The 144,179-nt window shown below is 39.8% G+C and overlaps 7 protein-coding genes across 12 annotated transcripts; 4 read left to right on the top strand and 3 right to left on the bottom strand.

Moving 5' to 3' along the window:
• Positions 1-1,767: 1,767 nt before the first annotated feature.
• On the bottom strand, positions 1,768-7,121 carry LOC148423864 (frizzled-7-A-like). Its single transcript, XM_088414328.1, has one exon. The coding sequence runs from the start codon at positions 6,627-6,629 to the stop codon at positions 4,929-4,931; it is 1,701 nt and encodes a 566-aa protein (XP_088270454.1). The 5' UTR covers positions 6,630-7,121; the 3' UTR covers positions 1,768-4,928.
• Positions 7,122-8,838: 1,717 nt separating this feature from the next.
• Positions 8,839-10,147, bottom strand: LOC148423863 (frizzled-7-like). The gene has a single exon (XM_088414330.1). The coding sequence runs from the start codon at positions 9,844-9,846 to the stop codon at positions 9,403-9,405; it is 444 nt and encodes a 147-aa protein (XP_088270456.1). The 5' UTR covers positions 9,847-10,147; the 3' UTR covers positions 8,839-9,402.
• A 16,300-nt stretch (positions 10,148-26,447) lies between these two features.
• On the top strand, positions 26,448-46,676 carry LOC148423862 (alsin-like). Of its 5 annotated transcripts, none has more exons than XM_088414241.1 (41): positions 26,448-26,486; positions 27,216-27,363; positions 28,314-28,474; positions 29,497-29,721; positions 29,839-30,029; positions 30,997-31,029; positions 31,116-31,289; positions 31,364-31,470; positions 31,549-31,772; positions 31,896-31,965; positions 32,387-32,547; positions 33,388-33,526; positions 33,652-33,748; positions 33,907-33,984; positions 34,113-34,340; positions 34,673-34,844; positions 35,159-35,354; positions 35,432-35,497; positions 35,863-36,022; positions 36,128-36,259; positions 37,148-37,276; positions 37,691-37,714; positions 38,403-38,473; positions 38,635-38,701; positions 39,081-39,259; positions 39,426-39,491; positions 39,560-39,658; positions 39,856-40,020; positions 40,526-40,637; positions 40,712-40,789; positions 40,903-41,039; positions 41,631-41,786; positions 41,889-42,003; positions 42,078-42,235; positions 42,843-42,941; positions 43,157-43,339; positions 43,483-43,528; positions 43,839-43,900; positions 43,984-44,133; positions 44,249-44,345; positions 44,928-46,676. In XM_088414241.1, the coding sequence occupies exons 2-41, from the start codon at positions 27,344-27,346 to the stop codon at positions 44,964-44,966; spliced, it is 4,866 nt and encodes a 1,621-aa protein (XP_088270367.1). In that variant the 5' UTR covers positions 26,448-26,486; positions 27,216-27,343; the 3' UTR covers positions 44,967-46,676. The 5 variants fall into 5 exon arrangements, with proteins under 5 accessions (XP_088270367.1, XP_088270368.1, XP_088270369.1 ...); XM_088414242.1 differs by lacking the exon at positions 26,448-26,486 and adding an exon at positions 26,670-26,831 and having other exon boundaries at positions 32,390-32,547; XM_088414243.1 differs by lacking the exon at positions 26,448-26,486 and adding an exon at positions 26,670-26,831 and having other exon boundaries at positions 41,634-41,786.
• Positions 46,677-50,638: 3,962 nt separating this feature from the next.
• Positions 50,639-58,382, bottom strand: mrasa (muscle RAS oncogene homolog a). The gene is made up of 6 exons (XM_088414245.1): positions 58,245-58,382; positions 53,026-53,276; positions 52,786-52,939; positions 52,319-52,418; positions 52,171-52,250; positions 50,639-50,842 (listed from the first exon to the last, which is right to left on the bottom strand). Exons 2-6 carry the CDS (start codon positions 53,216-53,218, stop codon positions 50,743-50,745), a joined length of 627 nt encoding a protein of 208 aa, XP_088270371.1. The 5' UTR covers positions 53,219-53,276; positions 58,245-58,382; the 3' UTR covers positions 50,639-50,742.
• Positions 58,383-60,496: 2,114 nt separating this feature from the next.
• tmem177 (transmembrane protein 177) lies at positions 60,497-67,498 on the top strand. The gene is made up of 3 exons (XM_088416107.1): positions 60,497-60,661; positions 61,305-61,543; positions 64,396-67,498. Exons 2-3 carry the CDS (start codon positions 61,343-61,345, stop codon positions 65,125-65,127), a joined length of 933 nt encoding a protein of 310 aa, XP_088272233.1. The 5' UTR covers positions 60,497-60,661; positions 61,305-61,342; the 3' UTR covers positions 65,128-67,498.
• Positions 67,499-68,026: 528 nt separating this feature from the next.
• Positions 68,027-114,632, top strand: ptpn4a (protein tyrosine phosphatase non-receptor type 4a). Its single transcript, XM_088415297.1, has 27 exons — positions 68,027-68,517; positions 84,765-84,919; positions 91,120-91,227; positions 91,892-91,934; positions 92,916-92,994; positions 93,263-93,307; positions 93,537-93,589; positions 95,749-95,869; positions 96,300-96,387; positions 97,180-97,268; positions 100,313-100,376; positions 100,695-100,867; positions 101,084-101,152; positions 101,261-101,395; positions 101,877-102,038; positions 103,729-103,888; positions 104,311-104,394; positions 104,556-104,612; positions 104,729-104,885; positions 106,720-106,886; positions 106,987-107,077; positions 107,205-107,266; positions 107,432-107,578; positions 107,757-107,885; positions 109,870-110,018; positions 110,188-110,323; positions 110,391-114,632. Exons 2-27 carry the CDS (start codon positions 84,782-84,784, stop codon positions 110,724-110,726), a joined length of 3,042 nt encoding a protein of 1,013 aa, XP_088271423.1. The 5' UTR covers positions 68,027-68,517; positions 84,765-84,781; the 3' UTR covers positions 110,727-114,632.
• A 626-nt stretch (positions 114,633-115,258) lies between these two features.
• Positions 115,259-143,871, top strand: epb41l5 (erythrocyte membrane protein band 4.1 like 5). 2 transcript variants are annotated; one of them, XM_088415777.1, is made up of 26 exons: positions 115,259-115,716; positions 117,140-117,351; positions 121,719-121,823; positions 124,032-124,074; positions 124,310-124,388; positions 124,960-125,004; positions 125,101-125,153; positions 127,503-127,623; positions 127,777-127,864; positions 128,147-128,235; positions 128,386-128,455; positions 130,419-130,588; positions 130,996-131,102; positions 131,969-131,987; positions 132,479-132,530; positions 132,637-132,755; positions 137,440-137,600; positions 138,258-138,349; positions 138,470-138,604; positions 138,797-138,861; positions 139,083-139,202; positions 140,095-140,164; positions 140,258-140,341; positions 142,148-142,210; positions 142,366-142,505; positions 143,599-143,871. In XM_088415777.1, the coding sequence occupies exons 2-26, from the start codon at positions 117,172-117,174 to the stop codon at positions 143,669-143,671; spliced, it is 2,343 nt and encodes a 780-aa protein (XP_088271903.1). In that variant the 5' UTR covers positions 115,259-115,716; positions 117,140-117,171; the 3' UTR covers positions 143,672-143,871. The 2 variants fall into 2 exon arrangements, with proteins under 2 accessions (XP_088271903.1, XP_088271904.1); XM_088415778.1 differs by lacking the exon at positions 142,366-142,505.
• Positions 143,872-144,179: the final 308 nt, after the last annotated feature.

The following is a 144,179-nucleotide window of genomic DNA, read 5'->3' as shown; positions in this document are numbered from 1 at the left end:
TGCCATTAGTGGCGTCAAAAAATTAGAGATTGTAAACCAAGGACCCCCTGTAGCATGCTGATCAAATCCCGGTAATAGGAGAGTCTTTTTTTTTTTTTTTTTTTGAGATCATGCAAAGCATTTTTACAGGCTATGACAACAAATTGTTAACTCCTGTCTCATGTAATGTAAGCTTGTGAAAAAAAACGGCAATTTATAATTTTACTACTTAACAATGTTTATCGTCACCCCCGAGGGCTAGTTTCTAGTAAGACTTGTTTCACAACTGCACTTTTGCTTACATGATCATAATTACACACCGTACTTTGAAAACTCTTGAGTAGGAACAGCTGTTCGATTTTTCTTTTCGTGTAAATGCGATGTTGCCTGTTCTTGTATGTTTGAGTTGTAGTTCGCCTTATTAGACATTCAAAGAATAATTTTGAGGGTAATAATAATGAGGGTATTTCAAACGCATTCACGTGACCTGTGACTTGCACTATTGAGTTATTGTTTTAAACAATTGAACAAGTAAAACAATTTAAATAACAAAGCAGCATAGTGTATTAATTAAGTAACCAACACTCACATGAGGCCCATCCCGTTCATTTGTTTCCACTTTTGTGTCCATTTTGTCTCGCCAAGACAGCAAAGTTGATTTCATGTCACCCAAATACATGAGTTGTCATTAGAAAGGCCTGCGTGTCCTCGACTGAGCACATTAGGACGCAGTTGAGCTAGAATGAGTTGAAAGATGTACACAAAAAACAAATGTCCGCTGCTGTAGACACAAATGAATTAGCAGGACGTTGGGATGATATATTGTAAGAAGAAACCTAAATGTTTTGGGCTAACACTTACCTTGACACCCCACAACTGAAAAAAAAAATGCCCCAAAGCGTTATGTTCCACTATACTTCACTCACAGGTGCAAGATGAGTTGAATGAATAATTAACAGTTCAAAATGGCACAGTACTTGCCGAAAATATTAAGGCTTATGCAAAAGAGTAAAATAAATCAGGAAAAGCCACAAGAACAGATTATCTTGATTCGGTTTTAACGAGGAAGTCGAAATGATGACGTGTGTGCTGACTCCCCTTTCTCATGTTTTACAATATTAGCTTTGAACTCAGGTATAAAAGGATGTGCACACTTGTGCAACTGCATAATTTCACGTTATTTCTCAAAGGCTTATAAAAAAAATATGCAATTTAGGACCGTTATACACCGTAACGGTCTAAAACTATTTGAAACAGTTTAACCCGATGACATTTTATAACACAATCCTGCCATTTTGCAAGGGGTGTGTCCACTTACTATATCCACTTTATATTTGAAATTAGGAAGTTCTTAGAGATAAGCCAATATGCCGGTGTGAAAGCTTAAAATGACTTCTCGCTTGCATTAGTTCATATGAAATTAACATGTCGTGTGTCAGAAAGTTTTGAGTTTACAAAGCAGACAAAATGGTGGAACATGTCATCAGTTTATAAATTAAAAGAGAATCAGCAACATGAAGCATTAAAGATAAGCATTGTTCACAGTCGAGCGACTTTTTCGCTTAAGCTGCTTCACAATGTAGCCTCTGTGTCTCAGCTGATATCGAATAATGCGTCATGTGTCTCAGCCAGGACTGTTATGCCCGAGATGCCAGGAGAGTCCAAAATGTCTGCCGTGAAAAAATGCACCGCCTGTTGACAAAACAAGGTGAGCGCAAGCCGATATGGAGCGAGTCAAGTGTGAGCAATGCATGAAATTTCCGTACAAATCCACAAAAGGCCACGCGACACGTTACAAACCTTATCACTTTTATTCGGACTGTACATATACAACAGAATTTAAAAACAAGTTCCAAAAAATAGAGACGGATGAGCATCCGCTTAAATACAATAGGAAGTTGGGCGTGTTAAATGGATCCTTTGCATACTGTTCCAATGCACGCACGCACACTGGGTTGTCTTTATCATAATGGGGACGTCCCATTGACGCAATGCATTTTTCCTTGCTCTTAACCATCGCAACAGATTGCGTAACCCTAACCTCAACCAAAATCCAATCCAGTCTCTAAGACAGGGGTGTCAAACTCATTTTTATCATTTGCCACATTGTAGTTAGTTTCTATAGGAGGGCCGTTACGACTGTCAAAGAAATGTTTAAGTACAGTATAGTATAATCTTTGAACATTTACCTAGACTGAAATCCGCCAGTACAACAAAATAAAAACTATTCAGAGGGGTCAGTAACAATAAATTCTTATTTCCAAATTGCTTTCATTAACATTTCACCGACCACATAAAATGCTGTGGTGGACCAGATCTGGCCCCCGAGCCTTGAGTTTGACACCCATGCTCCGAAAGCAAGTCTTGACCCTCAAACAGAGGTCTGAACCTGTGGGGTCCATTAAAATGGCCCCGAGTGCAAGAGGTTACCGCAAAAATAGTAAAACCCGGGATTTGGTCCTCACTATGCAGCAAATCCCAATGGCACACACACACACACTTCCATGCATGAGTCTGAAACGATATAAAAACAAAAGGGGCGAATTTTGCATCACTCACGCTGCCACCTTACACATTTGTAAGGGGATTTCTTGAACATGAACCGCTAAGATGCCACTAAAAAAAAAAAAGAATGTACAGTTTAGTGTGTTGAGAATAGTTTGTGCGATGGTAAGGAAAAAAAAAAAATCATTTTCCTTTCATCTTAAACTCTATCATTGTATTATTTACAGGTAGAAAAATGTGCAATGTGACCCAAAAAAAAAAAAAATGCAATGACAGCATTGTTGTTCCTCCATATGCCTGTTGTTTTACATTGTGGTCCAAAAAAGGGCTTCCATCAAGTGGATTGAATCATTTCAATGGCTAACTCAAGGCTTTCGTGTCTCCAATATAATATAATTATTAAAACAAAACAAAAAAAAAAAAACAGACTACATGTTTGAGCATTACTTGCATGTAAAACACATTTAGGTGGCTCTAGTTCAGGGGTGTCAAAACTGCAGTCCCCGGGCCGGTTCTGGCCCGCAAACGGGATTAATCTGGCCCGTGAGATAATTTTGTAACGTGTAAGAATGAGCTGAATTTTTTTTCAATATATGAAAAACTTAAAATGTATTAATAGTGATGGTAATGTTTTATGATTGATAGTGAGGTTGTGCTTGTACTATTTGACAGTATTAAAAAAGAATACATTTGAAATTTTTGTGTTAAAAGTAAAATATATATCTATATACCGTGAATTTTTTTTTTTTTTTGGTCTAGCTCACTTGGGGATAGATTTTCCTCCATGTGGCTCGCAAGGTAAAACGGGTTCGACACCCCTGATTCTAGTTATTTTATAAGACACTTGGTTCATGTCCATTAGTACAACATTATGAACCGGTAAACATTTCGAGGTCATGCAAATAGAAACACACGCACGCTAGTGACAACTGCCTGGCTGCTAAACTCAGCCAGGTATGTGTCAGCGCTCGAACCCGACTGACCTTTTTTTTTTTCTTTTCCATTTCGGATCAGGCACGCAAAGAACAGAAACATGGCTTCTGTATGGCACACACTAGCATGCACCCTTTGTTCTGTGCGGACGAAGGTTCAGTCTGGGTGTGGGACAACTTCAAAGAAGAAAATAAAAATACACCCCCTCCCCAACACGCATTTAAACACATCTAAATGTTACAAAAATAAAGAATGACAGGCTTAAAGTGTGAACAATCGTCTTTATCTAAGCAAGAATAAACATTCAAAGATTCTCAAGCACCATTTCCTCCACTCCCACAGAAGAAACCTATTACAGTCTTTCTGATCGGGGGTCCAACAATGTAAGGACCACACACAGGCCCGTGTGTGTGTGTGTGTGTGTGTGTGTGTGTGTGTGTGTGTGTGTGTGTGTGTGTGTGTGTGTGTGTGTGGTCAAAAAAGTCTTAAAAAGGAAATCCGCCCATTTCATGGTACCGATGAGTTCATAATGAAACGGGACGCGCAAACATCACAACTGGTTCAGAGGTTTTCTAATGTAGATGGCAGTAACAGACCAACGTGGCTCTTAGGTCAAAAGAAATCGGGAATTTCGTCGGGGCGATAACGTCGAAGCCGAACAAGACTTTCGTAGTGTAACAGTCACTTGTTTTAACACTTAAACAAAAAAAAAAGCTTGTGCAAACCAACACAAACGATGAAAGCCCATTCCCGGCAGGAATAAAAAAAAATGTCAGAAGAGCAGATTTGTGGGCGTCAACAATTAACAGGAATGTAAAAGTTGACTTTATGAAGGTATTGTATCCTCATGTTTGACTACATGTCGAATTTTTTTTGGCACATCGCGTACCCCCCCCCCCCTTTCAAAAAAAGAAGAAAAAAAAAACTCCATGGGAATGGGCTTCAACACACAAACAGTAACTTCATTCACCTTCGGAGCGAACATTCAATGCGGAAGAAAGATTTGAAAGAAAATTTTAGAGGAAAACTTTTCACTGAGAACTGTGCGTTCATTTTTCTGTTTTTAAACCGACACACAACTTAAAGCATTTCAGTCTACAGGCAGAGTAACTTTAAATGATGAATCCAGGTAAGCCTACGAGAACGCATTCACAGTCTTCGGACCTTTCGGCTGCACTCGGCGCTCGGTTTGGGCCAGTTAAGTCTTTTTCCATCACGTTGGGCCACCGAGAGGGCGGACACATGACATACATTCAACGCGGAAGCAAAAACAATAAGGATGTAGTGAGCGAGTAAATAGGGAGAACTTCAAGTCCGGCGTTAACGACAGCGAGCGTGTGCGCGTAAGATCCGAAAGTACAAAAAAAAAAAAAAAAAGAATTCTTCCATTCAGTATCGAATATAGAGAACGTTCTGTTTGCGTGACTTGTCACCAATAGAAAAATATGTCCAAAAATGGTATAAAATTGAAAGCTATCTGACCTCATTCCTCTCATTTTGTACCCGCGCTTTCACACCGTGGTCTCTCCGTGGTTACCGTTGCTAAGGCGCTTGTAGAACCTCCTCCACGACTGCAAGGTCTTGCCGGACCAGACCCAGAAGCCCGAGGTGATCCCCACGATCATGGTCATCAGGTACTTGATCATGAAGACGGTGAAGTCGGGCGTCATGGGGGCAAAGTTGTGCGGCGGGCAGGGCACGGCGAAGCGCTTGCACGTCTGCATGTGCCAGGTGCGCTCCCAGTGCTCGCGGAAGGCCTGCTCGTAGAAGTAGCAGGCGATGACGATGGTGGCCGGCACCGTGTACAGCACGCTGAACACGCCGATGCGCACCATCAGCTTCTCCAGCTTCTCCGTCTTGGTCCCGTCGTGCTTCATGATGGTGCGGATCCGGAAGAGCGAGACGAAGCCGGCCAGCAGGAAGGAGGTGCCGATGAACAGGTAGACGAAGAGCGGCGCCAGGACGAAGCCGCGCAGGGCGTCCACGTTGAAGATGCCCACGAAGCACACGCCCGTCAGAACGTCGCCGTCCACCTGGCCCATGGCCAGGATGGTTATGGTCTTGATGGCCGGCACGGCCCACGCAGCCAGGTGGAAGTACTGCGAGTTGGCCTCGATGGCCTCGTGGCCCCACTTCATGCCGGCCGACAGGAACCACGTGAGGGACAGGATGACCCACCAGATGGAGCTGGCCATCCCGAAAAAGTACAGGACCATGAAGAGGATGGTGCAGCCCTCCTTCTTGGTCCCCTGGGCCACCGTCCTGTAGCCGTCCTCCTTGAATTTGTCCACGCACACCACCTTGTCCTCCAGGAAAAAGCCGGCGGCGTAGGCCACGGCCACCATGAAGTAGCAGCCCGACAGGAAGATGATGGGCCGCTCGGGGTAGCGGAAGCGCCTCATGTCCACCAGGTAGGTGAGCACCGTGAACAGGGTGCTCACGCAGCACAGGATGGACCAGATGCCCACCCACAGCCGGCCGAACTTCACCTCGTCCTCCCGGAAGTACATGATCCCGGTGGGCTTGGTGGGCTCGCATGGCGCCCCGCAGTCTTTCACCCCCATGAATTTGTAGCCCAGGTAGGACGGGACGTCCAGCTGCAGCGGGCAGGAGAATTCCGGGTACTGGTTGTGCGGCGGGGGCTTGGGTCGGCCCAAGCTCGGGGGGAGGGTCACCAGCTCAGGCGCGTACGGAGAAGACGAGGATCCCGGGCTGCTGGGCTCCGACGTGTTCTGACCCACGCAGATCTCGCCGGCCCCGTGGACCGGGAACGCCTCGCAGCGAAGTCTCTCGGGCCACTGGAACCCGAATTTGTTCATGAGGGCTTCGCAGCCTTGACGTGCGCGCTCGCACAGGGACCGGCAAGGGGGGATGGCTTGCTCCAGGACCGTGCACACCGGAGCGTACATGGAGCACAGGAAGAATTTCAAATCGGCCGAGCACTGGACCTTCACCAGCGGGTAGAACTGGTGCACCTCCAGCCCCGCGTCTTCTTGATTGGTGTGGCCCAGGAGGTTCGGCATGATGGTCTGGTTGTAGGCGATGTCGGTGCACAGCGGGATGGAAATGGGCTGGCAAAATCCATGCTCCGGGATGGATATTCCGCTTTCGCTGTTGTAGTGTTGAGCAGAGGCCGGTGAGAAGAACAAGCCGCACATAAGCCACATGATCCGCACAAGCGCGGAGCCAGTGGTGGACCTGGCCGCCGCCATAGTTGACGAGAAGGAGGGGGGGAGGGAAGCGAGGGGAAAACTTTGATCCAAGTAGGGCGACTCGAAAAGGGTCCAAAAAAAGCGGCGCAAATCTACATTGAAAGTCCCCGCGCGTCGCTGCTTGTTCGCGCAATGGCCACTCTCGAATTTAGGCTTATTTCAAACAGCTTCGTCCGAAGAAATCCTCGGTCGTGTCATGACTTCTTGATGGTCTTTGTAAGTGACTCCAAGCAGCCCACTCTCACTTCTCCGCTTGAGAGGGGGAGCAAACGCGTCCAGCGCCTGTCGAAAAACCAACACGACGGGAATCCAAGCTCGCCAGGTGTGCTTAAGGCTTGGTCGTTGCTTCGGTGGAAGGGGAAAAAAAAACAACGCAACGGGAAAACGTCCTAAATTGACATCTTTTGTCGCTCGACTGGTCCGAGTGTCGGCTTCTCCAGGCGGTTGGAAGTCCGCAAGCTCGCTCGTTCTCGTCACCGCGGTCGGTTTCAAGGCACTCCTTCATTCACAAGACCCCCCCCTCCCCCTTCTCGGCCGACCGCGGGGCGCCTGGAAACCGACCGCGGCGTCTCAGCCAATCGCGCCACTTGTTTTCCTACAGGACTCGTCGCTGATTGGCCGTTTACTCCCAGTCGGAGGAAAATATGCTACAGTAATTAAATTACACCAGAGATTTTACTGAAATAATCACAATTGCGACTCCTGCCAATTTCTCAACAAAGTGACAAACATTAGAAGGAAAAAAAAACTTTTAAACTCAAACCAACTAAGACATTAGAGAGAAATGTTTTAGAAGATTGGTTTTAGTCTATCTATCTATCTATCTATCTATCTATCTATCTATCTATCTATCTATCTATCTATCTATCTATCTATCTATCTATCTATCTATCTATCTATCTATCTATCTATCTATCTATCTATCTATCTATCTATCAATCATCCACTCATCTCTCCCGTTAGCTAGCAATATATCTTACTCTCTTTCCATCCAGCTAGCTTTATGAAGTTTTCAAGCCCCAGGGAACCGTGCTAAAGTGTTTCAAACGTTTAAAGTTCCAAGCAAGCCATTATCCCCACACCTCCAGCAACAACCAATGTGGGAACAAACACTAACACTGGGTCGAATTTACAACACAATCGATTCACACACACACAGGCCACAAAGTGAGGGTGGTGGTGTAGGCGGTTCTTGTTGGCCTCGCTGCATTTGGTTTCTTGCCCTGAGTGGGATGAAAGGATGTGGGGGTAGGTCGGCGTAGGGGGGAGGGGACAGGAAAGGAAGAAGAAGGAAGGTTGGGGAGGCAGGGGGAGAAAAGAGTGGGAGATCTAGTTGGGGTGACGCTGAACCCAAAAAAAAGAAAAGTCACTGGAGTTTCCCCACTGTCAGCGCGCCTCCAAACAACGAGTCAGCTTATATAGAAAAGGGCCAAAAGGTCAATTTGGACTGGGGACGCGCATAAGCAAGTTCGTCAAATCGTCATGGGAGATTGAGAAACTGAAGATGTGCTTTTCCTTTTCACACGGAAATTGTCGTCAACCTTCATGAATCCTTCAGGCAACTGACCAAGATCACCACCAACAGAAACATTTTGAGAATCGTGGATGAAAATAATAGTAAAAAAAATGCTTATGTTAAAAATGTATAGGCCATGAATACCTTATTGATCATTTTCCAAGGAGCCCCCACAAACACAAAATGACATAATGCAACATAAAATATACCTGCATGCCTACAATTATATGTAATAGGTTTTATAAAGTACAAAATGAAAAAAAAAATCATAATGTTGGAAAAGAATTTTGGAAAATCCAACTATATTGTCATATGATTACAAAGTACGACCAAAGATACAGATCCGGGATCTCATTGGTCTAAACTATATGTGTCAAACAGTTATCACAAAATGATACTATTCAAATATGTGCAATTACATCATCGGTTGGATCCCAACATTTTGCAAAAAAAAAAAAAAAAGTCTAAAAAGTCTAAAGGTCTATTTTTAAAATAAATGAAAATATGGTCACCAGGACAGCTAGAATTGCTGTGGCATAAATAGAAGAAGAGATCACATATCAAAGTCATCATTCTAACTCTTGTATAATAAGATAAAATGCAGTAAAAATAGTATTTCCAAAAATATAAGTGTCAAATAACCAAAAGCTGATGTCTCCCAAAAAAAGATACACAAAGCAAATCAAGAGGCTATTCAAGGCAACAGATCAATACATTTTTTTCGACTATTCGTGTACATGAAGGCAATATTTGATCATAAAAAGCCAACAAAAAAAAGCAATGATATTCAAAACAAAAAAGTTCTTCGGATTATGTTCATGTTCACACACACCAAGTTGAAACTGTCTTACTTGAAAATAATGTCAAATAGGTCAAGAATTATGAATGACAACTTTGACGACCTCAGTGTTGATGATATTTTGTTGAAAATCTCACTTTATTCTTGTGAAATTACGACGTTAGATACTGTGATTTTTTTTCTTCATGCAAAGTATGCCACTATTCTCATAAGATTATGATTTCACTCTTATCATGCATTTCTTCCATAAAGTGTGGTGCGTAGACCACTAGAGGTAAATGAGCTCTCTCTGGTGGTACATGAAAGAATCCTTGCCTCACTACAGTTCAGTTGTATTTAACTTTTTAATGTTTTGTACACTTGCATTTCATCGCTAGGCTATGTTTGAACATAAAGATGAAGATGACGATGATTAGAAGGGGCTGAAGCGGAAAAACGCTGGAGCTGTCTTGCATATTCTAGACCGCGCCCGCGGGTCGTACGCACAATCCGCTCGCCGGAAACGTCTCGCAGCGAATCCTCTCGGGCCACTCCAAGCCAATGGCAGTTATATTGGCTTCACACCCTCGGTGTACCAGCTCGCACAGGGGCCGGCATGGGGGGATGGCTTCCTCCAAAACGGTGCACACGGGAATGTACACGCTGCAGAGGAAAAACTTGAGCTCCGCCGAGCATCCGGCCTGCAACAGGGGCTCGAAACGCCGCATGTCCGCAGCCGCGTCCTCTTGACTGCTGTGGCCCAGGAGGTTTGGCATGACGGTCAAGTTGTAGATGAGGTCGGCGCACAGTGGGACGGAGATGGGCTGGCAGATTTCCAGCTTGAGCTCAGCCTGTGAGAGAGACAGGCCGCACAACAACAACAACACAAGCGTGCAGTCTGCGGTCAGCCACGATGACCCCATAGTTGTCGATGAGGAGGAGGAAAAGAAAAAAATCCTCAAAAACAGACAAAAGTCCAGCCGTTTGAATTATGTACAGCAAAAAGTCGAAGCAGATCTTTCTACAAAAGTGTCCTCATTCCTCAAGCATCCCACGCATTTCTTCTTGAGAGGGTGGGGATAAAAACACCCACTCTTTCACAACAACAACAATTTAGCCAAACTTTTACTAGCCTTGGGTCGTCAAAGTACTCCCACTCTGAGCTTAAAGGGGCAATCTTTGCAAAAAAAAAAAAAAATAAAAAAAATCTTCAGTAATATGCTCAATGTGGTCCCATTACGTTAAATATTATCCTTAAATGATGGGAATGTTAAATGCTCGCATTGTACAGGACATGATATGTTTTCGGTTGATGAGATGGCCACGTGTCAAGCATTTATTTTTCATTTTTTTCCTGAAGCACGTCAGGAATGCTTTTACAGCCATGTTAACCTGTTTTGAACGTGCAGGTGCTTAAGTTTTATGTTACGCTATGACTAAGAGCTAAACAATAGAATACCTTTCCGCTATGCACGTACGTTGAACCTCCAAATCTGATGGGACTGACTCCAAAATTTAAAATGAATAGCCTGCATTGTATTAGTCAAAGACTATGACCCAAATTCACAGGCGGACGTTTCTCCGAAAAGGGTGATAGCAAAAGATTATGTTTAAGATCATATGTATGGGTTATTTGCTTGTAGAAGTGTGATATCTACCAAGTCTATTCATGTGTGTCCACTCTCGTGGACACTTGTTTCTGGTTTATATCATTTGACTCATTCAAGAAACCCTACTAAGGCTTAGTGTCCTTAGTCAAGGATGTCCTGGCAATTCCAATGATGTCTCGTGTGTTTGGGGCGCATGCAATTACCGTATTTTCCGCTCTATAAGGCACACCGGCTTATAAGGCGCACCCTCAATTAATGATATATTTTAAAACTTTTTCAATCACAATATAGTAATACTCAAAGTAATAACAATGATAACTCAAATCATAACTCAAACTCTCAATAGCATAATAACTCAATGTCAATATGACCAATCTTGTCCAACTGTAAACAGGTAAAGCTTACTTTATCACTTCATTCCATATCTACCAATCCCAATCTCAATATTGATCCATATATAAGGCGCACCTAATTATAAGGCGCACCATCAGCTTTTTAAAAAAAATTAAGGCTTTTAGGTGTGCCTTATAGTACGGAAAACATGGTAACTTTGCTGTCGTTGAGACACAATGGACACAGGAGTGGACACAAATGAATGGGCTGGGTCTCAGGAGGAGATTAATTTGCACTCCGGAAGTTCTGGGTTTGAATTTTCTGGATACAATACAAGACAAACCAACCGCTGCAGCATTCACACAGTACTGTAAAGTATATGCTGGATCCATGGACGGACAGGTGGCTTATTTGGGTAAAATGAAAACTAGTCCCCCATCCATACGTGCATTTCATTTGCTGGTTTATTGAGCTAAGAAAGACCCTCAAGGGAAATTATAGTGTGCTAACATTCCTAATCAATAGCTGAAGTAGCCCGTGTCTTTAATTATTACACAGCTCTGTTTACAGACATTTGACCTGAGTAATGACAACAAGTGGTCTGCATGCGGAATTCATCTCTCAAACGCCTCATTGTAGTTTATTAGCAAGGGAGACAGATGGCGGAAGCATTGAGTCTGCTAACCATAAGACAATTTCATTGTTTCACACAGACGAGCTTCCTCTTGTCATCAATACAATCTGGTTTCCTTTTAATGCCATGAAACTGGGTCATTATGCATTGGAGGAATCAAAAACACACAATTACAAGAGGTACTGTACAGTCAAAATATGTTCAGGGTATTATATTCAAGTTCAAGTACGGCCTTGAAATGTTTTCGGAATACAAATTAGGGCCGCATGTATTTATGAATCCCTAAATTATACAGATAATATGTTTTTTTTCCTAGATTTTAATTTATTTAGATAAAGCAAAAAAACACCTTATGATTATAACTATATGATTATTCTTATTTTAATGTTAAAAAGATTAACGTTTCAGGTATATTCATGAAGTATTTATAGATTTCTTTTTTTTTTGGTCTTTTTTTTCCTATAGAGAGATTTGTAAAATATACTGTATTTTCCGCACTATAAGGTACATCTAAAAGCGTTAATTTTTTTAAAAAGCTGATGGTGCCCCTTATAATCAGGTGCGCTTTATATATGGGTCAATATGGAGATTGGGATTGGTAGATGGGGAATGAACTGATAAGTAAGCTTTCCCTGTTCCTTTTTTTGTGTTTACAGTTGAACAAGGTTTGGTCATATTGACATTGAGTTCTTATGTTATTGAGAGTTTAGAGTTATTATTTGAGTTATTATTGTTATTACTTTTAGTATTACTATATTGTGATTGAAAAAGTTTTAAATATGTCATTAATTGAGGGTGCGCCTTATATATGGAAAAAGTTTTTAGATTACACCATTAATTGAGTGTGCACCTTATAATCCGGTGTGCCTTATAGTGCGGAAAGTACGCTAATTGAGAAGCACTGAATTTAACCAAGGTCTGGCATGCTCATGATAGTGTGATAACTAAGTGGTCATACCACCAAGTTTGACATGTGGACACCATCTGGTTGAAATTTCAGCTCCCCAGTGTCTTCTTTCATTGCTTTTTTTTTGAAGTAAAATGCCTTTGATGTAAAGATCAAAGAATTGCACAAAATACTGCACAAGGTTGAACTCTTTTGTCTTTTTTTTCCAGTATTTGTCCAAACAGTTGTGATCGAAATATTACACTTTACACAACATAAAACTCTGAATCCAACCCTTAAAACAAAACTCATCCAAAGTCACGTGACAGAATGATTTCAACAAAGCGTTACCACACACGAGACAAATTGCCATAAAGGGCAAGTAAAAAGTATCTCCCTGCCCCAGTGAATTTCGTGGCACGTAGTAGTCATGCCAGGTCAACTGGATCCACTCCGAGTTGTGTTTGCTTGCGTTTGTCTGTGGCTCCTGGGCGGTATGCGCAGTGGTCGGGCAGATGGAGGTAGTCCAACAGGTTTCCAGACAGCTTGTCGGTGTTTGGATTGCTGCCTGTTCCAGCTGGAGATTTACTGGAGACCAATGTGAAATAAACAAAAGAAGAAGAGTCCGGTTCAGCTTGTGGTGGCACGCTTTAATAATAGTCAGACACATGTAAAGTGTCTGAACGTTCACGTGAGCAGCAGATACAGTATCTTTCTGTACAAAATCATTTGTGGCCTTGGGGTGGAAAAACACAAGGTTTCTACTTTGACTAAAGAGGTAATTCAATTTGCGGGCAGCATGCGGGTCGGACACATTTCTATGACCAACATGCTTGAGAGGATTTACCTTGATGGTCTAATCTGTCGCTTTCACACATGTCTGTGTGTGTCATGTGATTAGAGGTCAAATAACTCCTGAGTACAGGCTATAGTGGGGTTTAGAGTAATTTGCACTTTATTTGCACAACGACAGGGCAGCACAGTGAACTACGTGCACTGCAGTATTTTGACCATTTTTAGCTCATTTTCTTCCACATCATTCTTGCAAGATTTTTGATGGCACGCTCCTGGTAGTGTGATAAAAGTGGTAAATCCCCAAATATAGAAAAACACCGGTGTATAGGACGCACCCATAATTTTAGGTTCATATTGTGGTATTTTTTGTTTTACCGTGTATATGATGCACCAACAGTTTGGCGACAATGTTAACACCATAGCAAAACAGAATAAATCTCATCTTTGAAATTCTTCATATTTTCTTGTGTTCATATCTGTAAGTTATATATTTGTTGCGGTTAAGTGTGTTTCAGATTTCTCACTTTGTGAGCAGTCGGTGAACGCCTCGCTAGTGTAACATTGAATCGAAGCAGTTGTTTTTCCTTTTGCTCGTGACGCAACTCGACTTCTTTTTGCTAAAAATTTCCAAAGTTGCACACCATCCGTGTTCCACCAAATTTATGATTGTGGGTGTATATGTCAAAAGACCACAATTAATAAACGAGTCAAATAGTATACATTTCTAACCGGTGCACTCTTGATTGAATCACATGGAGACATCATAACCTTTATATGATCCTCTCGGTTTTAGTAATATTTCTGTGTTTGAACAAGGATGGACTCGGACGTTGGTTTAGTCTGCTCTCTTCTTTTACTGAAAATTATGCCGTAATCATCTTAGCTAACATGAGCTAATTAGCACTGGCTGCTAACAGCCAACTGACATCCGCCCTCTTGATCATCTCGTTACGGTAATTATTGTAAGTAAGGTTACGGGCAATATTAAAATGCACATATGTACTTCAAGACTCTGTGGCTTACGGATCAATCTTCCTCGTATGCAGTAGAAAAAAAATCACATTTTCAAGTTACTGTGTGAAGGACACAACTATACTTTTGGCCCTCAACAAGTGTGTCTTATATTTGGGGAATTACGGTAAGTGACATGCCATGGATGAACTTTGACATGGTGTCATCATCTGGGAGAAATTTCAGCTCCCTAGTGTCTTTGAATGCTTTCTATTTTATGAGAAATGCCTTTCATGTGAATATCAATGGATTGGACAAAATAGCGCACAAAGGTTACTACAAATGGACAACAAAAGCTTGGAGGAAGTCAAACGTACATGATGGATGACCTGTGCTTGTTTATCTACTTACATTTTATCATGAGAGAACAATGAAGTTATCTTATCAGAAGCAGCAGTTGGTAGTTATGTCGCATGTTTTTAGGAGACGCTATAGATTGGGGGCGGGGCTAAGCTTTTGAGGTCAAGGGCCACTTTTGATTTTTAAAATAGACTAATGTGCAGAGGTTTTGGAGATGAGGGGGGAAAAAAAGCTGAAATCTGCATGTGTAATATGAAAAACGTTCATTTAGATCATTATTTTGCAAATTGGGGTGCGTAAGATTTTTAACAGGTATCAACAATCAGATTAAATATTTTTTAATGCAGGTTTTCTTTTCAAATTGAGTGAAAATCCACTGGAACGTGTAACAACTTCTAAATTGTGTTATTGTGTGTCCATTGCGAAACATTGTATGCCTTTATTGTGTTACGTTTTATACAGATGTGACAAAATTTTCAGGCAGATGAGCCAGATATAAAACAAACTACTGTATTACAATGTAATCCATGTAATTTTGTAGTTTCAAAATTTGAAGCCAGACATGGAGGGCACAGCACTCCATTGTAAGCAATTTTTTGTCTCATCCAAAACAGTTGTGCGATGGTTTGGTGGAACTTGTTTCACAGAAGTAATCTAAAACAAGTTGATTTAGATGATGATACTAATTAATTTTAAATTGCTTTATACATAGTTGCATGATGAATTATTTACCAACCATATGATTAAATACATGTCCAGTGATTATGTAAAAATATTTTTACTTGTAACAATGTATTAATGTAGGCATTGTAATTATAGCCACAATAGATGAATAGTCTTTTTTAATGTGACCAGAAAAAAGCAAACTCTCTCTCTGTCTCTCTCTCTCACTCGCTCGCTCTGTGAGTTTGTATTATCACTTTCCTGTGAGACAAAGCAAGATGTCTGCAGTTAGGGAAGGAGCCGCTTTCATGGGGCAGATGATAAGTGTCTTTTTCTGTGTCTGTATCTAGAATGACCTTGCTTAAGAAGAATTTGACAAACACTTCTTAGTCTTAGTCACGTTGTTTTTGGCCTTTCATGCAAGTTTCTTATCAAATAATTTGAGTGCTTGCGCTGTCTCTTGTCATCCAAAGATTTTTTCCTGACACTAAAATAGGAAGGATGCTTGAATAAAACAATTTTATGGCAGAATATACTGATATATACTGTAGCAATATACCGTATTTTTTTAAAATAAAAAATAGTGCTCTGCATCAGGGTTGTCCAAAAATTTTGGCATTAGGGCTGCATACAGGGAAATGGAAAGCACCACTTTTTTTCTTTTTTACTTTCCTTAATTCCCCAACTTAAGAGTCAAATTCAGGTATTTTCTATTTTATTGTGTTTAACATGCACCGACACTTAGGCAACAATGTAAAAACTATAGTAAAACAGCATAACTCTCATCTTTATATTTTCTTGTGTTTATATACGTAAGTTGCGCGTTGTGTTTTTCAGAATTCCCACATTATGAGGGAGCAGTAAACGGCTCACCAGTGTAATGTTGAATGCGCTCAAAGCAGTTGTTTTTCCTTTTTCTCGCGACGCTGCTCGAGTTCATTTTACCGTAAATAGCCGAAGTTGTGCAGCATCCGCGTTTCAACACGTTTATGATTGTGTGTATGCGCCAAAAGACCGCACTGAATACTATTCCATATGCTTCAACAGTTGCACACAGCTTGCTGCTCTTAAATGAATCAGCTGGAGACATCAACAATCCTTTCAGTTTGAGTAATATTCCTTTGAGTGATGGACATGGACGCTTGTTCTTTCTGTTAAAGGTGATGAGGTATTAGAAGTAGGATTTTTTCAACACACACCAAAGGCTGCCTACCTTCAAACCTGTTCACTATTTTTTTTAAAATAACATTGCAGGACATCTCAACATGTAATTTGGTATATTCCGCGCTCCGCTAAAATGTAGGTGGTTCGCCCAAATGTTCCTCAAACCGTAGTTTCGACGCATCTTCTCTAGATCATTCAAACTCTTTAAAACCATACTTTTCTCATCCCAGATATTCCCTAAGTCCCGAAAAGGGGTTTTGATTGATCCTAACTAGCATGGTGCCAGTGGTATAGCAACGGGCGGAACAATATTGTGTAGTCACTTGAGGAAGGGTAAGCAAAATCAAGCATGGAATCAGAAGAGAGAAAGAGAGCGAGGAATGCAGGCAGCTGGTTAATGTCTGTCAGTGCAACACAGAGAGTCCACAGTACTGAGCTGCTCAACCCCCCACCCCCCATTTCTCGCGCACACACAAACACATGCACACTACTGAAAGAAGTATTTATTTGGGCCAGCAGAGTGTGTGTTCCGCAACGAGAGGATCATTAGCCTCTTAAAAAGAATGACTAATACTGCACTAGTACCCTTCTTTCTTTCTGATCTGTCTATCATCTGCATCCATCCATTATTTCTCAGTGCTTATCAAGAACTAGGTCACGGTTGCAGTAAACCCCGATAGGAAAAAAGAGGGAGCGTTCTCCTGCGTCCACTGCAGATGCATCCCAATTCTGCCAGTGTTTTTTTTTTCTTACTCCACACCAGAACATTCAAGTGGAAGCTTTCAGGAGGTGTAATCAGATGCTCCAGCCACCACCGCTGATTCCCCCCAAGGAACTGCAAGCCTCATTCTATGTAGGATCTGAAAATCCCAATGAGGAGCAACAGTACCGTAATTCCTCAAATATCAGACTGCACTTTTTTCTCCAAAATGAAAGCCCAAAGTATGACTGTGTCCTATAAATAGCATTTTTTATTTGAGGAAGATTGCATCTGTCAGCCGCATAAACCAAGATTTGACATACAGATTAGCATTTTTATTTCGCCCGTATTCTTACTTACAACAATTATGGTAGTGGAACGAGCTAGAGGGTGGAGATCAGTTGGCTGTTAGCAGCCGGTGCTCGAGATGCAGCTAACAGAAGCTAGTGTTGGCAGCAGTTGCCTCAGCAAAATAAGCAAGCAGACTGAATCAACGTCCGAGTCCATCCTTGTTCACACAGGAACATTACAGTAGCTTTCAAGAAGAGAGTGTTTCTTGTAGCAGAGCACATTGCAAACCAAGAGGCTGAGTCAAGTTTTTGGCTAACGGGATAACGGAACTTGCACGCCAACCTAGAGTGGAGGCTGTAACCAATAACAGTTATGAACAAATTTATTTAAATAATAGAATGAATTTACATGTAGCATCCGCCATCATCTTCTTAATCTTGCAACTGCTGATATTAATCAGTCAATTTTGGTAGAAAGTTTAGCTTCATCGTGTTTGTTTTGTTCCTCTTATCGATCTTCCAAAGCGTTTCGCTTTTTACTTTATTTTTATTTTTTATTTGACTTGTCAGTGATACTAAAAAAAATTGCAGAGTTGACACTGTTTATAAAGATAGCACTTTTAGGAGGCATTTTTTTCATAATGAGATCCTGTAGACAATATCTCACGACGATGCGATCTTGGGTAAAAATGAGGCGTGACCTGCGAGATCAAAACAAAAACAAAGGACGGATTTGTAACAAATGTTTGTAAGTGTTCAGGTTTTGGTGAATAAGAGTAAATGGACAAGTATTAATAATTTGATGTAAAAAAAACAAAACAATGCGTCCCGGGGACGTTCATTCAAAAAATATATGTCTTGGATGCAGGGACGCTGGCAACTGAGAGCATTGTTTATGTAATGGGGAGCGGCTGGTTGTCTGCCTGATTGCTTGTCGGACAACAACTGTTTCGCACTTCCAGCCCGTGAAGGTTATTTTGTCTCTACATGTGTTTTGACTTTGTAGTTACAAGATGGCTACTCGAGGTTTACAAACCATGCAAATCAGTCACAACTGTAGACTAGACAACACTTGGTCCAGTTGAGTTAGACAGTTTTCCACGTGGCCTTTTTGACAGAACGTTTGCTTTGGGTGAACGCAGGGAAGAGCTGCTAATTGTCGCCACTTGAGGCCAATTCATCAGGAAGTCAAAGCCCCAGCTGTAGAGATGGGTGACAAATCCCAGCGGCATGTCATCAGCAGTACCAGACAGCAGAACAGGTTTTTTGTTGAAGCTTTAACGCAGCTTGCATGTTTTGGTTTCGTCTTTAGTATGTCGACACTCAGTGTGGCTGTCTGTAAAACTGTCCCAGAGACATTTCCACAGGGCGGAGGCTGCTACGAATGTTTATTTTAATAGCATATTTTCTCATTATCGGATTATGAGATGCACCAATAAAAAATTAACAGAATGTTAATTTTTGTCATGTATAGGTCGCACAAGACGCACGTCAGATATTTGCATGGAAATATGGTACGTGGAAATATTTTAAATGTTTGTTTTTATTGTTTTTTTTGTGTGAATTGCCTGGTTACAGCAAGGGGACATCATACCTTCAACACAAAATGAACATAGCTGCACGTTTAGAAATAAGAGCAGCACCAACATGTTTTTAAAATAACATAGACACACTCGGATTGTTAGAACACTGTACCAACACAACAGGAACTTGCCTGATTTCATTTACTAGTAGAGAGTGCCCCCTGGTGAGCTAAAATAGCAGTTCAAACTCAAAATCAATCTTTATAGTGTCATCTTCTGTCTCTTTGTTTATTAAGAGATTGTCGCCTGGTGACTAGTAAAAAACTGAAATTTAATAGATTTATCAAAAAATATGAATTTGAAAAAAAGAATCCATTTTCATCTCATTTAAAAAACAGGACTTTATTTCAAATTGATAATACATAAGACAGCTGATGTCAGGTAGAAGTCTCATAAGTCACTTTTTTATAGTTTTCAAAAATGTATACTATAGGTCAGCACATATGCTTAGATGTTATTTTTACAAGTTATTGATCTGAAGTGTTGAAAATGGCTTGCTGAATTCAAAATTCAGATTAGATCTCTAAACAATTAATCAGCTATAAAAATGTCAATGATTAATTTTTAATCTATCAATTGTCGATTAATCATGAAGCTCTACAGAGGATACAAAAAAAAAAAAAAACTACCAATGGTTGCTGTAATTGCACTACAAGAGAATTTTGAAGACTCAAAATGAAACATTTTGAAACTCGAGACTCAATCATTTTAATACATGGGGCGTTATGAATAGAAATTTTGTTGATATCACAGGTGATTGATGGAAAAAGAGTGAGAGATGAAAGCAAATTTCTGTTTTATCTTCTCTTCTTCTGCCTTGTCATCAAGTGTAGAAAGAATGTAGTACAATGGAAGCCAAATGAAACAGGCCATGGCAATTGGGAATTTTAGTATGGGCCGCAAATGGCTCAATGGACACGTCTGGTCTACCGTGGATTGAGCTCTGCTATTGTAAGGAGCTCTCTCCAACTTTTCCCATACTCACCCAGATGAAAGATATGTTAAAAATGCGAGGACGTATCCATTTTAAACATTACATCAATGCTGATTCTGGCCTTGATTCAACAATGACGCCAATAAAAAGATAGCAACATGATTTTCAAAGTAATGGAAGGGGTGATGCAATAAATGTCCCTCTGAGGTTCTAGTGTTTATTGCAGTTTTAAACGTATTGTTATATATTAGGTATTTGATGGAGGATTTTGAAATAAAGATAAGCGTGGGGGGAAGGGAGGTTGAATAGGAGCAGAGGAGCGAGGAGAAGGGAACGGTGGAAAAGGAAGGGGATTAGACGGGGGTGTGTCAAGGGAGGCCTCCCGCGGTTTGGAGGTCACACACACAGCTGTGGTCATCACCTTTCACTGCGAGGGACTCGCACACACACACAAACTACAGCGATCGGCACCCTCAGTGGGAGGTTGACCTGAGCCAGATGGCCGTCGCGCTCTATTTTATGACACTGCTCCCCCCGCTCTGTCCACACCTTGCGTTTTAAGAACACTCGACACATTTCAAAACAGCAGTGTTACATCGTGGTGTGAATGAGCCAATCAGTCAATCAGTAAATGAATGATGTTTCAGTAAAATACACGTTTAAAGATGTCACTTTGGTGTCACCCTAATTATTACGGCCTCTTAGGTACACAATACCATCATGTAGCTTTTTGTGTCATTGCAGAGCGGATTATCTATCTATCTATCTATCTATCTATCTATCTATCTATCTATCTATCTATCTATCTATCTATCTATCTATCTATCTATCTATCTATCTATCTATCTATCTATCTATCTATCTATCTATCTATCTATCTATCTATCTATCTATCTATCTATCTATCTTTCTATCTATCTATCTATCTATCTGTCTGTCTGTCTGTCAAATCTTTTTCTACGTATCTAGCTAGTTAGCAATCTAGTCTTTTTCTAGCTAGCTGGAAAACCGCAAGTAAATTGTATTTATCCACCTCTAGCTTGCAAGCTAGCTAACACCAAGTAAATTCTATCTACTGTATTTGTCAGTAGGTTGCTAGCTAGGTACCTAACACTAAGTAAATATCAAGCTGTTCCAGAATACTTTTTCCCTCCTTCAAAATATATATATATATATATATATATATATATATATATATATATATATATATATATATATATATATATATATATATATATATATATATATATATATATATACATATACATATACAGTATATACTGTACCAGTGTGTTTTCACGATTCATATGTGAACTGCAGTATCCATCTATCCATTAACTTAAAAATATATATCTTAAAAAAAAAAAATAATAATAATATATATATATATATATATATATATATATATATATATATATATATATATATATATATATATATATATATATATATATATATATATATATATATATATATATATTCCATTAATTTTTGATGCCCCTCATCATGATCATTATCAGAGCTGGAGCCTATCCCAAATGACTTCAGAGGAAAAGCGAGGTTACACCCTTGACTGGTCGCCAATCAGTTAAGAGGCACATGAAGAGATTGGATGTCACATTCACGCTATCATTGAGTGGGAACTGAACCCACGCTCTTTTGCTCTGAAGTCGGGCAAATAAATACCGTCAGTTACACTTTAGGTAGGTAGGACAATTGCGTACATCTGTGTATAAATCATACACTGTTATAACAATGCCAGTATTTTTTTTCCGCCATGTGTTTTTAATATTCTTAAAAGGCATGCCTGCGCACAGGCACTCAGCCTCCATTGCCAGATTGAAATTCTACCCCACCCCGACTGTCTCAGAAACGGTCTCATTTTCCATTTTTTTGAGATCAAGAAACGATAAGCTGAAAAGAATGAATAAAACAGATGTGCACTTGTGTTAAATAATGTATGATTTTAATCATCTATAATGTTCTTTCATGCTCTATGTATACATGTATGTGTACCGTGTATTTACATTTAACGCAAGAATTTTAATACCGCAAGGCAAAATTCGAATTTGTATGTATGAATTATTTTTATATTGCGCATGCAGAAAATTCATTATTCATCAGCAGCCCGACTCTTTAAATATAACGTGCATTTAAATATTTAATACGTTTACATCTGGACCCTTTTTTTAATAGGGATTTTCCTCATTAGATTGAAAGGGATTCCTGAGTTTATCCCTGTTGATACCAGCTAATCACAGGGATCATATTGACCATGGATCGCCAACGTTCTTGAAACGGAGAGCTAATTCAGAGAGTAATACGAATGTTTACCAGTTTGACACAAACCTCTAAAATGCCGAATATGCTCGGAGAGTTTGTCATAATGTTATTGTTATATGTTCATTAATGTTATTTCCTTTTATGTGACGACACCAATCTTGTTAATGATTTCTCACAATTAAACAGCTGCTGTGAATTTTTAAATCAAGTGTGATATATATTGTACATGAAATGAGCCGAGAATCAAACCCAGAAGCGAATGTGAGGCAGACGTGCTAACCGCTAGCTCATCGTAACATTAATTTGGTATTCTTCCATTAAAAGCTGTTCATACATTATTGTGCTTTATATTGATGGCTTATTTTTCCAATATTAAAAACATGCTTATTGTGGTAGTGAAAGTCTTGGACAAAAATAAGTGCATTCCGTTCTAGCTCAGGGCATAATACATACTGTATAAAGCGTACATCTGGAGTGTGTTTTTGTTTTGCCTTCTCCTCACGCTATTACGGTTGATCAAACCACACTCTTAGATCCGCTGTGTTCTGTGGGCTGGCTTCATGTCAGCATGGTTTTCACCACTACACACACACACACGCACACGCACGCACGCATCTGTAAACCTTACATTATTTCCAGCAGCACTTTGACTTCAAGAGGGTTTTGATGACCACACGCTGCTTAATTCGAGGAATGAAAACATCGACTTTGCCACCATGTATTAGTGCAATACAGACATGTAGAAAAATAAAGAAGAGTTTCACACACACATGCTCAGGGTGCCAGGCGGTCTCCAAGTTGCCACTTCACAGATCTGTGATCTCCTGTTGAAGTTCTTATGGAGGCTTCTTCGTGCGGCCAAACAAGTCAACTGTGTTCACCCCCACGACGGCGCAAACATGCATTTTAAATCTAACGTAACTATAGCTCGTCCCTGAGCAGATTTACTTCGTGACTCCTGCCGAACGTGTGCTGGTCAGAAAAATAGAGCCTAAATAATCAGGAGTTTTCACTCCCACAACGGCGCAAACGCCATTTTCTGACCGTGGATCTACAAAACGCACAAAAGAAAGAAATGCACACAGTTAGTTGCTCAGTCTGTGCTTCAGACTTGCAATAGGACTAAAAATAGGGCCCTTAGTGTTTAAGCAGCGGTAATAAAAGTTTCCTTTTCTGTGGTGTTCAAATGTAACTGAAGCTTTGCTGCTTGGATCAATTTTCAGCCGCACGCCACAGGTCAGAGTACGCTTTCGACTTTAACTTGTTAGTTGCAACACGATAGATTCTGTATATCAACGTAACCTGCGGGTTTTGACTTTGACTTCAACTGCGTGCTGAAAAAATCCAGAAAGTCAGAGAGTCAGGCCAGTATATTTGACTTTTAGGCTTTGAGCATAACTCATGAATCATGGCTTTCTGCTCCCAACGTCTGTGGTCCAACTTTTTCTCATTTGGGTTTCTCAAGAAGCGAGCCAATATTGGTGGTCTGGTTTGATGTTTCAGTATGTTTATTGTAGTGGTTATCGTTACAGGAATGACACCTCATTATGCTTACAGCTATTTATTGACCTTTTTTAGACTACATGAGGTTGTTATAGTGCTTTTCAAACTTCAACATTGATCATAAATATACAGTATTATTAATTCACATCTCAGCATTATTATCTTAATCAAGTGACAATTTGAGATTTATATAGGATCCAATATATCATATCATATCATACAGTAATGAATGCCAAGGAAACTGGTACATTCAGTGTTTTCTATACATTTAATACATTCATTTTTTTCAGACCTTTTTACAGTACGTTCTACATATATTATTTTATATGGTATTTCCCTATCACATTTGTATACCAGTTGCCTGAAGTCTGATCAATGATAACCCAATTATGGGTCAAAGAGACCAATCCCACTTGCTTTTACTTACTTTTGGGGTCATTTGCTAATCCTGAAAGTCAGGTCAAGTGAATGGAATAACCCAATAAAAACCTGCTTTCCAGGTTATTTTGTACGGAACAACCCAACTATAGAGGTTGTTGCAAAAGGTTTTTGTGTCAACTATTCCCTTGACACTGGTTTTTGGGTAAACTAAATAACCAGAAAATACCGGTAAACCAATTCAGGATTCAAGATTGAAGAGTTTAATTAGGCATATACATAGTAATACCACACAATGAAATTCTTATTCTCTTCACTGCGTCGAGCAGACTACATTCCATAATTGAGCAAATAATAAGGTAGGCAATAAAATTTATATATATATATATATATATATATATATATATATATATATATATATATATATATATATATTTTTTTTTTTTTTTTGTTTTTGTTTTTTTTGCCTACCTTATTATTTGCTTGATTATGGAATATATTTTGTTTTATTTATGGGTTTTGTAATTTCACACAACTTTGAAGAGGGACCGAATTCACCAAAATGTAGATGAAAATTTTACTCATGAAGTAATCAAGCTTTTTCAGTTGTTTGGTTGTTTGTTTGTTTTTTTTTATTTCACACAACTTTTTGAGAGGAATGAATAACTCAGAACCTTGGGTCAAATTAACCCACTAAGTAAAAAAACTTTGTAGGATGTTTTATTTGTTTTTTGTTTTTTTTTTTATATTTGCACTGATTCAACAGTGATTGTTAATCAACTTGTTTTTTGTTGTTTTCAAAAGAATTATACATTTTTTGCAAAACAACTCAGAAAGTAGGGTCGAATTGACCCAACGACTGACCCTTTTTTCCGCTTAAACCCAGATCATGTTATTTTGTTATTTTCAACCTAGCTGTTTTTATAGGGTACTGTAAATGTGTAACTGTTGGAAGTGATGTTTAACAAATCCCTTCCATTTATCTAACAGACAGTGCGACTGCTTTGTTAAGTCATTTTAAAGCTCAGTAAAAAGGATTTAGTTATTTGATTGAACAATTATGTTTGACATACCACGCCACAGACAGACAAGCAAACAATAAAGCCTCAACCTGATGTGGCGCCAAAGTCTCTGGTAAAAACAAAACAAACAAAAAATAAGACGAACAAAGAATGATTAAACAAGCAGAAGCAAAGAGCAACACCTGAGATGACGGAGTGAATGAAAACCTGCTCTCCCAGTTGTCTCTGAACCAACTTCCACGAACTAATTGTGCTTTGGTTCATTGGAACTGTAGTTCCCATGCATTTACAATTTACAATGTGCATTTCCAGTCACTGAGTCATGTCTTTTGAGTGAGCCACCTCCATTGGATATGCAGCACCAACATAATCTGTCATCAATAAAATTTAAAGTATTCTTACAAGAAGTCATATAAAGCAGTGTGTTCACACGTTCAGAGTGATCTAGAAGGTCCAGGCTCCAGGCCATCATCAAGGGGACTTATTTTGAAGATGTGGAGCTCAAGATGGTTGTGTCGATGGAACCGTGGAGGATCTGAAGAATCTTTCATGGGGTGTACTAAGGTGAGGCACAAAGTGTGCCACACTCCACAAAGGTTACTTTGAAAGGAAATACTAGTATTTTACAGTCTGGCGATTAAATACAATGTGTATTTTGTGATACTAGGTCTTCTGACACATTTTGTAACATTTTTTGCGTTCATTTGACTGTGTTTCGTTCTATTGTGCCAGGTTGGCATTGTAAATTAAGAACTGTTCTCATTCTCTACTTGGCTGAATGAAGGATTCTAAGAAGCCCTTTTATAACATTCATTGATCTTAATAAATTTGATTGATTTATTGAGTGTATGATACCATCAACTAATTTGATGCATTCTTACAAAACCAGGCTTTTGTCGCAGAGATACATTTTGACTTGACACAAATATGAATTCTTTGACAGCGATATCCACGTTGGGATTTCGCCTTAAGAGCTCGACTTTCGTTTCCCTGCGGCATAAAATTTCAAATTTTATGAGAATAAGGTATTATTGGATGATGTGAAACATTAAAAGATGAATGTGCCAAAATCTTAAATGTGTTTTTCTCAAAACTAGGCATCACAACATATTTACCATTAACTTAGGTTATTCAAATTCGAAGCGCATACATTTTTGAGCTCGCTCCGTGCACTATAACATTTTAAAGGAAATAAGATTAGAAATAGAATACTTCTGTATCATCGACTATATTGATATCTCAATTTTGATTTTTGCAACCATAAGCCCGATTTTGTGTGAATGCATCACATTTTAACATTTGAATTGTTATTGTATCAAAATAAACAATCCAGCATACGCATGTAAATTTTGAATTCACATTTCATCTCATTTTCGACCAGAGTAATCTGTAATACGATTAAAATGATCCTGGAGCACAAAGGATTGTTCACAACAATTTTGCTTCCTTCTGACTCTTCTGTAACTAAACTTTGGTCTGTAGACTCCTTGTTTCAATTTTTTTTTTTTATTTGTTTGTTCGAATTCAATAAAGACGAATATTTGTCGTTTAAACGGAGTCCCAAACCATATTGGCGCTTGTGAGATTTAATCCTAGCGGGCCACCGTAGTAGCCTGTTGCTCCCTACAACAACATTGCTGAACTCAGCTGTCACAACTTCTGCCTTCGACTGCGCTGCACTGATTGACATTTGTACAATTAACGCAACTCTCGCCGGCTTTTACGAGCACAATCGCACGCGCAATTACTCGGCGGAGTTTGTTTTGTTTTAATTACGAACCCCTGTGACCTTCAATTTACCGAATTCGCCTTCTAGTCGGTAAGTTTTCACCGAAGGGTTAGCTCATCTTTTGTAGCATTTTGCTAGCCAAATATCGATATGCTTCAAAACAAAACTTAAAGCATGGCCTTTTAATTGAATGAACCACTTAGCCTCGTTTGGTAAATGTCTGTGTATATTTGAGCAAGTAGTTCTGAGACTGCTGATTCCTGGAGTGCTGCGTGTCAAAAGTTAGGGCTGGACGGTATTTGCACCAACGTGCAGCAACTTGATGCATGTTGGTAATCGTCCCAACATGTCAGTAATAGTAGTCCCCGAATTTAATTAAACCCCATATGATCACGCATGATATCTAATTATTGGCATTGTTGTGTGCTGTTCTGTATGAATAGACTTTTAAAAGGTGTCCTGTGATTTCTATAGGAGACATCAAGCTGCACACTGGCTGGCCATGATGCTGTTAAGACATGACAGGAGAGTTCTACTGAATGCCCAAAACACTTAGCTAAAGATGGCTTCCCTGTTTTTTGGAATGGAGGAATAGTGAAGTGATGGAGAACAAAGAGCGGAGGTATACACATATAATTTTTATTCACTCAGACTACCAGACAAATGTTTAACACATTTCAATACAGTATGATGAAATATTTATGGTATTATTTGATTAAAAATGTTAATGTTTCATGATTTAGATTATTCAAAGTTGGCACCTTTGCCCACATAAGTGTTGCACATTTTGCTGATTTATCAGTCAGTTTATGAATTAAATGATGCTTTATGACCTGGAATGCCTTTAAGTTCACTACTGTCCATTTACAAGTCAAAGGATTGAATTTCTTGACCTGTAAATGCATTTTGGACCATAACAGCTTGAGGATATGATGCTTCGTGTTTTTGTAATAATCCCCCATACAAAACAAAACAAAACTAAACAAAACAAAACTTGTGTGTGTTTTTAGGTTAAAAATTTGACTTATAGGAGTGATATATCTCTCAATCAATGCACATCCAGGTGGAGACTTGTTTTTCTTTTTTTTTTTTATCAGGCAGAAGCCTTGTTTTCAAAGATTTGTGAATGAATGTGCACATTCTTTCTGTATTTACACAGGAAAGATAATGCAGGCGTTTTCAAATGTTTGCTTTTTTCACTCCAAACACAGCCAAAACTAACTTTTGGTCAGTTTTTACTTTGAACTACCCCCAACTGATTTTCTTGCACATCTTCTTGCAGTTCTAGTTTTCTCCTGTTAACACCACTTAAGTCTTAGGTATCACATAAAATAACAAAAAAAAAAAAAAAAAAACAACAAAACAAAACAAAACACAAAAGCATACCCAGAGTTAAGCTTTTGAACTGAGGTATTGTGCATTATGTAATCTTGTTGTTCTTCAGCCATTTGCTGGTGTTGTCAAATTCATCCTTGTTTAAGTGCAATTGCAACAACTTGCTTTTAATGTCAAGTCAAGGCTATAGCAGCTTGTCAGGCATAACATATTCAGAATAATTACTTATGTTTGTAGCCTCACAGAAGAGCAGGTTGGCGTACCTCCAAATCGAGGACAACTCCACATTTGGCAGTCGGGGGGACCGAGTGAGCCGCTTAGCCCAGAAAGAGTGCTTCTGTCCCAGTGTGTTCTGCAAGTGGCCCTGGGAGAACATCATGGACTACTCTTGGCACAGGGTAAAATATTATATTCTGATTAAATTGTAACATTGTGCATGGATGTCATCGTCACATGCAGGAGCATCTCAATAAATTCGAAAAAAATGGAGATCGTTGTTTCAGCAGTTATATCGTATTCATTGAAGAGACTCATACACTTTTCAGGCCAATTTTTACGTATTTTTATATTAAAATTAAAATGTTTTTATGTAATGTAATTAATGTAAAAATTAAATTAGTCATTCACCTTGTGTCTATTTAATCTTTACCATAGTCTAACTGTTTAAAATGGAGATTAAAAAAAAGTAACATATTTTTCCATGAACGTGACTCTAGAAGGAAATGATTTATATAAAAATCTGGACAAAGAATCCAAGTCAGCTATCGCATTTAATCAGATAATAAAAGTCAGAATGTTAATGAATATGCTAATTATGTTTGATCATTATACCATATGACTACATAACTTAAACAGTTAACTCAAACTGTGTGGCCATTTATAATATTTGTTTAGCTTTTTATATGTTAGTTTTTTTATTTTTATTTTGTTCTCTCTAACCGAATTCTGGACTTCTGCTCCATTTCCTTCTAGAACAATGAACATATGTATTCATAATGTTTTGTTTTTCTTTTAAATTAATTAAAGAAAAGAATGAAATGCATATTATAATTTATTGAAATGCTCCTGTATATACATACTGTAGTTTAGCCGTTTGTTGAACTTGAAAGTACCATTTCTGGACTGTTAGCTTGATATTTAGTAATCCTGAATTCGGTTTGTATAAATATAGTCATACTGGTGTTCTTTGCACATTAGTTAAATACAGTGTGATTTTGAAACATATTTCTATTAATATAACTAATACAACAGCAATGTAGCATTGTTTCATATTAACAATGCTTTTGTTGTACTGCGAAATAAAGTGTGTTTTTGTTGGATGATTATGTGGTGAGTAACCAAATTCTCTTAATTAGTCAGTCAGTGTTCCATGGTCATACCCAAAATGTTTTCTCATTGTTTTTTGTACCCTCCCTTCCAGGGGGTCCCGTATATTCTTTCGGAGAGCTGCTGTGGAGGGGGCTAAGTGTTCCTCCATCAGCGCCATTGTTGGAGGTCTCCCTGCGAGGGACAACTGTGGTCCATGTGGCTTGTGGTGGTTTTCATTGCGGCGCGTTGAGCGAGAAGGGTGGCGTATACATGTGGGGGGAGAACACCGCAGGACAGTGTGGCCCAACTGAGGGGGACTTCGACTCAAATGTGACTGGTTAGTCATCACCTCATTTTCTCTATTCTTACGCTCGTTTCTCTCTAAATCGTCTTTGCTCAAAGTGTCACAAGTAGCATTTTGGAGGATCTGTATTTGATTCCCAGTTTATGTTAGTTGCAGAACCTTACGCGCTGGCTGTGGTGGACAACGAGGCGGTTCCTCCCGTGACAGTTCGGATTGTGGATCTGGCTTGCGGGCGGGAACACAGTCTGGCCTTGTCGGCTCAGAATGAGCTGTGGGCCTGGGGCAGTGGATGCCAGCTTGGTCTTGTCACAAGCAACTTTCCTGTGTGGAAACCACAAAAGGTCACGTTGCCACACAAAACTATGTGCAGAGTAGAATATTTGCAGTTAAATGGACATGTATCATCTGTTTTCAATTTGGAGTCAATTACAGTGGTGCCTTGAGCTCAGACTTCAATTCATTCCTTGACCAAACCCGTAACTCAAACATGTATTTCTTTTTCATTTTTGTTTATTGAAGGGCCTATCATGATATTTTATTCTTTCCACAGTGTAATATGTGCATATAATTACATTTGGCACATTGGCGATTTAATTTCTGATTAAATATGAGTTTTATGGTACCGATATTTCTAACCAGGAAGTAAAACTTCAACGAAACGTTGCTGTTTACTATTTCCTATTTTAGCATTGGCCTTTAGCTAGCTTTGTGGTTGTTTTAAATACACGCTATATAATTCTTATTCGTTTCATCTTTAATTTGACAGTAACCAATAAACACTGTGAAGGCAATATTTCAGGTTGCTCACAAAGAAAAGCACTATGTCTAACAATAGCTCATTTTTCAAAATAACTTGTCGTTGACTCTCACTTGAATGCACATCTTACTATGAAACAGACATGCCAGCCACTATGCTCTCTAGTTATATAACCATATTTTACCACAAGGCACGCTAGGTTATAAGATGCACCTTCAATAAATGGCCTATTTTTAAAATGTTTTCATTTATAGGGTGCACCACATTATAAGGGGCATAGAATAGAAGCTCCAGTAGTCGCTGGGGTTGCATTATGCAGCCACTAAGTAGAGCTGCACTCGAAAAATATCAACAAAACAATCAGATAAGTCGGTCAAACTTTTCTATCTGAAATTAAGAACAAAGATGATTTGTACTATCTGAAAAATGGGGGGGGGAAATACCTAGCTTTTGAGAAAATTGAAAATTTTAAGCTGCACCTTATAGTGCGGAAAATAGGGTATAATTCACGATGACATCATTGCTGAAGCTATTTTATGTTTATCGTCCAGGTGGAACATTTAGCAGGCAGGCATGTGATACAGGTACAGTGTCTTTTCATCATGATGTTCTCCAACAATTAAAAATGAATGTTGTAGTTTTCCTATATTATGCTTTTCATCTTGAACAGGTGGCTTGTGGGGCTTACCACAGCTTGGCCCTGGTCCGTTGTTTACACCTAAAAAACCCTAATACTCCGAAGCCACTCGAAAGGCGGCCTTCAAAGAGGGATGATCTTTTTGCTGCTGAAGATGCGCACTACTGTCCGCTTGGGGTGGAGCTAACAGAAAGCATGCAAAAAGAGGTTGAAACTGATCAAACTCTTTATCCAAAAATGAAATGCGTGAAATAACAAGCCTTTTGTGGTTTCATTCTTAGACTTCAGCCAGAAGACACTCCAGACCGAGGCCCCGGCCAGCTGGCATGAGCCCTGAATCTCACGCTGATCTGTGTTCATACGCCTACAGCATATCTGACAATAAAGAGTAAAGTATTACAAAATGTTGCATTTCTGTTTCTTTCGCCAACCTGTTTTTCACTTCTTCTTTTATTCTGTCACTTAGGAATGTTCCAGAGATTGAGCCCGATGAACACGCTGACCCTCTAACCCAGACGGACAGCTGCACTACATCATACCCGCTGCCAGCCTTGACAGATAAAAAGAAACCTGCTTTGCCTAATGAGCTGGAGCTTCACAACCTCCTCCAGAAACTCTCTGGCCACTCATTAGAGATGCAACGGAGCAGAAGGCTCGGAGATGCAGACTCACTGAGCAGTCACACCTCAGGTGGGTGGATAATATAGTATAGAATATCCTATGGGTGATTTATTCCCTTATTTAATTTTGTGGGGGGTATTGCATGTTCTTTGCGGTTCGTTAACAATCCTTTCTTGCTGTCTTTTTGCCCAGATGAAAGCTACGTTTCCTCAACTCCTTCTAATGATGTATTACACACAAGTAGTGAAAATGACTTGACGAGGTAAGATGTGAACAAAAAACGTCGGCCTTCACCTAAAGTACAAGATGTTCCTTAAAACGCTAAATCATTTCATAATCTAATACAGCCAGCTCCCGTGCAGCTTCTTTTTTTTTAACACAGGCTTTGTGTAGAGTTAAAAACCGTTTTGTCACTATATACATCCTATTTTTTATTCTCCAAAATATGCTACGTTCAAAAGCAGCGCCCAGAGTCCCAGACTGTTAGGGGGGTGGGGGGAGTCCAAGACATGCGCCAGCCTGTTTAATAGGAGCTTAAATGCTGGCATGTAAGATTTGCTCTGCTTTTTGAAAAAGGTTGTAACATTTTTAGTTACAACAAGTATCTCAGACTATATACATATATTTCAAATGTTTTGGGACACCATGCACATCACGTCAGTCTTAATCTTCTCTTATTCCAGCAGTGAGGTGGTCCGATCTTCGTCTCTCGTAGGCCTGGAAGAGGGTCCTCTGTGGAAGAAAAAATTCATGCTGGAACACAAGAGCTCAAGTCTAACAGACATCAACCAGAAAGGGAAAAACGGAAATAGAAGATTCTCCCTACCTGTAACATCCACTCATGGTAGTTCATCATGTGTCCAACCTGATCAACAGCGATACCAATATAGCCAAAGTTGCATCGTAATACGTTTTTTTTCATGTCCTTATTGTGGTCAAGACGACTGTATTTTTGAGTATAGGGACAGAACATGACAACACACTCAGAGTGAAACAGGATTTTGTGGATAGTCGTAGTTTCAGTGTTTTTTTTTGTTTTTTTGTGGCTTTTTACTTGCTATTTACCTCCTCTGGCTAAGGCCCCCTTTGCCCGTAGATTGACCGGTCAGTAGCCTCTGCAGGGTGGTGTGACTTATCTTAGACACGAAGGTGTGGACTTCAAACATCTGGAGTGAGTCCAAAGTAGCTGCTGACCTGGGCTGTGCTGAGAACACACTGTCAATATATCATTTTGTTGGCATTGGAAGATGTGTTTGATTATTACTTCTGTTATTTTTGTCACCAGTGCAGTTTAGTGAGATATTAGTTATTTATTTATTTTTGATTTTTTAAGAATCAGTCATTCTACGACTATCCCATCGATTGGATAAGCATTGTTTTCATGTAATTAACTCCCAAAATATGTACATTGGTTGCCATTATTCTTGTAGTCCACTTGGGGCTCAGTAAGCGACATAGGTGTCGGCATATGATCGTTGGCTTTGGCCATCACACCAACTTATTAACCATGCAGGGTCGTGTGTGTGTGTCTGATGAAAAATGATCACGGATAAGCCTTGAGGCAGAATTTTTTTCTGTATTCTAATTACGAAAGTAGTTCAGTCAATTATTTCAGCCCAAATTGTTTCTGTTCTCTAATGGCTCAAATGTTTTTATTTCTTCTTTTTCATTTGTTTTTCCCTAGCTACTCCTAGGCGACAAAATCACCGCGGGAAGAAGCCAACCACTTTTTCAGAGGATGGATTTCCGTCCTTGGAGACGGAGGTTTGGACCTGGGGCAGAGGGTCAGAGGGGCAACTGGGCCATGGAGATCAACTGGCCAGGTTGGAGTTGTTGAACAGGGTTCCAATTCAGAGCTCTGTCAAACACATTTCCTTTTTGTAGAATAGCTCCCAGAGACGTATACATTTAACATTGTGTGTGTGTCTGTGTGTATGTACTTTCCCAGACTCCAGCCTCTTTGTATTAAGTGTTTGACAGGAGAGGAAGTGATCAAAGTCGCCGCGGGATCACACCATTCACTGGCTCTCACCGCTCAGTGCCAGGTAACTGTCACCCTCTGAGTCTAAACTAATGCGTTCCCGTGACCCCAAAACCTTAGCTGTCACTCTTTTTTTCAGTTTCTCTCCTCACACAAAAAAGTCAAAATCAAAAATTCTAGAACGTACTGTCCATTTCAGACAAAGCACTTTTGTGTTGCCAGGTGTACTCCTGGGGCAGCAACATGTGTGGACAACTCGGTCATGTCAACAGTCCTGTTACTGTCCCGCAACAGATCAAGGTAAACAGTTTTACAATTACAGCTCTTAAATGCATGCATGCATTTGTCACAAGGGTAGACAACAAGACAATAATGAATCTGCATTTTTCTGTACTTCTTAACTTCCTGCCCTCGGGTGCTCTCCGTAGCTACCCAATGGCCTTCGCGCCTGGGATGTGTCGGCGGGCCAAAGCCACTCCCTCCTCTTGGCTGACAAAGACGGCGTCCAGCCCGTGCTGTTGTACTGCGGGCAGCAACAAGAGCCGAGGTCGAAGCAGAGTGAGACATCCTGCCGGAGGGCCGGGTCGTGCCAGCGGTCACCCAACAGGGCTGAAAGTTACACAGTCAGACCCACGTTGATGGCTTTTTGCATGGAGGTGTGTGGGCCCAGAAAAAAAATGTGTTGACCTGGTATGTGTGCTTGTTGGCAGGAATGTGCAGATTCTTGGCAGTCTTTGCTTGTTCACCTGTGGGAGTAGATAACGATGGATTGTGAATTACATTTTTAAAAAAAGGGGCTATCTGAAAGCATAGAGAACTTTATTGCGGGTGTCCTGACAACTGTGTCTATGATCCATGCAAATTTTTTCATTGCGCGTTCAAATGAGCAGAGGCGTGAACATCAGGGTTCCCAACCCATATTGATGATTTAATATCCGTCCAGTTTGTTAATTGTGTTAATGATGTTAATGTGCGTGTGTGCAAATAGATGGGTTACATCAGCAGCGTGTCCAGCGGGGGTCACAAGTGCGCACTGCTGGCCAACCACAACATCTCTGGTCTTATCTCGGCCATCCACGAGCTGGCTTCCGTCGAGAGGAAGTTTTACTGCTGGTTGAGCAGTGTCAGGAAGCTCCTTCTTGCGCCCATTTTCAACAAAGGTGAGTAAATATCTATCTGATGTCCACTTTGGGCATGTGTTCAAATTAGCTGGCCAATATCTGGTGGAAATTAAATTGTTTTGGTCATGGAAATAAACCAAAATTATACTGTTTGTTGGCAAGGGATCTTTTATTTTTATTCACCCTTAAATGATGTTATATTTACTTTTAATTGCTTCAATTAAAAGTAATTAATACAATTAATAATTTTATAGAGGATATCTATAGTTTTTATAATTGATGATAACATGTCGCATTTATAATGATGATGTTCTACAAAATGTGTTCATGTCTGTGCCCATGTTTCCACGCAGAGAATGCACGTCCATCCTCGGGTGAAACCCTCACTCGTCTCTTCATCTCTCTTTATAAAACTTTTGTCCGCCTGACCATCCTCATTGGTCAGCACTCGACGTCACTCACTCATTTCCTGCACAATGTGCTACGCCAAGATGTCACTTCCCTTCACCTGCTCACACACATTCAACTCTTCCTTGACACCTATTCAGAGTAAGGCCAAATTCTGGGTGCTATTTAGATTGTGGAGTTAAATTGATTATATTCTTATATTCTCATTTTCCATGTAGGTATTGCAGTGCTGTTGGGGACTTCCAGGTCATGGGTGGCTTTCAGTCACTCCATAAACTCTCACAGTAATTTTCTTTATTTGATAATAGGGTTGTCACACTCACTTTTGTTGCACACCACTACAGCGCAGGCAATGTTATACAGTATTTATTTATTTGTTATATCTGCACTTGTTTAAGTTTTGTTAAGGGACTTGGTTGAAAAAAAAATGTGAGTGATATATTGGAAAAAATCCCTGCGAAAAGGAAAACAACATACCTATTTAGCACATAAGCTTAGTTTATTCACTTGAAATAGGTCTTATTAAATGATGTACCAGGCCTTGAGTTTTGACACCTCTTGTTAGAACTTTTTTCTTCAAACACAATACAGACAGACTATTCCCAAAACACACAAATAGATTCTTCATGCCCTTGTGTGTCTTGTCTAGTGAATGTTTAGGTTCTAAGCAGACCAAACTTGCTGAACTTTCTGAACTGGACCCATCTGTAAGCAACAATGCCAATCTTGGTTCCTTGTTGTACTGGCCCATGCAGCAGCTCCAGCAGTACAGCCGAGTCCTGCTCCAACTGGAATCCTGCTATGACGTGGTGAGGCTGAAGCCTTTAATTTTTCAATCACATATACAACATGGACGTGAAGTCAAGTGTGTTACTGCCGTTGTGATAAATGGGCACCGCTTGATTGTCTCCTAGCTTACCACCGAGTACCAGTCCCTCCATCAGAGCGGTATGAAGTACGAACATCTCTCCGCAACACTACTTAGGAGGAAGAAAGAGGCAGAATCCACTTTCCTCTTCTGGAAGACTCACTCTGGGAAAAATACTGTGAGTGCAACCTGCGTGCTACTTGTGTGTGACATGCTACAATTTGTCACTTTAAAAAAATCAGGGCCATAAAACTTGTGATAAATTCAGATTCTTAGTAGTTGCCTGCACAAAGTAATGCTCAGTTTTGACTTCTAGCCAGACTCGGTCTGGATCGATCTGTTTAAAATTGAGCAACCTTACGATTAGCCCAACAAATAATCCTTCCTCACATTTTTTTTAATAATCTAAGGTAGAACATAAGTTGAAGTGAGTTGATATAACTACTTGTTATTCAATATCTTCTAAATGTATGAATTTTTGGACACCAATAAAATATGTCAATGCTAACCGGTTAGCAATCGCGATTAGCATTAGTGCTTTAGTGAGTACCATTTAAGGTCTACATGCAGTACATTACCTACCATTTAGTACGCACATGCATAATATTGTATGTCCATTACATATATCATAGTTTGATTAAAGTCACTGATGATACGTTGACAGTATTCCGTATATAAATTTGAGATTAGAGCTGCGTGTTTGCTATGAGGTCATTAACTTCCTGTTCTTCTTCGTTTTCTTCTTGATGAGGAGACTGACCATGTTTTGTGCTTGACTGTTGCCTACATCAAAAAAATTACCTGACTTGGTCTACTTTTTTTGTTGTTTTTTTCCCCCAAGGCCTAGTGTTTTAACTTTTTTGTCAGCTAAAAATCTCCTTTACATTAAAATGTGACATGCTTTGCGAAACAACATTATTGACTTTGAAAGTCATTAGCATTCACAAATCAAATGAACACACATGCTCAAGAGAGGAATGATGGCACAGAAAAGTGAGATGAAACTGAAGTAATGCTTCCATCAACAAGATAAAGGCACACCCATGCATGACCGTGTGTCTTTTAGGAGGGTCTGCGTCTCCCACAGCGTCGCGTCTTATGTGAAAGCAGCAACAAAACTCTGACCCTGCAGGGCGCCGGTCGTTTCTCCAACCATTGGTTCATACTGTTCAACGATGCGCTGGTTCACATACAGGTATGTACACACACAGAAGATATGGCATACAGCCTAAAAGCCCTGCAGACTGAAATGGATCTTGACATAAACTATGCCAATCAGCCCTGTTCCAATTTCGCAAAGGTGGGTTGCATTCCAATCATTCGAGAAAATTGGTTCTAGGCATGCACGAGGAGTGCACAGAGATTTGCACATTGCGGAGTGAAAGGATCACCCTCAAAAGTACATTTTCATTTATTTAACAAAAGTTCAACACATTCTTTTTGAATCTATGCCAAGCTGTTTGTTTAGACACACCTGCACATCACAACCTAGATTGCCGCATGATTCTCTATACTGTTTTTTGATGTGGATTTTGAAATGGCATTGTGCCACAGTCACTCATGTTAATGAATCCAATGTATCCGTTCCATTCTCTTGTCACCCACTCAGCGCGCCGCTCCTCCAAAGAGCCTCGTAAGTATTATGTATAGCAGTACATCAAGTTGTGGGCTACGGCAACATGGGTGGGCTGGTCTGTGCGCAGTAATCACACACTCACAGGATGTGGGTCATCTTAAAACAGGACTGTATGTAATGTTCAATAACTCTGTTTACACAATATAATAAAGTCCAAAATCAGAGTTATAGCAAAAATATTTTCATTGTGTTTTTAAACAAAATATTTAGATGAAAACGATTGGATTCGGTTGGCAATGAAACAATTTTTTTCATGTTTGTGTCCAATTCTGAATTCACATTTAACATTTCATACGTCCTGGGTTGAGTTTTTTTTTTTTTTTTTTTTTTGGGCATGACACCCAGGTTGTTATTCCTGGTGTGCTTGCAATTCAAGTGACGATATTTAAGTTTTGGGATACTGTAGCACAAAGCCTGTCAAGCTATTCAACTCACTGCTGCAGTATTGCTGGCAAAACTCACAGGTGCAGTTTACTCTTTTTCATTCCTGGAGTAAATTTTGCTTGTCTTGTGGATTTCTCCCTGACCTCTTTATTTTCATATTAGCATATTTTGTGTCTATGCGTTTTAGTGCTCCAAAACCTAATATTTGCATTTACAAAACAGGAGTGAAATCATGAAAGAAACGCAAGAAAAAGAAATGTACAATCTCATTCTGAAAAATAAGCCATATGTCTCTTTGTAGTTCTCCACTCATCGTGTTTACCCCGTGAACCTTTTGTGGGTGAAGCCACTTCCTGAAAATGACAGTGGATGGTAAGTTTGTGTTACCTCTACTCTATCTGATTTGATCAATCCCAAATAGATTTTTTTTTTTTTAAGAATCCATATTTCTTTCAATTTTTTACGTGTTTCCCTCTTTGCTTAAGTATATAAATCAATGCATACCGAACCTGTATTTTATTGGATGTCTCCAGCTTTGCCATCAAAATGTCATGTCCAGAAGAGACCTTCATCCTGGTGGCCTCAACACCGCAAGAAAAGGTATTCATTTTTTCCATGTGTGTTAATATAATCTCACAACATGTAAAATATAAGACTGTTGATAAACAAGGCTAATTTCCAACTGGCGGTAAACATCCCACATACAAGTATGGCTCTTATGAGCTGTCTGGTATTTGTAAACTAGCACACAATTGCAGTTTTCTTTTTGATGCTACCTGTATGTATATACTCAATAATTTGAATAAGTATGTTCACAAAAAGAGATGTATACATTTGAATCAGGTATTCAATTCATGTTCAGGCTCAATCTTGAAAGGCTCATTCACTCCCAAGCAAGGTTAAAAATAATCCTTTGTCTCATATGACTTTATGTCACTCAACAAGTGTTTTTGGGTTTGTTTTTGCACTCACCGTGTAGAACAAGTGGCTGCATTTTCTTAACCAAGAGGTGGACCGGGTGCTGAGTGGTGGAGGTCAGGGTTCATCGCCAGGAATAACAGCAATGTCCCGCACGGCTTCCTATACATTCACGGGGGAGGGACGATTCAAGGACGCTCAGTATACTGGCAGCTGGCTGGCTGGACGAGTTCATGGCAGGTTAGAGAATCATGTTTTTTAATTTTTTTTGTCTTTTTATATTTTCCATTTGCAAAAGTGCATCTCTATGAAAAACACAAATAAAATGGTCCCAGGTTAAGGGAAAAAAAATAATACTAATATATATATATATATATATTATGTTGTGTATGATGTGCATTTACAGAGGAACAATGAGATGGCCGGATGGACGTACCTACACTGGGAACTTTAAAAACGGACTGGAGGATGGGTAGCTACATTGCTAGTGTTGAACTAATGTGCAGTGGCTTTGTAATAATCTGTCATTTGTGTCACCAGCTACGGCGAGTGCATGATCCCTGACAAGCTGTTGAATAAAGCGGGCTGCTATCAGGGACAGTGGCGAGATGGCAAAATACATGGCTTTGGCATCTACAGGTCAGTTGACCGTTTCCTGTCTTGAAGACATGTATGTGATTCTACATTATCACTATTTTGTTAATAATATTTTATATTCATATTATTATTATTATTATTTTGCTAGTACAGTAAATAAAAGAGGTTTTTATGCATGTTTGTATTGCTTATTGTTGAGTGATGTTAAGTTTGATCCTATTGATATCGGACTTTGTTAGGTATGCTACCGGTGAGGTATACGAGGGCTGTTTCAATGATGGCCAACGCCACGGTTACGGCATGCTGCGCTCGGGCAAAATGGACAAGACTTCTTCGGGCGTGTTCATTGGCCAGTGGGTGTGTGACAAAAGGACTGGATATGGCGTCTTTGATGACATTACCAGGTTGGATGTCCAGTTCCCTCTCTAGCCATTTTCACATCAGTCACTCAAATACCTTTTATTTATATGTGAACTGGAATTCTGGTCCTATCGGTCACTCAAATACCTTTTATTTATATGTGAACTGGAATTCCGGTCCTGGGGGATTGGAATATATTCCACAATTTCTCTGTCATTCTTGATTTCACCTTGGAAACTGATATTTTAGTGCCACAAGAAATTCAATATCAAGAGGTTCCACTTTAAAAGATGTAACAATATCCAATCGGCGCAGTAGATATCACAATTTGAACTCTTTGCATAAAAAATCAAATTTGACACACCCAATGTCTGTGATTGAGGCCGCCTAGTTTTTAAACTTAATCTCGTTGGTCTGAAAGCCAGATATCTTCAGTGTACAACAAATCAAAGGAATTGACCTGACCATTCTAATATTTTTGAGGAGTGTGCATAAACTGATGTTGACATTTGAGCAGAGGGTTGACTTGCCAAACTTGCTGTCTTCTAGGGGTGAGAAGTACATGGGAATGTGGCTGGACGATGAGAGGCACGGGAACGCCGTAGTTGTGACTCAGTACGGTGTGTACTACGAAGGCAACTTCAGGGAGAACAAGATGAGCGTGAGTGTCCGATTGGACTCGTCCAACTCCGACAAATGCATCGTTATGGTGATGCAGCGCGTATGTCCTGTCAGGGTCCCGGTTTGCTGGTGTCGGAGGATGACACGGCTTTCCACGGGGAGTTTTGCGAAGATTGGACTGCCAACGGGAAGGTAGAAGACATTGCTTTCCTTTGTCAAATGCTTGCAATAGTATGGTGGGATTTTTGACAGGTGCTTGTCAATTTTTCCAGAGGTGTGACTCATATTCATTCCTTTTCTCTCAGGGTGTTTTGTTACTTGCAAATGGTGACACTCTAGAGGGACATTTCACTGGGGAGTGGAGCGCGGGCCTGAAAGTGGACGGAATTTACACCAAACTAGCCACTGATGAGATGGAGGAGAAGGACAAAAAGAACTTTATGTGAGTGTTTTGTTGGGATTTCATGATATTCAATGTATGAAATATCAGCCAGTCTCTCTCATCTTTCCCCATTGAATTGAATGGAAGTGCCATTAATGTGGTCTGTCCACCCCAAATGAAAACTTTTGCAATTTCCAAAGGAAAAACATATTCTGTTGTTGTGTTGTAATATTGTACTTCATCAAAAACATTGTGTGTAAAGTACACAGTTTTTTTATCGATTCGTCCGCAAATGCTCTATAAGACACTGCGATATTTCCATTAAGAATTCTTGACAGATGATAAATTATATGTTTGTGAGTATTGTTATCTGTCTACTTGTCATGTGAAAATGAAGTCTACTGTAATTTATAGCAAGCTAGCTTTCAGACATCAACCTTTAATTTAAAATCAAGAGCACCTCCTAGAGGAGAAAAAAATATAGCACGTGGTTCATGAATTTTTTTTTCTCAATTTTTCCTTAAATAGGGCCTAGATGTTGGTATTCAAATGGAATGTAGCAATGCGATGAATGGAAAATTAACTAAAAATGATGAATACCAACTTAAGTAGTGTTTTCCCTATATTTTTTTCTTTTGCGTCCACATGTAGCAGGTTGGGCCGGTATGTTGTGGCTGCAGATGAGAGATGGGTGTGTGTTTTTGATGAATGCTGGAGGCGATTGGGCTGTGATATTGCCGGCAGAGGAGAGAGGACAGCGGCTTGGGAGAACATTGCAGTTTCCATTTCAAGTGCACGTCGACATAGGTTTACACCCACACACACACTACTGTAGCCACACAACTTTATATTTTGTTTAGCAATCGAGGTTTTGGTTCTATTCCTTTGTTACTGTGTGTCTGTGTGTAGCCCGGATCTCAGCAGGTCTCAGAGCAAAGTGCTGGAGTGTTTGGAGTGTATTCCCCACCACGTGGAGGCAGTCACCACTACAAATTATGATAACATACGAAAATACCTCACCAAGGTGTTTGAATTATGCGCACAGCAAACTTGTGTGCCACGCATGCTTCTTTTAAGCGTGTTTTATGTGGGATATAGGCATGCGAAACTTTGATCCATCCTTTGGGCTGGCTGGTGGAGACACTGGTGACCATCTACAGGATGACCTACCTGGGTGTGGAGTCAAACCACCGGCTGCTCAGGGAAGCTGTGAAGGAGGTGCAGGCCTACATCAAACACTTCTACGCCATTGTCAGGTAGCGACACCATCTTCCTTTGCTTATTAACTCATTTAATGCCATTGACATATTTTTATGTCTTGAGAATCTCAACCACGAGTGTCAAAGTCCAGTTCTCGAGGACCAGTATCCTACATGTTTTCGAAACTTCTCTCAAACACACCTGATGATTAGAGCATTTTTAGCTCCTGCAGAGCTTGCCAATAAAGTAATCATTTGAATCATTGCTGTTGGGGAGAACGAACCAGAAAACATGCAGGTTACCGGCCCTCCACCACTGGAGTTACAGCTATAATGAGTTTATATTAATGCTGACATCTAATTAGAGGAATGTGACTTGTTTTGTCTTTGTAACATGAAACAATATCTATATTAAGATTTGACTAAATAGAATACAGGAGTAAGACTAGACAGGATTTATACTTCTTCCTACTTCCTTCTGACTATATAAACCTCACTTAACTGCAATACATACTGAAATTTACTGTGTTTTAGTATTGGCCATGATGGTGCATGGAGAGAGAATTATTTTTATATTACCTTGAATAAAAGCTTTGTGAGGAAAACAATTACAATTGAGAAGAAATTTGTGAGAAATTCACTGAACACCACTTTCACATTTTAGGTTCCTGTTTCCTGGATTACCAGACGATGGCAGCATTCTACCAGATACTCCCATTTCTCCATGTCGAATCCGATACAGCTCGTTTTCAGAAGAACCGAGGTGGGTGTTCACCATACCCCCAGATGACAGTGTGACAGCTGCTTCAGGCAGTATTTGGCTCCAAATATTTTGCCTTGACAGGCAAGTGTGCTGTACAAGGGGGTTCGTTTATTTTTGCATCTAAAGCAAAGTAGCCTTGTCATGTTATGGCAGGTGCTCCAAAATTGCAAACATGTCTTGATGGGAAGCCATGACTCCCGCTTTTCCTCCCTCAGCTTTGTGTCTGTGGTGAGCTGCTCCACTCTGCTGCTCCCACTGCTGCTCCCTCAACTCTATCAACCTCTCTTCATGCTCTACTGCCTCCACAACGAACAGCAGGAGGCGCAGTACTGGGAGCGTATCATCCGACTCAACAAGCAGCCTGATCAATCCCTGCTCAGTTTCCTGGGCGTTCGGCAGTGAGTCTTCAGCAATGTTAACTCGTCCCATTGGTCATAACCGGCGAAACGTTTCTGACAATTTTTAAATTGACTCCCGTTCAGCTGTGCGCATGAACAAAGTGAGTTATGCGGTGTGCGGTTATCTTTTTCTTAACTTACAGAAAGTTTTGGCCTAAGTGGATGTCTGTTCTCGGGGAGAAAAAAGAGGTCAGTTTTTGGTCACAGATTGAGTCTACTTACCTTTGGTAGTCATATTCACTCATTCATTTTGTAAAACACTTTCATTTGAGGCTCATTCATATTGACTAGCATAGGAGAGAAACTTGCTTGTGGGCATTTATGTCAACTCTTTCAAAAGACCTGTATTGTGGTATTTTTCCAGTTCAATTTATGCATGTATAAAAATTCCAAGAATATAAGACAACACTTTTTTTTCCCATAAATGAAGGCCGAAAGTATGGTAGCGTCCTATAAAAGGCCAAAGCCAATTTTGTGCACTCAATTTCTGTCCCGGCAGATCGTATCCAGCAGCAAAGACGTCAGCTTTGGTAGCGCTGTAGAGACACTTCAACAAATCAGGTATCTTTTATTTGCCTTAAGTGGAGCAAGTGTTGACAGAAAATGATGCGAAATGGCACTTTATGACTCCGACACACCCGCAGCACCACTTTCACGCCGTCGGATAAACTCCTGGTCATCCAAAATACTTTTGAGGAGTTGACTCAGGAAATCAAACCAATGCAGGACGATGACTTCCTGTGGTGCATGGATGACCTGCTCCCTCTCTTTCTCTACATTGTGCTCAGGGCCAGGTACACACACACACACACACACACCTGAAACGCATTAATGTGAACATGTCAGTCCATTTTGATGTGGAATGTTGCTTTTATTTCCCTCATCTTTCTACTGCATTCTGTTGTTTAGAATCAGAAACCTTGGTGCTGAAGTGAGTCTGATAGAAGACTTAATGGATCCTAACATTCAGCATGGGGAGCTGGGACTGATGTTCACCACGCTGAAGGTGAGCAACCTCCACTTCCATGTGTCTCTACTGCTCTGGAAATAATACAATAAATTCAGTGTCAAGTCCATTTTGTCCTCTACCGCCCTCTAACGTTGATCCCCGGATATCTGACGGCATAATAACAGTAAAAATGTCACGGTATTGAAAATACAGCTCTAAAATATATCTCTTTAAATTGTTTCTTTGATAGCCATTTTTCTAGATTATATAAACATTTTTATTGTTTATGTGGATTCATGTCGACAAGGGTTCGCTTTCTTGACTCACACGTAAGCTCGATAGACAGCTGGCATCCTACCTCAAGCGATATCACATAAAAAAGTAGCATAAACATGTTACCCACAGGAGTTAGCTGCAGTCGCTAACTTTAAGAGGTATTGAAGCCAATGAACTTGGAAGCGGATGTGATTGGCTGCGACAGCCTAAGAGTCACAATGAGAGGAGGCTCCAGCTGCAGGCTGCAAATTGCACATTCAGGCAAAAAAGTAGCGGGTTTGTCGGATTTGGACGGTTTCAAATAACCTTGACTTTGACAATCGTGATATATTGCCATTAAGGTTTTCTGTGTATGTGTGCTAGGCCTGCTACATGCAGATCCAGCTGGAATCAACGATATAACAGTGAGCTGGATGGACTGAACCCAACGTTCAAGCCACTTGTAGTACTACTAACAAGTACGTTTCCACACCTTTCACTGGATTTTCTGAGGCAAACTCATTTTTTTAAAAAAATGGGAGCTTATCATAGGTCTTGTTCGAACACTTTCACCGATGCAGCACGTGCACAAGTCTCAGGGATTTCAATTGCAGATAGTTTTTTTTCTTATGAATGGGAGGGGAAAAAAACATTACTACTGATTATTTGCTTTTTGAGCATGTTGTAGCTGTGGGTAGCCTGAGCATTTCACTGGTTTCAAATTTCTATTCCACCCTGGAATGTTTTGCTTCTTCAAAATCATTACTGTTAAGGAAGAATTTTTTTTTTTGTTTTGGTTAAACTAATATGAATGGCACACTGTTAAAAAATAACCCAGTTATGGGTCAAAAAAAGGACTGACCCAATATTTGTATTAACTTTCTGGGTTGTTCTGCATCCAAAAAAGGGTCGTCAGTATTTACAAAACAAAAAAGTGTGTTGTGTGAGTCGAGTCAAATCGACACATAATGGATTGTTTATTTTCGATCCAACTGTTTTTAGAGTATAAAATGCTAATTTATTATGATTAAAAAAACGACTAATATATTACACACTTTAATCAATTGAAAGTATAAGACACAATGCAAAACATAAAAAAATAAGATGGTCAAGTAATATAATTAACTTGGTGGCAATTGATTCTGCCATACTAAATACCAAATATGTATAACCTTACTTTTTTCCCTAGCTATTCTCACACAAGAAAAATACAAATAATAATCATCCCAATGAGACAAAAAGCTGTCACATAGTCAAGAAAGAGTCAGGAGTTTTACATCACATTTCAGGAAGTGTTGAACAATTTGGTGTAATTTTCAACACTTAAAATTGGTTAGTAAATCATAAAAATGGATGATTACAGGTTGGTGCTTTCTTGGGGAATAAAACGTGCATTAAGCTATCAGTGTTTAAAAAAAGGGAGCTCTCTCAGATAATGGTCTTTCAGGTTTTAATTAATGATGATTCTATTTCGTGCAATTTACTTGCTATTTTTTGTGTGTGTAGCTTTTGTTGCTGTCTTTTCATGAACTACTCGCGTGTTTCCGCAAATGAACAAAATCTAGCACTTTCTCTTTTTTTTTTTTTCCCACTGTGTTAACGTGCAATCGCAAAGTGTTCCTCTTTTGTTAAGCAACCTATCAGACGCAAGCTTTTACCAAGTATCGTATCACATTTCACTGTCGAATGTACAGTATAGTATTTCAATACACTGGTTACTTTTTTTTCTGTGCACTTATGCATTTTATTTGTCAAAACACACCAAATACATTCCAGGGATCACGTCAATGTACTTGAATGCACCGTAATGAATGCACTGTTGTGTCGCACCTATCGCACTCACACGCCATTCTTCACACATTTCAAATGTGTTCGACTGAATGCATCCATTTAATTATTTTTAGCATATGCTCACAGAAAATCGAGTCAAGAAGAAGACATCCATTGCCATGAAAGAAATAAAAGTGTTCAAAATGAAAAGGAATGAATAGGATGTGTACATTAGATTATTTTTGTAAAAGAAGATATAACGATGTACAGTATTTGTAATATTGCTAAAGCACACTAATAGTTTTAACATATCAAATGTTTGGCTTTCGATTGACGCCTCAATTAAAGGATTTATGTGATTGATTTTTTTGGTCTAAATTTTGTGGTTTATTTTCATGTTTTTCCCACTTTAAGTGGGTGGGGTGTAATGCAGTATAGTTGCAGTTGAGTGAAATGACGCTGTTGTATTTTTAATAATTAAATTTTCATTTCATTTTGATTATATTCAACAAAGCAAATCCCAAATTATCACAAAAAAACCATTTCAATATTACAAATAAAACTTTTTAAATGCTTTTTTAACATTTAAAAGTGGGGATTAAAATTTTTTTTTAAAGTGTGGTATCAGCACAGTTATAAGTAAAGAACATTTTTTTTTCCAAAGCTTTATTATTTCACTTTTTAACAAGTTATTCAAGGCTAACTTGATTAAGTCTCCCCACTGTTAACTACTCTAAATTACAAAACCAGACAGGCAATATTTAAAGTGAGACAAGAGAAAGTGGATGAAATAAGGTGTTTTTTTCTCTCTTTTTTTTAATAGCGATGTGATGCTTCCCTGAGGCTAGAATAAAAAGGCACCGTTTGCACCTCAACTAGCTCTTCAGTCAGATGACCCCCTCCATAAAAAAAAAATAGAACCACACAATTCCCAACTGTAAAACATTAAAGCGAGCTTTTTCAAAAATAGGATTTGACAATAAATGCCCGATTTAGCACACATAACATTCAAGCTTTTTACAACACTTTATTTACCTTCAGCGATTTGTATTTGGTCTCACCAAACATTCATTATCAAAGACCAGAATTCTTTTTGTACCAGCAATTAGTCCAAAACGAGTAAAAACAAAATAAAATAAAAACATGTAAAAAAGAACAGAAAAGACCCAGCTTTTACAGCTGCATCTATAAAGTTTACAGCCCTTACATTGCACTGTAAGCCTGTAACAAAATCTGGGTGGAAAAAACACTCAGTGAATCCTTTTCCGACGCACTGTAAATGACATCGGCCTTCTCAAAGGAATCCTCGTACAAAACGGATGAAATCGCTTGTTTGTGCAGCTAAGCTAGTTGCTCATCTTATCTGAGTGGGGGGTGGGTTGGCATAGGAATTGCTTGGTAGCATTGGATTAGCGCAGTTATTCGAGCAAAACACTGACTTAGCAAACAATGGCTACAAACGCTTGCGTCACGTAGCACAGTGGTTACAAAACGCTTGCTTAACACAGCATTTAGGCAACAAAAGCAGAATGCTAACAAACGGTACCTTCAAAGGTCCACAAACAGTTTCTTAGCATAAACATTGTCTTAGCACAGAGTAGGAAACAGCTGTTTGGCTTAGCGTTAGGCCAAGTAACAGTTGTTCAGCCTAACATCGGGGAAAGTAAACGCTTAAAAAAAAAAAAAAAAATCCAAGCAGTTGGTCCAGAAAAAAAAAAAAGTTTGTTAGCAAAGCAACTGCTTAGTATGGATGGGACAAGACACAAATTCTGTGAGACGAGATGTCTCAAGATTTTGGCAAAATAATGCCACGTGAAAAAAAAAAAAAAAAAAAAAACTCCTGGAGAAAGCTCATGGCCTCCCTTCCCTTCCGTTTAGCTTCGCACAAGTGCTCGAAACAAATGCACATACAAGGACCGGAATTGGCTAGCTTAGTATATTGAGCAGGCTAAGTCAATCATCTGCGAGCTCAGACAGGTGTGAACATCCAAATTGCATTTAATTCTTGATTTGACGTCCTAGTGAACAATCTGCGGACAAGAGAAACCTTTTCACATGGCTAGTGAGCTCAGAAGGCAAAGAAAGGCCCCCAAACCATTTTGAGAAGTCCCATTAGAAGAAACCAAAAATGGTTGGAGGGAGTTGTTCAGGTCTGGGAAACGCAGAAGTAACATACATCAATAAATTATTGTTTAAAAAAAAAACAAAGCACACATTTTCATTTCAATAATACAAAATGGTGTGAAACGTTCACAATATAACGTCATGAGACACATTCAAATCTTTTTCGAGTGACTTGCTTCCTTTTTCGGTCTTTGTCAGGTCCCTTTAATGTCCAACGTTGTCCCTTCTTTTGTTTCTGAGGCGACTGTGTGTCATTCGCATTGTTGTTTTTTTGTTTTTTCCCCCTCTGGATATCACAAGTACACATTTGGTCTCATTCACAGTCCTTATGAACACAACAGTCATACTCAGACATACACAGCCAAGACACTAATGCTGGACCCCCCCATAATTCACATTCCACACTGTTTGGACCATTTCATTTCTCGAATGCCTAGATGAAAGTCCGACATTGCATTAAAAGTGCAAAAATGTATTCCTTTGATAGAATTCAGACAACAAATTGCCCAAAAGTTTTTTTTTTTTTTCCTGGTGCGGTAACAGTACAAGCCATTTCATAGGTTATTAAATTGTACATTCACACCTCCCTTGAACGTCTCACTGCTAAACTAAAATTGTTGTCGTATTTTGATGTCATATTGCCTCATGGAGGTTATAGGCTTTGAAAGCTCCCATCGGGCTGCGGTTTTTCAGTGTGAGCATGATCGGTCTTACAAGATGAACCTGAATTGGTTGCTTTGCAAAGCTCCCAAAGAACAGCAGAAAGGTCCCATCACATTGGTTTGGCATTTTTCATAACACCTTTTCAATATTCGTTGTGAGATAAACATCAACAAAGAAGAATTTTCTATTCGCGATTTAAAAAAAAAAAATTCTAAGGCATATTAAATGAGGCCAAGGCAATGGAAAAAAATACATACATGAAGAATAAACTTACATTCTTTTTGAGAGTGGTAATATTTGGAATATAATGGCAAAAAGCATCATTTACTAGAACAAAAGTCGTCATTTTAGGATGTAGTCCTGATGATAAAAATGGTATTTTTAAGAAAAATGGGAAAAACGAGCAGTAAAATGACTGCGCAAGAGGTCATATTACCTAAACGCCATAATTTTAAGAGGGGAAAATAAATTACAAGATGGCGTAATATTACGTGAACGTAACGTACGTAACGTTCACGTTTTCACATTTTTCCAACATTATTTTCAAACGTGATGCGTTTTCACAAAATGAAAAATGATTTGTATATACCCTTTAAACTGATCTTCAATATGTAGAGGTACCTCAAAAATTGACAGCGCTACAACAATTTGAACGTTGTTAAGTTGAAATCCGGAGTTTAAAAAAAGAGTTTTGGCGCATTCATTTTTTTAGTGTTAAGCATCGTCTACTAATCGTTTATTTTCATACACCTCGATTACAATTGGAGCCTTTTGGCTACTGGGAGATGACAGTCGAGACCTTAAGGAGGTTGTTTTTGCAGAAACTCCAAACTAATCTCTGTGCCTGCTTTTGTGAAAACGCATCGCATTATGTATCATATATATTATGTAGTTGATTATTATTTCATTATCGTATGTGAAAAATGGGCGACAAATGCAATTGAGGATCTTAAACCATGAAAGCTTTTGGCACAAAAACACTTGTGGTTTTGTTTTCTTATTCATCACCTTTTATCTTGTAACTTTATGACTTTTTCCCCGTTTATAACTGAAAACATTTTTCTTTTCTTCATGTCTTCTTCGACCTGCAGCGTTCCCTTTTGCGCAAATATTTCCCTTGAGTTATTGGCGTGGGAGCCCAGTTTGGCACCGACTTGAGCAACTTTCATTTACACTATTTCAACGTTAGCGGACGCCGTACAAATCCACTGGTCAGACGCTACGGATTTTCTCCGCCCGTTCAAGCACGTTTTGTTTTTTCCGCTCCTCGAACATTTTTCATGACTTTCCGCAGTGCCGTCCACCGAATGAAAAGCGGCAAGCCCCTCCGACTTGGCCATCGATAACCGTTAGAAGTCGTTATTCAAACACAAAACACATGATTGTGGGGGCATCTTGGAAAATAGCGTCCAGATGACAGCCAATAAACACATCAGTACTTCTGGTTCAATAACAACAGTGGGACATGGAAATCCTTCATGGGAAAATGGAGGCAAGACACGCCCTCCCAGTTGTCTCCCCCCCCCCCCCCTTTTTTTTTTGTGCGCCAGTAGTCCTGCACTACTGGAGAGTTAGTTCCCTGACAACAAAAGGTATTTGTGTGTGTTGGTGTGTAATGCGGGAATGATTGCGGAGGACGAGGTCACAATATGACGCAGCGGAATCTGCGGGAACCCGTGGATCGTTCCGCCCTCCATTTCATCTTCTTCTTCTTCTTCTGGTTTCGCTCGGGGACTTGTTGTCTGAAAGGAAGCAGGACGCTGACTTTAGCATGCTCTCAAAGTAAGAAGGCGCAGGTAAAGTATACTTTTTTCTCATAAATTTTCCGACCTATGAGAGGTTCGTGTTTGAGAGACTCATGGTGAAAACGCCAGAACTGAAACGATTTGTGTTAGAGCCAAAGTTCGAGTGAAACGTCTGGCAAGGCTGTTTGGACCTCTACACACCAAGCGGACGACGGGCTGCTGAAGCGTCGGTCGAGCGCATACTGTCGAACTCCAGTCCTGGAGGGCCGGTAATCTGCATGTTTTCCGGTTTCCTCTCAATAGCAAGCTTTGCATCAGCTTGGAAAAATCACGCCAAACATAACGCAGCAAGGCCAATTACAACGTACCTTCTGCGCATGCCCTTTCATGTAGTACCTCTCCGTGCCATAGGCGGCGATCGTCACTGTTCCCACTACGTGGTGTACATTTCGCGCAATGCCATGTGAGATGCCTGGCATCACGCTTTATTTATACGCAAATATACAGGGTGCTTTCATTTTCACTCGCGATGGATTTCCTCATGCTTTTCTGCCCAGGTAGCCGTTATGTCCAACATCAAAGTTGGGACGAGGAAAAAAAAACGAAGAGACATTATGCTGTTCTTGATAAAGGTGCACATGAGTTAAGTTTCGACTTTCGCCTCGCCTGTTTTTTCCGCGTTTGTCCCTTCCGGATCTCGTCTCATCTTGCGCGCTGGTTCGCTAGCTAAACAGTCACTCATAGTGAAGATTGTTCCCACGACTCGGCTGAACATGCTGAAACATCCCGAAACAGCATAATTTTCAGATGCCGAATTGGCCCGAAAACCCCTTTAGATGCTCAGTGACAAACTCCAATATTCCGACGCCGCGGAACGAGTTCCGATCGCCTTGGAAAGGCATGCAGTTTTACAAACGAATGTAGCAACTGGTTACCAAGGTTTTAATGAATATGAAGAGTAACAAATTATAGCATACATCAAGTTATAACTACAGCCAAAAATGTCCCAATTCAGTCTTTGTCAATCACTGTCATGAATAAGATTTCAAAGTTCATTTTAAATGTATACATTCCAGTATTGCTATAATTTCATATAGAGGAAGGAACACAATGAATTCACTTGGGATCATTCTGATCTGATGTACGCTTAACAGGATCTCAACTAGTCACATGTGACAAGACTCTTGGAAATCAGGTAAGACCAGTTTTGGTATACTGCTGTCGACAAGCCAATCATAGCACACGGGAGACAAAATATGCCTCAGTGAAGCTAATAATCGAAAATACAAGCGTGTTCATATACGAAAAAACGGTGACGGTTTTACCTTATAACACGAACCAGTTCGTGGAAGGCCTTGTCCACATTCATCGGAGGATCCTTGGCGCTGGTTTCAATGTACGTTATCTAAAGCAAACAGATGCAATATGATAGTTAATATTTAGAAATAATGTGTTGCTGTCGTATGTACTTACATTGTGTTTTGCAGCCATCTCTTGGCCTTGGTCGGTGGTGATCTTTCTCAAATGGACCAAGTCCACTTTGTTTGCCACCAGCACCATAGGAAACGCCTCCCTGTGAGGCGGCAACAACAAATCATACAGCTGGCCCACACTTTCAAAGCTTGTCAAACTTGGCTTGGCCCAAACCTCCACATATTTAATCCGATCTCTTTTCTGAAGGGAAATGACGCGCGGCTGAATACAAACAGACAACGAACTTGTTTTCGCTTCCTCTTTCCTACTATGTCAAAGTTTGTTTTAGAGGTGACTGTTGCTCACAGTAATTTACAAATTAACAAAAAAAAAAATCATGCACCTTGGTCACCTCATGTCACGGCGGTGATGAAAAAATTCCCTGAGCATTTTTTTTTCCCCAACAAAGGACACTGATTAAAGTGAAGAACAAAGCGATAAAATCGCGGGTTTGCTAGTTGTCTAACCTGTCTTTGACTCGGAGTATCAACTGATGAAAGCGGTCCACGTGTTCGAAGCTGGCCTTGTCCGTCACCGAGAAGACGATGAGGAAGCCGTCCCCTGTCCTCATGTACTGCTCCCTCATGGCACTGAACTCCTCTTGACCGGCTGTGTCCAGCACTAGGTGGGTGTTAAACACGTAAAAACAGACAGTCAGAGACAAGAGGTTCTGGGTTTGAATCTTGGTTCAGGCCCCACTCCCTCACCGTCCAGTATGGCCCACTGGCCGTCGATCTCGGTGTGTTTAAGGTACGAATCCTCTATGGTGGGATCGTAATCGGGCACAAAGATCTTCTGGAAAAACTGAATGGTGAGCGCACTCTTGCCGACTCCGCCGTCTCCCACCACCACCAGCTTGTACGTTGGTAGGTTGTCGCTTGGCACCGCGCTGGTTGCCATGGTTACGCCTCAGCAGCGGTGAATAGCGGTGGGAAGGCGGCTCGTGTTTGGCACCCGTCTGTAATGGAAAACTGAAGACGTTAATGTGATTTTTTTTTTTTCGCCCCCTCAAACTCCCAATGTGTAATATTGCATGGGCTGCTGCTTTTAATCTCACCAGAGCTTCCACTGGCAACTCACAAAGAGACTTTAATGTAAATGAATGACACTTCCTTAAATTGTTTTGGGGTCTTTACAAAACGCCACAAAATATTTAGCAAGTTGCGATGCATTTATTCAAACACTGATAATCGTATCATGTAAATTCACCTCAAATTTGACTGCGGCATGATCTGACTTGCTTACAAATCCAGGTTACGTTGCCGCTGTAAAAACGAAACTTTTTCACAAACCGAGAACTCCTTGTACTTTAAAAGGGCCTTCAATCAAGCACAAATCTCTGTCAAGGCCAAGCTGTTGACTAATCTTGCACCTCGCTTGTGATTGTTCATCTTTTTGTGACTCCGTTATCAAAATGGCAAAATTGAAGTGGGTTAAGATCCTTAGCAACATTATGAATCCGTTTGTGGGCCCATCCCAGGAAAAAAAAAAAAAATTAGGCGATTCAAGATCAGCTTGTGTATTTATAACACTAAACACAACTGGGCAGAATTTTAGAGCGGAGACAAAAGGTTCTGATTAGCTGTCATCGAAGAGGTGGGGTTTGTTGGCTGATAAAACGAGAAACCGATTAAACAAAACAACTCTGAAATTTATTCCCATTTATTCCTCTCATGTTACTGCTGAGACTTAGTCAAAGGCGGTTCAGTGTTCCATTCACACCTTTGTTTGAAGCTCGTGGTTAACAAATTTAGAGACAACATGCACATGGAAACAAACACGTCGTGTACCGTAACCATGGTTACTGCTATTCCGGTTAAGGCCAACCTGTTTTATTAACATCGCAGTCCCTTGTTTTGCTTTTTGAAACAATTTATACACTTTATTTTGACTAGATTGTACTTAACCCCCGGGGGAAATTTTGACTCAACTCGAGCTTTTCGATGTCTGATATCCAAGGAAAAGCATACAAAAAAAAAACAACCAGCGAGGCTAAAATATTGCATGGCTTCCCAAACCTCGACTTTCAATATCCCGCCCTGTCGCTCCTTTTAAATGCTTGCAAACGGGAGGTCAAGAGGTACACCCTATAGGTGTCAAATTTAGCCCATGTCGGGCTCATTTACTGCCATTAAAAAGGGAACTATTGTCAATTTTGGACACGTTATTTTATCATGTATTTTCCCTGATTGTTGCATTAAGCCTTTCAACAGCAACTCACGAACATGGTGCAACAGAAATATTTGTGTTGACACCCCAAAACCATCGAGGGGCGTTAGCGGACAGCTTATGACATTTGCAAGCTTTTCAATGACTTCACTGAGTGGCTTAGCCTGACTCCCATAATGCAAGGTTCTTGCTAAGAACTGTGGAACTTGTAGTTGACGAAAGGCTTCGATCCAAAATCTACATTCAAGAACATTTTGAAGGCTTGAAAGTAGAACTATTTATATATGACGACGTCCTCATAACCCTTAAAGTAAAACTATTTATATTTGACAACATCATTATAACCCTTTCAAAGTCAGCCCAAGTTGGGTGATAATAAAGCCAGGTTAGTGAAAAATCCCCGAACACCCAGGGGTTAATACAGCCATGTATCACACACGCGTCTGACACTTGTCGTCTGCACAAATGGTCGCATATGTGCAGTCCGGAGGCCCATATGCCCGCAATCAATCTGCCAACATGACAGAGTAGCTTCATTATGTGTCACTCAATTGCACTCTTATGGCCCAACGCTCACGCAACAGAGACAAGAGTGCCAAAAAGAAGGAGAAGTAGGAGGCGAGCCAAGGGACAAGATGAGGGCGTGAACAAATGTCAGGCGATGACACACAAGGACTTGATGGCGCTTTCTTCTTATATAACACGTGCTTGATTTCAAGTTAGATATGGCCTTGTTTAATTGACTATATTCCGTTTCGGGCTTTTAAGTGGCACTTTTTTTCGAGTGGAGAGAAGCGCTTACCGTAATTCCCAGAATATCAGACGCACCCTTAATTTTGGGGTCAAATTCTGATGTTACTGTATATAAGACGCACCAACCTTCGGTAAAAAAAAAAATATATATATATATATATATGAAAACACAATAACTCTTATTCTTAAACTTTTCATATTGTCTTGTGTTCATATCCATAAGTTATATACTTGTTGCACGTTGGTTTTCAGATTTCCCACATTGTGAGGAGTCAGTGAACGCCTCATCAGTGTAACTGAATGGCTCCAAGCAGTTGTTTTTTTTCCTTTCCCTTGTGACATGGCTCAAGTTCATTTGACTATAAATACCTGAAGTTATGCACCTTGCGAGTTTCCCCAAGTTTTTTAATGTATGTGATATGCCAAAAACCGCAGTTAACAAACTAGTCAAATGGAATACCTTTCCTTCTTAAACTGGTGCACTCTGAATTGAATCAGCTGGAGAAATCATAACCTCTCTGTTTTAGTCATATTCCTGTGTGTTAACACGGATGGACTCGGACGGTGGTTCCATCTGCTCGCTTCTTTTACTGAAACTAATGCCGTAACAACCTCAGCTAACATGGGCTGCTGTTAGCTGCAGCAGATAATTTGCTAATGACATATTTTCCATTTTCCTTCCCCCAGCACACCTGATTCAAATAAGATCATTATTAGGTTTCTGCAGACCTTAATGATTAACTGATCATTAAGGTAAGATCCTTTTCTCCTTTTAATTTTTGTTTTCATTTTATGTATTTATTTCTTTTTGTTATGCGTTTATATGCACAGTAAATCAAAATAAAATGGTATTATTTTTCATGACAGAGTAATTAGGTTAAAGAAAAAAAAAGTAATATATTCAAGGTCTGACAGGTCTCAGATATTACCTAAAGACCAACATACAAATCAGTGGAAAAAATGTATTGGACTGACTGTGATGTCTGTAATTAATCCACAACTAATTTTGCATTTCAATGGTGTGCACCCACAAAGATTGGCATGCATGTGCGCAAGCTTACGGGCAACGGGGAAGCAGCTGTCAGTTGGCCACCGGCCATCTTATCTCGGCCTGCACAAAAGAGGGAAGGAAGAAGTTTCCTTCCTTTCTAAAGCCTGCCAGTCACTATGAGCAGGGGCTGGAGAATTTCTCAGCCAAACCCCCTGCACAAACTTACTCAACACACACATGGATGGAAAATCATTTATAGCATCCGCAATCATGGGGACAAACAGATCAGTCTCTTTTGCTGCCACCAGTTGTGCTATTCAGACCAAAGTGATGGTGGACAGTGGACCTTTCAAGCAACAATTAGAAAGTATACAAATAAAAATGAACATTGGAGCTACCTCTTGTTCAGTACTGCAGTTTGTTCAAATGTATATCATGAAAGCGTGCACGCATATGTCTTTTTGACAGTGATCTTAACGCCATACATCAACAGCTGATACTTTGCAAGGTGTATGTCCAATTTATTCATAAATTATGTTATGAAATTGGACTGACAGGCAGAGCTTGCAAGCTAATAACCTGTAACTACAAGTCTCCCTGTTGGAAAATCATTCATTCAACTTAAAAATCAGTCTGTCATGATTATTTTTTAAGAGATTAACTGCCACTTAACAACAATAAATAACTAATATATAATTTTTAAATCTTTTGTAGTTAATCTTTATTCGTAATAGGATGCCATTTTTACCAAAATAACCAATACACTCACAATGCATTTTTGACTAACTAGCTAATTAGCATGGTACTTCCTGCTGACATTTAGCTTGGATCAAACTAATTGTTATGAGTAGTGACAGTGATGACAGTGATTTTGTTTTTTTGCACAGACTCTGGCATGACAACTTTGGTATGTCTATCCTCCCATCCGCTGCTTTTTGTTAGCTGCTGTGATAAATATGTTATCAGATGAGCCACGCAGGTACGAAACGCAAGCAGGGTCACAGTCGAAATGTGTACTGGATTTCCCGTGGTAAGGGCGTTCTCTGTATAAACAAGTGAAACAGATTAGTTCACTTCACACTGGTGCTCCAACAACATGAAGCGAGGAGGGGAAAAATAATTCATTAACATATTTTAGCAACATGTTTTCAACTTATTTCAAATTATATTTGGGTAACCTTGTATGAGAATTGTCCGTTTTTAAGTGTTTCTCATTGTATTGTTTTATATCTATGGAACAAAAGTTCGTATGAATATTTTCTGTAATTATTACTTTACTATTTTGGAATAAGTTAGTGACAAATTACACAATTTTATGATTTACTACAAATTCAGATTTCAATGATTGTAGGGGGAAGTACACGGAGAAACCCCATGAATGCACAAGAGACATGAAAATGCCACAGAGGAAGGCCTGAGCTGAGATTCAAACCCAGAAACACATTGAGACAGATTTGCCAAGCACCAGGCAAATAAATGCTATGCAGAATCTTGACCATCTTGTACATCATCATCCTGAGCTGAGGGGCTTCTGAATGATCTCATCCTATGATTAAACACAACAAGAATCTGTGCGCAGAGCTTCGCCAGCCTGTGTGAGGATTCCTTAAAATAAATGCTATGCAAAAAAAAAATCCCCACTGATGTCAATGACAGAAAATTTACAGAGATGTGAGGCCAGATCTTTATTCCATCGTGTAGAAAAGCCAAACAGCAGCCGCCCAAGAATACCACATTTAAGTGGCTTCGGCGTTATACTCAAGTTTACAGAAAAAAAGCTATTTCCGCTGACGGAACACGGTGCAGATTTTAAATAAAGAGCAAAACATGCGGCAACTATCACTAGCACTGTCGTTAGTTGAGTAGTTAGAACAACAACAATAATACTAACCCAAGTAGCAGTTTATACGCCGTTTATACAGGACTTGAACGCAACATTACCAGTAGGTGGACAATCCACAAAAATAACGTCTACATCCCCGTTTTATATTACTCGGCAACACAATTACTCACCGGTAGGTGTTCCGCTGACGAGTTATAGTTTCAAAAAAGCCCCGAAGACGACATGATAGTCATTCTTTCAATCCGTTTTAGCTCCACGCCGCCGCCCTCGCGTCGTAGTCGGGCTTCCCACATCTGCGGAACAATACGTCGAGTAGCTCATCTTTGTATTGCAACAGCTGATGCTATTAATAGAGTCGCCCAAAAAGGGGAGAAGGCATTTCTGACCAATACGCAAAACTAATTTAACAAACATTCTCCAATTTATTCTTGTTTATTTGTGAGATTCAAACAATCGAAAGCTTTTTGGCTTTCTTTTGGTGCCGTTTTTTAGGTACAACCTTTAGCAATCTCACCATGTCGTGATACATCTCCCCTTCGTGATGAAATGGACTGCCCCACAAATCTTTAAAGGAGTATAGTACGGTCAAAAGAAGACGAAAGAATGTCGTGGTTTTGAGAAGGGTTTTCTTCCCCGTATATACTTAGCTATATACGTAGCTATAAGCTTCATAATCATAATTATTTTCACTTCCAGGGTTATTCCAAAAGTTTAAAAAGCCATTACTAAACCTAGACACTTAGAATTCTGCCAACCAACACGAATTAAACTAAACATGATTATAAGTGGTTGCCTTTTTGGACATATTTTTAATGTCTTTTTTTTATGAACTTCCTCATAACAGGCCTGGAAATACGTTTTTCTTTTTTTGCAAGACATGATTACACTAAGCACGTTTCAGTGATTCAAGCCAAACTAAAGTATTTCAAATATAAATACACAACTTAAAAAAGTTGCGATGCAAGTAACTCCGCTCAGTAACTGCTACTACATTGAATCATTATCCAGTGCAAACCACTCCCCAATCTCTAAGAATGTTTTGTTTCTGTCCGTTTTTCTTCTTGTTTTGAATTAAGAGCAAAACATAAAATTTGAGGAAGAATGGTTTGCACCTCCACCACACATGCAAAGGTTATGGGTTTACTTCCAGCTCTGGCCTTTCTGTGTATGGTTTGCATCTTCTCCCCATGCCATTGTGGGTTTGCTCCAGTTTTCTTCAGCATTCTAAAAACATGCATTGTAGATTTGATGTGCCAATACATTTTCAGAAAAACTCTAGGCACATAAAAGATTTGCATGTTTGTTTCGTGTCACACTTGATCGGTGGGGTTACTCCCGAGACCCAAAAAGTAAATTTTCCACAGTATGTCCCCTGAAAAAAAGGTATATATTTGAGCACTGACTTCATAGTAGCTGTTGCCAGTTTGCAACATGTGGTGCACTGATTGTGGAGTATATATTTAAGTGCACACGGCCACATGGAGGGAAGGTGCTGCTCTGATGCACATGCATGTCCAGAAAATAGGTTCATTAACCTCTCAGTGCTGCAAGCTGCTCTCTGGAATGAATTTATAAATGGGGGCACTGTTCATGATACTTTCCATATATCGGGTATGCTAAAGCATAACTAACACAGACATTACGGTCTGTTTTATCTCTCTCAGCTCACCTCTCTATCAGGCACATAAACACCTACCTACACTTCCTCTTGCCTGTTGCCATGGAGACAGCTTTTGATCAGGATTTTTCGACTGCGATCAGCAGATCTGATCACAATTGTTGTGCAAACACATGCATATGTTCACATAGTTGCTAGGCTGTAATAATGCAACTTTTAGGGATGCACACAACTATCCTTTGCTATTTTTTATGACATCAGTATGTCTTCCTTTCCGCAAACGGATGATACCAGATACAGATTAATAGAATACTAGAATATACCTTTTCAGAACTGTGCGTGTGTGTGTGCGGGGGGGGGGGTTAAGTTTTGGGTTAATCAATACAGTACTTTACCCCATAATTTTCACACGGGATTTATGTTTATTTTTAATAAAGATGAAGAATGTGATTCAGCAAATGTCACAGACAAAAATTGTGTGTGTTAAGTGTGACTACCATTTTTTAATACAAACTGTATTTGATTTCTTTTCCATTTTGGGGTACAGTAATATAAAAGGAGAAAATGTCTGACAGCTAAATTATACTATTTGTATATTGGTAACCAAGGAAACCATAATTTTTCCAAAGTAGCTACAGAACACTAAAACTCTGATTTGCGTGAGCAAGCCTATTGTGGCTTGCAACTACAGTGCAGACGTTAACATAAAGACGCTACTCGCCACCTTTAATTTATGAGAGATCTAATTAACCTACTCGTTGTCCACTGTCGTAAAACTGTCGCGCCGCAAAAGTACGGCAACGATGTCGATTTCCGACCTAGTTGTGCGTCATTTAGTCGGCATGTAATCTTGTTTTGCAGCTGTCCTTGAAATGATTTTGGCAACATCATAGTTTTAATGCGCCTCAAAACTCTATAAATGCGGTCGCTTTTGTTGCTTGGCGTTTGATTTCTACGGAGCAAAACCATGTAAGTAACACTTCAGTACGATAGCAACTGTTAAGAGTGTATAATACAGTGTTTTTAATTTACGTGTCAGACGGTACTTTAATGTATTGAGTAAACTGGACAATATCGTGAAGTAGTCATAAAGATTGTTTTTAAAGTCAGAGTGAAGACACGCGTCTTGGCCTGAATAAGCGTAATAAATTTGAATGTAGTTCAAAACGCGGTTGGTCACTAGCCTACGATAAGCTAGTAAAATGTATAACCGCAATTGATATTATTATGAAAAGACGCGTGTATCTCATACATTTACAGCTAAAATACCTGGGTGGTAACTCAGCGTCCATTCATTTTGCACGTCACTTCTTGCAATTGCATAACTACAATATTTGTATGGAAATCACTTCTTGGTTGTAATTGGAAAACATTGAAATGACAAACATTAAGTACTGTGACAACCGTGCCGTGCAATGACACAAAATTACCAAACATTAGTATTGCATTAAGTAATTGTATAAAGAAACACCTGTAGGCTACAAATAAAAAAGAAAAGAAAAAACGGCCTCGACATGGGACCAAATGTTTACCAGCAAAAGTCACGTCCTCTTGCAAAGCTGTGCGCATTTTTGCAACGCAAGACATGTCAGATTGTCATCCACCCTTACAGATTCTTCCCTTGAAAGTGGACATCAAGAAAATAACCACATGGCATCTAGATTCCTCAAATATTCAGTGCTTCTTCAGAAGTACAGAACTCGACTGCTCGTAGCCAGCTGCGGTGGCGTCTTTGCAGCCAACATGTTCTACCACGTCTTCCCCGACGTGTCGTACCGCCAGCTCTACCAGGCATGGTGCAAAGGAGAGCCAGTCACCCTGTCTGACAAACTACAAGACCTTTTCCAGCAGGTACTTATTTAAATTGTTTTTTTTAATGATGTCATACTTGCAGAAGGAGCACATTTGGAGTTTGCTGTGGTGAAGTTAGTGGTGTGAAAAATGTGTAATTAATTTAATTACTCAACGTTATTTGATACAACTAGTGGATTTTATCTATTTCTGCTAGCAATGTATAGTGACTAGTACACAAATTCAATGTTTCTCCACTAGAGGGCAGAAAATACAATTGTTTTGTGCATCTACTTTTCTTGAAACATATTTGGGTGGTGTGCCATGAGATTTTTTTTAAACTACGGTTAGGGGAGAGTGGGGTAAGATGAGCCACTGGGTAAGTTGACCCACCCCTTGTATCTAGGCAACCGTACTATGTGTGGTCATGTGATCACAATGGCAGGAAGCCCTCACCATTGCCATCTTGCAGTGGTGAAAGTAAGCACATTAGAAAAGAGATAAGCCTAATTATATGAGAAAAGTTGTTTTTTGACTGTCAAAGTAAAATTTCTGCATTTTAGGTAACATGAGAGTTATGTCAAACAGGATTTTCTGAGACTAAAATTATATGTTACACATATTGGTGTATTTGAAAGGTGTAAAAACATGTGAATCACTTACCTCAAAACTAGCCACGTTTTTTAAGATAGCCTGCTTTTCACAAATTGGTGGCTATGGGGCAAATTGAGCCCAAGGCTTTGGGGTAAATTGAGCCAGTGGTTCAACTTATCCCATAAGGCAGAAGCAAAAAGAGTCTTCTCAGAGGAGATCAAGAAAGAGCTTGCAGACCAAGTCAAGAAGCTTGCAGAGCAGTTTCATGGCATTACGCCAAAGAAATGTTGTGAAATGGCTTTTGAATTGGCTACAAGAAATAACATTCCCACCCCTAACAACTGGACTGAGAAAGGTTTAGCATCAAGGTTTCATCCTCCAATAGTACTGCTGAGCTACCTGTATCAAGCTCTGCAACATGGGTTTTTTCCTCGAGTTCACACCCCAAGGATCCTGGATCCTATGCGTCTCCAACCAAGATTTTACCTTTACCCAAAAAACAGCAGCCCCGGAAACAAACAAACCGAAAGCGGGTGAAGAAAAGAACCCGACTGATACACCTGAAAAGCTCTCAATCCAATGTGCCCATGAAGAGTGGAAAAGCAAACTAAAAAACAAAATGGACAGATCAATCAAAGACCAGAGTGCTGAAGAGGAAAAAAGCTCAGATGAAAATAGAAGAAAGCAGTTCTGAGGAGAGTGATATTGCAGTTCCATTAGAAGACACTACTGAGAGTTCCAGCTACGAAAGTGAACCAGATGACTCGGATCTGCAGGTTGATGACTTTGTAATTGTAAAATTTACATCTAAAAGCAGGAACCATCATTACATCGGCTTAGTCAACAGCCTTGAGAGGAATGAAGTTAGTGCCCGATTTCTAGAATTCCAGGGGTCATTGGCAATAAGAAACAATCATTCCCACAGGGTGATGTCCAGAAGAAGCTGTCCCGACCTCAAAAAGCTGGAGGAACTGCAAGAAGGGACCAACAATTCCTATTTCACTGCAACCTGGACAGTTGGAATATTGAGTACGTCTTTTGAGTCACTAGATAGTACTGAAACAGCAGGTTTTTGTTGGTGGTGTGTTGTTCTTAGTTCAAAACTGATTGTTACAAAAAATTCACAGATTCACTTTAAAAAAAACAACCTTTTTGTTTAGTTTACATGTTATGGCTCAACCTACCCCTTGATGTGGGTCATCTTACCCCAGACCTGGGGCAAATTGAGCCACAATTCCAGTTTTTTTGGAAAGGTCAATATTTTGTGAAGCTTTGTCAGAAATGCATTCTGATCATTTCATTTTATAGTAGACATCATGAAATAATGGAATATGTTTAAATTTTGTTTCTATGTAGTTTTTCCTTGAATCCAGAACCAAATAAGTAAAATTCGGCTCATCTTACCCCACTCTCCCCTATGTTGAAAGACCAATGCTGGAGTACTTCTTCAATATCTGACCATGACAAAATCACCCAAACATGTGGTAAAATGTCTTGTGGTCCAATGAAACACAGGCTGAATTAGCCAGATTTCCAAAGTTAAGATTGACATTCACAAAACATCAAAGGAAAACTAGACCTACAGTGAAGTGTCGTGGTTGCAGTTTTGACCTTTAGTGCGTTTTTTCTTCATCTGGACCATAGACCCTTAGACAAGGTGGAAGGATTATGAGCATTTAAAAAAACCCCAAAATAATTAGTTTTGACACAGAACCTCAGAGAGCCAAAAGTCAAGAAAAGCCCACTAGACCTGCTAAAATTGATTTGTGGTTATGTGCTGATGCCCATTTTAACATGAGTATCAATGTGTCTGGTTAATTCCAAACACAGCCATATTTAGGTTTTAAGGATGTTTGTCAGCTTCTTTGTTTAACACAATTTAAAAATAAATACAGTGCAAGAGAATGAGGCCTGAAGTTCTTGTACAACATACAAGAAAATCATGGCACGCTAAACTTTACTGGAAGAACAATACAAATCAAAAGACAAAAAAAAAAAATGGAAATAAAGTGGACAATGTGACAAGTACAGTCTTGTAAAACTGGGAATTTGTATTGGACTAATGTCAGAGAACAAGAGTGATTTTTTTTTTTTCTTCCCCTCATATTTGTAGCAGCAACAGCTTCAATTGCATCTTTTATAGTCAGGGTTTGTGTGAGAATTATTTTGCTGCAGAAGGGACCGTTCTTCTTTTTATAGCATGGCAGGAAATGGCCTGCTGGAAACGGCAGAGGTCACTTTGACAGCGTCAGGCTCTCTTTTCATTATTTACTTTAAGCACAATTTACTAAAATGTATGCTTCTCGTGACATCTGTAGGTGTTAAAGGACTATAATGTCAGCTCATCCAACAACTTCTCTGCCTTCGCCTCGTTTGGTTTCCACCCAGTCAGCGCTGGTGTGCCGTGGCTCCCTGCAGGGGCCCAAATCGGCATCCCGGCGAACTTTAACAGCACGGCCGATGACCACAGCGGTATTACGAATCGGACTATTTTCATCAACGGAAAAGGCGTGGAGTGGGACAGTGAGTTTGGTACGGCTCTCAAGGGCTCCCTGGTGTTCTCCGTCCGAGCACAGAAATTCGCCATAGCGAGAGAGGTGGCGCGTTTGCAATCGGGCGCACCTATTGTGAGTGCTGCAGTTGCCCCCGTCTGCCTGGGCGGGGTTTGGGTCTACAGCGTGGTGCTGAAGCAAGTGTTCAGCCTTCACGCAGGGCCCGCTTCGTTGCGTGGAGTGGTGAACCTTGTATCGCTGGGGCTCGGCGCCGTATCCTACTTCCTCACCTCGGACGCCGTGGCCCAGTGGTCCGATTACAGCTCGGACCGGCGGGCGGCCGGGGTGTCCCGCGACTACGCCGAGGGCGGGGTGGAGTTTTACGACAAGATTCTATCCAGAAATAAAACCCTACGTGCACTCATGGGACGAAAAGGAGAAGGGATGTACGCGCCCAGTGGGAACTTGTTTCCGGCCAACATCCTTCAGCTGAAGCATACGCCGTACACGTCCAGAAGGGAAGGCATCATCGCTCTGATGAAAAAAGACAAGATTTAGATCATAAAATCACTTTTTCTTTTTTTTGTCATTCCTCCATCCATCTTCAAAAACCATTCATACTCACAGTCGCACCTAATGGCCATTTGAAGTGGTCAAAATATACCTAATGCATCTTGTTGGGAATGTGGGAGAACACCCACCCGGGCAAGGGGAGGACATGCAAACTCCTCACAGGAAGGCCAGAGCCGGAATTGAAAAAATGTGAATGGATACATTACAAGTGCCTGTGCACTGTGAGGTGGATGTGCTAACCAGTCTATTTTGTCAATTATTATTTCTTCTCAATTATATTATGCCAAGCCCCCCACTCCACGCACTGACTATGAATAAGATTTTTATTTATTTAAAAAAAAAAAGAATAGGTATACATAAACCCGTATGTACCAAGTGCATCAAAGTGCCTACAAAAAAGAAAAAAAAGAAAATTCTTCTTTTATTGCAATTAAACTTCACATGACAAAAACAAAGCCTTTTCCTTTGGGTCAGCTATTTGAGAAGCACTGGGTTAACAAAATGTGTGTGAAGCTACACACCACCTTTTCTGTGGTCTTTTCTCCCCTTGTTTGATTGTTGCCAAATAATACATTTAAAGGGCCTTCCTAGTGCCATGTCTCTCATCTAATTTCCTGCATTGAAATGACAAATTGTAAGTGCTGCAATGCACACCAATCTCTTCATTCAATAAACTGCTGGAAAAAAAAAAAGATTATGAGGGAAGCAGTGTATTCACAATGCAGTCTACTGTATGTTTTTGAGTTTGACATACAAAGCAAGTGCGGCATACCCCAAGGAAAAAAGCACTAATGCAATATATCACATTCACAGTGCAAGCCTTTTATTTCCCCTGTGGTCTTTTCTCCCCCCTTCAGCATGGTGTATCCCCACGTGTTTTTCATTTCCTCCCCACTCATCCCAGGAAAACAACCTTATCCTGAGAAAAAACGTGCTTAAGTATGCACTCATTTGCATGACTGGCTAATTTGTTTAGCGATAATCATCTTAATAACCAGCTCAGTGGGACCTTGAAACTCAACACGCCACACTCCCCGAGGTCATCAGTCTGCATATTAACAAGGTTCCGATATTTGTTTTAATTACATTTCTAGTCAGGTACCCTGAGGATTCAACTAAATATAGCAGCTTGTAATGAATATTATTGTGGAATAGATACGTTGGCCTACTGGATAGCACATCTACCTCACGGTTTGCGGGTTCCTTGTTCGCATCTTTGATTGGACTAAGGAGTGATTATCAATGTGATTTATGATTTGTGAAAGTTATTTTGAGAAAGGTTCCATCTTTTCTGTGACCCTGGACAGGATTTGCAGTGTAGAAATGTGTGTACTGTATGTGTGGAACGCTGGTAATTTTTTAAGGGCAGAGACAAAGTCAATAACTTTGAATCCATCCCCACTAGTCTAAAAACAACATTTATGATTAATATTAAGTTTGGGGAATATCAATTACCATGCAAAATCCACTTGTTTTTAATGCAACTCCAGGCAGCTATTTTGCCACTTGCTGTTTGGTAATAACCAATCACAGCTCAGCTTGCAAATTTCACATCCGCAAAGGCAAGAAACAGACAAGCCATGATGCCATGATCGGTTGTTACCTGAGCTCTGAGCAACTGTGATATTATTTTCAGGCTAGTGGCAAAATGGCCACAACGAGATAAAATAATAAAATTAATAGGTGGCTTTTCCTGCCTAATTCATCTTCCGCAAACACAGTATTTGTCAGAATGTTATGTGTACACTAGCGGGGGGGGCATAACATAATGTAAATAGAAAGTTCAATTTGACTCGCCCTTAAAGGGATAGTGTTTAAGATATAGACCATTTTTCATTACGGACAACTGGTGGTGCTGCATTTACCCTTGTCCGGAGCTATAACAAACATGGCCGCCTCCGGACGAGTGCCACCTCCCCATGCATAACATATTGTAAATAGAAAGTTCAATTTGACTCGCCCTCAAAGGGATAGTATTTAAGATAGTATTTAAGATATAGACCATTTTTCATTACGGACAACTGGTGGTGCTGCATTTACCCTTGTCTGTAGCTATAACAAACATGGCCGCCTCCGGAGGAGTGCCACCTCCCCATGTAATATAATTTAAAGATAACTAGACCTCTGATTATATTTAAAACATACTGTTGGTCATTAAGAACACATTCATTTGCAAGTTTTTAAAATTTACAATCATTTAATTTATTCATTTTTTATGAAAACAAAGTCTAAATCTTACACACTGTCCCTTTATGTTTGAAACAAAACTCTTGCCGCTGCAATGAATACATACACAATTTAAAATAAAAATCAAATAAAAAAAATGTCAGTCACTTCATGATTGTGGCTGAGCCCATCATGTGTGAATTGCTTTGGGATGTTCCCATCAACAACAGTGGGCTTACTGTCTCCACTTCATCTTCTTATACTTCAGTGTGCCATTGAAAAGGACAATACAAAGGCCCATTGTCTTGCTGTAATGCCCTGGCTGTTATTACATCGTGCGCCACACGAGGCCGCTCCAGCCCACATCAGAACGTCCTTATTACAAGAAATATGAATTACACGGCGGCTCGGTCAAAAAAATGTGAATGGATACATTACAAGCAATTTCTTTAAAAAAAAAAAAGCGTATGTGTATATGATATTATACAATGGATCCTTAACGGTTCCACCATCTTAAATGAGGTTACACAGAACTGAAAGGTCCACTTGGAACAAACGACAATACAGCCCCAACATCCGGGTCTCGCGAGGCGCCCCATGCATAAAAGGATTATGCCTGTTTACCTGGGTGCGCTCCATAACTGACAGCGCGCCTCCCGCTTTGCTCGCCCCGCCTCCGCGCGCTCCAATTGCGCCATTACGTCGCGGTCGCCGCTGCTGTGTAGCTCGGGTGAGCAGCTGCAGTGAGACCGAGCAAGACTGACGGCGACGAGCGAGCGCACGAAGTCAGAAACGCGACATTTTCGGCTTCAATTGACGACGTGATTTCTTTTCACAGCATTGCCGCTTTCGTCATTATTTTGAGATTTTCACCCGTTTTGCGTCCCGAGCCCGAAATGAGTGATACTGGCCGCGTTTAGCCAATGCTTACTGCGGCGGGGGCTCGCGTCTTGTGGATTATCAACGGTGGCTGCAGAGGCAGCGGTGGCATGGTCGCGGCCGGAGGAGGCCCCTCTCTGCCGGATGGATCTGAGCGACCACTCGTGAAGACCGAGCGTCCGTGGTAATGATGCCCACGTCTCGTCGGCGTCCGCGGGCGAACTCCTCTTGAATGTTCGGGCTTCGTCGCCCTACCCACAAAACCCATTTCCTCACACGGCGAACATTTTATTCCTTGAAAACTGGACGCCCCCGGAGCAGTTTATGACGGTAGGTGAAACAAAAAAAATGAAGCTTTCAAAGGCATGTTTTTAGCCTCTTTACAGACAGCTGACGTTAGCTAGCTTAGCCGGCTAGCTCGGCGCTGTCACTTTGCTCCAAGTTGCTTCACGCAGCGGAATGTTTCCCATTAACATTATCATAACGATTCCCCAAATTGCCAAATGTACAGTCGACACGTTTTTCATGATTGCTATGCCTTAAATGCATAATGGCGTGCCGAATGTCATCACTCGTGTGTAGCTCCCTTGTTTGCTAACGCTGTTCAATCCATTCAATACATCGCAGTTACTTGCAGCTACCAAATAGCCTAAATTGATCAATTATCCGCATTGATGCATCGCATTTATCGCCTTTGATTAAGCAGTCTATGACTCCAGCTTCCGTATGTCGCCATAAATGCCCCCCCCCCCCACTTCGTTAATAGGTCATTCATTGTAACGTTACAAGTGTACAATAAGCCCCTTTAACGACACCCTGCTTGCTGCTGAATAGAGCCAGTTGTATGTCTTTAAATATGGCGCACATTGATTAGAAGAAGAATGCGAAATGACGGGAGCTTCATGCTTATTTCTGATCGTTTCCAAAAACTACAATATGGCGATGCAAGACCATGCCAATTAAACTATGCATTTCCATCCCCCTTCATTTGCGATCATTCCGGCTTTCATTTTAACCATTGTCTTTATATATGGCGTGCATATCATTAGTTGCACAGAACAGTTGCTCATCAAACAGTGTTGCGGTGTTCAGTAATGCCAGTGAAGCCTTCATGCGATTGAGGCGTCCTCCTTTTTTTCACGATGACGTAATCCTCCACCATCCGTGCCACATCTTTTGGGTCGCAGTCGGCCCCTCTGCTGCCTGCTGCAGCTGATATCATATTCATATCATATCTGGTCCTGCACGTTTGTATGCATCCCCAGTTCATGCTTTTTGTACAAGCTTCAGTTTTTGGTCAGGATTCAGCCTTCAATTGCAGGTCGGTAGATTATTGAGCAAGCTTATCTGGGGTGTATGCTCCTTCAAAGCAGCCACTGTGTGATTGGGGATCAACGGGGATCTAGCTCTCCCAGCCCCCCATGCTGTTAAACACTTGATGAAATACCCCGTCTGCGAGAGCACCTTTTGAACGGCATCAACCAGTTACACACATTTTGACAGACCCACATCAAAACAATTGCAAACAAATGATTGTTATACATCTGGCTGTTATCGTTACACGCCATTCATATATTTTTTTAATGGCGATCACTGAGCATTCACCTATTCATGCCTATCCGTGTATTTATGCGCTCTTTCTGTAACGCTTTACGATGCAGTCTAAAACTGTTAGCGGAGGAGTAGCTGGCACCGGCCACCGGCTGATAGCTGGCCAGCTTGACAGCAAACATCAGCATGATGGAAGATCCCAGTAGCGGTCCGACAGGCAGGCAAGGGTCTGTGCGGTCTTGATTCCTGAAAAAAGCAAGGTAGTATACTTCACAAGATGATTTAGAGAAAGGTCTGGATAATCTGTAGGTAACTGAAAGCTGCTCAACATAGATTCAAGATACACCATTGTTTGCCAGGCATTTAAGAAATCTATCCATACTCTATATGTATCACTCAGGCAAAGGCGAAATTAAAAATTGGAAAGTAGTGACTGATATTTTCTGAGTTTGCAAAGCAGGTGATCGAAGATGCGCTTGAATCCACATGGCGTATGAATTAAGGTTTTAAATCAGGGGCGTCAAACTCCCTTTAAACTGCGGGCCACACAGAGGAAAATATTTTCCCAAGTGAGTCGAACCAGTAAAATCAGGGTTTACATTTATATATTTAAAACTACAACTTCAGATAGCAGTCTTTTGTAATGCTGTCCAAAATAGTACAAGCGCACCATCGTTATTAATCATGATGGTGGATTTGAAATCTGTAGTTTATACTCGTTAAAAGCAGTAATAAACATTTGTAGCGAGACGTCCCTTTTCTGCGAATTTCCTCTATTTACGTATGGGTTTGGTCCATCTACTGCAATTAGTGGACGTTTACTGTCTAGTGTGCTTTCACCGTTTTAACTCCTTCAGTCCCAAGCATTATCTGAAAAGGCAGCCCCCTAGAGTTCTAGCCGATTTCCAGCGTTTTGACGTATCTTTCAAGGCCGATGGAATATTGTTATTGTATGACTGTGGACTTTGGTGGTACCATTTGAAAGATTGAGTTCCATTCTTTACCTAGAAAAAGAAAAAAAAACACTATTTAGTAATCACTGTTTGAAACTAGGTCATTCGAGTGACACCAAGCTATTTTAGACAAAAGGAGAAAAATTCTTGCACATATACACTCTGACACACATATTTTTGTTGCATCTGAAACATCGCAACAGTCCTTAACTTTGATAAAACATGAACAAAAACAGTGAAAATGTCTTTTTGATGGCAAAATAACGTGCTTGTCACAAGTGTCTTCTATGACAAATTTTCATCCATGACACTGAAAGAGTTAAACATCCGCTCCGTGGACCGACTGCTCTGATATAAGATTGTCATCAAATGAGTCTTCCTTCACAAATATTTGACTGCTTAGTGTCAATGGAACTTGAAATACTGCGTTTCAGAGCAATTGTTCCCATAAAAACATATTTATGTGTTCAAAATGTGTCAAGAAATTGCATTATGCATTGTTTCACATTATAAAATGATTTCCAGATGTCTTCATAAGAAATATCCCAACGATCAAAAATTTGAAACACTTTATACACCCTATTTCTTGTCTTGTTGAAATTAGCCATCATGCAAATGAGTGACTTTACACCCTGCTTTTTACTGCTGGTCAAATGGCAAGTCCTGCTTTGGTTACCATGACGACCAGGGATCGCTCTTGTTCCTTGTGACTAGAGCGGAGCCCAGAATGTAGAAGAAGGTGGAGGGGGGGGTTGCGCAGAGCCATAACCGCAGCACTGCACATTTGAACAAAAAATGCCGGTGTTTTTAAAAAAAAAGATTTTTGTGATTTTGAAACATTTGGTGTATGTACTTCAATGTTACTACCACACCCAGCTGCAGAAATGGCAAACATGTTATGTCCTGTGCTTTGCTGGTCCTGAATGGATGTTAAGTCCTGATGTCCCGCCGCACTGGGACTCCCTCGGTTGTGGCGTTGTCGCTTGGTTAACCCCCATTTTAGAGCTCTCTCTGTAGTACCAGATTTTCAAAACGATTTATGGCAGATTACATACCCGCATTCTCTCAAATTCTGCTGCGTCGCATGTTCATATGAACCAGATGCTTCAGATTAGATTTCCTGATGCTCATTGTCACTTCATACGTGACTGTCATTTGGAACACGCATGTATTCTGGACACCAGTTCTCAGTAAAATCAAAAATTAACCCATAATGCTATTTTTAATAGTAGGATGAACAATTAACAACAAAAAAGAGATTTTACAACGCACTAGATCAAGAGTGGCCAAACGCTTATGCCCCGAGAGCTACTGAATCGGGTGGGGGGGGTTGCGAGCTACTGAAACTTTGGAAGGAGCTATTGTTAATATCCCAATAAGCAGCGATGAAAATTTAGTAAACACCATGAATGAATATACACATCCGGGCTGTGTCATGTGTTCAGAACTGCAGCGGGAGTCTAACGGACTCAACTTGACTTTGCATTTCAGCACTCATCGCTTCTCCTTTCAGGCAGGGCAGAGGCAGGATAGACACATTTACCAGGCAGTAACGATTGGATGAGATCTATATTTAAAAAAAAAAATACTCTTCACCCAGAAGTCAAATGAGACTCACAGAGATTCTGCTGCCTGTTGAGCCAATGTCATTTTGTCAAGAGGCCAAATGTTATGTGGAAGCCAGATAATGCTTCAAAATAAAATGTGGGATAGCCTTGCAACACTTTTATTTTGAAGTTCCTCCTGGAAGCAAGGTTGTGACAACAATCTGCTAATTAATCAAAGTTACCTCCCACCATGAGCAGCATTTGATGTAAACCACGCTGTGTTCTTTTTTTTTTTGTCTCGATTGCCATTCTTTTTTTCGGCTCTCGACGTCAGCTGGGGTAGGCACCAGCAAGCCCGTGACCCTTGTGGAGATAAGCAGCTATAGTATATGGATGTGTCATCTGTATTGTTTTAAAACGTCTTTTAGCTTCCGGTGTTTTGTTTCTGTCAAACTCTTGACAATGAACGATCAGGTTTTGACTGGTTCACTTTAGTAGAGAACTTGATCGCGAACATATTGGACCTTTCTGAAAATTTTAAGTAAGATTATACATAGCCGACCAGTTTTTATTTACAGTATTTGTTTCAAACACACGACTGGACTAAATTCCGACAGGTCGGTGTTTCCCTTTTAAGAGCCCTTAATTAATTTGACCGGGACCGGGCCCTTAATTAATTTGACCGGGACCGGGCTTTTTTTGACCGTTGCCAGTGACAGCCTTGTCAAAGACGAGAGTGTTCATATTTAACCAAGTGGGCCAGCTGCCCGTCTGTCCAACTGGAACTCCCTGGAACGCTTGCAGTCCAGTCTGGAGTAGAGGGCTCCCTATTTGGAGAGCTATCGATAGACCCATTTTGTCAGATTTACTCTAAAGTGGCTGAATAGTACCAAGAGACCTTTTGGCAAGCTTCACTTTCAAATTGATCGTTGAACGCCGCGCATCTTGTAACTGTAACGACATGAAATGCGGCCAACGCCAGAGCGCTCGGATTACGCTTGTCTTGAGCCAATGTCCTCTCAGCCCGGCCCACCGGCGCTGCTCAAATTAAACCTGACCAACAGCCATCGCTAACTGTTCAGACAGATGCCTCCGAGAGAGTGGTGTGCTCAGTCTTTCTGTTGATGAGGCCGCAAAGTTAAAATAGTATTTTAACTGACACAACAGCAGCGCAATCTAAAACTGGCCTGTCATTTAAATGCGGCTTTGAAAAATTCTAAGCGTTCTAAAAAGAGTATAATCCGACGAAATATTACTTCAATTTCATTTGTATAATTTTGTATTGACTATATGTTCGGCTGTCAAAAAGATGCTGTCGACCTGTCAATGTGATTTTATTATTTATTATTTTAATATTTTCATATTTTGAATTGCACATGCCACATACTGTATTAACTGTAAGCACGTTATGCAAAACCAATTATAATTAGTCGTTCATGTTCTTCTCATCGTAATATAATTAATGTCTTGAGGTAAGACAACATGCTTCCATATACTTAGCTCCCAACCTTATCAACGCATGCTTTCATTACTCTGAAATGAGCTAAATCTTATATGCTGAAATTTAATGCATAATAAACTCCTGGAGATTATTCAAACATTGTTCACTAGAACTAAAAAAATATTACTTCATAAGGATAAGCATGTACAGATACCAATAGGGGAGTACCGGGCCTTAATTCAAGGCAAAATTTAAAGCAGACAGCATAATAAAAGATTACTGTATTTTCCGCGCACCTAAAAGCTTTATTTTTTTTTTTTAAAAGGTGACGGTGCACCTTTTATTCCGGTGCGCCTTATATATTGAGCGTATCATGTGCTGACTGCATAAACTGCTGAGTTCTCTGATCAATGAGTTGACATTCCCTTGAGCGCAGCTCCATCTAGTGGATATATAATAGAATGCAAATGCAACCCCAGCCAGCACGCTAGCTTTGATTCCTTGCACCTTATATACAATTTATTTTTGTTTTATTTTTGTATTTTTAAATAGGCATTGAATGCACGCCTTATAATTCGGTGCGCCATATAGTGCGGAAAATACGGTAATCTAAATTTTTTTGTTGAATTAATCATTTAAGAAAAAATCTGCTACTTAATCATACACCTATTTTTAAACGCTGCCTTATTGGATATAGTGTCATATCCCATAATATTTCTTATTCGGGTTGTGTTATGCCCAACCTCGCCTCAGGTATGCAAGTACAGATGGCTTCCACTTCTTGACGCAAGACCTCTACTCCAGTGCTAGTTTTGACTTGCCTTCTGCCAAGCTTGCCTTGCAACAACATTTAGGAATTGGAACACAGCAACGCATCTACATTTATCAGCACATGCGTCGTGACCCGCTTTCCAAAATGTGGTGGACTTAGTGCAGCCCTTGCTTCGTACACAAACAGACCTTAGTATGTTCCGTTGACCCTCCGAAGCAGCTGTTCCACTTGTAGTCAGAATACCAAGAGAGGTCAAAGCTCACAGTTGCTTCTGCGCTTCTGGACAAAGCCAGGAACAGTTTGCTTTATCCACTTTTGGATTACGCATGCTGTTCCTGTCGCAGTTTGTGTTGAGACGGACGTTAATTGGCCCCCAACAGGCAGGCAGAATGAGTTTTTTAAAGGGGACGAACAGAGAGAAAGGAGAATCCAACAACAACATACACCCACGTACGATTATATACTATTTTGTGGTTATTTTCAAGCAAGAAGATTCTGCCTTCTGATTTTGCGACTACGAACGGCGTTTGGATTGTCTTGGGTAGTACGATTTGCTCAGGTCCAATTTTGAAATGTCAATTTAGTGCATACAGAATATGCCAGTGCTTCTTAGTTATCTTCTGTTACACACCCCAGGACAAAAAAAACCCAACAAAATCATACCCCCCTCAACATTATACTGTGACTTTTAACTGGATCCATCCATCGTACTAAGGCAACAAAATCCACGTGAAAGGAATTGTGGATGTAATAAGCTAAATACTCATAATGCAGTACTTGAATTTTTCATTTTTTCCTCTGAGTTGGGGAGTTCCTCTTTTCTTAGAATTTTGGACACATTTCATGGTTCTTTAAACGATGACAAATACTTTTGGACTGTGACTGGAACCAAGAATGTTTCTGGCTCAATTCCTTCAGTCCATTGATCTGTTTTGTATACTGCCTGTCGGACAACCTTGAGCTTGGAGCCGCTGACGGTGGTAAATAAAACGCATTGGTGCCTTTTCCGGTGGTATTTGTGTATGTAGAAGCCAAGTTTATATGTGAGAGCGAGAAGGGAGTGGGAGAACAAGACGAGTAGGAGAAACAGGCAGCCTGACTGTGAGGCAAGCTATCAGGACGCGAGGCAGCAGGGAGGGATAATAACAGAAGCTGTTACATTCTTGTGGTTTCTCTGATTTCAGCGTGAGGCGGGGGGCCGGCTTTGGCTCACGCAGCGGTTCTGCCTGCTCGCTGGCCACCGCAGCGCCAGTAGAACGCCGCTGAGAAACAGGGCAATACATAACAGATTTCGGACACATGAATACGGGACACATCACCGAGCCCGCGCCGTCTTTGCGTATTTTAGCTTCACTTAAGCATTAGCCTAGCTGCCGATTAACAGTGGCTAACCAATTTATGATTCAACTTTATAGGTTTGTAGGTCATGTTGTTTCCTCAGGCACATTAAGGGACATTCTCAGATGCTGCTGTTGGAGAATGTTCTGTATCGGAATATTTGAGTTGCACTCAGTTTGTCTTTTCAGCTTCATCGGCATTAAATTGAAATTCTCCGCAAAGAAGATTCACTTAAATGTCAAATGTCAGACTTCAAATTATTATCTTGTGTGACATCGGCAAATCTCACAGCTGAAGGATTACCTCCACATCTTTTGTTATCTTCCCTCTCATGGAAGGATTACAGTGATGGGCAAGAGGAAAAGTGCAATGACAGAAAACCTAAATCATATATATGTATACAAGGGGTGGATTTTTTTTTTTTTCTTTTTTCGTGGGTTACTCTGAGTACCAAAACAGAGTATTTGGTATGCACCTTTTTTTTTCATGAAAAACAGTCTTCCTCAATGTCTTCTCAATGATGCTCCCACTTTAGCAGTGCACAAAGCCAGACTGCATCTTTGAAAAGTTTCATATCGTTCCTTCGGGACCCAGTTTAGTTCATCCAAGGAAATCAGGGGTAAATTCTCTGCTAACTGTAAAGTGACAACATAAAGAATCTCCTTCACGAGACTGATACGCAGTCCAGACAGCTAGTCCAAGCCGCTTTAGTAAACAACAAATTCCCCCAGAATAGGCCCGCAGTAGCGCAAACGCCGGAAGCTCCCGCTCGATACGAGGGAATAAGTGCGTCTGCTCCTCCTTTTTCAGTCTTCTATCATCGGATCCAAAACGGCGACAATTAAGTGACTCTTTATCGTTATGACTTTGGCTGTAATTATTTTTATTAGATTTTATTGTTATTCATTTACGTCCTGTAGATCAGGGCGTTCATAAGAAAAAGAACGGATAAAGAAGATGATATGCCCAGTTCTCAATACTGCAGTTTTTCTTTAATGAACACGTTTTGGACCATACATTTTTGCATTCTATTGCTTGTGTTGTTAAACGTACTGTGTTTTGTTAACGTATTTGCACGTTCTTGCAGGACATGCACGTCGTTTCCAACATAAGGGAATTCTGTTATAAGGAAGTATTGGGCAGCGCAAATATGATTCCTTACTAGAGAATACTTACTGTATATATGTATAATATATATAGGGATGCACCCAAAATTTCGGCCACCAAAAGCTAATTGAAACCGAAGCGATTCATCCGACAAAGGATGTTGAGAGGAAAACCGGTGCCAGCAAGCATCTGTTTTAATTTCACACGAGCACACAGAAGGAGAGGGCCATCACTTAGTTGGCAACTACGGTTCAGCGAGTCGAGAAAAGAGCACTGCTGAGCTTCCTCTTCTTTCCTGGGTATATAGTCAAGACAAGAAAATGATAATCAGCATGATAAGCCTCATCAAAACAATAGTTTTACACTATCATTCTGGCCAGTCATTACTCTGGCTATAGTCAGACTATTCGGAGTAAACGTTGGGTAATCTCCTTGAATGCCACGCAGTATTTGCCGTCAAAGCTGTGCCAGCACTGATAAAATAAAGGCTGCTCTTCTGTGTCAGGACTTTGGCCCGGTTCAATGATGCCAGCAGAAATAAAGCTTTGCTAAGAAAGCCTTTGCTGGGAGATTTGTATCAGATGTTTAACACCTTAAGCTGTGCATGCACCTTATAATTTGCAAATTGTGGCCAAGAATTAGGATTTACCCAAGGCATACATTTTCTGTTGTTTAGGGACAAAAAAAAATAAAAGCTTTCTCTTATTTTATTTTGTTTTTTAACCATTGGCTAGCTCTGAAACAGAATGTGGTGGTTTTCAGGTAAGCCCACGCTTTCCTGTTTTGATCCTGTTTATCTATCAAAATGTATTCCGCCCACATCCATCTCTTCATCTTCAACTCTTTGTACAACCAGTGGTACAAAGACATGCCCTCAAACCCCTCCCACACAACTCTGTTATTTTATATGGGCCGATACATAAACATAACCTTTTTTAAACATCCCAAGACACTGGTACTGTTGTTAATCCATAGAGAAACTAAATGCATTCATTTGATAAACGACTTAAGTTGCATACCTAAAAAATAAAATAACTTAATTGCCACGTACATTTTTCAAGTTTTACTCTGCATTGAAGTTTTAAAAGTATATTTTACATTTGAAATTTTTGATTGGTCTTGGCTTCGATCCAAACAATCTTTTTACGTAATCAAGAGACATTTTTCCCCCTATTCTTGAGTTAATACTTTCCACAAATCATCTTTATTCTTTATTTCTGATTGAAAACCTTGACTGATATATCTGTTTTGTTGACATTCCCTTTAGCACAGCTCCATCTAGTGGATACATAATGAGCCTCTACTGTAGCTTCTATTCTGAAAACTGTTTCAAAATATGCCATTCATTGAAGATGCGCCTTATAATCAGATGTACCTTATCGTGGTGTTTATTGGTGTAGACGTGCAAACAGGTCATGTCCTCCAGCGTAACGCCCAGGTCCAAAAAGGTTAAGCAATGATCACCCCTTATCCTCCATGCATGCCAAAAAGGTTCAAAGAAAAAAGGCAGTTGCCGTCTAATTATTTTCAAAGAGGCTGCTTGTTGAGTCAACTCTGCAAGCATATTCTGCTTCGTGCAAATGACCCTATGGTAGAGGATTAGGCTGTTGATGAAAGCTTTTTCCTAGTATTCTTTTACACATACCCCTTTTGATGTCCCGACCTTATTCTGTTTTTCAGTAAAAAAAAACAAAAAACAAGATTAGGCAATTCCAAGTTTCCGGTAAATAAGTCGTGTAAAGCAGGTGGTCAAAATAGGCCAAACTCTTGACGAGATTATGTTTGAGTTAGCATTTGCCTTTGCACCAATTGCCTTTGCACCAACTGTTTCTCAGACTTCTGGGTCATTTTGAAAGTTAAGGAGATTATAGAGCAAAGTAAATCATATGGTAATTGTGTTTTTAATATTCCTTTTTCTGCCAGCGTGACTATAGGAAAAGGCATGCAGTTGGGCCTTGAGATACGAGATGGAATTCATCAAGTGACCACACTCATATTGCTCAAAATGCTCTTAACACAAACTATCTTTCTTCATTAATGGAAAATTCATTAACAAGAAAGTGAGTGGCAAAACAATGTGATAATGTGGTTTATTAAAAAGAAAAAACTACTGCAATCACATAATTTAATAGAATGTAAACACCTTGTGCATCACAATTATTCATTGCGGCTCCTTCTGGTGTGTGCAACTTGGCCTCCAGGGGAAGTAGAATGAAGTCATACAATTCTTTTAATGAAAATGTCTCAACCACTTTTAAGAGATGCATACTTTTGCAGAAAGCAAAGAACACATATACATTTGTGTTAGATCATTCTACGTGTTGCCGCACAGTTAATGATGAAAAATCTGTTGTGTAAATCAGTATAAAACCACCACAATTTATGTTAGTCTGAGTTTGTAGCGAAGCGTTAGCATTAAGCTAGCGTCTTTGTACAGTAGACAAAACAAAACAATCACCGATACGTGTTATGATAGGTAAAGATATGGTTGTGTTTGGTGCTGTACGAGAAAGACGACCATGTTACAAGGCATTTGTACATTTTGGTTAACGAGGGTGGAAACATGACCCTTGCTAACATCTCAATGTATGGGGGTCAGCTGAGAGAGGAGGGGGGGGAAAAAAGAGAAGAATGTGCTGCTTTAATCAAGCTTGCATCTTTTTCTGTGTTTTCAGTATCTACATACCATATCTTGGTGTGCTAGCATGCTGTATTTGAAAGGGGTGATTTTCTTGAATAAAAAAAGAAAGGAATGCAAGAAATGTGTGTGCATGCGTGTTTTAACATAGCCTTAACATTTCCTTTTTGCCTTGCAACTTTATTGTTGACTGATTTAAACAGCCAATAAGAGGTATACATACCATCTATCAGACCAAGCACAGCAAAGACGTTTACGGCATCGAGGGCCAACTTTACAAATGGCAAAAGCGCAACCCATATAATATTAGCATTCCTGAAAACATGTCGGCTTGGTGAAAGCTCCAGAATTAACCGTGTGTTCTAAACAATGGCTCCAGGTAGGCTGACGCATGCTTTTCATTCATGCATCCTCAGAGGGTCATTCCATATGGGTGTGAGTTCAAGCTTGACGTTTGTGTAGCTGTGTAATGCATTTGAAACACAAAGCGGAAGCTCCCGACTCTTCTGCCTGCTTGCCTGCCTTATCTTATTTTTTACTTATGCCCCCATGGCCAACTGTGATCATGTACACAACTATTTAAAGCAGGGTATACACATCAGGGTGGGTTTGTATCATAGCGAGGACATGCCATTGACACAATGCACTTTTTAGCCCCTAACCCTAATATTAACCATCTCAACAGATTGCCTGAAGGTGAGGCTTGAGCCTCAAAAGGAGATCTGAACTTTTGTTGGAGCAATGGGTCCCCACAAAACAGTCAAACTTGGGATTTTGTCCCCACCATGTAGAAAACACCAAGGGTGCACATACAAACACAAAGATTTTTAAAACCTCAATAAAGAAGCTGGATGAACGTTTAGACTTTCCATTAGCATTGCAGTGGCAGCTGTGTAGCCTTAAGAAAAACACTCAGCACGGACAAAAGCAATCATTGTTAGGGAGGATCAAGATTCAACACAATCACACTTGAATGTTCATGAAACTACTATATTTATTCTCAAGGGTGAAATGTAGGCCTTGCCATGAAATTTGCTGCCATGGCAATATACTTAAATAACCCGCAGTTGGTCAGCTCTAAGTTTGGCAGTGTCATGTGAATGAGTTTAGTCGGCTACACATGGCATGGTCGTCGGTTTTGAACACTGCAAAGGATGGAGTGTAGGCCTGCTCAGTGCAAACTGTACTCCACTCCAACCTCAACCTTTTAGTGTCTTTTAGGGCCAACTTTTCCTTGAACCATTTAGTTCAAAGCTCTCTGTGCAGTGCACTAGGAAACTCTGCTTCCGCTTCCTGAGGAAATTATAAAAAGTATTATCGTTGGCTTCTGAGCTCTTCAGCGGAGTTATAGTCTTCCCGCTAAACCTTCTAAGCTGGACTGCTTGGCAGTTTCTGTTGGTGTGCGTGCCGGCGGCTTGTGCCTATGTGGAAGTTTACAAGTTAAATGTGACTTTACGGCGGATGCAGACAAACCCGCAATGTTGTGCCCAGACTGGCCGGAAAATCCGGAGAGGGAATTTTTGACTTCCTTTCAGTGACCCCGTTTGGGTTGTATCACTTAGATAAAGTGTTAAAGAGCTTCATGGACATAAGCTTTATTGTTTTGTTAATAATGACGAAAATTCAGTCTTGTAAAGTCCCATACAGGTAGATGTGCAATTGATCACCTGTTTGTCTGTGGTTTACCTTGAGTTGGTTCCGAAAACAATATAACAAGGGCTCATCTCTTGAACAAATTAGGATATTTAAAAGATAAATAAGCTACGGTTATTGTTGTGAATAGTTTGATTCTTCAGCAGCTGGGGACATACTGGTGTGAGAGAGACATCATTTTGCAATGTTTTTTGCAAAGGTTTTGAGTTGCAACTATTGGATTTCAGCAATTGTTGGTGTTTGTGTGCATGCTAATATGTGACAGCATTATGGGTGTTTTATGCGTGTATTTATATGAGCGTGTTCCCGCAGACAGGAAAGGATGCGGGACTGTCTGTGTTTACGATAAGCTCAGAGAGCGCTGGAGGAGCCCAGCAGAGAACAAGACTGCTGGATCTTGGTATACACTCACACACACACGCACACACACACAAACACAGTTTGTAAGCACTGCTGCCTGGAGGAAGCAATAATGTTAGCATGCTTCCGGAGTACCAGATCTCTCTCTCCAGAGAGCGTGGCTGTCTCGTCCAGCTCAGTGGGAGAAAGAGAAGATACTGTACAGCAAAAAACTCAATGATACAATGCTTTGAAATAACATTTGTGAATTAGTCAATAAATACATTGATGCATGGACAACAACTGCATGGAGCACATTCAATGTTACCGGTGAGGTGTAATGCAATGGATGTAATTAGTGAACTGCAGGTAATAACATCAAAATTTTATATACATATTAAAAAAAAAAATATCAAGGAAAAATGACATTTTATTTACCTTTTGGAGTGATGTGACTTGAGCTAGTTATGCCCACAATCCCAAGCGAGAGTAGCCTCGCTTAGCCTAGCCTAGCCTAGCCTAGCCTAGCCTAGCCTTCTTCGTATTTCTTGATTACCTCCAGCTTTGTTTCCATATATATCATCTTCTTACTTCTGTCTTTAACATCACTAGCAGTCTTGTGACCCATAGCTAACCAATTAAAATTTGAATTAAGCACTAAAATGCACAACAGATACGATATTGTAAGCACTCACACGAGATCAAGCCTTTAGCATATCTATATTTTAGTGAAACCATCTTAGTGACACCATGACGCCGACCAATAGCAGATCAGCATCTTCGGGATGCCCTGACGCCGACCAATAGAAGACCAGCGTCTTAGTGACACCAACCAATAGCAGTCCAGCATTTTAGACGCATGTAGTGACATATGAGCGTAGTTCAACTTGCAGAGTCATACACTGACCGCCAAGTCTGAATTTTGCAATTGCTGTTGATGCCATAAAGCGGGAAAAATGCCGTAAAGAGGGGACAAAAAAAATGTAGTATTCCACTTCATAACGTGAAAAAAAGGTAACCCAGGGACACCGTAACCTGGGGGTCCACTGTTCCAGAATTTGACCCGAAAATTTGTCGGTCAAAAAATTTCATACAGCGTACATATTTGTCATTGGAAAATCAGTGTAATTAATTCCACGTACACTCGAATGAATATCCCCTTCTCCCTTGGGTGTACAGTATGCGATTTGTCTTAAGCTGGATGTCACAAAACTGTTCGGACAGGAAAAGAGCAGGGGAAGACGGGCCAGCCTGTAGGGATAGTCTGCATGTCAAGCCTCATCATTTATGTATCCCACAGTGAGCCAGTGATAGTAGTGTGTCTGCTCGTCCCTTCCGTCGGCATTCGGCGGCGCTTCAATCTCTGCCTTCACTTCATCTTGCTGCTCGGTGCTTTCGCAAGCAAGCTGACAGGCACAGCTTGCTCTTTGTGTTCAAGGCGTAGCTGTGTCTCTGTGTGACAACCTGAAAATCTTTGATGACTTCAAAAAGATTGACGTTCCATATAGTTAGTGTCACAATGGTACAGTACTAGGTCTTTCGTTTTGTGTTTTAGAAATATGATCTGTAATTGACCTTTAATTGTCTCTTGGTGTTATTTAAATTGTGGTGTTACTGGATTTTATTTCCAGTTGGATGGGTCTGTTGATTTATTATGAGAGTCGGTTTACTTTAGTCGTAGGCTTGCACGCTTCGAGATCATCGAGGCACAACGCACAATCGCTAGCTCAGTGTCCTGCACTTTACTTATTATGGCTTATTATGGTTTGTTTTGATGTTTCAACTATGGCCTATGATTCCTTTCCTTACAAATATTTAAATTCTAAATTTACTATTGGATCTGAGTTTGTGACAGACTACCGTGAGTTTTGACTTGCCTTAAATTTTGGATTATTCTGCCATTGTAATGAAGAGCCTCAACAATTACCATGTTTTCTGACTGTAAGGCATACTTTTTACTAGCTCATTCATTGCCATGGATGAGAATTCTCATCTTTTAAAATTGTAATAATAATAAATCATAAAATTCTGGTCAAATATGTTTTTTGTAGAGAGGAGCTGACACCCTTGACTAATGCTTAGTTGGGCCTGCGACTTATATCCATTTGCCAGTATTTACCTTCAAATTAGGTTGCAAAAAGAATGGGCCCGAAGAATAACCCTTGAATAACCACTCACTAAAGAAAGCCAAAAATTTGTTTAACGTATTTAAACCAGTTAAGCATACCCAATCCCTCAGCCTGTCGCTAACAAAGTCATGAACTGTGGTTTTGAAAGCATCTGTTGAACATTGAGACTGGTTGCTGACATTTTTTTTCTCAGAATGTCTTGACACAAAGTGAATCTAAGAAATTGTCCAATTGTTCCTAAGAATAGAGGGGTCATGATGAGTATTATTAAAAAAAAATTCTTAGAAGTGGTTTAACAATCACTTGCTTGAAACCAAGTGTGATGCAACCAAAAAAGTTAAGACATTGATCATCAAGAGCCAAAAAAAGACAGATCTTGCAAAATGTTTTTCGAGCAATAGTCTACTTTTTTGGCCATTTCAGAAGTAAATTTTAATATTTTGTCTATAATTCATTTGACAACATTTTCAGTTGCTGACAGAGCATTATATCACCTCTGCTTAAGGCTAATGACCAATCTTAGACCAAATGTTGGTCAATTGACGTTTTCTGTGATTGGTTGTTACCTGAGCTTTCATCACATGTGATGTCGTGTTCAATTGACAGTAGACATGGGACAATATCAGATTCGATGGGATGGCAGGATATCCTCGATGCAAAAGTTACAGCTTCAAAACATGTCATTTTTAATCTTTTTTGATTAAAAAAATAAAAAAATAAAAATTCCAAATCTGTTTTTGATACAACATTTTTTGGCATTCTATTTCAATAAAGTCCTTCGCAAAGTGCTGTTGTAATTGGTCGGACAATATTTTCTTCATTCCTTGAGAGGGAATCTGCTGCTTCTTTAGTAATCGTTGACATTCTTGAGGCATGAAGCACTCCCAACGCTGCAAGTCTTTGCTTGAGTGAGCTTCTGAGCTATGTTGCAGTGATGGGGGATGGAAGGCACATCATACCGTCCTTTAAATTGAATTTGCTGCTTTAACTATAATAGCATTGTACAATCATAATAGTTCACAGATCTGACATTGCCTTATTGACACTTCAATTTGTAGTTGTGCTTATTTTGCTCAAGTTTTTTTTTTTTTTTTGTATAAATTTCACAGACCCTGGTAGGAGCGTGATGAGCGCGCGCTTCCGCTTGCCTGCTGGCAGATCCTACAATGTCCGGGCGACGGAGCTGGAGCGAGACAGGCACCACACACAGGTTGTGTGCAACGTACTGCTGCTGGACAACACCGTCCAGGCTTTTAAAGTCAGCGTAAGTACTTGCTGAAATTTGCTTCAGCTTGGGGATGCTACCAAGTCCTTCCAGTACAATTTACACACACACACACACACACACACACACACACACACACACACACACACACACACACATATATATATATATAAATATATATAGATTTTATAGGAGGGGGGGGGGTGAAAAGCAGTGATAGAGGAGAGAGACGATGTTCAGTTTGAATGTCTGCATGTCTGTATTTTTCACATTTACAACCAGTGGAGCTTTACAATGAAATGACGTCAAATTTGGTTGTGAATACTATTACAGCAGTCTTAACAACCAGATGTGCTAAGACATTTTTCCTCCTTTGTGCCTTTTGTAATTTGCCTGTCAACAATGCCTACCTCGTAAAGGAAAATCTCGTTGTGACTCACAAAACATGCGCAATTCTTGTAACGACATTACTCCAAAATTACAACACAATACATATTGTTACATTAAGAAACGTGTACTATGTTTACTAGACATAAATAATAAAAATATGTATTTAATATTTGGTACATTAAGAAACGTGTACCATATTGACCACATATAGATAAACAAATAAATAAATAAACACAGTTGTTTTTTTTTCAATTGTACTCCAAAATTACAGCTCTATATTTTCCCCACTGAACCTAGTAAATAAATCAATACTTCAATATTTGATACATTAAGAAATGTGTACCATGTTTGCTACACATTAATAAATAATAACGTTCTTATCATGTCACTGTGCCTGTGTCATTAGTAAGCTATTTTTAAGGCAAACATCGCCAGCCTAATCTTTTCAGAGGCGGCTTGTTAGTCAACTCTGCAAGCGCTAATGATACCGTACCATCCATTAATGTTGACTGTGAGGCCCACTAGACTAAAATCCTCTAAAATATTGCTGATCTTTTCAAAATAACTTCAAATGTGATCACCTGTAACCCTTGCATTTATACGGACAGCACGTTTGACTAGCGTGAGCATAAATTTGTGTTTTTGATTAAAAAAAAAAAAATAGTGCTTTGGTTTGTCTTTTTTGAAGTCTGAAGGCCGTCTTGTAAGAAACAAAAATTGCACGTATGGCAGGTTAAGCGTCATAACTTGACTCGATTGGTAAAGCTTCGTCCAATTATCTACTAGAAGTGAGCGTCGTCATCAAAATCAGCTAGAAAAATAGGATTGAGCATAACATTTTTGTTGTTGGACAACCTGGTTATCCGCCCATGGCTACTCCTTATGCATCACTTCCTGTTGTAGATGTCAGGCTTGTGTGTGTCTTCGTACGGACGGAATGCACATCTGCATGTTTATTATGAAGGAAATATGCTTCGACGAAGGGCGTCACTTTGAGATCGACCTTATAGAAGTTGTTGATGCAGGTGGTGCTGGGGTGTGGTGTCAAGGCCAAGCCTACGCCTTTGGCTATTGAGCTCCAACTGTGTCTTCAAAGAGGAATAGCTCCAGGAAGGGAATTGAAATCCCCCCCCCCCCAAAATGGCATGTTAACTAAGAAAGTGCAATGTAAAATTTCATCAAGTTTTTGATGAAAGAAATGTATCTACTTCATCCTGCAGTTCAAGATTGGCTAAATAAAAATATATATTGGTTGGTCCTCTCAACCGCTCAGCTTTCTGCTCACGATCCCCCGCAATCCCCCTTCCCTGCATGGAGCTGAATGAATGACTCGGTCTCTGTCAGTGTCATTGATCAGACCCCTGCAGCCGCAGTAACTTCCTGGAAAGACCAGCCATCCTGAGAGCCACAATACTTCTATTGATCTGAGCTTTGACCGGCCTTCATTCTAATGACCAGTGAAAATCCAGAGGCACTTGCTTATTGTCATGGAAACAGAGGCGTCAGAGGTGAAAGTGGGGGCGGAACGCGCATATACACACGCATTGTACAGATGGAGCCATCCGTTGGACCTTGCATTAGGACTTCCAACGGTTCTTTCTAGAGTGTGGCCTCCTCTGTTGTGCCTGTTTGAAAGCGTAGTCCGAACCAAAGGCAACTATTGTAACAGGCCTTGTTTAGCGCTGCAAATCGCCCTGGTTGCAGCGTGCAAGGTGCGGCTCAATGTTGAGGTGGCGCTAAATGTTCGACTCCGCCCATGCGAATTCTTGACTTTTTTTTGTCAACCATTTACTCAACTTATAGATATGTGTGCATGGCTATACAATACGATATACTCACCATTCTGTTTGTTGAAATTATTTCATTTAACTTAGGTACGTTAAAAGATTTAAATTCTATGTTTTTGGCAAAGGAGAGAATAATAATAAACTGTTTCCCAAGTAGAATTATTTCAGTGTTGTAGTTGTCGCCTCAGCCTTCGTCAGCATTTTGAAGCACATAAGTCCTCTTCGCAGTAATTGCCGCTAATTACCTTCATCAGGCTATTGTCGTAATCGCCCCGTCATGTGATGTCAATGAAAATTCCAGAACGGCTAATAGACAGATTTGCTGATTAGAGATTTTGCCCGGCTCTTGTTGCCAAGAACCGTTTGAGTCCGGTATTCACTGGTGATTATGAAGCGTGTTACACAAACTTAAAGTCAGTTCATTTTCACGCAAGTTGTCCTTAAAGACGAGCCCCACGGCGTCATCTTTTCTTTCCCCTTGCAGTTGGGATGCCCTCTGTCACCGCGCACGTCGTCTGCGTCTCGTCTCGCGCTCTCACGCATGGAGACACTATTTGTGTCAGTGATTGTGGTGGACTGATGAAGAGAACCACAAAGAGCGTCTGTCTCATTCAGCAGCATCGTCAATCACTCCTTTGCTCTCGGCTGCTCACTTTTGTCTTTTTTTTTTCTTTCTCTGTGACTATCTGTCTTCATACTTTCTCTCAGTTTATGCGCAACTACTATACGCACAATATCCTGCTTGCCCTTGTTGTTTGTCTTGTCTTCCTCTTCCCGGAGTTTCCGTTTGATGTCACGCTTAGTTCCAGCCCGTCGTCGGAGTTTGCGTTCAAAGTTTGTTGGGAAAAAGAGCAGAAAGAATTTGTGGACATGCTCGCCCTTGTTCTTGCCCGGGTGTTAACAATGCACGACTGTTCGCTCCCTTTGCAGTTTCCTCTCATGCTTTTCGAACCGACGCGTTTGTTCCAACACATATACATGGAGTGGCGGAGGCTTCCCTGTGAACGAGAAATAAAAAGGAGCCCTGAGCGCTTGCACATCTGATTTGGGAAGCTGCTTCAGACGGCGTGGAAGCAGAAAGCATGCCTATGAATAGCCTGAAAAAGGGAAGGAAGCCTTTGTGGAAATGTGTTTGATGCAAATAGTTTGCCATCTTATACTAACAGCTTTCAAAGTGAGAAATATTAAATAATAGATGAACAATACATTCATTGAAAGAAACCCTACTGATGGCAAATGGCAGGCAGTATAATTTATTATTGTCTGTGAAGTCTCCCTGCTGTATTCATAATTTCCGCACTATATGGCACACCGAATTATAAAAGGCACCTTTTGTTTTAAAACTGCTATCATATGTAGGGTGCACTGCATTATAAGGCACATAGAATAGAACTACATTAGTAGCTAGGTTTGTGTTATGCATTCACTGGATTCAAGATTCAATTGTTGTTCTTTTCATCCCCGAGCAGCAATGCATTTTTAGAAAAAGGGAAAATGTTGGCGTCAACTTTTACATCTGTTTTGTAAAATTATAGTGTAAAGTTCAGGGTGATTTCAGGGTAATCTGCAGGTATTAAAAATTTAAATGAAAATTTTAACTATAGCTCGCGAGGGTTTCATACATTAAAGGGACAGTGTGTGAGATTTAGACCGTTTTTCAAAAAAGGAACAAATTAAATCATTGTAAATATCAAAAACTTGCAAATGAATGTGCTCTTAATCACCAACAGTATGTTTTAAATAGAATGGTTGGTCTAGTTATCATAAAATTATATTACATGGCGCATGGCACTTCTCCAGAGGCGGCCATGTTTGTTATAGTGGTAAATGCAGTACCTGCAGCACCTCCTGCTGTCCGTAATGAAAAACTGTCTAAATCTTACACACTGTCCCTTTAAATTTGTCAAAATTTCACATATCTTTTGATGTCTGCAGATTCCCTTGTAAAGTTAACTTGGAATTTACATAAATAGTTCCTTGAGATGAATTTTAATGGTTTTAAATTTTAATTATGTGTATGTATGTCTATATATATATATATATATATATATATATATATATATATATATATATATATATATATATATATATATGAGGCCTATATTCATATAAATATTCATCAAAATACCATGTATTTATGATGATAACCGACTCAGCCGATAAGCACTCACATTATGTAAAGTCAGTCAGTCTTAAACCATTTGATCGGCCGCAATCAGCCTGCTGTCAAGAACATTTTGGAATTTTAAATTGTTCAATAAGTCAAATCATCGCAAATTTGAGAATTAGCTAATCATCAGTCTGCTGTTTAGTTTTTGGGCAGCGCATAATGTCCTACACATCCTTTGTGTCCATTGTATGCATCCTTTCATGTCTTGTAAATTGTGGACTGAAGTGAGCAGCAAGGAAAATATGAGCAGCGCACAGACTGTTAGTCACACAGTTCACATGTGCACACACACACACACACACACACACACAGACACGCTGGGCTAATAGACGGCCGGGGATCCTTGCGGCCCGCCATATCACCGAGCAAACTGTCAACTCTGTCCACGTGTGCCTTGTGCGCACGTTCACAAACTCGCGCGTGTTCACGGTCACACACTGGGCTGTTAAGTGTGTCGCAAGGGAAAAGAGAGCGAGCGGTGGAAGAAAGCAGTAGGTTAGTGAATGTGTGCCTGTTCTCCCTTGGGAGCTCTGATGGTGTGGTTACACTCTCACACTTGATTTTAGCAGGATTAGATGTGAATTTTATTTCACACTTGGTTCCACAGTTTATCTTCTCACTCTTATTACTCCTTCTTTGACGTATGGTTATGCTAAAGACGAAATCACTCAACTGACAACTACTGTACTGTACATGGCACCATAGTGATAATACAATGGGGTTGCATTGTCTGATTTAAAAAATAAATACTTTGCTTCAAATGAATGCCTTGTAGGTAAAAAATGATAGTATACTATAGTATAGGTAGTATATAATATAATATATATAATATAGATAGTATAAAATATCGGCGATGGACCATCAAGTTTTTTTGTTTTTTTTTTGCAGGGCTGATACAGATAATTAGTTGTCAACTGATATTTGGAGTCAATATTCATTTTCAGGAAAAACAGAAAAACATTGTAAAATTTGGGAAGAAAAAAATACAAACTCCTTGCAAATACAAATTTAACTTTGTGGAAATTACTTTAAACATTAACTTATTGAACTTCAGATTTGCATCATATTTATTTGTTTGTTTTCTTTCAAATGAAATTTAGATCACGTATTTGTAAAACTCTAGCGAAAAGTGTTACCGAGTGGTAAACTTAAATCAAAACGTAAATCTCTCAATAATTCCCTGTGATTGTTTTCTCGAGTAAATCAAGCGCTCCAAAATTTCAAAATTTCTCTGTGAAGTTAAAGTTAGTTAACTGCTCCATTATCAGCCACCCCAATTTTAAAAATGCAGATGCAGACTATCCGTATAATATATTTGCTTCATATCAATTTCATGAAGTTTCATGAATGCATCTTTTCAAGTTTTATACTAGACTATCTTATAATTCATCGCAATCTCTCCCAAGTTCTGTGTAAACTCTTAAAAGAAGTTTTTGAAAAGTTGCAATTTTTACTGTACGCATCAGTGTAGTATTACCAGCGCTACACTTACGACAACAGTATCCCTCAGGCTGCGCTTCCTTCTTTATACATGTTCTCGCTAATTGTTGATGAATGAATTTATCTTTGTGAACCTAAATATCCCAGACAAGTATGGGGGGGAAAATGCTCTTTCCAGCTCCATAGTTTGATTCAACATGGCACTTGCAGTGAAGTTCCACTGACTTAGATATGATTTAATTAGTTCCTCCCTCGTCTTCGTAGCCTCCTTGACTCTCTTGCGAAGTTTTACTTGAGGAGTTTGTTAATGGCGACAGACGAGGATGTTCCTCAGAGATCTGCAAAGGAATGCGTGTTTGCTTTTTTTTTTTGTTAAAGCTGATGTTTGTTGTGTCCCAATTTTGCAAACATGTTTTGAACTTCATCTTCCTGCTTTGTGTCCTTACGTGCAGAAGTCTGATCATGGGCAGGTCTTGCAGGACATTGTCTTCAAACACCTGGAGCTGACTGAAAGAGACTACTTTGGCCTGCATTTGGCAGATGACTCTTCAGATGTTCCGGTCAGTATCATGTTTGGGTAACCCAGAAGTGTGTGTGTATATAAGGATGTTTGTGGCATGCTAGTACAAACAACAACGTTTACTGGATATTGCTGTTGAGATTCATTCTGTTTTGCTATAGTTTTTACATTGATGCCAAAGTGTTGGTGCGTCTTATACTCAGTAACATAGAACATACCAGGATTTGAAACAAACATTAAGGGTGCGCATCTATACACAGGTGTCTCCTACGGGGAATCAAGGTAGTTTAGCTATAAGTTGGTTCATGTTCCAGTTTACTTGCTTTTCAGTTCGAAAGAAAGCTGTACTGTTCCTGTCACGGCATTGAACTAAAAGCATTCAATTAGATTTGCTGATACCTGCAGGAACCCCGTTAAAATTTCATGTACCCCCGAAGTGCCTTCACGTATCCTCAGAGGTGCACGTACGCCTATTTGAAAACCACTGAAACCATCAGTGACAAACATTTATCTATTATATTTATGCAGTATCCACGTTTGTTTGTATTGTTACATACAGAGTTTGCATATTTCTGATAGTTGTGGTTTTTGTGTGTGTAAGTGTGTGTGCGTATGTTTGGCCAGTGGTGAATAATTTAGTGGATGTAGTCATGCTGTGGAAGCGTTATGGTGTCTCTAAGTGTCTCTCAATCAATATTTTACAGCGCTGGCTGGATCCCAACAAGCCCATCAGGAAGCAGTTAAAAAGTAGGTGAAATCCACAACATAGCACTTTAACCAAGCACCGCAGACCGTTTTCCAGCAGTCACTCAATGCTAGCTTCTCCCGAGTTGACCCGAAATTCAGAATTCATCAGCTGGTTAAAGTCGCAATCTGTAGTCCCACTTTAGCCGAGCGAATGCTGCAAATCTGCTCTCCACCTCCAGCAAAATTACCCAGTCCACATGATCTGTGTCGTCAAATGTTAAATCTGCCTTAAGCGATGATTAAACTCCATTTCAACTCTGCTCTTATATTTGCGAGTAATTTAGATTTTGTAATGTCAAGCTCTGAAACAATCAAGCTCTATCGCTTTTGATATACAGTAGTACTATTTGAGATGTGCAGTCCTGCAGCACTGCTTGAACTTTATTTCAACTGTGGGGATTTTATTGTCTCATCAAAGAGCGTTTTATGTGTAAGCGTGCTTGTTTTATACTTTTACCCTGTTTGTCATCATTTATCTTCAGTATTGGGAAGCAGCGTTGGGGAATGTACAGTGCTTAATCTCACTATCTGAATGATGGATTCACTATACCGGGAAATTGGCTTCGGTCCCATTTTGCAGCGGGGGAAAAAAAAGCAAAACCAATAAAATAATAACCAATAAAAAATAGTTTATTGTGGCATATCGCTGAAAGCATACCCAAATTTCTCAAGTTATTAATTTTGTTCTCCATTAAGTGGGTATGTTACTTCACAAAAGACTGACTAATCTTCCTGTTAAAAATGGCAAAAGAATTATGATGGGTTTTTTTTCTCCCTCCCTGATAATTTATGTAATTTTAAATGTCCGATTGAAACCCTCAATATCGCCGTGTTGTGATATGGTAACTGAACCTCCTTATATCTATACTCTACCCACTTAGCTTTTAGGTTAAATCAGTCAAATGCATGACACCATCATAAGCATCTCGTTTAGTCGTTAAGCTCTTCTTCCCCTCCGACCGTTTTGTTCACTTTCCCCAGGAGGTTCACCACACAACTTGAGCTTCAGAGTCAAATTTTTTGTGACTGATCCCAGTAAACTTCAGGAAGAATACACACGGTAAGACCTTGTGTTTGTGTGTGTGTGTGTGTGTGTGTGTGTGTGTGTGTGTGTGTGTGTGTGTGTGTGTGTATATATAGAGACATAGAGACCGACAACCCAAATTTGGACATAGCTGTAGTCTCGAAATGGTCACTGGTCGTAATCATTGTATAAGGGTGAGCATTGGTGTTCTTGTGTGAATAATAATGCATCAAAACCCCCAAGTGTCCTTCCTGTTGCGGCGATCATGCTGTTCAATCATCAAGTTATTTTTTTTTCCCTTCAGGTACCAATATTTTCTCCAGATCAAGCAGGATATATTAACCGGAAGGTGAGTTTGACGGCTTTTTGGCTTTTGCAGTTATATCTCATTCTTGTTTTACGGTAGCACCAGAAATATTTTTCCTCACATAGCACACAGAGTGGAATCTCCCATGTTTAAAAAAAAAACAAAACAGTGATCTAGTTTGTGCAGGCCCAAATCTAAATTCTGGCTGTGTACAGTGTATGAGTATGTTTACGTGTATGCCTGTGTGTGTGTGTTTTCTTTCGGTCTCCAGATTGCCCTGTCCTCACAACACAGCTGCACTCTTGGCTTCCTATGCTGTTCAATGTAAGTAGTGCTCCCTGGATACACTCACTCTTCATTATGATTGAAATCCAATTCATTAAACCTCTCTTTATGTACACACACAGTAAAAAGTAATGGCAGTGGTTGGTTCACTGCCCTTATGGCTACTGCTCACAAGCCATTACTATTCAATTAAGCTGCGGTCTGTTATTAATGGCGCTGCATGTGAAAATGCAGCATGGGGGAGAGCACAGTTTGAAATCTTCACCTATATATATATATATATATATATATATATATATATATATATATATATATATATATATATATATAATATAGACTGTACACACAGTGTATGCATATAAGTGTACAGCAAAATAGTTAAAATATTTTTTTTGGTACGTACTTTTTCAGGTGTTAGTATTCCCCCCTTTTTATTACACAACATTTTATCGCAGGGAGGCTCCGACGTACTATACTGCAGGTTGTTTATCTGTCAGCTGTTTATGATGCGCTGAAGCACGGGAATCCATCAGAGTTGGTTTGTGCTCATCTGCCTGTGGATCATAGCCTCCTCGCCCCTCCCCACTTGTTCTGATTTTGTGAGCTTGCACACTATATAGGTCAGAAAGGAGATTTGGCCTACTGCGCCGACATCGTGACACTGCCTCTTTTTACTGGGAACAACCCAAACACACTCTGTGGCTCAATTCTCACTTCACTCTGTGCCAGCCAGATTATGCAGATAAATGTTTGCTTTGGGAAGAAAAGAGCTGGAAGCAGCTGCATATGCTGCTAATTCAGCACGCTCTATTCATGTGCCAGTACTAATCAAACTAAATCCCGCTTAAAGCCTCGTTCTCAAACGCCATAAATTTATGTTGTTTACCATTTACAAAATGCTATCGGAAATCCTCAGCATCCCATTAAAGTGGGGCACATTTGTTTTACAAACTTGGAATGAATAGCGTTAGCTTCTGTCGCTTTTGTCTACAAAGTTTTGTCCACATTGTAATAGAGGCACTTTGAAGGATATACTTTTCGTTCAGTATACTGTATGTATATTTCACATTTGAATTATCGGTCGATACTTTGCTGTGATAAGGGTGAATATGTAAATCTTGAACATCCAACTACGTACATCATGATGAGAATGCGTTTTGAATTGTAAATAGTGATGATGCAACTATGATGTTTTACAGAAATAATTTTGCTCAGAGTGGGCCTCATTAGAGTTAAAATCAAAACTGGATTATGTGCATGTAGAAGATGTTTGTTACATGTATTTTTTAAATTTTGTGTAGTTCCACTTAGTGAGCAGTCTCATTAGCTTGCACCAAATGGTGGATCTGTGGTGTGATTTTTACAACAGTGTCAGGATTTGTGTCAAAGGTGTTCAATGGTGAAGCAGGCACTAAATTACCATCAGCACATATAAATCTATCAGCCGAAATGGAGAGCTTAACAGCTTGTTTATGCTTTGCTGCTCATTATTGAAAGCCTGAGCTGATGCTGGCTGAACTGAACCGTGTTAAAGTAATAACTGCAACCAACACCGTTCCAAGATTTCAGCTATCCACTGTACATGGATTTCTCCCTGGAGTTATGTGCGCATCAATAAGCGGGTGGGCTGGAATGGATTTATTTGTCAATATGCTTAGGCTGCAGACATGTAGGTTAGTCCAGGGACTACTTGAGCGAATTGATGCTTTTGAACTTCAAGTGCGAGCTATCCAGCTAATGGCTTTGGGAATTTGATCCGCGCTGCCTTCCTAGATTTTATGAAAAGGAGAGAGAAAACGAAACAATTTCCCCCCTGACGTTTCTCTTCATGTGAAAATGAAGGCTTGCATACTTTTGATATTTAGGTCTTTGTCTAAATCAAAGAGTTAACATTGCTTTGTTGTTGAATTATGTTAATTCCAAGATATTAATAATACCTGATGTAAAGTTATTGAACCTGTTGTCCTGGAAGAGTCTGTATTGTTAAAACTGCCAATTTAATATTTTACAAAGCAAATTATTTGTGATCTAATGCCTGTATTGGATTCCTTTCTTTTTTTTTGTCTAGTTCCTAGTCCATAGTTGCCATCTGAATTGAGCGGAAAAGTGCCTAATATATAGAAAATGTGTGTAATATTGTATTAAGCACTTTACATTTAACCACAATCTCAAGATCCATGTCACACTTTATGTTGTAGCTGAATTGGGGGACTACAATGAGACTGAGCATCCTCTGGGCTATCTCTCCGAATATTGTTTTATCCCCAACCCACCTCAAGACTTCCATAAAGAGGTTGCCAAGCATCACCAGCAGCACAGGTAAATGCAGAGAGGAAATCTGATCAGGTTTTTAGGTATTATATATTATATTTTTAGGAATTATATACAGATAAAGTGTTGTAATTCATGTTTTCTTTCCATCTGACAAGGGATTATTCGATATATATAAGAGCATTTGTAACATTAAATCTGCCTTCAGTTTAACGTCCACAGATGCTCTCACTAGCTCATGTTACACCGTTGCTTTATGTGACATTCCTTCAGCCATTACACTGTCTCAGTGCCTACTTTTTTGTTTTGTTTTCCTCTGGCTCTTCCTCTCCTTCACCATATGTCTTGTTCATTAACACACACGCACACACACACTTATCCTTCCTACAATGTCACCACGCCTCCCCCCTCTCTCCACCATCACTGATCCTTGCCTGTATTTTTACTCGACTCTTTGTCTCCCCCTTCTCCCTCCCAGTGGTCTATCTCCTGCCCAGTCGGAGTTTAATTATCTGAACACAGCACGCACGCTAGAGCTCTACGGGGTAGAGCTGCACTATGCAAGAGTAAGTAAAGTTTGATCTGCTAATTCCTGCGTGTGTGCTTGGTTTTCTGTTATCTGGAATTTTGCGCTCCTGAGCAAATGGCACACGGCCTGTTAGACAGTCATTGTACAGTATGTCTGCCCCTTGTGCTCTGTGTTCATTCATAAAGAAAGTGAACCCCTTGCTGTCGTTAACACCGATGTTTAGCTTCTAGCAGCATGACTTATAATGCAATACTTGTTGTCTCAACTGAGTAGTCACGTGTGTAAGGCATCAAAACAGTGTTGCAATCATGTGATGATGAGCACTTTAGACAAAGCGAGGATGAATGGATGGATTCTGATTTACACAAGTACCGCTTTGCTTTGCTGCTCTATTCTTGAACTGAATGTAGCTGTTGCTACAAACCTTACAATGATCAACTCCAAGGATGAAATACTCTAAATCAAATGGAGTGTCATGACACAGACTTTTAAGTTGTGGATAAGATGTCCAGTGGCAATATAAAAAGCCTCCATTTATTTGTCAGAGGCCATTCTTGTCGGAATAGCTCTCCCGAGTTACTCAGCCCGAACCCACGCAAAGTTGTTGTCCGATTTGTGTTTTCGCTCATGAGCATCTGCTCTTGTTTTTAGTCAGGTGTATACACACAGAGGCGGCTTTGTTTCCACCACTAAATTGTAGCTTTGAAACAGTGAGGAAACCTGTCCCATTTTTTTTTTCTCCCATCTGCAGGCCTTCTCCATATTTGTCTTTTACACTTGGTATTTTTGCCTCAACAAACATGCTTTGTTTCCCCCCTTTTTTTTCCAGGATCAGAGTAACACAGAGATACTCATTGGGGTGATGTCTGCCGGCATTGTTATTTATAAGAACAGGGTACGGATCAACTATTTCCCATGGTGAGTGACACAAACACACCATAATAATAAGTCCATTTGTTGTGATTGTAGGAGTTAAAAGTAGTTTGAAAGTCCAGATGTTTAAATTCATTCTTGATTAGAATGCACATGTCGAGTATACTGATTTTGAAAGTCAAGATGTTGGGATATTCCAATTCCTTTTTGGCATAGGCAGGGAGAAATTTTCAAATGGCGACAGCATGCTTTCTTTTTGTGACTCTGATGATGAGGTCACCCTAACATCTGGGATAAGCATGGAGGGTAATTGAGTCACCAAACCCAAGTGGTGTTTCATATATTTGTATATATAGATTATTCTCCAAGAATCCTGATGCTACCGTTCTTAATTTATGAATGTCACACTCACCAGTGACCTTGGATAAAAATTGCATTTTTTTTTGTCCCATAGTTTGCCAAAAAGGCCCAAATGGAGCATACTGTATTGTTAGATGTAGAATTTTGGGTATATAAAGGCCCAGGTGGGGGTGAGAACAGATTGCATTTTTACTTAACTTAGCAGTGATCGAGATCATAAGGTCAGCAGACATCTGGGCCGGGCATGAAGAGTCATGAAGCTGCTAAACTGGATTTTTCAACATTCCATATATTTATATTCGCAGACCAAGTTTCTACAATCTTGTGTTGAGTCTGAGACTGGGCACACACCTGTGACCTTGGATGAAAATTTTGTCATGAAGTCTCTTGGGAACATCTTTTGCCCGGTGTCAACTAGGGTACACTCCCCTCAGAAAGCTAAGTGTGATAGAAAATAGATGGATGAGTGGTTACTTGGCAGGATCCATTACCCTTGGCTATATTGACACTTCTGTGGTTGCGCATGCTCACTATCCCTTCCCTGACCCGTTGTGACCATTGCACTCTGTTGGTAGTCGAGGCAAAGTTGTTGAAGAAGGTTAGAGTGGTCATGCTTAATCAGATAATATTTACAACACAAGCTCCTTCATTCAGTGGGATGACTGCCCAGATTTTTGCCTTATAATCATGAAGAAACCTGTAAATTGACATCGCATCTGAAAGACATCATGGTTTGTTCAAGCACAATGCCGCAGGATGACTCAATATGAATCAGCTAGCCAACAGATTGAAATACACTTTCTGGGTGCTCCACAGCAAGGATAGCGCCTCTACCCTGTTACGTTCTGTGGCCAAGAGCGGAGAACCTGCCAAATATTAGAAGTGTGTGTAGTGGGAACAGTGCTTTGTTAGAAAAATCTAATTCCTTTGATTTATTCATACTGGGCACTCTTTACTGTTGAAGATCATTCCTGGCAACTCCTCTTGACCAGTTTTTTGGTCTGTGCAATTGGGCTTTAGTTTGACTGAGGGGGGAAAAAATATTAGACACACACCCCCACCCCCCACCCCCACAGAAAGAGGGCCGCTAAATCAGAGGATCAAACGGTAGTTGTTGATTAAACACCACCTGAACTGCCTCCAGGAATCCTTGGTGCTGAGAAATGTACTGAGGGATATTCTGATAACCTCTCACATAGTAGTTGGCGTGTCTATTACCATTTAACCCACTCTTACCCTATCTTTTTTTTTAGTTTGATTAATCAATAGTTTTTTTTTTCCTTCAAAGAACTGGCTTTGGTGTTGTACTAGATTTTTCTGAAGTCTTGAGACATGTTCTCGCTACTTGTTCTGTCTAGAATACGTGTGCAGTTTTAGAGCAAGTGACGAAGCACTGTTAGGCTTCATTTAAAGTCCCTTCGATGGCAACCCCAACAGCTGTCCTTGGGCATTTGGTGGGAGTCTCCCATTTCAGTGCAGTGGTTGTGGTTGTGTCAATTGTTTTATTGAAATTAGGGATGTGTCCACCTGCTATGAACTTTATCACTGCATTTCTTTGAGAGACGATTTCTTTTGAATTCAAAACAAGGTTAAAAGACCCTTTCAGAAATTTTTATGATCATTACCGTTTCTCTTAGCAGTGAAAAGCCAAACAAATCAGGCACACTTAGATGGGCATGACTCATGCTCAACCTCGGCATGTGTGTGTGCTTCTGCGCGCGCCTGTGTGTGCATGTGAAATATATTTAGCAAGGGGTGATGAGTCAGAGAGGCACTAGAGCTCTAGGAAGGAATTATATGTTACTCTCCAGCTCATCAGCACACCTCTTACTGTGCGCACTCGTCTGATTTGAATTTAAGGTTACAACCTGACTTTGTAGCAGCAAGATAAGGTGATATTGTAGAATAACGAGAAAATGACTGGGCAATTCCCTGGTGCAATTTTGGTAACGACCCTTACAGCACACCAGTTTTTGGTTTGAGTTTGGTCATGTGATGTTCACAACCTACGCTGTGATTGCATTGTAACGTATCCAACATTCGCAGTAAAACAATTCACATTAACCTTTTTCGAAATTCAGCGAGCTCATGCCTAATGTCTCAGTCGAAATGATTGAAGTGATATGCATGAGACTGTAAGATTGAGTAGATGGCCGAACATCTTCTGGTCGATGACTAAACGGTCTATGCCCCACCTGCTGTATCTCTTCTCCCATTCACCTTCGGCGTGCAACTGGAATGAACTGATGTCAATCCAGACTATTTACAGTATGATTCTGCTACACAAGTAGGACATGGGATCATTTAGTCATTATGGCATACAGTGGAGGTTCTAATTCTCTGCAGGGTCTGTGCCCACCATTATGCACAGTGGGGTCTGAGGTTATGGGTATAGCTCTTTACCACGAAACCAGACTCCCCCTCCCTGCATTTTGCTTAAAAATAAAAAAAAACAACAACTTGTAACTGATTTATTTTAAGCACTGTGAAACCTGATGTGGCGTGCCATGTTGCACTGATCCAAATCTGCTACACTACTTAAAGGCTTCTTCTTTGGCTCATGCTTCTTTTTGAGGGTAATCCTCCCCGCAGATAAACATTTGATTTAGTGTTTTACTGAAATATGACCACTGACCAGCCTTGAAATAACAATGAAGTTCCAAAAGCATTCTTTTTTTTTTTTACAGTGGACAAATGAACACTAACCTCTTGTCGATTCTTTCCCCCAGGTTGAAAATAGTGAAAATTTCCTTCAAGTGCAAACAGTTCTTCATCCAGTTGAGGAGAGAGGCAGTAAGTGTCAAAAGATTCAAAAAAAGAATTGTTTCATTGCTCCTTTGAAAGTGGAATATCGGTTACGGCCACCTGCTGGTATGGAGCAGTAATGCAACCCATGTCATGAACCTTCATCTTTCTGCTACGTTGCATTTTCTTTTGAGCTGTAAACTTGTTCTTTTCATTTGCCTAAGGAGCCTCAATGTTAAAATGTTACACTTGGTAAATATTGACACGTTCTTTCTTTGCTTTGGGCAAAAGAGATGAAATACATGTCACCAGTATTTGACATTACCAGTAATCTTCCGACTTTTTCCATCTCCGCAATCTTCTCAGACCGAGACCCGAGAAACGCTGCTCGGTTTCAACATGGTGAACTACCGGGCCTGTAAGAACCTGTGGAAGGCCTGCGTGGAGCACCACACCTTCTTCCGACTGGAACGGCCCATCCCGCCGCAGAAGAACTTCTTTTCCCATTACTTCACCTTAGGCTCAAAGTTTCGATACTGGTACGAAGAAGCAGGAGGCATTTGAGTTGACTTCACGGCCGGGTTTTGACAAATGGAGGTGTACATGCATTATTTGAGACGCACATTTGTTTTATAGGCTAAAACACTTGATGGCTTGAGGGCACCTTTGCATGCTACCTTCCCCCAAAATATCACAGCTAAATTATTCATGTTTAACCCAAAAAGGGATTTTCAACTTCTGTTTGTTCCACATAGTGGGAGAACGGAGGTACAGTCTGTACAGTACGGCAAGGAGAAAGGCATCAAGGACAGAGTTTTTGCTAGGTAATCTTCCCCAGTTTAGCCAAATCAAACTGTACACGGCGCCTGTTGTACTTTTTGACCTAAGTTCGAGTCGGTTCAATTTGCAGCTGAATTGTTTGTTCTGTGCAGATCTCCTAGCAAGCCTCTGGCCAGGAAGGTGTTGGGGGGAACTGACTGGGAGACGGTGAGCAGGAACAGCCTATCAGATGAAAGACTGGAAACACAGAGCCTGCCAACGCGCTCGCCGCCTGGCACGCCCAATCAGTGCGTACATTTTTTTTTTTTTTTTTTTTGCATTTATGGATTTTTGTTATGTTTAAAATAAATATTCGGTTACATCTAGCAATGCATAGAACAATTCAAAAAGTGTAACTCATTTAACTACGAGAAGCGAAAAATGAAAAAATAAGCGGGTTGTTTATGTAATATTCAAATTCATTTAAATGCGGAATGTAGGGTTTTCAAAGTGCAACTTTGAAAATAAATATTTTTCTTTACATGTAAATTTTATACTGTTTCACCTTTGAAATGAACTTCTAAAATACGTTCTGAATATTCTTATATGTAAAAATGAAGTTGCAAACAACTTCCAAGCCAAGGTAAAAAGCAGCTCAGTCCTTTCCTATTATCAGCGAATATGCTTGTTTTATGACCAAAGCTGGAGAAGATGGCTCTTTTCTGTACACCTCACAATTGTAGTGTATTGCCATGTTGGAGTCTCAAGCTCGTCGCGTGTGTTTGTCAGGAATTCTCTGTTTACACAAGAGGGCACACGGCTACGCCCGTCGTCTGTCGGCCACCTGGTTGATCATGTAATACACACGTCGCCTAGCTTGCCCGCCTTCTCTTCCAATCACAAGTCGGCGTCCTCCACGCAAGCCAACAGTATCAGCTTGGACTCTACCCCGTAAGTATCTTACCTTCCCGCGGAAGTTAGGCCACTCCGTTTTCTTTCCCCTTTTGATGCACATTTTGCAGCAATGCAACAAATTTCGGTTGCGTCTACCATATAAAAATAGCGCCCCCTGTAATTTTGTGGTCAAAATCAACTCATCTTTTGTTAGTCCCGCGCTGTCTAACTTCACTGCTGAGTTGACTTTTTTTTTAATGTCTGCCTGTGTCTGTGGCCTCTCCCAACAGTTCACACCCTCTCCTTGTGACACTTAACTGAGCCCTTTGGAAAGACTAACCCCTTGTAAAAACACTCATAAAATGTACTTACAGTGAGTGAGGAGGGCGGAGGGGCTTGAATAACAGAGACAGTGTTTTCAGCATGTTTTATTGTGTTTAAACAGTATAAACTATCTAGTCAGTGTTTAATAGGCCAGTGATACCGTTTCATATTGTTGACGATCAACTTATTTATTTATTTTTTTTTTGGCATTTCTGCAGTCGGCTATCTGTTAGTTTACTGTTTTGACTAATGTATGAGTTAAAAACAAAGTAAAGGCAACAAGTATCAATAATTAGTTAACAAAATTGTGTAAAATAGTAGTTTATCAGTCTGTCAATATATTTGTCTACTTCCCCACTGCATAAAGCAGCAAATGTTTACTGTAATATTCTGCTACCTTCAAAGCATGTGCACACATACACACACACACACACACACACACACACACACACACACACACACACACACACATATAGCACTGCCAAATTGTTGTTTCATTCGCTTGTTCCCGCGCCAAAATGATGACATAATCACCTGCCTTCTCATTGTCAGACGTCACATATTATCTATGGTTAGATTTTGTTCTTCGCTGACACGAGTTTACCCTTTTATCACAACGACATGTTTTAGTACAAATTACTATTATTTTTCCACATAACTAAAGAAAGCCGTTTTGAAAAATGTCACGATGAAAAAGGCAGGCTTAGCTTTCATGACCTGTCGCCTATTCATTGTCTTTAGCCTAAAGAGAAAAATGATTTTTTTTTTCATTCAAATGACGACTTAATCGGTCTATTTAACGTCGATACTTGGCTAATTTAGAAGGTTTGAATCTTTTTTTTTTTCCATCTGTTACTCATCCAATATTCTCTGGTCTGCTGTGCATTGCGGCCCTGCTGACCTTGTTTAAAGCCAGTGTGTGTGTGTGTGTGTGTGTGTGTGTGTTAAAGCACAAAGTGGCAAAAGTAACAGCAGTCAAAACAAAAGCAATAATGTTTGACTGCTGCGCTCATCTCCAAGGAGGAACATGCCCCTCGCCCTACTCGCACACACACACACACACACACACACACTGACAGTATGTGGCGCCTGGCTTTTACCCTTTGCCATGTTGCTCTTAGTAGAATTACCTGATGAACCTTTCACATTCACAACTGTCACTGTCGCGGCGATAAGCTTGCGGGTGTTTTCCTTCCTCTTGAAAGCACATTTTTGAAATGAATTCATTGTGACATAGACAACGCTATCAGCACTCTTGGGATCTTCTCACTTAATCTTTTCTTGGCCTACCTTTTTTGTTTTGTTTTTGTTTTTAAATAAATGCTTGCTTCACTTTGTAGATGAGTAATGACATTTTAATATAGTGTATCCACATAATGCAATTTTGATTCTCTTTTTGTTTTTTCCTCCCTCTGTTGCCCAGTTCTCCTGATGGTGTGGACGGGCAACCTCCCGCTCTGCCTCCCAAGCAGCTAAGCAGGAAAACATTGAGCCAGATCATTCAAGCCCACTCGCAGCAGAGCCTCTTGGACAACCACCTCAACGAAATGTACGACGTTCCTGCCAACACCGAAAAGACCACGGTCAGTCAAGGGGCGACCGGGGACGACGACAGAGCACTTTTGTATAGTGTTAACTCATTCACTGCTGTCCCAGTGATCTGAAGGCTCTAAATTGCCTCAGAGAGGAGAATGTGAATCTGAATATTTGGCTGAATGTATGTGCTCAAATTGACTGGCGACCAGTCCAGAGAACAGCAATGAATATGAAGTTGAATGGTGGTATTGGCTCTTACTGTATGTAAGTAATAAGAGTGTTAATATTGGCTCCACAGTTTCTTAGGTTTATAAAGATTGTTAATCTTGAATGATATCTGACTGGAGATGGTCAGGCTAATAGAGACAAAATGTTCCTTTTCTCAGAACTATGTCATTGTACTCATGTGTCAGAAACAGACACATGGCGGTACATTTAGGTTTAATGCGTTGTTGACTTGTTCTTTCAGTTAAATGGAGTCGTTCCTCATGATAATCTGGTCTTGATCAAGATGAGACCTGATGAACATGGACGTTTTGGCTTTAACGTTAAGGTAGGACTAAAAAAAAAAAAGGGGGAAATTCTGTGTTTTTTATTTGTGATTTTTGAACTGGTTTGTTGTATTTCTGTGCATGCTAAGAAGTCTACTCCCCCAACATGTTTAGACAAAAGTTGACCTATTTTGCCTCAGCGTATCTATGTGTGTGTGTCCAGGGTGGAGCTGACCAGAAGATGCCCATCATAGTGTCCAGAGTTGCTCCCGGAACATCAGTGAGTTGAGCACCTACTATTAAACTGCCATACAGTCAGACTGTTCCATGCTAAACCTCAAAATGCATCTTCGCAAATCTTCAATTTGACTGTTTTGATCTCACTTGATGCTACAGGCCGACCTGTGCGTACCCCGCTTGAATGAAGGCGACCAGGTCGTCTTAATTAACGGGCGGGACATCTCGGACCACACCCACGACCAGGTTGTTATGTTCATCAAGGCTAGCTGTGAGAGCCACTCTGGAGAGCTCATCCTACTGGTCAGGCCAAACGGTAAGATGTTCATATTGTTTGTACCAAAGCAGCCAAATACCATGAATAACTTTCAAAAGCCATACAAAATAATGGAAAACGACACATTGTCAAATAAACCAAGTAAGAGCGTAAAAAAAAAAAAATAGTTACAAAACACTACAGAATTAAGTAAAAACAGCGACATGTGTTGTTACACTATTCGACCTTGTGTTATAATGACCAGTAAATATTACATGTGACATTAAATGTTTTGTATTTTGGGATCTGTATGAAGACTTGAAGATGTGATCAACGGTGCTCATTTTACCTCTGGAAACTGTTGGGTCCCCTTGACTCGCAATACTAAAAAAGCTATGGGTCCCAACAGAAATGTTTGGAGTCCCAAAAACTGCAATAAAAATGACAAAAGTCACAGGATGTGAACAAAAACCAACAACAGATATTAACAAATAATGTCACTGTAAAATTTATTAAAATAATGAAATGAACGTACATGTAGCATCAGTCGTCATCTTTTTTTTATCACGACCACTGATATAACTTACCGCATTGTCCGCACTATAAGGCGCACCGGATTATAAGGCGCACCCTCAATTAATGAAATTTAAAACCTTTTCCATATATAAGGCACACCCGCAATTAATGACACATTTTAAAACTTTTTCAATCACAATATAGTAATACTCAAAGTAATAACAATAATAACTCAAATAATAACTATAAACTCTCAATAGCATAATAACTCAATGTCAATATGAGCAACCTTGTTCAACTGTAAACACACAAAAGAAACAGGTAAAGCTTACTTTATCACTTCATTCCTCATCTACCAATCCCAATCTCAATATTGATCCATATACAAGGTGCACCGTATTATAAGGCGCACCATCAGCTTTTTAAAAAAATTAAGGCTTTTAGGTGCGCCTTATAGTGCGGAAAATACAGTAGTTCAATTTGGTAGAAATTTTGAGTGTTCATTTGTATAGCTTCAAAATGTCTCTTTTGTTCCTCTCCTCAGTCTTCCAAAGCATTTTGTTTTTGTTTTTTACTTCCTGCCTCATTGTTACCTGATTGTGTATTACTTTTAATTGTCACTGATACTAAAACAATTGCAGAGTTGCTTTCAATTAAAACAAGGTGGTTGATGACTTTCAAGAATGGTCACGCCTTTGCACAGTGCATGTTGACTTGCAATTATGTGTCCCTGGTAAAAATTATGCGTCTAAGATGCAGGGACGCGGGCAAACGAGAGCACTGGATGAGTGTTTGACATGGACCTTCATTTCAAGCTCAGGCTCCACATCTGGTCTCTGGCTTTATAAATTCATAATTTTGCGTGTTTAATACATTTGTCTTTGCATCTCAGCGATATGTTTTCACTTCGTCAGAGTTCTTTCATCACCTTGAGGGAGTGTTTGAAGATGATGAATCATTAGAAGGCTTGGTGTTAAGTGGGTCAAAGGAGGATTTACATCCAGTCATACATCAAAGCAGATACATATCATTTAAATGTGTTGGAAGAGCCTTTAACTCCCATTTTGTGTTGCTGTCATAAATATTGTCATGCACATTTGGCGTGAGGAGGGAGAAATCTTATATTGACTTTGAAATGGTGCTCAAGAGGAATTGTATAATGTAGCTCTTGTCTGTTTGCAGATAAGCATTTTTATCAAGTATGCTTTGGTTTGTCTAATACTCAATGGGGAAATGATCTAATGATGACATTTTTTCATGTTGCTTGTTTAATAATCCCTCCTCCCTGTGTCAATGTGTTTTTGTGTGTAAACCTCCGTTCACAATTTTGTTATGATGGAATGGATGACAGCAAACACTTCTTTCTTTTTGCGTCTAGCCATCTACGATGTGGTGGAGGAGAAGGTGGACTCTGAACCAGACTTTCAGTACATCCCAGAGAAGTCCCCTCAGGACCCCACTCAGCTAGACCAGCATGCTTTGAGAGACTCTATGGTTGCCCTGAAGGACGGCCTGAGCAGCGGAGCCATATTGGCTCAGTTTGACGTGAGTTGAAATTCTCACACAGTCATTTTTTAATGAAGCTTTTTTTTTTTTTGGTGTGATGGATATCTGTCAAATGACTGTATGCTGTTGTTTCTTACAGCAACTGTACAGGAAGAGGCCCGGGATGACCATGCTGTGTGCCAAATTACCTCAGAACGTTTCCAAAAATCGCTACAGGGACATCTCCCCCTGTATGTGACTGCCACACAATTTTTAGAACTCGAGAATAAACTATGAATTTTACATTATGTATGACACATGCCGTTGTCATTCACTTTTTCTCGTGTTGCTTTTTCTCCCATCTCGCGCCTTCTAAAGACGATGCCACGCGGGTCATTCTGAAAAGCACAGATGACTACATCAATGCAAATTACATCAATGTGAGTTTGGGTTCGGAGCTCACATTTGTAGAAATTCACAATTGTTATGTCAGTTTTTTTTATGATGATCTGACAATACATTCTTTTGCACTCAGCATGCTGAAAATGATTACATTTCAGATAAAAATTGAGGCTTAAGATGTATTTTAACCCCTTTTTGTGCAGATGGAGATCCCCGCCTCCAGTCTGATAAATCGCTATATAGCCTGCCAGGGTCCTTTGCCCAACACCTGCCCTGACTTCTGGCAAATGACCTGGGAGCAGGGTTCGTCCATGGTGGTCATGCTCACAACGCAGGTCGAGAGAGGACGGGTATGTTCAGGATTTTCATTTAAAATCAGCACTCATTGATTATATAACTGTCACAAGCGTTTATATAATTCACTTAGCTAGCGAATGATTACTATTTAATCAGGAACTGGAGAGTTCTTGAAACAAAACTGTAACTTCCTTGCGACTGTATTTACTAAGTCCTACGTTTTGGGTCTAGGTGAAGTGCCACCAGTACTGGCCCAATCCAGGCAACAGCGCTCCCTACGGAGACTTCACTGTTACATGCCACAACGAGGAGGGCAATTCGGCCTTCCTGGTCCGCGAAATGACCCTCACACACTTACAGGTAAGACCGAATATTAAAACTATGAGTGTTTTATGTTGGTGACAAAAAATACCACGGGTGTCAGTACGGTATTCTCCTGATGTTCCAAAAACAAGTCTACCGTATTTTACGCACCCTAAAAGTGCACCTAGAAGCCTTCGATTGTCTCAGAAGCTGACAGCGCACTTTATAATCTGCTGCGCCTTATATTGCGCATAAACCGCAAATTATATTCTTTTAAAGTCTTGATTTGTCTTGGTATTGATCCAAACAGTCTTAAAATGTAAGGAAGAGGTATTTTTCCCCATTCTTGAGGTATTACTTTCTCTAATTCATCTTTATTCTAATTTAACTTCTGATTGAAAAGTTTGACATTCGATTGTTTTGTTCACATTCCCTTGAGCACTGCTCCATCTAGTAGATGCGTTACGCGACCCCGGCCACTACTGTAGCTTCTATTTTATGCGGCTTATTTTGCCTTTTATATGAGAAGTTCGAAAATAGGCCATTCGTTAAAGTTGCACCTTATCCCGTGCGCCTCTACATTTACTTTTCATTGTTTTTCCTTTTACGGGCTAGAACTTTTGACTTGACTACTGTGTCGATGAGTAATAGACTACATTGTGTTGTGACTCATTTGCAAATTCACATTAAGCCTTCGCCTTAGCAAAGGAACGCCACCAAAAATCTGCTGTACCTCTCCTAAGAGATGTTAATTGTGAGACGAAATATATTTTGAATCGAAAACCGCATTCAAAATGTCATCATGCGGGATCTGAGCGGTTCATCCCAAGCAGGATGTTGCATAAACGTTTCGGCCCCCAATAAGTCCCGTCGAACGACAGGGAGGGGCAGAGAAACAGCAGGGGAGATTAGAGAGGAAACATGGCGCGAGAGCGGACGGCTTTTCGGAAAGAATGAGCTGCTGAGGAGCCAGAGGAGGTGTGTTGCCATAGCGAGCGGTGTGGGCTGTTCTTTTTCGGGCTCCCGCTGCTCCTGCATGTGGACCGCGCATTGAGAGCGGGTTACCATGACAACCCAACCACCCCTAGTCAGTCAGATTCTTGTAAAAGAACAAAAACGCAGAAGAGGAGTGAAGTCGCACGATGAAAGGCAAAAAGGGAGACAACAAGTTTGCCGTTTACAGTCATGGTGGTTCCTTTGCGTTCGTTTAAATTAGAGACTACAGGCATAGTCATTGTCTTCGCTGGAGGAGATGAAAGAATAATAACTGACTTTTTTTGTCCGAGTCTGTTCTGTTATGCTTAGATGTGTAACTCTTTTGTTTGTGCGCACATCTGTGTCCAGTTGACCTTCTTGACCGTTTCACATGTAGCGTGGCCTTTCCAAATGCATTGGTCTAGAAAGCTGCAATTCTGCCAAAGGGTTACCATAGCGACCATGTTGCAGTGTTGAGGCAGCGTAAGACTTCTGCACTGGAACATTGCTTTTCTTTAGAGAAATGAAATCAGATAGAAAATTCCCATGTACACCTATCGGGGCCCAAGTGATCACAGTTATGTATTAATTTCATTGTGTATGACCATAAAATTCTTGAATCTTGAATATCATGACTAAAAAAGCTGAAATGATTACAACTGTAGAGTATTTAGACCACCAGCACACTTATGTGTGGAATTAGTCTACAATCATCCTAACCTGCATGTTGAAGCATATGAAGAAAATAAAATGTTCATATTTCATTTTCATCTCGTGTTGAGTTTTCATGCTCTCCCTGAGCCGGCGTGGGCTCTCTCCGGGCACTCCGGCTTCCTCCCACACTCCAAAAACATGCATGGCAGATGCATTGGATATACTAAATTGAACTCGGGTGTGATTGGGCGCATGCTTCTCTATGCGCCCTGCAATTGGCTGGCAACCCGAAGTCAGCTGGGATAGGCAACGGCAAGCCTACAAGCCATGTGAGGATAGGCGGCTCTAGAAAATAGATGGATGGATAGTCATATTAGAGGTCACGTGACTTTGTATGCGTTTACCTTTTCAGAGTGAGCAGCAGAGAGAGCTGACCCAGATTCAGTACCTGGCTTGGCCCGACCACGGCGTCCCAGATGACTCCACAGATTTCTTGGACTTTGTCGCTTTGGTTCGGAGCAAAAGGACCGGGCAGGACCAGCCGGTGGTGGTACACTGCAGGTACAGGTGTTGCTTTTTCTGTTTGTTGTTGTTTTTTTTTTTTTTTCATTATTTCACAAGCAAATGAGCGTGTAAGCAGCTGTTATTTCCCTACGTGGATCTAGCTAACTTCTGTTTCACCTAAGCGACTTTTGACATCAATTCATCCGCCTTCCTGTTTTTTTCCAAGTGCTGGAATCGGTCGGACCGGGGTTCTGATCACCATGGAAACGGCATTGTGTCTTATGGAGTGTGGCCAGCCAGTGTACCCTCTGGAAATCGTCCGGACCATGAGAGACCAGAGAGCCATGATGATCCAGACACCCGTATGTCCATTTTATCAGTTTTGCCTCTTTCGTCCGCCGTCTCTCACCCGTCTTTGTCTCCAAACAGAGTCAATACCGCTTCGTGTGCGAGGCCATCGTGAAGGTCTACGAGGAAGGCTCGGTCCGACCGCTAACGCCCGCCGTCTACAAGGTCCGAGACAACCGGGAAGAGGAGAACATAGGGGACGGGGAAGACAAAGCGGAGGTAGGGGAGGAGGACGAGGAGGAGGCGGCGACGGAGCTCCTGGAAGGAGGTCTGGACGACGACGAAGAAGACGACGACGAAGAGGTGGAGGTCCTGGACGTCGGGGAGGTGACGGAGGAGGAAGTGGAGGAGCCCAGCGTGGCCAGCGCCACCAGCGAGACCAGCGTTAACCCCGAACCCGATCCCGACGACCCGTGACGCTTTTTTCAGGGGAAGCGGGAACAAGAGGAGAGAACAAACGCACTGTTGCACTTTATGAAAACAAAAACGGGAAGAACAAATAGACAGCAGAAAAGTCAGGACCAGGTTCCGATTAATGACACGCTGATTTTAAGGTACCCCTAGAGACTGACAAAGTCTCCAAAGATGTGTGGATGCCGAGATGCTTTTGTGCCATAGCGTGAGTACGGCGGGGATGGAAAGCTTCCTGCCTCCCCCATTCCCGTCACCTTGTCTCCTTTGTGTGTGAGTGAGCGAGTTAGTGAGTGAGCGAGTGAGTCTGCCAGACAGACCTGCCTTTTTTCCTTGGGCTTTTTATTTTAGCTGATACAGAGATAAAACCTCTTATCTTTTCACCCTCCCAAAAGAGTATTTATTGTTTTATTTTTACGTCAAACCTTGTCCGTTGAACAAAATGACTTGTATGTTTGTACCAGTCCAAGGACATCATGCTGTCCCGCTCCACTTTTAAGTAGTCTAGTCGTTTTATCCCTCTAGTTTTTTTTTTTTTTTTTTTGTGTGTGAGGATGGTAAAAAGACGTTATTTAAATTGTTTTGATCTTTCTCAGCTTTCTCGTTTCAGACTGACAGATGGACATTGGGAGGAAAAAAAAGTAGCCTGGTGATTTATTGATTTGCTTTTTTTTCAGCTGGCAGACATACGGCATAGTGAAGAACAAAACAGGTTTACAATCTTCAGAACTTTTGAAAGGGGGGCGCCCCTCCCTCTTTTTTCTTTGCGTGTTCATGAATCGCTTGAAGTCAAAGTACCGGTAAATCAAATTGACCCTCATGACCCCTATTATCAAATAGGATAGAAAATGTTTTTCTCTTGTGAGAGCTACTTGCTATTGGGCCTCATTTGGGCAAATTCTCAAGAGCTTGAGCTGAGCCAAAGGCAAATTTCAAACAGAGCGAGACCCTTGTTCATACTCAGATTTGGTGAGTCAATTCAAATATGAATTCTGAAAAAGTCACACTATCCCTTGAATACTTTTTATGCGTAACATACGGCACTTTAAAAATGAATACATCATTTTTTATGACATCTAATGGTACTGTACACCATCATTTCAAGGTACTTGTTTTTAAAGATAAGTGTGCGGCGAGTGATCTATTCCAACATGGATTTAAAAAAAAAAAATCATGTTTTTCTTTTTTTTTTTTAATTTGTTGAATATGGGTTAACTTTCCATAGCTGTATGATCTTTAATTTGTCACCACATTGCCCGATGACTGGATGGGTTTCAAAGATTCCCTTTCATCGTAATAAATTACAATTTGTGAAAAGATGTCATTTACTTAAGTAGTTCTGTTCAAAGAGACTTTTGACAAATATATGGATGTATTACACACCCAGGGAAACACAGTACGGTATTTCATTTCCATTAGTTGTAACAAATAATCATTACAGCTAAGAAAAAACATCAGCGCTAAGCGTTGATAGGGACCAAGCCCTCCCAAAGGAAAATCAGCAAATAATAAACACACTCCCTCTTAAAATTCTTTTTAATCACATTTGCATGCACTATTTTGTGCCACAAGCAAACTTGAAATCCTTCACTGGCACCAAGAAGAAGAACGTCTTTAAATGAATTCATGCTCCACAATGCACTTCAATGTAGTTTCCTGGCATCAAGATGATGCCAAATCTCTACTTTTATCTAAATGAAGCTCCCCGACTCATTTCAACATAGTTCCATGGCACCAAGATGCCATGGAATTGCGGTAATTGGTGATTTTTTCTCAAAAATCTGCAAAAGCAAACTGTGATTATGTAGGAATTTGCCATCCTAAGAAATTGGGTTACCGTAATTCCCCAAATATAAAACGCACCTGTGTATAAAAGACGCACCCTTAGTTTTGGGTCGAATTTGATATTTTCTATGTTACCGTGTATAAGACACACCAACAGTCTGGCAACAATTAATCGTAAATACTTTGTATTTTCTTGTGCTTGTATCCATAAATTATATATTTGTTGCGGGTTAAGTGTGTTTCAGATTTCCCACATTGTGAGCGGTCAGTGAACGCCTAACCAGTGTAACTTTGAATGCACTCAAAGCTGTTTGTTTTTTTTTTCTTTTTTCTCGCATCGCAGTTAGTTTTTGCCATAAATACCCAAAGTTGCGCACCATCCGTGTTTCACCAAGATTATGACTGTTTATATGCCGAAAGAATAAACAAGCCGAATGGAATAATACCTTTCTGTGTTCTCTAACCGGCGCACTCTTAGTTGAAACTGTTGAAGACTTCATAGCTTTTACATTATCTACTCAGTTTTAGTAAGAATCCTGTGTGTAAACAAGGATGGATTCGGACGTTGGTTCAGTCTGCTTGCCTTTTTTTTTTTTTTTTTGATAATAATGCCGTAACAACCTCAGTTAACACGAGCTGCTGTTAGCTACAACAGGCATTTACTTCTAACAACCAACTGATGTCTGTTTTGCTCGTCCCATTACGGTAATTATCCTAAGGAGGAATACACTCGATATAAGAATGCCTGTCTGTGCATCAAAACTCTGCTTATTTGGCTACCAGACCAATATTCCTCAAAATCCGGCCTTCATTTTTTACGGGGCAAAAAAATGTCTTGTATTTGGGGAATTACGGTATTAAACAATGAAATATTTAATTGAGAAAGTAGAGCGTTCTTGGCTACCTGAAAAGAATTTTCCCTTGTGTTCCTCAGATAATATCACCTTCACTTTATATTGAACTACTGAAAAAAAATGACTTTTTCACCATGTTCTATTTTTTTTTTTTTTTGGATGCATCCGTATAACTCCTCCTTGTTCTTATTGAATATTTGGAGCTGTCTGTTCTAAGCCTGCTTGTCTCTTAACTGGAATGAAAGCGGTTGCCGCCAACTCTTTTCCCCGTTTGACATGATTATTAGCCTGTCCTGAGCAAAGCAGCCTCCCCTTTTATGCTGGGCTAGCTTGCTCCCTATCAAGAAATTGAGCTCTCCCCCAAGAATCATCTGGCTCCTACAGCACATTTAATCCCATCCTCCCCATGCTTTGTGTTGTTGCCGCCATGTGGTGTGTCTGAAAAGTGGAACGGTACTTTACATCCTTGAGCTTGGCCTCAAAAGAACAACACTACAATCACTCTGCTCCCTTCCAGCTAACTTTGCGTTCAGCAGCCAAGTTGGTCAATTTTTCATTTTATTTTGTTGAAAAGCAACACTTTCCAAAGGCCCCTTGAAACAAGAATACAACTTTGATGACGTTTTACCCCAAATAAAAAAAACGGAGCTGTAGAATTGAAATGTTTTGTGTCATTGGTACCGATTGAACGTAGTTTTAGAGAAATTGGGACGGGCCTTCTTTAGCTGTGCAAAGATGAAAACTTTTGTAGATGGCTAGGAAAAGGACAGCACTTTGTAGAATGCCGAGTGGGAAGAAAAAAAAAGTTCCTTTTATGTTTAGGATATATTTTCTCTTGTTTTGAAAAAATACGACACGAGTAGGGAGGGGAGGGGGAAAGTTCTAACTACACAGTGCCACTTGTTAATTTTGTGTAAATAATACTAGACCCTGTAAATACAATGTTGTACATTAAAAAAAATCTTTAAAATAAAAGGGAAAATCAATTGTGAGCAGAAGTATTTTTGTTGTTTTCCTCTGGATGATTCAAAATGTTCCACAACTGGTGTGTACTTCCAAACTTCTTGATTTTATTTGACACAATCTATACCGGCGGATATATACATATATGCTAAAACCCCAAGACAAATGTTTTTCCTTATATTTTAAATGAAGTTTTTTGTGTGTCGTATAAATGTCTTGTTTCTTTTCTGACTGGAATCCTGGTTTTACTGGTGCTTTGGACGTGTCTATAAGCTTGATTGTGAACAATTAAAGCTTGTCTGTCAAAGCATGGAAATGTCGCTTCAGATTTACACACTGCAAAAGTGAGGCAAAAAAATTCATATAATGAGCACTTGGTAATTGGATAGACATTTCTTAATTCATATCGATATAAAATCTACACACCTCAAGTCATTTTTTTTTATTTAAAAGGTGACTCGGATAAATCCTTTTAACTATTTTTCCAGTTCTGCAAAGTAAATAACAAAAATCGTAACTATACATTACATGTCTCATATTTACATTATAAATCAGTGCCATGAGATATTAATAGGTTCATCTTTTAAAAAAAAAATCGGAAAATCATTTACATGTAGCATACTCCACTGTTTAATAAAAGTTGAAACCGCTGCTTCTAAATGATCCAGTAGAGGGCGCAAATAATCGAAAAACTGAATTTACGACGGAATTCCGTTTAATATGGATACATGTCGAAACAGACCAGTATTTAGTGCAATAATTATCCATATATGGCATTTTTGGATCATAGAAATGAAACAAAAAAATGGTGAGTAAGGTGATAACCAAGCATGCTTTTTTTTATTTGATTTTCATTTGATGATATCGTAGACTGAGGATTTAGTTTTTTTTTTTTTTTTTTTTTTTTTTTTACCAGTTTGGATGTTAAATAACGAAATCTGTGCCATTGTTTTCGTTTAAATATTACCAGTTTGACCGATAAAAAATATGTATCGAATGTTTTTCTTTATATTTTTATATCACTATGAAAATGCTGTAGCTTTGATAACAGAGATAAATGTTGCTTGGTGCAATTGTTCTACTAAGTGGAAGCAAATGCACGCGTATTATTGAAAAAAAAAAAAAACTTAGAGGAGTTGTTTCTTTAACCCAAAAGCTAATCACGTTGTTGTTTGGGGTTTATCTTGACGTCATTTCCGGGGGAAAGCTTCGCCTCCTACTTTTTTTTTTTTTTTTTTGTTAGGACCAAGGAGAGGAAAATCTCGCGCAGGGGTCGTGAGGCGGAATAAAGTAGAAATCGAAGTTCGACCACGGAAAATGCTTCATGTTGCTCTTCGGTCGTGTAAAATGCAAGCGGGCGTGCTTTCGCACTGGATTTAAAAAGAGGAGCTCCGGTGAGTATCTCTGGCTTCTTCATCCGAACCCACAAGTGTCCCCTCAGCCGGGCAAGTGTATCTTAGGTCCGGGCGAAGAGAGCTCCAGGCGGCGCTTGTTTCTAATCACCGGAGAGTCAAGACACAAATGCTGCACTCGCACTACAATTGTGGCCGAAGTTACGGCGTAGCTCCTACTTCGAAACAAGCGCACACCTGTTGCTTGACGTTCTGCAGGTACTTGCAGGCCCCTGGCTGAGTACAAATGAAGCTGAAAATAATCCTCGTTTAGACTGTTGGTCCCCTCGAACATTTGGGGAGGTTTCCTATCTTGGGCGTTCAAGTCAAAGGTCAGAACGTTTGCGTGAGTGATCGCTATCGTTCAGTCTCATTTCCCCACGTTTTTGGTCAAAATTACATCATGTTTTTCACCTATGGCACAAATGACTTGAATTAGTTGTTGGTCATACATGCTTCTTTAACACTTGTGCAGTATTTTCACTCTTTTGGGGCTATTTTCTCCACATCATTCTTGCAGTATTTTAGCCAAGGGACGTCACACTCCTGGCCGTGTGATGACTAAGTGGTCGTGTCGTGTTGAACTTTGACATGTTGTGATCTGGGTGAAATTTCAGCTCCCTTTTATCTTTTTCAGTGCTTTCCTTTTGATGTGAAATACCTTTGTAAAAAATCAAAGGATAGGACAAAATTTGGGGTAATTTTAGCCAAGTGATGATACACTCGTGGTAGTCTGATGACTAAATAGTCATGTCATGTTGAACTTTGTCATATTGTTCCTATCTAGGTGAAATTTCAGCTCCCTGGTGTCTTCCTTAAATGCTTGTCCTTTGATGTGAAATGTCTTTGTGAAAATCAAATGATGTGACAAAATTTCGGGGTGATTTTAGCCAAGTGATGACACACTCCCACTTGTGTGATGACTAAGTGGTCATGTAATGATGAACATTGGCATATTGTCACCATCTGGGTGAAATTTCAGCTCCCTACTGTCTTTTTTCAATGCTTTCTCTTTGATGTGAAATGTTTTTGTAAAAATAAACGGATAGGACAACATTTTTGGGTCATTTTAGCCAAATGAGGATGCACTCCTGGGAGTGTGATGACAAAGTGGTCTTGCCATGTTGAACTTCATGCTTCAGCTTTCTGGGTGAAATTTCAGCTCCCTTCTGTCTTTTTTCAATGTGTTCCCTTTGATGTGAAAAACCTTTGTAAAAATCAAAAACTAGGACAACATTTTGCTGTAATTTTAGCTGACATGAAACTCCTGGTAGTGTAATAACAATCAAAGCGGTCTTGCCATTTTCAACTTTGTCATCACCATCTGGGTGAAATTTCAGCTCATTAGGACATCACACTAGTTCCTATGTATGTTTCCTCATCCCATCCCGCATTTTAAAAAACACCCGCGTTGTCATTGATATAGGTGGTGTAGCGTGACCCTCCCTCACTGCCAGCATGCTGAGTTTCCTGCGCAGGACCCTTGGGCGACGCTCCATCCGCAAACATGCCGAAAAAACGCGGCTACGGGAGGCGCAGCGCGCTACGACGCACATCCCGGCAGCCGGAGATGCCAAGTCTATCATAACCTGCCGCGTGTCTTTGTTGGATGGAACCGATGTCAGCGTCGACTTGCCGGTAAGAGCGTCTCTTTGCTGTATCGTGGTAGAAAATTGAAAAAATGGGCTCTGGCAGAATGAATGCATGTTTATATGACACAAAACCAGCGAAAGTAGAATATATGACGTTTATTTAATGTGTGGTTCATCTGAGGTTGGGACTGTAACGCTTGTGCACTATTTTGATCATTTTCTTCCGCATCATTCTCGTGGTATTTCAGCTCACTCCTGGTAGTGTGATAACTAAGTGATTGTGCCATGTTTAACTTTGACATGTTGTCGCCCTCCGGGTGAAATTTAAACTCCCTAGTGTCTTCTTTCAATTGTCTCCTTTTGTGAAATGCTTTTGATGTAAAGATCAAAGGGTTTGGACAAAATATTGCCCAAGTGTTGTGGAAAATGTGAGTTATAGTGCCCAACACAAATATGCATCACTACAAGTTCTGAATAGTGATGGCCAAATGCCGCTTCATAAAGCAATGAAGCTTCATGGTGCTTCATTTGCTATATTGCGCCATCAAGTGGTCCACGAGCCCAAGAAGTCCACAATGTTGAGAATTCTACGGCATTTGGTTCAGAAAATGACACAATATGTTTGTGCTACTATAATTTATTTGTTTTATTTGAAACTACAGCTTTTCCATTTTTTCTAACCTAATTAGAAGAAATGAGATCAAACGGGAAACCAAGCTTCCGTTTTGACAATGCGCATTGCTGGATTAAAGATTGGAAATCCACCAAAAATTGAAATCCACAAAATATGAGATGACAGGCGATCATTGTTGCATTTTGCGACCATTTAATATTTACAATGCCCCCAAAGCACTTCCTGAAGCCGTCAAGTTCCATCGTATGTTAATATCATAAAAGTATCTGTGTTAATGATGTAAATATGTCTGATTCCAAGTACTTAATAACAGTTGGGCGCCGATGTTCACGGCGGCGACCGCTATGTTGTCATGTCAGTAGCACGGCCCCTTGAAGCTTATTCGCTTGCGGGTGTGTATACTTCAGTGGCTGATCACCTGTAATTCCATGATCCTCTCTGCTCTGGACAACACGCTTAATCACATGACCACGTCACATGACACCCGCAGTCCATCACTTTGAACTCCTCTTCGAAATCACAGAGTTTTCTTTATCTTTGTTTGCCCGGAGGAATCCACAAATGTTGTTATTTATTCAACCCATACATAGTTGTTTAAGTTCACAAGTTATTGTATGTAATGTTTTTTGTTTTGTTTTTTTGCACAAAAGTGAGCCGACTGGGGGAATCAAGCATATATTCCCCAAAACGCAATTCCAACTAAAGAATGTTGTCCAGACCAGATTTTTTGGATCATATCCCCCCTGAGCCGTCTTATGGCAAATAGTTTCATAAATGCCACAGTCCCAAAAAGGAGTTAACATTGAAACTTCAAATGGACTCTGCTTCAGGGCTTATAATGCCTCAATTTTGCATTGGATTTCTAAGATTCTCTTGTAAATTGTAACAAATGATAGTAGAAATAAGCAATGTGTCACAATCTTAACACCTTTATTCATTTTAAAAGGAAAATAACATCACTTTTCTCACGATTAATTCTGGTGTAATAATACCCTTGTGGTATTTATTAATTAATAGAATATTCCACTCCTTCACACACCTTATTGTTATGATGATGGAGAAGGGGTGCTTTTTGCAGATTCTTTTGACTGTGCTTTTAGCAGCCAACCGGTTGCAGTTAGCGCTAGTGGCTTTGTAGTCCATCCAAACTGCATGTTTGTGTTCCGTAGTACCATTTCAAATGAAGTGACCTTTTTCTGCCAGAAGCAAATAACCAAGCTATGACGCCTACCTGAAAAATATTCATTACCTTAAGGGCGCACCTTCAACGAATGGCCTATTTTAAAACTGTTTTCATATATAGGGTGCACCGCTTTTCAAGGCGCATAGAACAGAAGCAACAGCAGTGGCTGGGGTCGTGTTATGCATCCACTAGATGGAGCTGTGCTCAAGGAAATGTCAACAAAACAATCAAATAGTCAAACTTTTTAATCAGAAATTAGGAATAAAGATGATATGTGGAAAGTACTATCTGAAGAATAATACAGTGCCTCTTGATTACTTCAAAATACTGCATCAATGCCAAGAGGAATCAAGAGTTTCAACGAATATAATGATGATTCAATTGAATATTAAACGTTTGTTTCATCAAATTGCAACCAAAAACCTTGAAATATATTGTTTTGTTGATTTAAAAACTGTTTCAGGATGTGTTTTATCAAATCACGCTTTGTTTTGCAAAAACTTGCAGTTTTGTACCTTGTCCCCATATAAATTAAATTTTCCAACAGGGTGGGATGTATAAAAAATATAATTGTAGAAAATACATTTATGACTGAAATGCAGAGGTAAAATGTTCAAAAATGAAAACTCACGGTTTATTTCCCGCATAAAGCGCACCGGATTATAGGGCGCACAGTCAGCTTTTGAGAAAATCAAAGGCTTTATAGTGCGGAAAACACCGTACCAGTATCCAATCAAGTTATTCATCTTTGATTGTTTACTTTTAAGAGCTTTTACTTGCCCACAATGAGAAAGCAATTTATATTGCATCATTTTAGTTGAATTCTTGGTTCATTCACCGAACATGTGCGGACATTGAGCAACTGATATGTAGCCGTCTACCTCACTGGTTGAGCCACATTTGTGTAATGGCATGCTGAGAGAGAGCAAAAGAAGGAAACAAAAAACTTGAAGCACTGTAACAAAGCATGGCACACATGCTCTCACACAAACACACGTACACAATGAGGCCTTTGTACGCCGTCTCTCTCCCTCCCAAAAGTACTGTAGGGGTGCGCTGTGCCTCCTCATCTATGCCAGCTAGCATGGGGCCGACCCCCCCTTGAGTTGCGCACTATTAACTGTGTGTGCGTGAACAAACTTTGGTCACTGATGATGGGTCATGTCCTTAAATTTGTTACATCGCAGTATCCCACATTTGAGAAAAACAAAATACAAATCCCATGTTTTCCAGCATTTTTCTCAAAAGATGACCGCGTACCTTATAATCCCACGCGCCCTGTACAGCCCATAAACTGCGAGTTTTGATTTTTGGCGGACGAAAAACTAAAATATCTTTATGGCCATGTAAATTCTTCAATTTTCACCTCTGCATTTCAGTTATAAATATATTTTTTGTTTTTACAATTGAAGTTTTTGTAACACCCTGTTTGAAATTTTGATACGCTATATATGCTCGAATTTTGAAGTAATTTATATGTGGACAATTTTTTGTCAAAGAAAGCAAGATTTCATCAAATAAATCCAAAAACTGTTTTTAAATCAACAAAACAATATTTTTTAACATCAAAGTTGTCATTGAGGGGCTTAGGGTTAGGGTTAAAAGTTTATTGATATTGCTTTTGTCCTTTTGTAAATGTTAAAATGGATAAAATGTCTGGCCACTTATACACATTTTTCTTTTCTAGATAATAATCACAAAATGTTTTGTCTTTCCTAGGGGGGCTTTGTAAACATAATTGAGAGGCGCTGATTTAAACAGTCTTTTAATGTAATATTTTTTTCTTCAGGTAATACTTACCACAAATTATTCTTATTCTTAATTTCTTATTGAAAGGGTTGACTGACTTATCCTGATCTCTTGTTGACATTGTCTTTAGCACAGTTCCATCTAGTGGATGCATAATGCAAACCCAGCCATTACTGTAGCTTCTATTCTACGCGCCTTATAATACGCCCTACATATGAAAACCGTTTTAAAAATAGGCCATTTATTGAAGGTGCACCTTATAATCCAGTGCGCCTTGTAGTGCGGGAAATACAATTAATTAACGCATGAAGAAATGCTTTTGCAATAACAGGGATTTTGTGACATTGTAATTTTTGTATTCTGCACGTAGTATCATCAAATATCGTACAAAACAAGTGGAATGGTCGCAAAATATCAGGTGCTCACATGGTGTGTTCAGCTCCTCAATTCTCTCAGCTCTAGGGTGTCGGGGGCACTTAAACCCCCGTTGCCATGGCAACACTGTCGCCATGCCTCAAGTTGAGGTTGGGAAGACAAATGTGTGTGTGTGTGTGTGTGTGTGCGTCTGCATGTGAGGGAGAGATCTTCCAGTCCCAGGCAGAACACAGGCAGTAACTGGTACAGCCTTTGCTGGAAACGCTTCCTCCTATGTAGACTGTTTGGAAGATTTACTCAGTCAAACACAAACACAAAATGAAACACAGGAACCACAAAAGAACACAATGGGAAAGAAAAACATAGAACGTGTTGCTTGCTTACACCATGTTGGTACTCTGATACTTTAAAAAGATCATTCAGTACTGAGAAACCTAACTGCTCTTTTTTTTTTCATGGGCCCTCTCATCAGAAAAAAGCCAAAGGTGAGGAGCTGTTCGACCAGATCATGTACCATCTGGACATTGTAGAAAAAGACTACTTTGGACTACGCTTCATGGACTCTGCACAAGTTCCGGTGAGGCGTTTTTTTTTTTTTTTTTTAAGCATTTCCCTGGTGTCTTTACATGTCTGTGATATGCTTTCCTCTAAAATATAAACTGTGTTTTTGTAGTACATGGGCTGGGCCACTATCAAGTGCAAGAATTTGATTATTAAAAAAAAAAGTTTCCGCAAACCCTCAAAACTTCACTGTGAACATTTTTCCTCAGTGACTAATGTTAAGGCAGACTCTCAATCTGCAAGAGTGTGTGAAACACGTACATTACATTTGTGTTTATTTATTATTATATTTGTGCTTGATCATTTGTTTTGTATATTAGTAACTGTTCAGAAACTTGGTCAGCCCTTTCAGGTTGTTTTTGATGATCAGTATGGAAACAAAGCTAGAGATACAGTGAACTCCCGCTATCAGAAATGAATCTGTTCCGGGGTTTGGAACGAAAGGCGAAATGGTTTGTTTGGCGGATAATAGAAACCTATTCTAATTAGCTATTGGGTATAAAACCCCAGGTAAAAACATCAAAATTGTATATCCGTATTAAAAATTGGTAACAAAATAATATAGTAAGTGCAATTTATATATATATATATATATATATATATATATATATATATATATATATATATATATATATATATATATATATATATATATATATATATATATATATATAATATATGACTAGAGCTATAATCCCTAGTGAGGGTAGCCTAGCCTAGTTTAGCCTTCTTTGTATTTCTTGATTATCTCTTGATAATCATCTTCTTACTTCTCCCTTTAACATCACTAGCAATCTTGGGACCCATGGCTAACCAATTAAAGTTAGAAATTAGCACTAAAATGCACAATAAATACGATATTGTAAGCATTCACACTAGATCAAGTCTTGAGCATGTCAGCATTGTAGTGACGCCATCTTACTAACACCATGACACCGACCAATAGCAGATCAGAATCTTAGGGATGTGTTACAACGCAGGCAGTTTGACGCAACCAGAAAATAAGAGCACTTACGGGTACCTAAATACGCCTGAAGAGGGAGACAAAACAATATAAAGACAGCCATCGCCTCAGGTCATGATAGTTGTTGATGGCTTAAAGCAGGAAAAATGCTGTAAAGAGGGGATGAATAAATGTAATATTCCGCTTTGTAATGTAAAAAAACGTCAGCCAGGGATGCCGTAACCCGGGGGTCCACTGTAATCAAGAAATACGAAAAAGGCTAGGCTAGGCTACTCTCGCTAGGGATTATGGCTGTAACTAGCTCAACTCAACATCACTCAAAGGTAAATAAAATTTCATCTTCCCTTTTATACATATATATATATATATATATATATATATATATATATATATTTTTTTTTTTTTTTAATGGTGTAATAATTATATCCATGTATATTATATGCAAATAGCACTTACAATACCCTTTTGTTACTCGTTTTTAAAACGTGTATATACAATTTTGATGTCTTTACCTGGGGTTTTATACTCATTAACTAATTACCATAGAATATACGACGATTTGCCCTCAAGATCCCAACTCTGGAATGGATTATTTTTTTATGGCCGGGGTCCACTGTACAATCAAATTGCTCTTTTTCCATCAATCTTCCAAATAAGCACATTACCCAAAACATTATTAACACACCGTTATAATTTGCGATTTTCACGTTTGAGCTGAACAATCAAACTGACACCGACATCACCTCATCATTGACTGGACTAAAAGGATTGGTTCTGGCGCTCTTGTAAGCTTAGCGAATCAGCCGGTGTTGGGACCAAGACTTGTTTTTAGTTCTCGGAGTGCCCGTAACCCCGGCTCTTGGCGCCGATGCCCAGCGAGCGCCATAAAAAAGGAGCGAGGACTGACACTGCAAGATTTAGAGCAGGGGAGCGACAAATCATTGAGGGCTAGAGGTAGTTTGTGAAAAGTGGGAGCGAAGGCTAACCGGAGGAATGCGGGGGAGAGAACGCCACGGCGCTCCGAGTTTTTTGCTCTTTCACTCACTTACACGTGCTCCATCACAGTCGCCGGCTCCTGACTTCCTTCGTGCACGTTTAGCGTAGAAGAAAGCAAAGCGGGTGTGTGGGAGACAGCTGGGTCAACATAAATATACAGTATACGTTGTTTTGCCAATTCATTAGTAACCTGTGAACACTCTCATGAGATCCAATACGTTTTGTCCATATAACTTTCTTTAATGTTTTTTTTTTTCCTTTCAGCACTGGATTGATGTTACGAAAAGTATTAAAAAACAAGTGAAAAGTAAGTCCTCTTTCTCTTATTCCTGAACATGAACGGTAACATTTTTCTTGACCCTCTTACGAGCAACAGCAAAATACACACAAAAAAGTTTTCGGAGTATTGCAAATCTCTGTGCAAAATATGCATCTGGCTTTGCTGTTTAATTTCACATTTTCCTGACGGGTGTTATTGCGTGCACTAAACTGTTGTCATGCTTAACAACCTTGACGTCCTGCTGTCATTTCAAATCTTTTAGTTGGCCCGCCGTACTGCCTTCATATGAGGGTTAAGTTCTACTCCTCCGAGCCAAACAATCTGCACGAGGAGCTTACCAGGTGAGTTATCTTAGACGATTGCATTTTTATCATGATTTACCATAAATCCCCAGATATGTGATGCACCCTTTATTTCAAGGTAAAATTCCAGTATTTTCAATGTTGCCGTGTACCGGACGCACCAACAGTTTGGCAACAATATAAAAAATATAGCAAAATTGACCAAATCTTTGTCAGTTCTTCATTTTTTGTAGGTCATATGTGCAAGTTATATATTTGTTGCTGGTTAAGTTAAGTTTGTTGCAGATTTTCCGTGTTGTGAGTGCTCAGCGAACATTGCATCAGTATAACCTTACAGTAAATGCGCTCAAAACTGTCGTTTTTTTCTTTATTTTGCGACAGTTTGATTTCATTTGGCCTTTAATACCCAAAGTTGCTTACCAAGCATATTCCAACAACTTTATGATTGCATGCATAGGCCAAAAAAACACAATTAATCAACGAATCAAATGGAATTTTTCTTTTACGTGACATCCCCTTCATTTGGAACAGAGTACCTGCTTATAACCCATGTTATTGAAATTATATTAGTCACCTTGTTTGACGACGTTTTTTTGGGTGTGTTTTTCAGATACCTTTTTGTGTTGCAGTTAAAACAAGATATTCTCAGTGGAAAGTAAGATTTTTTTTTTTTTGCATTAAGATATTTTTAAAAAAGTATTTTTCTGCGGTGACTTTTTGTGTATCTTACCAAGACTGTCTACAATTTCAGACTGGAATGCCCGTTTGAGACAGCTGTGGAGTTGGCTGCCTTCGCTCTACAAGGTAAGTCGGCTAAGCAGGAATCAAAAATGGTTTGATGCAACGGTATTTTCAGTGGTTGTAGGCTTTTAGTCGTAAAAGCTTTTGTTTGCGTCCAGTAGGATGATTTTGGCCCACATTCCATATTGTTTGTTCACAGAGGTTAAATCTTTTCACCCCCTCCGCATGTCGTCTAAGGATTGTTACTAATCCGGATGGTATTTTCTAACTGAAGAGCTTTTAAAAATTAACCTATGTGTCATTCCAACGTGGTCCTGCCAAGGCTAACCTGATGACACAATGCTTTATAAAGTGACAAAGTGCCAAATATGTGCGTCATCAGATTCCATTCTTGTTGTGACACCATCAGAAATTCTCGCCTTTTGGTTGGTTTTCAAAAGTTTTATGGTCATCCTCTTAACTTCCCTGTTGGGGTTGCATTTAAGATGCAGCTATGACATGAGGACGTTTCTAACTACTGTACTGTACTGTATTAGGACACAGTCTACTTGATAAAGTGAATGCAAAGTGCTGTTTACGATTGTTTGGTCTTGAAATTTATGTTCTAAGTATTCGACAATCAGTGAGGTTTCTTAACCGACAAATGATTTTTGTTTTTGTGCCAATCGTCGACCATATGTAAAAAGATTTTAACTTTTTTTTTTTTTTTAAAGGGATCGACCTCATTACAAACATGGCTGAGTTTAAATCTAACAGGCGGACTTCACTTGGACAATTGCGGGCCAAAATTTAGAACTTTTTAATTCGGCTCGTTGAATCGTGTTTTCCACACTATAAGGCACACCTAAAAGCCTTCAATTTTCTCAAAAGTTGACAGTGCACCTTTTACAGTGCGTGAACTGTGAGTTTTCATTTTGAGGGGAAGAAAAAATAAATAACTTGTGTACTTATGTAAATTCTTCAAATTTTACCTTTATATTTCATTTATAAATGTTCTATTTATAATTAATTTTTTTATAAACCCCAATTTGAAATATTAGTCCCCTGGATATGCTCCAGTTTTGAAGCAAATTATTTATTAATTTAGTCCAAGTTTTTGGAAAAGAAAGCATGATTTTATGAAACTGTTTTTAAATCAACAAAACAATATATTTTCAGTTTGACTGACTTATCTGATTGTTTTGTTGACATTCCCCTTACGCAGCTCCATCTAACAGATGCATAACCCAACCCCTGCCGCTACTGTAGCTTCTATTCTATGCGCCTTATAATGTGGTGCGACCTTTATATAAAAACAGTTTTAAATTATGCCATTTATTAAAGTTGCGCCTTATAGTGCGGAAAGTATGTTACTTTTATGCCGCAGTAAACAAATGGGAAGTCATCCATCACAACCTTCAATTAAGCATTACATTATACGAATGTTTTATTTTGATGTCTAGCGCGTTCGTTTCTCTGATTGTGGTTTTTCATTCCAGCGAGCCACCTGAGCAAACATAACTTCATTAACTGTTTCAAAACTGGCTCGCTAATGTTTCCGCTGCCAAGACATTTACTTGCTTTGTATTTATTTATTTTTTTTACAGCAAATTCAAAACTTTACAAATGCCTGTTGGCGTATGATGTTGAATGTTGATGATGTAGAAACTATCACGATTATATATGGTAATAGCGTCATTTTGAACACTTTGCAATCGCATCGTTTGTTTTTATTCCCCCCCCAACATTTTATTTTCCCCTCACAAACCAAACAGGGGTGTGTAGACCTTTTACATTCGCTATTCTTCAGTGTTTGTGTGACTACGCTGGACATGAAGGAACTTTGTAACGCACACACACACTTCTAGAGTCACTGTAGGGTAAATGCCAGCTCATTAGTGCTCCATCCTCTTCAGTGGCCTCCTAATCCAGCACCCCCCACCCCACCTCCACCCCCCTCGCCCACCATTGTTGAGCTTTCTCCTTTTCACATTCTCTTAAAAGATGGGGTGGGGGGGTTATTTATTTATTTTTGCCCCTGCACCTTTCATCATTTTGCTCAGACTTTACTCACTGTGGGAGAAAGGCTTCCAGGATTCAAAGTTTAATCAACATCCTTCCTTCCGCTACAGATAAGAGGCTTTCATCCCCTTTTGTCTTAGTCTCAACACACTGAGTTATCGCTTATGTTTTTTCCTTAAATTGGTAATCACCTGTATAGTTGAGGTAGGGTTAGATTAATATAGGTATGTTTAGTCCAATATTTCTTTGTATGTGTGACATCTGTTTGGTTTGCAATGTTTTTGGGATGGCTTGGCCACGTGCTGTGATTTTGTGTCTGTAGATTGAGTTTTAATTTGCGTATGCATGTAACAACATTTGCACATATCTAAAGAACATGCAAACTAATGATTGTAATTATTATTTTCCCAGCGGAACTTGGTGATTGTGATCCACTAGAACACAATCTGGACCTGGTGTCAGAATTCAGATTTATTCCGGAACAAACAGAGGACGTGGAGCTGGCTATCTACAACGCATGGAAGGAGTGCAGGTTGCATTGTCTTGTTTGGCACCTTCTCATTCTGCACACAATACTGGCATAAAATTCCCAAACAAATTTTACTACTAAGTAGCGGATTGTTTCTGTAGCTAATACAACATTTCTCTTTTTGTGTGTGCATGTTTGTTTGTTTTACACGTTTAGAGGTCAAACACCGGCCCAGGCTGAGATAAACTACTTGAATAAAGCAAAATGGCTGGAAATGTATGGTGTGGACATGCATATGGTTCAGGTGAGTGACACACCTCATTTTTGATAATTGATTGAAATTGCATCCCATTGGGGGAAATTGGGGCATTTGGGGACATGGCCAGCATGTGAATTACAAATAGAAAACTGTAGTGGAAAACACTTAAATATGCAAATTGGATCCACTGTTCAAAAGAATGAGAACTTGCCTGGTGGGCTACATTGAAACTCACTTTTTTAAATTTTATTTGATGTTGAGATTTGATGAACAAAGATGTTGGTATTTGCGCCTCCTTTCATTTGACATCCTTCTTTCAATACCCAGGCACGAGATGGCAATGAGTACAGTCTGGGTTTGACACCTACTGGGGTTTTGGTCTTTGAGGGACAAACCAAGATTGGTCTCTTTTTCTGGTATGTATGTTATGACCCAGTAGAGCCTCAGACGTGTGTTGCAGTTTTTTATACATATATATATATATATATATATATATATATATATATATATATATATATATATTTACCCTTTTATATGTTGAGGATTTTATGTTTTTCTTTTTGTAGGCCTAAGATCACTCGTCTGGATTTCAAAAAGAGCAAGCTGACTTTGGTGGTGGTGGAAGATGATGACCAGGTAAAAATGCACACACACACACACAAATATTCGCTCAGAGCTTATTGTGGAAAAAAATGAAAATCATTAGCATGGGAGCTATTCGCTGGCTTTATTCATCAATTTCCCTCCACATTTCAGTGACGTGTGTTGCACAGTTTTCATTTGCTATTGAATTATGCACCAAAATGCATCAATTTATCTCACGTACTGCACCTAATTATAATCCTACTTGTCAACACTACTGTCCTACTGTCAACACTTTACATCTCGACTCAGTGGAGAATAATGTTCCCCAAATTGGAGGTGAGTTTGTTGACAGTTTCACATTAAAAAAAAAAAAAAAAAAACTACAGAGCTTTGTTTCCTAATAAAAGAAGAATAATGCAGTGCACCGTAAGCCCCCTGTCCCAAAATAAAAATGAAAGTGGACTTGTTGTTAGGTTGCCCAGAGGCAAGTGTATATGTGGGAGCAGCAGAGCTTGTTTATGTCCATCCTGGAGGTCCGTGTGGGAGGTTAATAAAGAAGCCTCCTTTCTGGTATTTCTGGTATGCATTATCCACGCTCCCCAACACACACTCACTGTACACACGCCATTGGCCTTCTTGCTCAGCACCCTCCCGACAGTTGAATAATGTATCATTTCCTGGTCACTTCGGAGTGTACAGGTCAGTTGAAAATGGTGTATGCTGTCAATTTGATTATTCTTTAGAGTAAATCCAGTCATGATCTCTGCAGCGCTGGTCATGTTTTATTGTGTCTGAAATACATATTTGTCTAAGTTTTTCTCCTGCTGCAATTCTTCGAGTTCTTTCACGAGACCTTTGATTCTAACTGTAATCACGTCTCATGACGACTTGAGTTGAACAAAGTGAATGGCTTCTTCCTAAAGTAAAGTGTAGATTTAACCCAGAAATCACTCAAGTGCTGATAAGGTTGAGTAATGAACACATGGCCCCTTTTATCAGTTCGGCTGTAAATATGCAACTCAGCGGAGACTGCGTGGTGGCTCGGCAGAGTTGGAGATTGCCTATTTCCTGAAATACTTTCATGATGTTGATTTTGGCATATGCGTCGTTGGAGCATGAAAAAGAACATCTTCAGGTTGGAATCGGGACTCTTCCAAAGGTGGATACAAATGATTTCACATCAGAAATTTGCTAATGGAGGATAAATGGATGTAGGTCAGATGTACTAAGTCATCTAAATCATTGAAATATTCGGACATTTACATCCCTGCAAATATACTGTACATATTAAAGCAAAATTTAAGCTGAAGCACATTGAATATGACGCAAATATTGCTCGTGTGCTGGCATTGGGCGGAATCCTTATACCTCCAAAATCATAACATTTTAGGAGACTCAATTTGGGCAGTGTTCAATCATTACCATTGCATCCTGTAAGACCGCAAGCCATTTTCAACACTTTAAATTGGTCAATTACTTGTAAAAATAATACTTGTGTGGACTGACCAATTGTATTATTTTTTTAAATATAAAATGTACCAAAATGTGACTTATGTATGAGATTCTGGCCTCGTGTTAGCGATATGGGGAGAACGTTATTACTAGAAGAATACAAAATAAAATAACAATACAAATTAAAAATCATATTTTCTTTCCCAAAAACTTGCAGTTTTTGTGCCTTGCTTCAAAATAGGAGCATATAATGTATAGCATGTATACAGCAAACTGGATGTTACAACCGAAATGCAGAAGTAAAAATTGAAGAACTTACATGGGGATTAAGGTGTTCGTTTTTTCCGTCCCCAAAAAATGAATGGGTTTATGCACCGTATGAGGCCCATCGGATTATAGGCCGCACTGTCAGCGTTTGAGTAAATTGAAGCCTTTTAGGTATGCCTGATAATGCCGAAAATACGGTCGTCAAACAAAAGTTGATCTTGTGCCATTCCAACTTTTAAAAAAAGTATATAGTTGTTGTTGTCAAAAAATAATGATTCCTATCCATCCTCCGCAGGGCAAAGAGCAGGAGCACACCTTTGTCTTCCGAATGGAGCACCCCAAAGCCTGTAAGCACCTCTGGAAGTGTGCAGTGGAACATCACGCCTTCTTCCGGCTGAGGGGGCCAGTACAAAAGAACTCGGCACGCTCCGGCTTCATCCGCATGGGATCACGCTTCAGATACAGGTAGCATGCTGAGAACCAACTTTTGGATGATTTTATTCCCAAACGCGACTCCCAAGTTCAGTGGCTGTAAAAATTCACATTGACACCAAACTGTGTCATTTTACTGCAGTGGCTCTGTACTTGGTGCATGTGTGCATAGTTGCGTGTGTGTGATTCAACATGACCCGCTCAGATAAACACAGGCAGTCATGTTTGCTTTAGTGGAAGGGTTGATGAGTTTGTTGGTACTAGAGAGTTATCGCTCAAATGGTTTCAGAGTTCATGCGGGGTCATTTGTGTGTGTATAATTATGAATTGTTTAAAAAAAAAAAAAAAAAAAAAACCTCTTAGTCTGATGATTGAGCCTAAGTGGATGGTTGTGCGTTTCTGCTCCGCTAAGTTAAAATGTTGTGTTTTTGTGGGAGCAGTGGAAACACAGAGTACCAGACAACAAAGTCCAATAAAGCCCGGCGGTCAGCCTCCTTTGAGAGGAGGCCGAGTCGACGCTATTCTAGAAGAACAATGCACAACAGAGGTGAGTGCCGCAGTCAAGTGTTGTTACATTACGGACTGGTAAAAAAAAAATTGTGGGCGGTGAACATAAGAACCGCGATTCTCCTTCAACCGTCCTATTCGCAAACTCGTGTGACGCACGAAAGCCACGAATGTGAGTGCAATTTTTCACCTCGCTGCTGGAGTTGGACCGTCACAGATTTGCTGATTGTGTGAGCATTAAAAGAGGGTTTCGCGTAGTAAATATTCCTGCCGACTTCCTATTAAATAGAATAACAGTCATGGTTTCAATCTTATTCTTTCAGTCTTAACAGTCCTAACATGCACTTTTATATATCGTGCACGCATGTGAATTAAATGCACTAACCAAGAATAAATATTCAAACAGAATAAAAAGCAAATGGTCCACAATAAACACAACACAAAACTCCTGCATGTACACAAAATAAAATAAAATGAAATACGAAACAATGTATGCTAACTCCAAATTAATACACACATAATGTATTATAGCCTACATGATAAAAGGAGAATTTCAGCCCTGTTGGGAAGGTCTTTTGTAGTCATCAAATAGCTAATTCCATAAAAAATCAAACCATGTTGTTCCAAAAGCCCCGACCTTGACCCTATTGAACATCTGTTATCGATTAACTGAATTTTTGACTGCTACAAATATTGTCACATACTGTAAAACTTGCCTAGGGGGAATGAACCAAACTTTTTTATTTGGTGAAAGATTTAAGAAAATCCCTATTCTTGATTTAAAAAAAAAAAAAAAAAAAATTCAGATGCATCATTCTTTGTAGCTTTGTCTTTTGTTTTCATGAGTCACTTTCAGACTTCATGGTGACACAAGGTTTACTATTTTTTTTTCTGTTTGTTTTGCAGGTCCCCTCCATCCTCAGGAGTGAGTTCTCTTTTTTTTTTCTCTCCTAACATTGTGAAGACAAAATCAAGAAGTGTTCTAGTATGTGTTTGAGTTGCTGTCATATTACTCATCTACTCACGATAACAAAGAAAATACCAGAATGAAGATATGGTGAAGAAACGGCGTCGCCGCAATAAGCTCTTTACTTATTTAGACTCCTTCTGACTTCAATGTCATCAGCTTTATAGGGTTTTGATTAGCCCACACTGTAACAGCTTATGATCTTTGCTATAGCCTCCATTGACATTAATTATTAATTGCCACTGGCATATAAATGCTAAATACGCTTAGGTTTAGGACTATTTTATGTGAGCTAATATAGCCATCTCTTCATCTGGCCTCGAAAGGTTCCTAATGGCATCTTTGAAGCTATTTAGCGGTAGAAGAGGATGTAAATATTGGAGCTGGATCTCAAGGGCCGCTTGAATTATTCATGTAGATTGGAATGGTAAATGTGTCTCTTTGCTCAGGGTTCTTTCGTCGGGCAATGGTGTGAACGTGAACTCCAGCAAAGACAAGCATGTGAGGGTTACGACACTTTTTTTTTTCCAAGTCACTTTGTAATTTCGACAAAATCAAATTGACGCTTTTGGAAAAATCTGTTTTGCCTTTTTGACCGCCTCACAAGGTTTCCCCAATTCGAGGCGCCTGGTCGAGTGTGCCGGTCGTGAACGTGGCACCCGCTTCTGTTTGTGGCCCCTTGGAAATCGAGCCTCTGCCCAGGAGTCCTGGAGGGGAAAAGAGAAGGTGGGTTTGTGCTGTTGAACGGCTGGCTTGGAAGACTGAGTGAGAGGCCGAATCTGTCTGTTTGTGTGCCGTTGCTTTTTCATGCTCATGAAAAACAGATGATGTGTGTGTGCCCAAGCGATGCTTGAGCGGGTGAAGGGCCGCAGGGTGTTGCTATTTTGTTTACAGCGATGCTACCAGTCAGGTCTCTGATCTGGAGAGCAAGACTTGCCGAGTGGGAAAAGGGCTTCTGCCTTGAATTCCAAAAAATAAAAAGTATTCTTATTTACTTGCTAACCGTCAGATGTTGACGCTTTCGGATTACTTACGAGCATTTTGGCTTTCAGCCCATCTACTCTGTGTATACTTTTCATTGAGGGTGTTACAGATTTGAATTGGAAAGTTAGTTTTAGGTTAAAACATAAGTGCATTGAATTGTACATGTAATACTTAGAGAAATAAATTATGCCATATCCACAGTACTAGCATAGGTACATGTGCCATATTGAATCCAATTGTATTGAAATCGAAACATCATTGAATCATATTACACCCTACGTATTGAGATATATTGCTGTTTCTTTGCATACACCAACTTGAAACGTACTGTTTTTTCTCTTAGCCACACCAATATATAAGCAGCAAAAATTGCGTTCAAAACAATTGATATCACCGCCACACCACACAATAAGCCGCAGGTCACAACACCAGATATTTATGCAGAAAGATGGAAAGGGAAGTTTTTTAAATTAAAAAAAAATATTTAAAACTTTTTTTTCCATTGCCTGCTTACAGCAACAACATCTTTTATCTTCACATTTATAGAAAAGAATACTGCTGTGTTAAATAGCAATTCCAAAACAAAATCAATACATGTGACCCTTTATTTAATTGATTGATTATTTAAGTAAACATAGAAACACAAGACTTGTTTTTAGTCTTTTTAGTTTTATTTCATAGTGGCTCCATAAACAGACACCTTGAACAGATATACACATTTGTTTTACTGCTGAATTGTCTCCTAGTGACTCGCAAAAAAGAAACGCTGCGGCTTATGGTCCCCACAGTGGACTATAAGCCGCAGGGCTCAAATCATGAGAAAAAAGTAGCGATTTATAGTCTGAAACGTCGCCACATGAAAATGGAAGAAAAAAAAATCCAATTGGTCAGTAGAACCTGTAGTATAAATTGTCATCTGCATGTCAGCATGACTTGTGACGTTGGTGTTTACGAATGCAAGCAAACGCATCTGTTCCCCTCTTTGTTCCAGTCTTAACATGTACTGAGGGAAGGTCTAATGGGAGGTCAGGTAGGTATGATGGTCAAATGATTTGTTTGTCTGTATTTTTGCTGTGGCTATCTTAACCAATCAATAGCTGCATTGCGTTGGGGCTTTGACTGATTTTTACCTTTGAAAAATGTCTTTTTAAAGGTGGAATTGTCTCTTGTGATTTACAGCTCTTAATTGTTTTGATCAGCATGTCATGGCAAGCCATTAACTTCAGGTGACTCTCGGTGCTTCATGGGAGCCTTTTCTTTAGCATCAATGAAATGACTACACGCAGGCACCGCCATGTAGCCAATAGCCGGCTATTGTTTCATTCTACTTGGATATGCTGTGACGCTTGGAGAAAAATTTCCGTTGGTGGAATCTGCTGCTTCCTTATTAACCGGCTGCTGCTCTCTTTCGGATGAGTTATTTGTAACGCTGACACACATGACATATGATTTCCTTCTCCTTTATCTCCTTTTCAATGTTTTCCATAGATTCCCTTGCCTTGTTAAATCCATCTCCATGCCATTACCTCGCCTTTCATTATTCCCTTCCTGTGTGCCCCCTCCCATTTATCCTTGTCACCCACCTCAATCTCCTCAGGTATCCTCTCCCCTGCATCCTACTAGCTCATATCTCATCAGAGCTCCCAACAAGGAGCCGGACAGAGCGGAGCAAGTGACAGCCGACTCACCTTGGCGTGAATTGGACGGCGCGCTCACGCCTCAGCAGCGATTCCCCCGTTTAAGCTGCCTCATGGCCATGAATTCATATGTGCCTTTAAGTTACACATGTTTCACGTAGCTTTTGATTTTTGCTTTTGTGGTAGACTCCTGAAGTTGCCAGCATATTTTATACCTCACTTGACTGATTTTTGCCTCAGCTCGAGGTCAACCCGTTGCCTTCATTTTGACTGAGGTCATATTTTGAGTTCAATTTGATTTATTGTTCTGAAAATACTCCACGTATTCACATATTTATCTTCAGACATTTCTATACCTTTCTAATTTATGAAGTGCACTTGCAACTAAAATATACCATATTTCTGCACTATAAGGTGTACCAAAATATAAGGTTCACCTTCAATGAATGACCTAAAACCTCTTTCCTAATAATACACCGTATTATAAGGCGCATAGAATAGGAGCTACAGTAGTGGCTTGGGGTTGCGTTAGCGCAGCTCCATCTAGTGAATGCTTAACGAAAATGTCAACAAAACAATCAGATAAATCAGTCAAACGTTATTAATTGACAAATTAAGAATGAAGATGAGTTGTGGAAAGTATCTGTACTATCTGAAGAATGGGGGAAAAATTACCACTGATTATACAGTTTAAATTAAATATTAAACTTTTTTTTTTCATTAAATTGCAACCAAAAACGTAAAATATATTGTTTTGTTGAATTACAAACAGTTTCTGGATTTATTTTATAAAATTGATCTTTCTTTTTCAAAAACACACCATTTTTGTGGAATCTCCCCATATAAATTGTTTCAAACTGGGTGTTATAAAAATTTTAACTGTTAAAAAAAATACATTTATAAGTAAAATACAGAGGGAAAAATTGAATAATTTACTTGGCGATTAAGTTATTTTATTTTTTCATCCCCCAAAAATGAAAACCTGCTGTTTATGCGCTGTATAAGGCGCACCGGGTAAGAAAATTCAAGTCTTTTGGGTGTGCCTTTCAGTGCGGAAAGATTGGTACTTTTCTCATGCGGCAGACTCATTTTGACCCATGTTATGCATAAAATAGGTGAAAACATTTAGATGTTAATGGCAAGGGGCCTTGTCCAAGAACAGACTTTTGAGTTGTTTTCCTAACAAAATTCTCAAAAACTTGAAGTTCAAGATTGAGCTTGTAACGGCTTTGGTTTGTGCATCGCGGTGGCCTGCTTGAATGTTGTCAAGTTCGGGATTTGAATCTTGGCTTTAAGCTACCTTTGTAGAGTTGGCAAATGCTCAACGTGCTTGTTGGGTTTTTTGCGACATATGCTCAATTATTCTAAACTAAATTGTGAGCAGGTGGGGTTCTGTGCTCCTTGTGTAAGTTGTGTCTTTTGAGGCTACTGTGATGATATTGTATGAACTAGCTTGGCAACTGAGCAGTAAGCAAACAATAATGCAGGTTTGTAATTTCTTGGATTTCTCATCTGAAATTTTCACAAGTGCCCTTTGGAGAGGCCACTCGTTTTACTCTTCACCAGATGACTTTGACAAGAACGAGTCGTATTTATTTCAATTCACATTTCAAATCCTGTGCGACTGACGGTTGAGTTTTTTTCCAGTCATCTTTGTGACTTGAAGTTAGATTTTGTTTCTTGTGTAATGTTTGTGCCTTCAAAACACTGTTATTGGTGTTTCTCAGACAAGTTTGAACTCAACTGATTTTGATTTCTAAGGCCTTTATAAAAGCTGAAAATGATTATTAATTTGAAATGTTGCGGTCTTAGTTGCTCATGTTTTGTAGGATCACAACGTGTTGGGCCAAAAACGTTTGAGTGATTCTGGTCTTTTGTCTTCCCCTGCACCTGACTCGCAGTCAGGGTTTTTTCTCTTATTTTTCCATGATCTTTGATCTGATCTGGTATCAGATTCAGGAATTCAATAACCACTTAAAGTAGTCTTATTGTTTTGAGACCAATTATTTCACTCTCTGGCTTTCCCGTTTTAATATGTCAAATATTTGTTTTTATATATAAATTTAAATGCTGCATCAGTATATTTCGCATTTGGTGAAATCTGAAGTCAATGTATTTTTTTCTCCTTAAGTTCTACTCTGAAGCATATTTTTTAACTTGTGCATTTTTGTTCATGACTCAAACTATTTTACAATTAGTTTAACACATATTAATATAAGTATTTTTCTTTTATGACTATTGAGTTTATTCTGACCGACTGACAAGAACTATACTGTACCAGTAGTTGCCGTCCTGACTCCAAGAAGAAAATCTAACATGAATAGTTTTATAAATGTGATTGAAGTGATGATGTACTTCAATTTATGCAAGTATTTTGTGAATGTTGAGTTCTTTTGAAATACGCTAATTTGACAGAATAGTGAATAACTGATTGTACTTTACTGTATTATTGCCTAGTGAAAGTGACTCTACGACCAAAGGTGTATGTTTTTTTTTTTTAATAAGCTGTACATATGATCGAGAGAAAATAAAAAACTGTTGCTCTTTAACTAATGGTGACCGCAGATCACTGATATTCACTGTGTTTTGTTTCTTTGTGATTCGTATTTTTTTCTCTAGTGTCATACCACATTATCAGCTTGTGTGCATATTTTTTAAAATACTTATTGTGGATGCCGCTGGTAAGTTGTACAAATGGTGAATCCCTGCCTGTATCCATGCTATCAACTTTTTCTTGCACGTTTTGTGTTTTTGAAGGGCGTTACATTTTGTTCTATTTTTTTCTGTAGTTTGCCCCTGGCCGGTGACCTGATGGAGACATGCGTTGATGACGTCCTCAGGGCTGCCACAAATTCCACATCTCCCACCCTCAAGGCTGTTGAGGAGGCGGGTCCGAGTACCGCCTACTCCCCTCCCAGTGCCACTGGCGAAGAATTATTCAGCCACACGGGTACGTTTTTGCAAAAGTTAACACGTGTTCTGTTTATTCTTATTTTTTGTGTTCCATACAAATCATGCAAACTACAATAGATTCTGTTAAATTTATTTGACCATCTAAATTTTAAAATAATCACTGGTGCTGGTGAAATGATAATATTGCTGGCATCAGATTTACGTCTACATACCGTGTCACCTCAAATGTATTGTATTTTCCGCTCTATAAGCCTTCAATTTTCTCAAAAACTGACTTTGCGCTTTATAATCCGATGCGTCGTGTATTTTTTTCTTTATTTTCCTGATTGTAAAAATGGAAAAACCAACTTTTTGAACAATACATTGACAAATTAATCCTTTTTTATGGTTTTCAATTACAAAAAAATCAATTTTTTCTATTGCACCCCATTCATGAGTGTTCAGTGTTCAGATTTTTTTCTTTAATTTCCTGATTGTAAAAATGGAAAAACCAACTTTTTGAACAATACACTGACAACTTAATCCTTTTTTATGCTTTTCAATTAGAAAAGAATCAATTTTTTTCTATTGCACCCCATTCATGAGTTTTTTTTTGGGGGGGGGGCATTACTGAAGTTTACAGCATTTAATATGGGCGTGTGAGTAATAATGTACATTTTACTGTTGTCCCCCTCCCCTCTAAAAAAATATAAAGAAACTGCAGCACGTCTGAAACAACTAGAGACGGAGAGCAGTCCGCGCCTGGCCAAGAATAACGTCAACATCAACATGGTCATGAATAATCAAGTGGGTTCTCATTCTTGAACCGGTTGTCTTGAGCATAGAAAGCAGAAAAAGTCATCAGTGCTAACATTTAACTCTCTCGCTCTCTGAACGTTTGTCTTTCTTCTCAACATACATCGAAAGGAGGACATAGTGAAGCTCAGAGAAAAATGCTGTCTGAACAGCGCAGGAAGTAGTCCTGTAGTCACGCCACTGCGAGCCCCAGACCACCTGAAGAGTAATATCCTCAAAGCACAAGCGGAGGCCGCAACGCTCAAGGTAAAAAAGAAGTATACTTTAATCGGGATAGAAATCTGCTTTTCAAATTTTTCGAATTTTCTTGCTTAGCCTGTTGCTATTATTGGAACGTTTCAATAGATTAGCCACATTTTATGGTTTATATGTTATTTGTAATCAAGTGGACTGTTGTGGCCTACATGCCATCCTATTTGTGTTCTCGATTTTTCATAGGCTGGTTTGGAGGAAAACATCACAACGACGGGAGATAAAAACTGTAATCTGCAGGAAACCTCCAGGTATGAACGACCTTGATCGAACAGTATTTAGATTTTAGTTGCATGAAAAGATACCAGATTACCTTCAAAATAGGACTGGCTTGACCAAATTGAGTAAGTCGACTTTAAAATAGACTCAAAATGTCTGCCAGAACCATGTTTGTCTGAAATCAAACTAACCCGAGAAACTTAGTTATTAATTGAACCTATATTATACCTTAATTATTTCCATCTTTTGCCAGGTTAAATTCACGCACTGGCCGTACGGGCAGCAACTCATCACTGTCGGTTAGCAGTCGCCCTGACGTACAAGACTCATGGGAGCTCAAGTCTTCTTCGCTGGTCTCATCAGCAGGCACCAGGCCAGTTTGTAGTTTTGACATATATATAAATATATATAAAACCCGATTTGGGCTAAATTTGACACCTGAAAGCCTTTAGAATGGCCGACTATGTGGCATATTGAAAGTCGTCATGTTTTGACAATCTATGCTATGTCAAACTCATTTTTACTGCAGTCCACATTGAAGTTCTAGTTTCTAGAATCCCAAAATTGGAAGTGTGTTCATCCCACACTTAGTTAGTTTTGAAATGAGAGACTTGTAAAAACTGTTCCAAAAAGAGATTGGGAAGAAAACTGTTTTTTTTTGTTGCAGACAACTTGTATGTTTTTTGTTTTAGCCAAGAGCCCGAGTTGGGTCAAACCCTTGCCCAGGGCTTAAACGAGTCAGTTGAAATTGTTTTGGGTTTGATATAAATAAAATAAAAATGTCTGATGGAACATTTCTTCCAGGCCGGGAGTGCAACCTCCCACTTTTTGCAGACATCTGCGTGGTTGGGTGTGTAAAGTCACATGACTGGATTTCTGCCTGGATACTCTGGGTATCCTTGCTCTATAGACTTTACAGTTGGGGCGACACTACAGACAGACGTGTTATCGCTTGAGTGGACAATTCACGAGGCTTACAAATCTGCAGCTCCACTGATGCGGAAAATGCTCTAGACGCTCTTCCTAATGTTTGTCTGGTGGAAAAAATACAGTCTCGTGGAAAAATACGTGTGTTAAGTTTTATGTACCAGCCTTGAGCAATGCCGTTATCATAATACTTGCCTAGTAGAGAATTAGCTCTTTTTAGTGCATAGAGGGGAAAAAAAATGAAAGCAGCGGTTAGTGGAAATGTCCAGTCAAAAACAGATTTTACCCCCAAGGAAGGATGTTTTCTCAATGCAGTTTTCATTTTTCTTGTTCATCAGTGCTGAGAGGTTAGCTGATGATTCAAACCTTCCTCCACCCAATTTTGTTGTTGAAGGAAGCACACTTAAGGTAACGCATATGCTCTTCTCGACTGCCCCGGTGTGTGTTGTGTTTTGTTGTTGCTTACAAGGTGTGCTCAAGAGCGTTCCTGCCAAATTACAGGTTAAAGCAGAGGACCTTGACGTACCAAACATGACTTCACCGCTGCCTGATAATTTGATTGACTTCACTGATCCAATCCCCGCTGTAAGTTGTTTTTTTTTTTTCCTCATTCACATTATGTGCTTGATCTGAAGCAAGATATACAAATACCAGTTTTAACGAAAATTGACAGATTAATGAATTAAGATCTGTAATTAACTGATTCTCCCTTTGATCCTACCTAAATGTTTTTGAGAAAAACCCACAACAATTTTTGATTTTAAGGCACACTGCATAAGGCGCAGCTTCAAACGATTGTCTATTTTAAAATGTGTTCATATATAGCGTGCATCGCAATATAAGGCGCACAGAATAGAAGCTACAGTTGTGGCTGTGTGGGGCTGCACTAAAGGGAATGTCAACAAAACAATCAGATCAGTCAAACTTTTCTATCAGAAATTAAGAATAGAGATTATTTCTGAAAAGTACGATGAAAGAATTGGAAAAATACCTCCCGATTACATAAAAAGACTGTTTTAGATCAATACTAGGACAAATCTAACGTTTAAAAGAATATAATTATGATTCGGTTTAATGATGAACTTAACTTTTTTCAACAATTTGCAAACAAATCTTAAAATAAATCGTTTTGTTGATTTGAAAACAATTTCTGGATGTATTCTATAAAATCGCACCTTCTTTGACAAAAAAACGCCTTTTTTGCACCATCGCCTCATATAATTTCTTCAAAATTGGAACATATATATTATATCAACATTTCTAACAGACTGTTTCAATTTCAATTGTAAAAAAAACATAACTGAAATGTAAAGATAAAAATTGTAAGAATTAAATGGCGATTAAGTTATTACATTTTAATGCGATTCAAATAAAAATAACGCCGACTAATTATTGGATCACAACGAGTCTGTTGCTTTGACATCCATAGTGATTAGTATGTGTGCACCCGGTTGAAAATGGCCAATTTGGACTGTGGGAGAAGGTCGCGGTTCCCATGCGAGTACATGCAAACTCCACACAGGAAGGGCGAAGCACACTTAAACCCAGATGAGCGCCAGTTCCCCCTTAACTAAAAAGACATCTGAACCTTATCATCAAACGGTTCCTTCTGCGTGTGATGTTCTTTTGAACTTCTATCCAGGCCTCTGATGCTATCGTTGGATCATAGTTTCATAGGACTGGCCTTAACGTGCCACCTCCAGGGATCTCCTACAGCGGTCCAGGGGAGACCTTCTCCAAGGCCTCACTTCTGTGAATTATTGGAAAAGTAAAAGGATAAGCGGGGAAAAAAAAAATAATATCCTGTGTTGGAATTCTTTTTGATCCTCCCACAAAAGAGTTGAGCGAAATGTTAGATCAGAGGTTGCCTGGAAGATCTAAATTAATATCTGGATTAGATTATGTACGCTTTTGAAATACAACATCCACTATTTATTGCGACGCGCGACGAACAAGCCTTCGCAACGGAAAAATGGAGTCCTTTGAAGCATATGTGTCTGTTTTTTCAAATGCTTAAGGGTGAGAAAAAGCAAGAAGTGAGATTCCAAACCGGAATCTCACAAGTGTAAGACCGCACGCGCGCTTCCCTCCAATTAATAAAGCACCGAACGTGCAATGCCAGACCGGTCGTCAGAAGTTAGCGGGAAAAAGATTTCCAGCTGGGAAGGAAACCGGCGCTCCTAAATCTTTCTTCGCTCCCTGGGTTGTTGTTGAAACTTTGAAGGGGGTGATGTCGGAACCCCCGGAGGCAAGTAAGTGGTCTGAAAACATGCCTGCTATGTAGGCAGACTACTTGCTCTTCAAACAGCGACCGTCCAGACAATGCATCGTGCCGAGTCGGATCTTCGTGAGCGTTTATATCAGTGTTTCATATTTGTTGTCGTTTCCCAGTTGCCACCTGCGCAGCCGCCTAAGGTTCACATCACCCCTCGTTGGATCATCCCTACCGCCGCCGTAAGTCAACATGGTTTGTTTTTCTGCCATTTGGAAGGGCTTCTTTGTCTGCCCAAAATGTCTTCTAGAGAGAGCGCTTTGACTCGTTGGAATTAGATGCTGACCGCTTTCCTTCTCCCCTCCCCGCCGCCCCCCACCTTTCCCTCCTAATGCAGCCTCCTGGCATCTTTACTAACGGCCTGCTCGACCTTGAGCCCCCCGCTAAGGTCGCCGCTCTTCCCCCCGCGGACGGGGGAGCCGCTCTCACCTCAGCCCTCCCTCCCTCTGCTCACACATTTCACAACAACTCAGTGAGGTAAAGTCAGGTCTTTGCCTATGGACGTGTAACACATTGGTCATTCTTTTGAAAGCTCTTTTGAGCCTTTGCTGCCCCCTGTCGACGGAGTTGGAACCTGATGAAACATCTTTGTATTCATTCAAAATAAATCATTTGTATTAAATACAAATTAATGGTCAAACAAAGGTAATGATATTTCATGAATTCAGCTTTTTAATTGTGTATTCACTTTTTGCATATTCCACTAACAATCCATAATATTTGACAGATTCAAGGCTTTACAATGTGTTTCAAACTGAGTTATGTATACTCCTGTGGTTACATCAGATTTTAACAGGTTATCGGCACGTCTCATTTAATGTGTTTTAAACAGGAACCTCTGTTCCAGGAACAGTACTATTTTCCAATTAAGAGCAAATTATTTGCAGCATGAAGCAACTTAATATTAGATTTTGGAAAAAAAAAGGGAAAAACGTTATGCTTCACTGGGTGCAGACAGCAGGCTTTATTTTCTATATGTAGTATGTACTGTCTGTTTCTTTCACCTTTTATTTGAGTGTAAACATAACCCATAAGATCACATAACATTTACAGTATGTATAATAGATCTAGTATTATTTTATATTTTTAATACTATAATTTTAAAACTCTTTTTGGATACCGCCATTGATTCACATCTTTTCTTTTATAGTTGTGCCATAAATTGACACCTTGAACAGAAACACACATTTGCTTTGCCGCTGTATTGTCACCTGGTGGCTGCCCCCCCCCCCCAAAAAAAAACAAAACAAAACAAAAATAAACAAACCCTCACAGATAAGCCGCATTGAACAATAAGTCACAGGGCTCAAGTCATGAGAAAAAAGTGCAGCTTATAGTCCAAAGAATAAGATAATTGTAATAATTTAATTTTGTTTCTTGTTTTTTTTTTATACCATAGACAGAAACCTTGAAAATAAATACTTTCATATGTAACCACGCACAAAAATGTATACAGCATGTATTTTTCCAAAGTCGTATTGATAAAGAGTTGTGAGATATAAAGACCATGAATGTGTATCCTTAAAAAAAAAAAGTTCCATAATATGTATTGTTTTTGTTCCCGCTGCAGCATTATGGGTCAGCAGGCAGCCTCAGAGGAGGATGGAGTCACGCCCAGAGGTCTCCTGACCACTGAGCTATAAAACCAGCTGGGGGTGGCCAACGCAGTTTCAAGTAACAACACGCACATGCTAACAAACTGTCCCACTCTCAACATTTTCATCTTCATGCTTACATTGAGTTTCAGTACAGACTGCAGTCCTTCTTCCGAGTAGCAACTGCTTCCCTGACAAGCACACACACACACACACACATATATATATATATATATATATATATATATATATATATATATATATATATATATATATATATATATATATATATATATATATATATATATATATAATTTTTTTTTTTTTTTTTTTTTGCGGCATTCTCATTTGTATGTAATGCATTCCACTGGACACAAGCTGGAGTACGCGCTGTGCTGTAAACGAAAAAGACAATCGGCGGGTATTGGAAGAGATCATAACAACTGGACTCTTATGTTGATCTGTGGTTGCGTACATTCCTTGAGGAGCCATGGTGATGTTTGAAAAGCCCTTCTCAGCCATTGGATAGAATGTTTTTCCTATTTTGTATCCTAAG

The sequence above is a fragment of the Hippichthys cyanospilos genome, chromosome 5 (genome assembly GCF_059441005.1).
Source record: "Hippichthys cyanospilos isolate Australia breed blue-spotted pipefish chromosome 5, RoL_Hcya_1.0, whole genome shotgun sequence".
NCBI classification, from domain to species: Eukaryota; Metazoa; Chordata; class Actinopteri; order Syngnathiformes; family Syngnathidae; genus Hippichthys; species Hippichthys cyanospilos.
Note: the sequence above shows the minus strand (reverse complement) of the source record. Positions and strands in the feature narration are given on the sequence as shown.

Coding starts and splice junctions, on each gene's coding strand:
- LOC148423862 (XM_088414241.1), top strand. CDS start 27,344: ATGGAGAACAAAGAGCGGAG. Junction 35,498..35,862: donor TCACTCCATAAACTCTCACA/GTAATTTTCTTT, acceptor TGTCTTGTCTAG/TGAATGTTTAGGTTCTAAGC. Junction 41,040..41,630: donor AAGGACAAAAAGAACTTTAT/GTGAGTGTTTTG, acceptor GTCCACATGTAG/CAGGTTGGGCCGGTATGTTG.
- tmem177 (XM_088416107.1), top strand. CDS start 61,343: ATGGCATCTAGATTCCTCAAATATTCAGTGCTTCTTCAGAAGTACAGA. Junction 61,544..64,395: donor TACAAGACCTTTTCCAGCAG/GTACTTATTTAA, acceptor TGACATCTGTAG/GTGTTAAAGGACTATAATGT.
- LOC148423863 (XM_088414330.1), bottom strand. CDS start 9,846: ATGGGGTCATCGTGGCTGACCGCAGACTGCACGCTTGTGTTGTTGTTG.
- LOC148423864 (XM_088414328.1), bottom strand. CDS start 6,629: ATGGCGGCGGCCAGGTCCACCACTGGCTCCGCGCTTGTGCGGATCATG.
- ptpn4a (XM_088415297.1), top strand. CDS start 84,782: ATGAGCGCGCGCTTCCGCTTGCCTGCTGGCAGATCCTACAATGTCCGG. Junction 100,377..100,694: donor TCCAGTTGAGGAGAGAGGCA/GTAAGTGTCAAA, acceptor CAATCTTCTCAG/ACCGAGACCCGAGAAACGCT. Junction 107,078..107,204: donor CTACAGGGACATCTCCCCCT/GTATGTGACTGC, acceptor CGCCTTCTAAAG/ACGATGCCACGCGGGTCATT.
- mrasa (XM_088414245.1), bottom strand. CDS start 53,218: ATGGCAACCAGCGCGGTGCCAAGCGACAACCTACCAACGTACAAGCTG. Junction 52,251..52,318: donor AGATGGCTGCAAAACACAAT/GTAAGTACATAC, acceptor TGTTTGCTTTAG/ATAACGTACATTGAAACCAG. Junction 50,843..52,170: donor GAACTGGTTCGTGTTATAAG/GTAAAACCGTCA, acceptor GCTTCCTTTCAG/ACAACAAGTCCCCGAGCGAA.
- epb41l5 (XM_088415777.1), top strand. CDS start 117,172: ATGCTGAGTTTCCTGCGCAGGACCCTTGGGCGACGCTCCATCCGCAAA. Junction 138,862..139,082: donor AATCTGCAGGAAACCTCCAG/GTATGAACGACC, acceptor ATCTTTTGCCAG/GTTAAATTCACGCACTGGCC. Junction 140,165..140,257: donor TTGAAGGAAGCACACTTAAG/GTAACGCATATG, acceptor GCCAAATTACAG/GTTAAAGCAGAGGACCTTGA.